Here is a 144,179-nt window from a genome sequence, read left to right as displayed (position 1 = left end):
TTGCTTAACCCAGTTAATTAGGCTTCCAACATGGCTTAGTGGGTAATTAGCCTCCCTGCAATGCAGGAGACACAGAAGACACAGGTCCGATCCCTGGATTTGGAAGATCCCCTGGAGAAAGGCAGGACAACCCACTCTAGTGTTCTTGCCTGGAGAATCCCATGGACAGAGGAGCTTCTCGGGTTTATGGTCCATAGGGTCACAAACAGTCAGACACGACTGAAGTGACTAAGCACAACCCTATTAATTATTTTAGATTGTTTTTGATATATTCTTTGGATCTTCCTTGCTGATATGAATATTTTAAAGAGCCTGAGAACTTCAAAATGAAATGGTCCTCAAAAGTTAGAAATTCATATAAGTGCCCAGAATGGAACTTGAAATATGAGAATATCAAAAAGAAAATAAAGCCTCAGAAAAGACTGCAGAAAACAAACAAGCAAACAAACTGTACTTATTATTCTGCAAAGTAAAGTATATTTCTATGATCTGCGTAAAGTGAGGTCAAATGTTCTCCTTTGGAATAGGCTAGAAATATCCCCAGTGCTCTTTCTTACGACATCTTTGAATTTCATAAATATAATGTGCTTTCTTAAGCCCCTCTGCATCTACCTTTGCCTGGATATTTTTTATTCTCTTAGGGTGTACAGCATAGAATACATTTAACATACTCTGTCAAATTAATTCATCCAGTAGAAATTATAAAGGTGTAGTTAATACATTAAAAACTCTTTTTAATTCTTCAATTCTTTATAATATAGCATAAAAATTTGCATAGTATGTGGATTTCTATTTTACACTGACTACTGCTCACATATTTTTTTAAGATCAAGAAAGATGATTTTACAGGATACTCAGATTGCCAAGCATATAATTCAAACAGTCACCATTATTTCTACTTTGTTGATGACAGCAACTTTCATGGCATACAGTGCTTTTTATTATGTAATAACATTTATGAAGAATTATAGTCATTTTAATTACTAGGGAAAGAAAAATATTTCCCATCTCAAACCTCTGCTTCCAACACACTGTGTGTGACATACATTCCCAATTTCAGAGCAGTCATTCATCAATCAACTCCCAATTTATTCTTCTAAAAGGCTCACATGAAAAATTATGCAATACAAGTTGATAAATCAGATGGATCATCTTTAGGAGGTGTTAGCCTGAAAAGTTGAATTAGCCTTGCTTTCTTGGGGTGCCTTGAAATCTCCTTTCCATAGCCTTGTTATTTCCTTTCCATCCCTCCCTCCTCATCTCAGACATACTTGGCATATGAGAACTTATCCAGAGGAAATTCAATCATTTATCTCTTAGTTCATCACTGACTATAGTAAATATATTATTGATTTATTGCTGGTCAAAGACTGTAGAGAATTTTCCAGAAATTTGAGTTAGTAGATCAGTAAGAAAGATCCATCACCAATGGATATATGTGGAATCTAGAAAAATGGAATAGAAAACGTTATTTGCAAAGTGGAAATAGAGACATGGATTTAGAGGAGAAACATATGGATACCAAGGTGGGGTATAGGCGGTGGAATGAATTGGGAGATTGGGATGGACATATATACACTATTGATTCTATGTATAAAATAGATAGCTAATGAGAACCTACTATATAGCTCAGGGAACTCAGTGCTCTGTAGTGACCTAAATAGAAAGGAAATCCCAAAAAGAGGTGATATATGCATACAGATATCTGATTCACTTTACTGTACGGCATAAACTAACACAACATTGTTAAGCAACTATACTCCAATAAAAACTAAAAAGAAAGATCCATTACCAAACTGATTTGGAATTATTGGTATTCTATTATTGATGTTGAATTATGGCTAAAAAGAAAAAAAAAAGGAGAAAGCAAAACTAAGGAAGAATGCATTCATTACTTTAAAAAAGTTTTATTGAACTGATCACTTGGAATAACATTTAAAGTGTTACATAGGATTATATTCTTGGAGAAAACTCAGTTTTTTTCTTCAGTCCACAGTCACTTGTATATTACATAAATCTTTATACTCAGTAATAGTCAGGAACCTAAGCAATCTATCATATTTGATCAAGCCAAGCATAAATCATTTATTCATGATTTACTATTCCTCACTTGATTCATTGATTCATCTCCAGACAAGACAAGGTCAGTATGAAAAAAAAAAAAAAAAAAGATTGAGTTCCTTGCCCTTAGGAGAGAACAGCTTAACCAACAAATTTATCTTTACATCTGACCTCATGAATCTTGACACTGGGAGTACCGTAAGATTGGGGAAAAAAAAAAAACAAACCCTTATAGATGGCCCTTCAAATGCAAATGTACATGTAAGAGTGAAAATAGTGGAAAGATCAACAACTAAAGTATGATGAGTGTCACAGCTATAACTGGTCCTCACCACAAGACAATCTGGTTCACCTAACATGCACTTACCTAATTTGATTGGTACTTATATTCAATATTTTTCTACTTTAATTCATATTTTCCCAGTTTTACTTCCCAATTCCCTTTCTGTGGCACCCTAATTTTTCACATATACCTTTAGCTCATTCAAGTCACAGTGTTTAGCTATGAATTAGACAAGCTGAGGGATGGAAAATTACAGTACCTTTCAAACCTCTTGATATAATGCTGCAACAACCTATAATCATATAGACTGCAAAAATAGGCTTCTAAACCTAACTTCTAAGTTCAAGGCAGTCTTTGGCTTTCTGAATTCTTCCTCTGGCTTCTACCCCACCCTACCATCTGCACATATTTCCAACACACAGAAATGTAAACAGAGTGGCTTTGTACCTTGTTTTAGCTTGATTTGCCATAACAAGCCATAAACTGGTTGGCTTAAACAATAGATATTCATTTCTCATGGTTCTGGGTAGTCTAAGATCAAAGGGTTAGGCAGGTGTTAGCTCTTTTACTGGCCTAGAGAGCACCACCTTCTTCATGAGTTTGTACCCACTTTGCAGAGAAACAGGAGCTCTGGTCTCTCTTATAAAGCCACTCATCCTATCTTGGGGGCCACAATCTCATCTAAACCCAATTATCTGTCAAAGACCTCACTGCCAAACCCCATCAAATTGATGGTTAGAGTGTTGACGTATCATTTGTCGCGTTCAATTTGTAGCATACACTGAAAGCATACAGTGCGTGCATGCTAAGTCACTCCAGTCGCGTCTGATTTTTGTGACCCTATGGACTGTAGCCCTCTGTCCACAGGATTTTCCAGGCAAAAATACTGGAGTGGGTTGCCATGCCCTCCTTCAGGGGATCTTCCCAACCTGGGGATTGAACTCTTATCTCTTATGTCTCCTGTGTGGGCAAGCAGGTTCTTTACCACTAGCGCCACCATATGGGAAAGCCCCATATGGTACATGTGCTGTATTAAATGTAGAAAGTGTTTTTAAAAATAAAACTGATAATTATTTTTCTGTTAAAAAAGATACCTAGATGGCTGAATTGAATCTTCATAGAAGTTTGGATAATTCCCAGATTTCTTAGAGTAAGAGTATGAGATACTTTTACTACTTGACCCTAATTTTCTTGGTTTCTGCACTCCTCTCCTCCCTGGACTCTACTCTCTAGCCATAATGCATTTCATTAGCTTTCAGTCAAAATGTCTGATTCTTTAAATGGCTTTTCATATACTTGTTCCCTCTGCTTGAGATGCCATGGGTCAACTCTTACTTATCCTTCAAGATTAAGTTTCACTAACATCTTTCATGACGTCTCCTTTTCCCCAAAAAGTTAATGATTCTTTTTTCTACTTCCCTCTCATTTTGTTTGCACTTCTATCACAACATCAAAACTATGAGGTTGTTTAATTGCTGTTTGCATATCTATTTCTCTTATTAGACTGTGACACACTTGGAGATGGGGTAATTTATAACAGATCTTTTAGTTCAGCAAACCCAGATTGGTGCCTGATCCACATTAAGACTCAGTATATGAAGAATGAATGAATGGATCATTAACTTAGGTCACACAGAAAAGTATGAGATCAGTTGTTTCTCAAGTACTCCTTGGACTATAAAAACTTGCCCTTTGTTTCACACAATCACCTCTTTCTAATCTGTTCAGGTTGCCTGTGGTTTTGCTGCTTCTTAGTTATACCCTCCCTTGCTGCCTGCTGCAAGAGATCTGGGTGTTCTAATCCCTACATCACTCAAGCAGTGTTTCCCAAATTTGCTTAACTGTAAAGCTCAGTGAGGATACTTGTTACAAATACAAATTCCTGATTTCAATCTCAGAATATTAAATAGAAGCTGCAGGGTGTTGAGTTTACCAATCTGCATTTTAAAACACATCCCCCAGATGATTCTGAAGAAGACAACCGTGAACAGAGGGTAAGCTCTGTTTTCAAACAACTGTTTCCTCCAGTGGCCACTTGTCTTAGCTTAGGACTTCATTAAACAGTAGTTCAGCTTCCTCAGAACTAGAAAGAAGACTCTCTATTGAATGTCCTTCCTGAAGCTGATTCCTTAGGCTTTCAGGAAAACGGGAAACCCCTTTAATGGACTCCCGAAATCTCCATACTACCTTCTCCATGCAAAATTCACTACAGAAACTTCAGCCTGCTGACTCTATTCTTAGATGCTCACTGAGTTTCACAGGTGTTGCCACAGCTGCTGCTGCTACCCCCTAGAACAGTTTTGTGGATTGCAGTCTGCAAACTGGTTCTGATGAGTTGTGACGGCTCATGCTCTGTGGGTTTACCTTTAATCAAATTAGACCCTGAGGATGTAAGGATTCCCTGTAGAACGTACAGATTGGGTGTCACTGAGGGTTAAAAATGAGAATGAAGACTAAGTACTCACGTAGAGGCTGGCTCAGGGTAAGCACTCTATAAATATTACCACTTCCTAATATTTCTGTTGTCAGATGGACTGCATAAATTCTTTTGATCCTGACCCAAGAAGACCTATACTCTCTTTCTCTCTGTCTATATATATATTTAAATTTAATCACTGGAAATATAAAAGTATATTAATCTGCTAAACTAATTCCACTACTTCAATTATTTTTGATTAATTATAAACTTTCAGAAACATTTTTTCATAGAATGCCAAAACTCAATGTATTTGAGTAATAGAGTCAACGTATTTAATTCACAACATTCAGATTGCAGAGGCCATAAACTTGCTTTGTTGACTCAAAAAGCATAAGAGTATTTTAAAGCCTTCTTGAATACTAAGTATTACTGCTTGTATTAGTTAACTATTACTGGGTAAGAAGTCACTCCAAAACTTAGTGGCTTAAAACAACTACCACTCATTATTTCTCATGAATTTGTGAGCTGGCTAAGTGCTCTGAACTTGCCTGATCTATTCTGGACTCACTTACATATTTGTGGTTAGGTGGAAGGGTGCTGGGGGATAGTCTAGCTGTTCTTTTGTTGCCTCAGATTTGTTCAAATGATTATCACCCCATCCAAGGGAGAAAAGATAGGTGCAAATTCTCTTGACTAAGGTTTGGTTAAGATTAATGACTTAATTAAAATGACTAGTGAGTTGACTAAAATGGCTAATGAATGTTATTTTTGCCACATTTTTATGGATCAGAAAAAACATATAAGTTAATCCTTGATCTAAGGGATGTGAAATAGACTTCATCTTTTGATGGAAGTTGCTGAAAAGTTTTATTTTAAAGCACATAGAGAGACTACTATTGGAATAGTTAATGCAATCAGTCTGCCACATTAATCATGCAGCAAAATATTTCATTTTGAGAGTCTTATTAAATTTCAATTTAAAAAAGGCAGATTCTGAGCTATGGTCAAAATCATGCCCCTGATTCCATTATCACCCAGAAAGCCATAGGAAGTCACAAAACTATCAAAGGATCATTTGCCTGTCTTTAAAATAGTGATAGCATGAACCTCATGTAGTTATCATGACTACATGACCCTTATATAAAATATCATAACAATAAACATCTAGCAGGGTGACTGGAAAAAGGCAAATACAAAGATATTTTGAGTTAAGTTAAAATAATGAATTGTTTTTAATTCGCTTTAATTTATTAACTAGAATCTCAATTTTTTTCTTTGCTTTCCTTCATGTATCATCTTTATATCAGATTTTTATAATATTAACATAAATTTTATAACTTTAACATTATTGCTAAAGAAAGTAGTCTTTAGTAGCTTTAGTTGAACTAAAGTAGCTTTAGTTCAACTCACAGGCTTTTAACCATACCAAAGATCCTCACTGAATACATATTCTTTAATTGAGGTAATAGCAATTTATATTATATGAGTTTCATGTGTACACATCATACCTCTTAATCTGTATACCCTACAGTGTAAATAATTTTTGTCTCCTCTGAGTCTCATGTCAAACTCCCAAGATCCAAAATTCTATGATAGAGCATCTGATGGACTGAGCCTAGGTCACATAGCCCCACCACAAGTATTAGAAAACTAAAAGAGACTCTCTGCCCCATCTGTCTTACACTGTGGAAAGAAGGGCCTTGACATTAAACTTTCTTGAGGTCCAATCAAATAAGAAGGATGTTTGGATGCTAGGAAAACCAAAACAAATGCTCACTGCAATCTACTCCCTTAGTTGTTCAATATCCACAGTTCTCTTTTTCTCATATTGTATTTCAAAAAAGAATTCTGGAGTTTAGTATAGGGCAATTTTGTCTTATGTATACTTACTCTCTTGACAAAGGAGGCACCCAACAGTACAGCTCTGATTAATATCCATTATTCTCTCAATCTTTTGTGATTCTCATCTCAATATTCTGAAACCTGTGGAGGAGAAACAAAATTGTAACCACCAACCTCCCAGGGGTAGGTATTCTGTTGGTTCACACTTGGTGATCAATAATTTGTACACCTATGGCTGATTCATGTTGATGTTTGACAGAAAACAACAAAATTCTGTAAAGCAATTATCCTCCAATTTTAAAAATTAATTATTAAAAAAATTTTCTCAAAAAGATTTAGATATTTCCCATTTCCCAGTATAGTACAGTTCCCTTGTAAATAGTTACTGATCTCTGAGAAAAGATGAGAGAAATATTCACCAAGCATTTATTTGATGTGATTTCAGAATGTTTCCCAATGAGTCTGGCTCCCTCAAAGTGTAGTAGACTCGGGGCTTGACAACACTTTCAGATATGAGAATTGGGATGAATGGCTGCAACAGTGTAACATTATGATTCCATTAGCTTCTCTCATATAGCTTTTCTTAAACAACAACAACAACAACAACAACAACTGCTAGCTGTTTACCAAAATAGGCATCCTTTTCTCCCCTGGACCACAGCAAGTTTATACTTTTGCTCCCTGCAACTGCATGTGACCACATGACAGAATTCTAGTCAACTGAACGTTACTTTAAATGCTGTCTACCAGTTCTAGATCTGGCTCATAAAAACCTCTCGCTCCTTCATATTCTTTTCCCTTCCAGAGTATCCCAGGATCCCCCATGGAAGCTGCATGTTGAGGCTGGCAGAGGCAACATCATCCTGGGTTAGTGAACAGCTCTGTAGTATCTATGTCCTCCTTCCTCATCCTCTATCCATTTATAATTGTTATTTGGGAAAGAAATAAATTTTTTGAGTGTTGAGGATTATATATTTGTGCATATACTTGGTGTGAGTGTGTGTTTGTACTTGGTACAAACACAAGTCTGTCCTACCCTAAGTAAAACAAGCTTTAGTATACTGCACATATATTGTGATTCTATGAAACCCTATAACCAGTTAGCAACTATCAAAAATCTATGAAAATTTTAAATTTCACAAATACTTTTATCATATCATCATAACATGCTCCTTTGCCTCAGATTCCTATCAGGAAGCTCATTTCAACTTTATATTCTCCTATGAATATATTATGTTTACAAAAAAACTAAAGTGAAAAACAGAATGAAAAATGGCTATCAAAGTACTTTTCAAAGCTTTGGCATGCCCCTCATCACCTTTTATGGACTTTCATGGGGTATATAGTAAAAACAAACAAAACAAAAGAGTAGGTCACAAATGATAAATATTCTCTAGCATTTCTAAATATAGAAACTTTGAATTTCATTATAGCAAGAAGAATATCTTAATTCAAGAAAGATATCTTATTTCAACTTCATTTGGTATGTATTTTCATTGAGTTCAGGTTTTGGTCAGCAAGCTATATGATTAAATATTTCCAGCTGTTAGAACTAGCAATAATTATTTCAGAACATTGAATGTCTTATCATGTCTATAAAATAGATAAAAGTTAAAAGTTAAAAAGCTAGAAATAATAAAATGTAAGAGATAAGCAATGAAGATTTTTTTTTTAAGAAATAACTTATTTAGATTAAGGACTTACAGCATCTATAAGCAAGGAAAAAGAGTCACAACCAAGGGAAGAAGGACTCAGATAGCAATGGGGGGGGGGGGTCCCTGTGGGCTTGGGGGTCAGGATGAACAGGGTACTCTGAATCTTTCCTATTTTGGCCCAACACCAGTTCTTAGATTTCTGCTTTACTCTAATCAAAGCTCTAATTTTCCCAAAAGAGATCTGATGATTAACTGAAATCAATGGATGTTACAATTTGGCAAACTATAGATTCAAATTTTGCATTTGATTCTTGGCTCCTGCAGGCCTGCAACTATAGCTGTAATATGATCATAGAAAATATGGGGATTTAGAATATGCATTAAGAATTCAGGATTTTTGAGCTTGCCATTCTCTTTTTTAAGCTGCCCATTGTCCTAAAAAATAGTCAATGGACTCCATCGTTCTTGAATTCTATTTTTGCTGTTCCAAAGCAGAAGCAACTCAGTATTTAACAGCTTTATTTTCAAAGGGCAATTTATTTGGGGAGTATACAGTTAATAATTTAATTAGAAAATCCATCCTTTCAAGTTATAGTCTGCAAGAATTATGTTCCTGAAACCCAGAAGGATTATGTTTATTTTTAGGCCCAAATAGGCAAGATAACTAATTTCAAATTCTTTGAACATTCATTACCTCTCCTGTACTTAATAGTACCATTCAGTGTTTTTGTTTCTAAACAACAGAAACATCTCTGGTTAACCTGCTCAGAGAGTAAATTATTCTAGCGACTATGGGCTGGGAACCCTAACCCTAACCCTAGCCCTAGCCCTAACCCTAACCCCTAACCCTAGCCCTAACCTTAACCCTAACCAGTTTTCAGAATGGGCAGAGAAAATAGGAGAAAAGCACAGCCTAGGTAAACTCTTAGGCCTGTCTTATTAGGCCTGCCGGGCCTGTCTGACCTGTTTTTGGCATCAATACCACTAGACATTGCCTGAGTTCCTAAACTTCTCCATTGAAATCTGCTCAAGAATGATATTGCTGTACCCTGCTCTTCCATGCAGATGCTTTAAGTATTTTGATTACTCCTTGTATGATGTAATACTCCCAGATGATAAGACATTTGGAGGAGGAGAAGTGCTGAATTATAAGTATGCACTACAGTAATTGAGTAATGAAAGAGTAATTAGGCCTTAGAAGTTTTTAATCCTTCTTATATCATTTTGTCTAACTGATACAAAATGCTCCGATCGTAAGTGAAAATTCTGGTCAAATTATTCCAAATGTGATTGTCAGGAACCAAACAAGTTTACAGGAACTCTCACTTGACCTATGCCCTAGTTTTTCCCCCATTGTCAAGTAGTTATTTATTTATTCAATTTTTATTTTATATTGGAGCAGACTTGAGTAACACTGTTGTGTTAGTTTCTGGTATGCGGCAAAGTGATTCAATTATAAATACACATGTATATTTTCTTTTTCATATTCTTTTCCCATTACAGTTATCAAAAAATATGGAACAGAATTCCCTATGCTATACAGCAGGTCACTGTTGGTTATCTATTTTAAATAAAGCAGTGTGTACATGTTAGGTGGCTATTCAAGTCTTGAACCGGACATCAGTCATATTTACTGGAAGCAGGATCACTGTTCATTTAAAGATCAAGGTCATGCCTTCTTCTCCCTGTCTCTTCTCTTCACGGGTTCACAGTTCCTTGTGTATGCTCATCATTGCTTTAGGGTTTAGCTAAAATGATAATAATCTCAAAATCTAATATAAGGATTAAGAGAGAGGCCTCATTTTAGTAAGCCTCCACTACAGCACTCTTGCCTGGAAAATCCCATGGATGAAAGACCCTGATAGGCTACAGTCCATGGGGTCGCAAAAAGTCAGACAAGATTGAGTGACTTGACTTTCTCCTAATCTATATTCTCCTTCCTAAATTTACCTGAGCTCAGGATTGGGAGGTATTAAGCTATTTTGACCCTGGGTAAAATGGTATCTTTGCCCTGTGTTTTCTGCATGTAGGTAATTCCTATGGAAATTCAATGGGGATATGGAGTGATGGTCTAAACAGAATTTGGGAATTCCTTGATCCTCTCACCAAATAATATCATCAAATCATCACTTAACCACTGAAAATTTGCTTTACTAATCAATGGCTTTCATCTGGAATTCTAGCATAATGCAGAGGGAGTCTTACTTTAAGAAACTCATACTTAGACCTCTTGATTCCCTTACAGTTTGTCAGTGGCTGAAAGAACTAACAGTATGGTCTTAAGCAAAATGATATTTTGAGATAGTTATAGACTCACCTGCAATTTTAAGAAATAATACAAAGAATTTCCATGTACCTTTTCCCCAGTTTCCCAAAAATAACATTTTTATTTTTTTATTGAAGGATAATTATTTTACAGAATTTTGTTGTTTTCTGTCAAACCTCAAAGTGAATTAGCCATAGGTATACATATATCCCCTCCCTTTTGAGCCTAAAAATATGGAACACTTCACGAATTTGCATGTCATCCTTGTGCAGGGGCCACGCTAATCTTCTCTGTATCATTCTAATTTTAGTATATGTGCTACCGAAGTGAGCACCAACAATAACATTCTTAAAACTACAGTTTACACTTGAACAACCCAAGAGAACTAGAGCTGCCCACCACCTGCAGAGTCAAAATTCCATGTATGAATTTAGAGTTGGCCCTCCTTATCTGAGGTTCTGTACCCCAGGATTCAACCAACCATGGATATATACTAAATATTTATTGAATAAATCTACATACAAGTGGAACCATGCAGTTCAAATTCATACAGAACAATACCACAATCAAGATACTGACATTGAATTGTCAAGGTACAGAATTTTCCATCATTACAAGGATCTTCCATATTGTCATTTATACTTTCTTCAGGTCTTAAATTTTGTTAACCTGTTAACAAATAATAATAATAACAAATAATAATCTGTTTATTATTTCTACAATTTTAATCATTTTAAAAGCATTATATAAATTGCATCATATCATATATAACCTATATATAGGGACTTCTTTTTTTAACTCAGTGTATTACTCAGTGTGGAGATTTGTACAAGTTGTTATATGTACCAATAGTTCATTGCCTTTTATTGCTGAGCTAGATTATGTGGCTTGAATGTTCTAGAATTTGTTTAACCATTCACCAGTTGAAGCACATCTGTGTTTTACTAATCTTGGCCTTGTATAAATACAGCTGCTGTAAATATTTATGTACAGATTTTGTGTAAACATAAGTTTTCATATCTCTGGAGTAAAGGCACAGAAGTGAAATTGCTGGGTTGGATGGTAGTTGAATGTTTAATTTATTAAGAAACTGCTGAATTGTTTTCCAGAGTGGCTGTAAAATTTTTTACTCCCACCAGAAATGTATGAGTGATCTAGTTTCTCGGTATCCTTGCTTTGGGTTCATTTTGCCTTTCATTTTTAGGTTTTCGAGGAAGGGCTTAATTATCAGTCTGAGACTCTTTGTCCTCTCTAATACATGCATTTAGTGCTATAAATCTCCCTCTCAGCACAGTTTTATCTGTATTATAAACATACTTATATGTTCTATTTTTTAACTGTCTAGTCACTGATTTTTAATTATATTTTAAGTTTCTAAAATTTATATTTGGATTTTCATATCTTCTATTTAATGGTTAAAACTTTCTAGTTCTTTGCTGAGACTTTCTATATTTGCATTTGTTTGTATTCTGTCCATAACTGCTTATAGAAGCATTTTTATGATGGTTGCTTCAAGATCTTTATAATTCTAACATTACTTTTACCATGTTGTTAATGTCCATTGATAATCTGTTTTGATTCAAGTGGAGCCCAAAAAGGGTATAAGTTCAGTTCAATCACTCAGTCATGTCTGACTCTTTGCAACCCCATGGACTGCAGCACACCCGGCCTCCCTGTCCATCACCAACTCTCGAAGCCTACTCAACTCATGTCCATTGAGTTGGTGATGCCATCCAACCACCTTATACTCTGTCATCCCCTTCACCTCCTGCACTCAATCTTTCGCAGCATCAGGGTCTTTTCAAATGAGTCAGCTCTTCGCATCAGGTGACCAAAATATTGAAGATTCAACTTCAGCATCAGTCCTTCCAATGAACACATAGGACTGATCTCCTTTAGGATGGATTGGTTGGATATCCTTGAAGTCCAAGGGACTCTCAAGAGTCTTCTCCAACACCACATTTCAAAAGCAATGATTCTTTAGTGCTCAGCTTTCTTTATAGACCAATTCCTTTCAAGTTATAGTCTGTAAGAATTATATTCCTGAAACCCAGCAGGAATATGTTTATTTTCAGGCCCAAATAGGCAAGATAACTAATTTCAAATTCTTTGAATATTCATTACCTCTCCTGTACTTAATAGTACCATCCAGTGTTCTTGTTTCTAAACAACAGAAACATCTCTGGTTAACCTGCTCAGAGAGTAGATTATTCTAGTGATTATGGGCTGGGAACCTTAACCCTAACCCCTAACCCTAGCCCTAACCCTAACCCCTAACCCTAGTAAACTCTGGGAGTTGGTGATGGACAGGGAGGCCTGGCGTGCTGCAGTCCATGGGGTCACAAAGAGTCGGACATGACTGAGTGACTAAAGTGAACTGAACTGAACTTGTATAACAGAAATAGATTCACAGACATAGAAATCAAAGTTATGTTATCAAAAAAGATAGTGGAGGGATGGGAAGGGAGAAATTAGGAGTTTGGAATTAGCATATACATGTTACTATATATAAAATAGATAAATAAGTACCTACTATATAGCACATGGAACTATATTCATTATCATATAATAAGCTATAACAGAAAACAATCTGGAAAAGAATATACAAGCACACATTTGATTTACTTTGCCATACTCTTAAAATTAACATGGCACTGAAAATTAACTATACTTAAATTTTTAAAATGCTTAAAAAATAGAGGCACAAGTGTAAGTGTGTCTAAACCAAATTTCAATTTTCAAAGAGTGAAAGCTCAATCCTTTTCAAAATTTTATCAAGGTGTTTCTTCACTATTTAGAGTGGGAGCTGAGTTATACAGTAGTGTATGGGTCTTAAAATTTGACAAGTTAATATACAAATCTCTATCCTGTTACTAACATATGTCTGTGCCTTTGCTTTCAATTAGGGATCCTGTATCTGTGTTGTTGGTTGGATAGACATGCAAAGTATGAGGCATATTATAAGATTCAATCAATGATTATTGTATACTGTCAATGAAAAAATACTCCACTGAGTCTATTTTGTGCCACCTCACAGAAAACTGGGTTCCAAAATACAAAAACCCTTATCTTAAAAAAAGTTTCCCATTCAATAAGAAAGTCATAAAGCATATAAAGAACTATTGCACATGATAGCAAACAATAAATACTATAAGAAAACAGAAAAAAAAAAACATGTTTTAAAAGACAAGAGCATGTAAACACTTTCTTGCTGTTAAGTTTAAGGAGACTTCAGGAAAAATACAACATATGAGTTAGATACTTGAAAATGTTTAAAATTTTGAAATACAGTAATGAAGGAAGCTATTTCCGAGAGAGAAAACAGAATGAGAAGTTATGTACACCAATATTTTTAGGAAACAAGGTTGCATTGAATAGATTCGAATACAAGTAACATGAATTGGCATGCTGATCTATAAAGGGAAAATGGGACCAGGTTATTTCACCTTAATTTGGTAGTTAGGAGGAATATTTTGTGCCTTTGAAGCAGGGCAATATCTTGATGATTCATGATACTTCATCTAAATGTGTCTGTACTATATATTAGAATGGTAAGAAAATGGAGACTGGGAGCTAAATTAATACAAAAAAATTCAATACAGAAGCATAGAATGTGGGATAAAAAAGGACTCTGCAAAGGGTTTGGGGTAAAAAGGATCAAAGTTAATTGTAGTATTAGCCCTAATTTATATGTACAAGCAAACCCACCTTCACAGATATATCTCAAGTCTGTATTTTTAGCACTAACATCTTCTGGACTGTTCTTTCTACATTTCCAAATGTTTTTGAAAATTATTACCTAAGAAAGTGTCTTACCTTTGCAAGCTTTGTTTCAGTGTTCTGTACATCAGATTACTTATTAGTCAATCTCTTATTTTATTCAATAAATAACTAATAATTTCCTTTTTCTAGGTATTTTATTTGGTGCGAAGAAGACAAAGATTAATAATACATAGACCTTGCTCTAAATAATAATATAATCTATTATATATATATATATACATATATATATACACACTCCTAGATTATATTATATATTTTATACACAAAGTATAAATTCCAAAACTGTGTAAGGAGGTTAATCAAAATATTAATTATAAAACAGTGTGAGGGTGTTAATGAATTCTTGCAGATTAGTTGATGACTATATACTGCTTCTCTCTCACTGTAACATAACAAGTCCATAAATAATTTATAGCATAATAATTTTATAATTCCTGTTCTCCAATGATTATTTTACAATGAGATCTTTTTTTCATGTTTATATTTCTTACTGGAAAAACAAACTAACCTACTTTTATAACCTAAGTTATAAAAGTAGTTTTAAAGGGTATGACTTTTCTTATTTCAATAGGTAGTTTTTCTTTTATTAAAGATGTACAATTACATTCTCATTTAATGTTAGAATTGGAGAGAGTTTGAAGGAAAACCAAAGCTTAAGTATAAATAAGATATTTTTTTCCTGAATCACAATACAACACTTATTCCTTTTGTTAATACATTAAACACATACTTATCCAGTCCTTACCCACAAAAAAATTAATTTGAATAAGATGCCTGCTGCATGTATGCATGCGAAGTCACCTCAGTAATGTCTGACTCTGTTGAGGATATAATTAATTTTTGTATATCATGCATTTGAAGTTCCTGGGGTAACACAGTTGTATGATGCTCTCCAGTTGTCATGGGGTAGCCAGAATTCTAAGCTAGATTCTGAGATTCCTATCCTCTCACATATATGCCCTTTAAAATCCCAGAAGAATGAATATGATGATATATCATTCCCCTTATTAGGTTACTGATCAGTTATATCTTTAGTTGGCTTAATCCAAACAGGTCAGCCCTCTAAAAGAAGATGAAGTGACAGAGAGACATTCTTCTGTTGGCATCAAAGATGAAGTAAACTTATATGATAAAGAGAAAGAGGCCACAAGGCAAAAGAACTGAAGGTAGGCGTTCAGAGGCTGAGAGCAGGCCCTAGTTTATAGCTAGCAAGAACAAGCAATAACTTCGGTCAGAACAGTAAGAAAATTAATTTTTCCCTCCCTTAATGAGTTTGCAAGAGAATGCTAAGCCTTAGAATAGATTTCAGGTCTGGACTTCCCAGATGGCGCTAGTGGTAAAGAACCTGCCTACCAAAGCAGGAGACATAAGAGACATGAGTTTGATCTCTGGGTGGGAAAGATTCCCTGGAGGAGGGCATGGCAACCCACTCCAGTACTCTTGTCTGGAGAATCTGATGGACAGAGGCACTTGGTGGGATCCAATCCATAGGGTCAAAAAGAGTCAGACACAATTGAAGTGACTTAGTATGCATGCAGGCACCAACACCTTAATTTCAACCTTGTGAGACCGCAGAAGAAGATCCAGTTAACTCTCAGAGGGACTACAGACCCATGAAAGCTCTAAACTCATAATTTTTGATTTATGTACTAAATTTGTAATAACCTGGTATGCAGTAATAGAAAATACACATACTCAACAGTTACATGTGGAAGAAGAGATAAGAAATTTTTGTCTGATTCATGTTTTCCTCTGGTTTGAAGACAAATTAATGACTCAGTAGAGATGAAATTAAAAGAAGGGGATTTATTTTGCAAGAAAAATAGTTAAAAAGAGCTCTTAAAAAGAGTTAAAAAGAATCACAATGAAGGTTGATAATAGGTGTGATAAGTACAAAATCTGAGAGAATTAAAAGAATGGAAAGCCTTGGTTACACAGTAGGCACTGAAATATAAGTGTGCAGTGGTGAAACGGATATAAACGCTACCATTAGGTATAGGAGAAAGGCCTATTAAAAGGCCTGGCAAAAGAATTAAACAATCTTGCTGAGAGGACAGGATTCCAGTATGTGACTCCTGAAGGAATCCAAGAAGGAACAAAAAACGTCTTGAAAGCAGGATGTACACCTGGGGATGGGAAACCATCAACAGACTGTTCCTATCTTTGGCACTTGGGAGGCAAGTAAAGATTAACTGGGTCTTTGCACTTGAGGCAGAAAAACAGGGATACCAAAATGTTAAATGTTAATGACACAGGATTATCATTGAAGGCCACTTGGCCTGCTATGCTCATGTAAACATGTACAAGTAAGTCTCAAAAAGTATAATTAAGTAGACTTGAGATCAGTTTGGGCACCTTCACCTCATGGGGGTGTTGGTGGTAACTTTCTTGAGTGTTTCTCATTCTTTCGCTGTACCACGCTTTTAAGAACCTGTGGTCGAGTTGAACTCAACAATTAGAGGTCGATAATAGAAGTGAACTACTTATGTGAAATATGTAGATTATGGATATGTAGAGATAGAGTCATTATCTACCTGAATCTTGAAGATATTCATGATGATGACAAAAAGGAGCAAAAAATAAATATATGATCCAGGTGCCAACATCTTTAGCAGTTAGCAGGATAGTGAAAGTGAAAGTCTCTCAGTCAGGTTAGCAGAGGTCTATAACTAAAGCAACGTTGTGAGCTGAACTGTATCGCTCCCCAGACCAATTTCTATATTTACGCCCTAACCCCCAGTAACCTTTGGATGTGAATGTATTTGGCAGTAAGGTCTGTAAAGGGGTAATTAGGTTAAAACAAGATCTAAAGGGTGGGTGCTAACCCAACATGACCAGTGTTGTTATAAGAAGAGGTTAGGACAAAAGAAAGACAAAGAGGGAAAACCAAGAAAAGACACAAGGAGAAGACTCATCCATCAACAAACCAAGAAAAGAAACCTCAGAAGAAGCCAACCTGCTGGCATCTCAGTCTCAAACTTCTGATCTTCAGAAACATGAGAATGTAAATTTCCGTGAGTTAAGCCACCAAGTCTGGGTGAGTGAGTGAGTGAAGTCGCTCAGTCGTGTCTGGCTCTTTGCGACCCCATGAACTGCAGCCTACCAGGCTCCTCCATCCATGGGATTCTCCAGGCAAGAATACTGGAGTGGGTTGCCATTTCCTTCTCCACCAAGTCTGGGTACTTATTACAAAAGCCTTGAAAACTGTTAAAATTATTAGATGGAGTAAAATATGCCTATTGATGTGCAAACATATTCTCATACAACCTTCGGCCCTGAGTAGGTTGTGGGTAAATACATCAGTTCTTGTTTTGCCCACACATCCACATAAGCAGAACCGATTGTAGGAATAATCATGAGGTAAAAATAGTGGCTCTCATGGGTCCCAATTCCTTCTGAATATTTTTTGTCCATTGCTAGTAAGATGTTTCTTTATATAGTCCTTCACAGGTCACTCATTTTATGGCATTATTGGACTTAGATTTTTCCCTTCTCCCTAGAAAAATGTACCATGATATCTTAGCAAAATACTTAAGCAGAATTTACATGGGTGGGGATAAAAGAATAATTCTTCCAAAGGTAGATGTTTAAGATGTACAACAGCTATCATTTCAGGTTAGCTCCCTGGGTTGCGAAGATCCACTGGAGAAGGGAACAGCTACTCACTCCACTATTCTGACCTGGAGAATAGTCCATGGACTGCATAGTCCATGGGGTCACACAGAGTCAGACATGACTGAGCGACTTTCATTTTCACTTTCTCCCAAAATCCACTCTTTTATATACTGTTTTCAGGCTGCCTCCTGGACTATAAGGTCTCTCATAACTCTGAAAGGAAAGATTAATTTCCCCCTAAAATCCTCTATTATATTAGTAATTATGATTTGGTCAAAGATGGGGAAATTTTTCCCAACTTATTTATTTATTTATTTTTACTGTGGCTTCAAGCTGAAACAATGGCTCACTGTAGAGGGATAAAGGAGAAATATTTTTGTTAACAGGAAAAATAAAGAGTTGAGAAATAAAAAATCACAATAAGGGCTTAGAAAAATTGTGATAAAAATAAAGTTATAGAGAATTAAAAGATTTTGAGAAACTTTTCGGAGTGTGTATAAATTCATAAATATGTTTATGCATGTATTGGGTCATAATGCTAAGTGTACTTCTTATATGTAACACCATAAGATGTTTAATGTTAAAAGGCTCTTTCATGTTGCAAAGAAAAGCAGATTTCTTCAATTAAAGGGAGCTCATTACCAGGATGTGCAACAGGGCCTTAAATTGGAAAGTTTCAACTAAGGCGTCAATCTATAATAGATGCTTCACTCCAAAAGAGGTACATGTTTTTTCTTTTTTATTCAAAGTTTTAAATTAAATTGCCAGAAACTAGTTATATTACTCTGAACCCTGTTTCTATTAGCAGTAGTAAATAAGGTCCAATACTTTGGCCACCTGAAGCAAAGAACAGACTCATTGGGAAAGACCCTGATGCTGGGGAAGACTGAGGGCAGGAGGAGAAGGGGGTGACAGAGGATGAGATAGTTGGATGGCATCATTGACTCAACGGACATGAGTCTGAGCAAGGGAGTAAGTTGGTGAAGGACAGGAAAGCCCGGCATACTGCAGACCATGGAGTCACAAAGAGTTGGATACAACTGAGTGATTGAACAACAACAAATAAAGGTCAAAAGAGTATAGAGGATTTCTTTGAAAGTAGTCATTGCAGTTTTGGCCTCCTCACCCATATACACACACAGAACATATCTGAAGCCTTTCATCACAGCAGCTTGTAATTGTACTCTGATGACAGATGACTAGACATGAAAACTGTGGCATACATTTCAATCTGAAGTAACCTCAGGGACCCTGGTCAGCTTTTGGCTAGACTCTTGGGAGCAGAGGTGGAGAAAGTAAATGTATGGCCAATTTAAGATGTTCTGTGTACATGAGGGGGCTTCCCTGGTGGCTCGGATGGTTAAGAATCCACCTGCAATGGAAGATACCTGGGTTCGATTCCTGGGTTGGGAAGATACCCTGGAGGAGGGTATGGAAGCACATTCCAATGTTCTTGCCTGGAGAATCCTCATGGACAGAGGAGCCTGGTAGGCTACAGTCTTTGGGGTTCCAAAGAGTCAGGCAAGAATGAGTGACTAAACACAGCATGGTGTACATGAAGAAAGTCAGAATTAGAAAGACTCAGCCAGAAAATCTCCAGCAAATCCACAAAAAATGCCTCCACATGAATCAGCTGTTAATATTTGCCAGGTTCAGAGAAGATAAAATCCCTTAACACTAGAACCTCTGCAGCAGCAATGCAGAGAGAAAAGGCAGGCATTTTCCTGCATAGCAAGGAGGCACCATAATGGGCGGGTAAGGAGAGAAAGAGCCCAGTGCCTGTCCCAGGAAGCTGCTCCAAGGTCTCCAGTTGGCAAGCAAGGGAGGGAAGAGGTGATTTACCTTCAAATCTAGTTGGACTTATGGTCATTATATGTAACTAGGTTTTCTCTTTGTCAGCTATGTCATTGAGACTATGTTTCCTGTTCAAAGTGATTCCAAGACTTTCTCTTCTCTCAAGAGTGATCAGAAAAGTCATAGGACTGCCTGTTTATAATGACTTTCTTCAAATCCTCCTTTAGTTTGCAGATATATAAGAAAATAAGAAAGAGCTGGAGATAGTGTCAGAGCAGTGGCCATACATTCAGACATCCCTGTAGATGGGATTGTCTCAAGGGAACATGGAAGCTCATTTTCAGTCCAGATACTCCATAATGGGGAGGGTATGGCCACTGCTCACTGACCCAGGGATCCTGTCTATTCTGGTGTTGCGTCCGGGTCTGCTTTCCTTCTAGTCTATTTTCTACTCATGCCCTTGATACATTTCTGGTCTATTATTGCCCCCTGTGTGCTAAGTTGCTTCAGTTGTGTCTAACTTTTTTATCATGCTGTAGACTGTCACCAGGCTCCTCTGTCCATGGGATTCTCCAGGCAAGAATGCTGGCATGGGTAGCTGTGCCCTTCTCCAAAGGATCTTCCCAACTCACGGATGAACCTGCATCTCTTAGTCTCCTGCATTGCTAGGCAGGTTCTTTACCACTAGCACTACCTGGGAAGACTTATTGCCTGCCTGCTCCTCATTTATTTCTTCTCTGTGTACACCTCAGTCTTCTGTGTTCTGCAATGTTATGTTAGTTGGCCTCTCTCAAATCCTTCAAACCAGGAACTTCAGGGTAACCAGTCACTGTTCAGTATAAGACCTCCTCATGCCCAGAACTCTTACTCTAAGTTACTTTATGGATAATTGTTTAGTCCAGAGGGTCCCAAAATGTTTTTTCTCAGGAACCTTTATGCTGTTACAAATTATTCAGGATCCCAAAGATGTTTTGTTAATATGGTTTGCATCTATTGGTGGTTATTATATTAGATACGAAAACAGTTTAAATATTTACTTATTTATTTTAAACTAAATAAAACATATTTCATGTTCATATAACTAGTATATTGCTACAAAAACACACTAAACTTTCCAAAATAACATATTTAATAAAGGTAGCGGTTTTATAGCTTTGCAAATCTCTTTGGATTCTCATACCTGCTTCTGAATTCAACCTGTTGGGTATGTTGTTTTTAATTGATGTACATGAAGAAAATCTAACTTTACACAGAGGTGAGGTTGGAAATAGAAAGACCTCATGGAACCTCTGAAACTGTCTTATGTCCTATATACACACATATACACACACACATATATACAGGCACACACATGTATAGCTATATATATGTGTGTGTGTGTGTGTGTGTGTGTGTGTGTAGATAGATTAAAAAAAAAAACCCAAAGTACATTGTATTAAATGTTAGCTATATATGATATATAACCACATATATAGCTTTACATATATAATTATATTACCAATATATACTCATAATACGATATATTAACTATAGGCAACATTTCTCTTTACATATGAGTCTCAAAATGCATAGAGAAACTGTTTTAGAAGGCTGAAGTTGAACATTTGACTACAAGCATGAAAGTGTCTGTGGACACTATCCTTAGGGCAGGAATTTCAGTTGTTTCCTCTCCTGTTATTTCAAGTCTAGTCCTCAATTTTTTCATCTTCTTCCCAAAAAAAGTGATAGGATTGGAGTCTAGAATCCCTCCGGCCCTCATCTGTTCTAACATATAATCATTCTCATAGATCAAGTAAATGAAGCTTGTACCTCCCAGAACTGACAATCTGGTATTAGGTTAATTTAACAGTTCTGTCTCCTTGTTCAGATCCCTATCCTAGTGATAATGCATGATAATGGATTAACTCAAAAGCTCCTTCAATTAAGGTTTACATAAAACATGTAATTGTGGTTAAAATGTAGATATCTCTGGAAAAACTAAAATTGCATTCACGCTTAAAGTATTTTATGACTGTTAAGTCTTCTAAATTTTTTTTCCCTGAGTATTCCTTCAGGCCCCAGTTTCCTTGACTAAGCATAAAATGGCCTTGGTCCATCTGACATGCAGGTAATTCCAGTCTGTGGTTGAAGACAGCTCACCACCCAACTGTGAGACCTGCCTACAGCCATGTGTCTTATTTTCAAGCAGTGATTTCTGGTTCTGCAAAATGCTGTTTTCAGTTGTTTGTACTTGACAGCTTTGCTTCCTTGTGACATGCAACACTTCAAGTACATTTTTTCTTTTTTTTTTTTCTCCTGTCCTTAGCAAGTGACCCAGGCAACAGAGCTGCCATTCCATACTGCAGGTTTGAGGCACTAAAGCCTGATCCTGTCTGGCTTCAGGGATCTTGCAGGTAACTGTGGTATCAAATGCCGCTTCCAATATTTTTTTCAGAAGCTGACAGCCACTAAGGATGTGGTTTACAGGGAAAAGCTGACATTCTGGGGGGAAATCGATTGAAAGAGTAAAAGAAAGAACTTCAAAGTAATTCCCAGGACAACTCACATTGGCAGAATAGAGCCAGATACCAAGAAAGGAGTTTGTGTTTAGTATCTTCCACGTGTTATACAGAACCCTGTACTGAGGGGGGAAAGAAAAAGAAAGAAAGATATTATGTAAGAAAAATGAAAAAAAAAAGGTAAAGTAGTACACGCATGCTCAGTCATGTCCAATTCTTTTGTGATCCCATGCATGTAGCCCACCAGTCTCCTCTGTCCATGGAATTCTCCAGGCAAGAATACTGAAGCGGATTTCCTCCTCCAGGGGATCTTCCCAACCCAGGGATCGAACCCAAGTCACTAGCGTCTCCTGCATCAGCAAGCAGATTCTTTACCACTAGCACAACCTGGGGCGCTTATATGGATAAAAGGTGACATATAAATCAGTGCTTGGCAAATAAAACCAGAACATACCACTGGGTAATATTCTTGGTAAATGTAGAGAGAAAAACAGAGGGACAAATAGCAAACTAACTCTAAATTACTATGCTGATGATGACTTAATTAGGTCAAGGGCATTCTTACTTTTCCCATCTGAAAATTTTTCTTATCTGATTGGACTTCATAAATTATTTTCAGTTTAATGAAATTGCAAAATTATACTTCATACTGCCATTATTATTTTACATTCTTGACACTTGAAAAATTAGAGGTGGTATCATTTAAAATAAAAAAAAAGAAAATATCCATTTACTCCTCTGCTATGCAGATTTCTCTTGTACATTCTGAACCAGTGTTATGTACAAAACTTCTGTTGACATCCTGGAAAGATCCATGCTCGGCATATACAATATAGGTCAGCACGGCTTATAACCCATTCAAGGTGCAGATCAGACAATTGTGCTCCTTGGGAGTACATCTGAAACGAATTTTGAAAATTCTAGAGGTTTTGTTTGGCAAAGAATTGAGCAAGAAGTCTCTTGGGCTTCTTCTCAAGAATTTTCCTGAAGGAAAATTTTTTTGCATGTGTGTTTGTGATATTTAGAAAAGAAAGTCAAACACTAAACCATTGGTCAGGTCTACACTCTTCTCTATCTGGATTAGTTCATATTCAGAACATCTGAAGAACAGTATGAGCATAATGTACAATATATTGTAGAAAAAGATCAATAGCAGGAGGCTAGCTACTTAACACAATAAAAGTATGCTTTCAACAACATGATAGCTAAAGTTCTAATTTATTACTAATACAAATAATAGCTACTATGTATTGAATTTTCACTATGCTCCAGCAGTCCTTTAATTTCTACAACAAAACTTAAACTCCATTTTTACAGCTCTAAGCCTAGGAGACGAGGTAACAACAAAAACAACAGAGTGCCCATCATTTTTCTGTTCAACCATACGAAATTGTTGTTTTTTCTAGGTAAATGTGACCAAGTATCATAATCTCATATAGTTCAATTTAAATTATGTGTAGTTCAACAAATTGTGTTTCCCCTATACCTATATTTTTGCTTGTAGCCTAAATGTATCATTATTTAACTGCAGGCTACTATTCCTATTAAGACCACATATCACAGCAAATTAGTGATTGTAATGATCTTGATAAAGAGAAAGCTGTCCCTGTTTTTCTATATTTCTTCTTTAGTTTAATTCTCTGATTATTTAAATACTACTTATTTATGACAATTACCTTAGGTGAAGATCTTATGATCTAAATAAATTACAATATAGTGAAAAGAACTAAAAATAGAGATGATAAATTTTATTTTTACTAATGAACATTAAGCAGTATATAATTTTTGCTTATTTATATTAGTAGTTGTTAATATACAATTATATTGAAGATTTTCTGCAGTGTAAGTAGAAACATATGTCACACATTTGCATCCAAAAATATCTATACAATGTCCCAAATGCGAAATTCATCACTATGCTTACTTGACTCTCTAACCCACATATAAATCTTTTCATTGACTCAAGAAACATTCATTGAAATTCCAGTCACTATGGTTGGAGAAACAAAGCAAAATAAGACATGCTTCCTTCCCTAAGGGAGCAAAAGAGAAATTTCATAGTACTAATTTACTTTAGTCCATTATCCAATGTCAGAAAGTTTTGAACATTTAAAATTATATGAATGTGGAAATAAATGCCTTTTAGGCAGTGAGCTTTTTGTCACTGAAATTCTTTATTGTTTCATTTTGTTCTTTCGACAGAATTCCAAATGAGTACGTGTAATTTGTTAAAGCACTGTCTTAGCTGACAGTAAAACAAAGAAAAACAGAAATCGAGGTGTGATATTTGCCCAGCTGGTACTCACTTTCCAGGAAAGGCAGCATAATGCTGTGGAAAGAGCATAGATTTTTCAGACAGATTTCAGTTTAAATCCTGGTGGCTCCATATATAATTCATGTATCACGAGATAATTTCTTTCTTGAGCCTTTGTATCTTTTGTAGTATGATGGGAATAATAACACTTTGTAGGGTTAATAGTTTTTAAAGAGTTTGAATGCCTATTTCTAACAATAAAACAAACAGGATTTATATATATATATATAGCTAGAAGCTATTTAGTAAGGAGTCTGCTTACTTGTAACAAAAAATTAACTAAGACTGTGACTACATGTACTTTCTTTTCATCTTTAACTCCTCTCCCTACTATCTTCTTTCTCAAAAACACTAATTTGAATGCATGCAATTTAAAGCATTATTTTAAAATCTTTCCCTTTCATATTTAGACACATCTTTTATACGTTACAGATCAGACAATCCATATTTGATGACATCCTTCTAGTTTATCATATTTTAGTCTATATATAGGTAATATCTATATTTCTTACCCTGACCTTTCCTGGATATAAATTCTTTCTTTGGTGAACTCAATGCAGCAACTGATGTTTCTGAATTATGGATTAAATTTTTATGGAATCTTGAGGTCTTAAGAAAAATGAGAGGTCACTTTCACCATTGTGCCTGTAGCATGTGAATTGCATGTCATTTTTCATGTATCAAATTTGTATTTCTTAAGACAGATGTTTAAAAAGTGAGACAATGAAATAGTATAGGTAAACTACACAGCTATTCAACCAGTGTTTTGCACATGCTATCTTTAAAAACTGTCAATAAATGAAACACTATATTAACTGCTTACCATGTACCAGGTAATATATTTTTGGCTTTATATGCACTATCTTATTAATCAGCTCACATGCATTATATCAATCATTACAACAATTATATGAGGTCTTATTTAAAAACCCATTACATCTGTGCCATTTTTCTAGATTCCACATATATATGTGATAATATAATAAACTCTAAGTTCATCCATACCTCTACAGATGACCTGGCTTCATTTCATTTTATGACTGAGTAATATTTCATTATGGGCTTCCCAGGCAGTGAGAGTGATAAAGAATCTGCCCGCCAGTGCAGAGACATAAGAGACATGGGTTTGATCCTTGGGTTGGGAAGATCTCCTGGAGTAGGAAATAGTGCCCCAATCCAGCATTCTTGACTGGAAAAATTGCGCAGATAGAGGAGCCTAGCAAGCTTGTCACAAAGAGTTGGACAAGACTGAACAACTGAGCACAGAAGCAATATCCCATTATATGTGTTTATCACATTTATGCAGGGCGGGAAGAGAAATGCAGACATAGAAAACGGATGTGTGGACACAGGGGATTAATGGGAGGGTGGAATGAACTGGGAGATTAGGTTTGACACAAATACATTACCACATGTAAAATGGATAGCTAATGGGAACCTGGTGTAGAGCACAGTAAGTTAAACTTGGTGCTCTAGAGGGGTGACCTAGAGGGGTGGGGTGGGTGGGAGGAAGGAGGTCCAAGAGAGAGGGGATATATGTAATATATATATATATATATATATAGCTGATTCACTTCATTAGCAATTATCCTCTAATTTAAAAAAAATTACAGAGATTAGGAAACAAACTAACAAAGATTAAGACAATGGAAGCAGGATGCAGGTTAAATAGGACTAAACAATAAAATGCAGCATCCATCTTAAAAAGTGAGCATATTCTGTTTAGGTCAGCTACTTCTAGGCATTTTGAAAAGCTTCATATTGATCTTTTGGCTTCAATTATTTAAAAAATGACATTCAGTCTTGAAGTCGTAAAGAAATCTGATCTTAATATAAGTACACTGTGTTCAAGAGTGCTCATAAAAGGTTCAAAATGTTTTCACAGCCCCTATACCATCTAAAATTAAGACATTGGGGAACTTATTCATAGACCTAAACCTCACTTATGGGATCTATAGCTTGGTGAAATCATTCTTCCTTCCATATCACCGAAACTTTGTTTCTCTTTACTGTTACCTTGCAAGGTTGTAAAATAGCCTTGTATGCAGCTTTTATGATAAAGCTGTCCAGAAGGCCTCTTAATTTAACCAAAATCTGGGAAAGTTTGTAGTGTGTGAAACTCCATCATAAATTTTCAAAGTGTAAGCTCTACTGGAGAAGGCTTTCCATAAAATAATCAAAACTTTCCCAGCAGGGTAAATAACACATCCATAAAGTAGATATCTTGCTTTCTGGCACTTTTTACAACTTCAAAACTTTTACTTCAAATGAAATCTCACATACAGTAGGATCATTATTAAAATGGATTATGGGAATTATTAATATATCAAGTTACAATCTGAAATCATCATATTTAATGCCTTTCAAATCAAATGTCATATAACAACAGAAATATGTGTGTAGATTTATATACATATATGTATGTACACACACATTTATATGTATATACACACACACATATATATATTTATCTGCCTATCTATCTCTATGATCTATGATCAGGATCAGCAATGGACTAATAGATAACGGAATAATGGAGCTGATTGGGCACACTCTTTCTTCTTCTCCCCCAACAAATTCTGAAGTGCTAAAACTGAGATGGATTATGAATTGGAAAAGCACAGACTCATCTTATACTCAGATCATCAGCACTATAGATATAGGACTTTGCCCTTGGTAACTTAAAATACCAAATAAGAATTTACAGGAAAAATATGCCTAGTGTTTCTATTGTTTCTATTCTCTAGGAATACAAGGAAATTGCACCTGGAATCTGTGATATTGAACAACACAATTAGGTCCACATCGTGTCAACTGCAAGTGTGACGAGACAGCTCTCTGATACCAAATAATTCAGAAAAGCTAAAATTTAAAAGCCAGCTCTTAGAACTGGACCCATGATTCCATACTTTAAAGGATGCTCCATGTTAGAGTACCCACCAATCCTGCTGAGTATTAAGTATTAGATTATAGAAACCTCAATATATCTTGTGTTCTGTGCTCTCAAAAGTCATGTCTGAATGCCTATATACAGCGAAATTTGTGTGTGCCAGTGACAGACTCTTTTTTGAAGTGAGGTAAGGATTTACACTATAAAATCACTTGGGTAACAGAAAAGAATATATATATATATATATATATATATATATATATATATATATATATATATATAATGTCAATTCTAGCTCTCAGGTATCATGAATGTAATAGTTGCTGCTGCTGCTTTTAAGTCGCTTCAGTTGCGTCCGACTCTGTGCGACCCCATAGACAGCAGCCCACCAGGCTCCTCTGTCCCTGGGATTCTCCAGGCAAGAGTACTGGAGTGGGATGCCATTGCCTTCTCCAAATGTAATAGAATCTTACATAATAAAAGCACACTGCCAAGTGCACTTTTTCTTGCTTCTCTTTCTGTTTTAACTTGTGGTTCTAAAGGTATTTAAAATATCTGTGGCTGTGAAATGTTTTCTTATGTTACTCACATATTTGTATATATTTTGGTCTGACTCAAATATTGTAAAGCCAGTATTAATTCTTTATACAGGCAATTTGCTAGACATTGAGTGCCAAAATGTTGAAATTTTGTATTTATAAAAATAATTAACATTGAATCAGTTCAGTTCACTTCAGTTGCTCAATCATGTTTAACTCTTTGCTACCCAATGAATCACAGCACGCCAGGCCTCTCTGTCCATCACCAACTCCCGGAGTTTACCCAAAATCATGACCATCGAGTTGGTGATGCCATCCAGCCATCTCATCCTCTGTCGTCCCCTTCTCCTCCTGCCCCCAATCCCTCTCAGCATCAGACTCTTTTCTAATGAGTCAACTCTTCGCATGAGGTGTGCAGAGTATTGGAGTTTCAGCTTCAGCATCAGTCCTTCCAATGAACACCCAGGACTGATCTCCTTTAGGATGGACTGGTTGGATCTCCTTGCAGTCCAAGGGACTCTCAAGAGTCTTCTCCAACACCACAGTTCAGAAACATCAATTCTTCAGCACTCAGCTTTCTTCACAGTCCAACTCTCACACCCATACATGACCACTGGAAAAACCACAGCCTTGATTAGACAGACCTTTGTTGGCAAAGTAATGTCTCTGTTTTTGAATATGCTATCTAGGTTGGTCATAACTTTCTTTCCAAGGAGTAAGCGTTTTTTAATTTCATGACTGCAATCACCATCTGCAGTGATTTTGGAGCTCAAAAAAATAGATTTCATTAAAAAGTGAATATTTCTGCTATAATTAAATAGTTTGATTTAAAATTTTGATATCTTTTAAAGATATTTGTTTTCTACTTAATTATAAGAAATAATCTTATGTTTTTCATATTGAAAATGACTTTTATGGAAATAAGTAGAAAGGCTGTTATAAAAATAAGTCAGGATCTTGGAAATTACAACTATGATCATCAATATTAAAAAATACTAAGTGGACTCAAAACACCATGGCTCTTCAAAATCTGTTTTCATTGTTTCAATTCCCTAATACCATGTATTCAATGCTTTTTGTAATACATTGATACGCATGACACTGTAATACTCCTACTGTTGTCCAGGAACTGACTTCCAGGGACTCTTCCCAAACTGATTGCTATGTTATGTTTATGATAACCACAAGTGCAAGTCTCAACCAAAGTATACAGGAAAATGATATTTAATATTTTGTCTCATTAGATTTACCATTTGGAATTTTATAGTAAAAACAAAGAACAGCTCATTGTTCAACTGTATCTTCTCAAGACTTCTTGCTTTTCACAAACTGATAACAGCCAAGAGGATAGGTAAGGCCCTGGGGTGAACTGAGGTGAAGGCTTTCATTCACATAGAGTTTCTGTCCCTTACCTGTTAGTTCTTAAGACTTATTTAAGAAAATATGACACAGCCACATCAATTGAAGTCAACAGAAGGTATTAATCAGAAAGCCCCATTGGCACGGCAAGACAATGGTCTTGATAATTTGTGAAAATCATAGGTATAAATACTCTGGGAAAAATACTTTGTATGTGGTATGGAACCTGTGGAAGGTTAGGGGGACCATGCTGAGTGTCACTATTGGAAGTGCACAGGAAAAGGACGTCTGCTACTATCACTGCTATTGTCAATGATGCAGATGAGAGAGAGCACTGAAGTCAATATATGCCCAAGTGGAGGTGACACATGGACCTAGAGATGTGGCTCGTCCCAAAGGTCAGTGAAGGCATGTCGATAGCCCAGCGCCCTAAATTTGTCCTGTGTCCAACCTGAGTGCGTATACTACAAAATCAGGATGTCAATACCATTCAGCTGGTGCAACTTTACACAAAACAGTGGACTGTAAATTAACTACTGTTCTAGCCAGAGAAAGTGATCAGATTACATCTGTATGGAATAGAAGCCCAGATACAGAGTTCAAGGTTAATCCCTACACGAAGTAAAAGTTTTACCATCATCCCAAATGGTAAAAACCAGAACTAGGACCCATGAAGATCCTAGATTAGGTTTGGGGTGCTCTGCCTAGATATCCCTCCCTGTCCTTAATAGCACAAGACAGTTCTAGAAACTGAAGGAATGCTTAGAAAAAATTGTACATGTGGCATGAGGAACCCATATAGGATATCTGTATTCTGGAGAAAACCAGTAATTTTTAAGTAAGTTATACCAGTCTGTAGAACCTCTGAGATGCAGGGCCCAAGGGAAGAGCCCCAGTTGCTTATGTCTAACTATATTGCTTTAAGGAAGGTCTTAAACTTTTTCTGATTACTTATGCAGTTTTTCTTTTAAGACATTTAAAGCTCTGAAATCATAATTTATCATTTTCTTTCTTCAAATTGTCCTAGAGAAACCAATTAAGTCCACTTTCACTACCAATATTTGTATCAGTGAAGGAAGCAGAGCCAGTATATGAAGTGAAGTCGCTCAGTCGTGTCCGACTCTTTGCGACCCCATGGACTGTAGTCTACCAGGCTCCTCAGTCCATGGAATTTTCCAGGCAAGAGTACTGGAGTGGGTTGCCATTTCCTTCTCCAGACGATCTTCCCAACCGAGGGATCGAACCAGGGTCTCCCTGTCTCCAGGCAGACACTTTACCGTCTGAGCCACCAGAGAAGCCTGGGGCCCCAGAGCCAGTATGAATACCATACAAATAAGAGATTATAGAATTAAACTTAGCAGAAGTATGGGAGAAGCTGGGGAAATGGTGGTCTGAAATGGAGTTTAGGCTTGAAGCACTGTATAGTTGAACAAGTAAGAACTTCCAGGGAAAAGCTGATAATCTGAGCACGTTCAGTAATCACAATGGAACCATAAAGGGAGAGCAGTGAAGAGGTCTATGAGAACCTGTTGTCCCTGGGTGGCTACCGCCTCTATGGATTTGAGTCCAAGGATCTGGATTAGGGCTCCTATTAATCATCAGAGCTACAATTCAGGAAGACTACCTGTATACTGAGTGGAGAAGAAGGACAAGCTGGGACTGACTGACCTTTGAGGCTATATAGCCTGGAAAATCTCATGGATGGAGGAGCCTGGTGCGCTGCAGTCCGTGGGGTCGCTAAGAGTTGGACACAACTGAGCGACTTCCCTTTCACTTTTCACTTTCATGTATTGGAGAAGGAAATGGCAACCCACTGCAGTGTTCCTGCCTGGAGAATCCCAGGGACGGGGGAGCCTGGTGGGCTGCATAGTCCAGTCTATGGGGTCGCATAGAGTTGGACACGACTGAAGCAACTTAGCAGCAGCAGCAGCGGCAGCATCATGTTTGATCACAATGAACTTCTGACAGTTGCTGTTTTGTTTATGTCTTCAAAAGGCTGTGAAAGTTCCTTTTTTACCAGCTCTAATCCAGAACCATTAAGGAAGAATATTTTGAGAAATGTGCTTGGCTTATTAAAGTCAACACAGCACAATCCAGCATAATCAGTTCAGGACTAAAGCAATGCTGCTGCTGCTAAAGTGCTTCAGTCATGTCCGACTCTTTGTGGCCCCATGGACTGTAGCTCACCAGGCTTTTCTGTCCATGGAATTCTCCAGGCAAGAATACTGGAATGGGTTGCCATTTCCTCCTCCAGAAATCAATGCATTTATGGTATTTTTTTTTCACTTCCTCTAGGTGTTCTCCTTTGCTGACTTTTTGGAGACCTTGATCAGCTTCAAGCTGGTATCTTACACTTCTATGGGACAAGAGAGTGTTGGTCTCACCTAAAAAATATCCTCAAGAAAATATCACTTCTTATTGTCTCTGATTGGCTTGAAAGTCTATCTTTGAATAAGTCACTCTGTCTAATAAGTTGATAAGTTCTGCTTGGTCTAAGACAATCAGCACCCCACTGCTGGAGTTGGCAATGAAGTAAATCCTGTCCAAACATCTGGATTACCAGAATGTATGTGCAGATAACTCTATATTGTCTGTGTGGAAGGTACCCTGCACAGATTGGCTGAGAGTGTAGGAAAAGTAGTACAATGATTTGAAGAATTTTAGTGCAGATAGAATATATTTCTTCATATTCAAAGGATGAGTTTAGTCACATGCAAAATTGATGCATACAGACAAACCAAGTATATGGCTAAAATAAACTCCCTTAATCTAGCTGTGTTATGCAGTGGTTACCCACTTGCTGGTTAAATAATTATGGTAACTGAGGGGCTATAGAGTGGGTTTGTACACAGAAGATCTCTATAGTTTTCTATTAGTACTTTATTCCTTCTTAATTCATTAGTAATCAGTTAGCATTTTGTTAGATAGTATATGTTCCTTTCAATTTCCTATAGTTGAGTACTGCTAGGATTTAGAGTAGAATTAACTTGAATAGTTTTATTCCAATAAAGGATTGGGCTCTTCCTCCATTTTCTTTTTATTATTATCTAATAAACCAAAGTTTACAAGCAAGTGGAAAAATATAACATGTATTGGGAAATGAGAAATAAAAATACAAAGCCAGGCGTGAAAGCAGTTAAGAGAATGTTACTGAGTCTGTTAAAGAGATGGGCACTTGCAAATTGTAGTTACAGCTCTCTTTATTCTCAGTATTAACATTCAAGATTTGTGAGTCTTAGCAAGTGTGGACTTTACAAGTGTTTTCAGGACTGGGATAGAATAGATATTAGTCACTTCACCCCTTCCTGCTCTCTGTGAACACTTAAACAAGATACTTTCTCGCATCTAAAATGGGCAACACTGACTTGTTTCTGTAATAATAAGTTTTGTATTCTCCATATCCTTTGTCTTCATTAGGTCACAGTAACTTTCAAGTTCTCTCAAATAAGTCCTGTGCCATGATATATTGTTGCTTCAATAAAAGCAGGAAAAGTCTTCTACGTCTAATTTAAGAATTTGTATTTTATGTTTGCAGTTAATGTTCCCTATGGTATATTCAATAAAACTAGCCAAGCGTTCAACTACTTAAAAAGAAAAAAAGAAAAGAAAACACATACAAACAAAAGACCATCCATTTGTATAAATGTCTTCTATAAAAATCTTTCATATGGAGGCAGAAAGAAGAATAACAATTATATAGTTAAAATCTCTGTAAATATTCATAGTTAAATATGTGTCTTGGGGGATAGTATGTAGGTGACATTCTTTCTTCTATTGAAAAATTACTACAGCTTCATCTCTTTTTAATGAAATATTTTTTGAAATGGGGCATTATCCACAGCTGATATACCTCACATTGAGTAAAGCATATGAGAGCATATAAGTGGATTTCTTCAATTCTGTACACAAAAATGTAGGCAGTACCATGGCCCCTATGCTTTGTGCTAAAATTATATTAAAATAAAACTAAGTGCTGGGTCACAGCACAAGTCAGTGCAAAATGGAATTATTTTATTATCTTATTCAGACAAATTACACTACACAAAAATTAACTTAAATAAACAACCTTAGGTTTTACTTTGTATACCAGAAGTATCACCATTTGTGGCATGTTGTATTAAGGAAGTTAGTGAACCACGCAAAATAAAATGTCAGATTTAAAACTGAGGATAGAGGGAAACCAAAGCATACATTTCCCAAAGGGACAGCAAACTCTAGGGGAGTTATAGCAAGATATTTCTATTTATCTCAATACTGCCAAGGAGGTAGCTAATATAATTAATACTCAGACAAGGTAAACAACAACAATGGAAACTTATCCACACAGATTTAGTGTTTCTCTTCTGTTACCCAGTGTGTTGTTGTTCAGTCACTAAGTCGTGTCTGACTCTTTGTGACCCCATGAACCAGGCTTCCTGATCCTCCACTATCTCTTGGAGTTTGCTCAAGTTCATGTCCTTTGAGTCGATGATGCTATCTAACCATCTCATCTTCTGTCACCCTCTTTTCCTTTTGCTTTCAATCCTTCCCAGCATCAGGGTCTTTTCCAAACCAGTCAATCCTAAGTGAGATCAACCTTCAATATTCATTGGAAGGATGGATGCTGAAGCTCCAATACGTTGGTCATCTGATGCAAAGAGCTGACTCACTGGAAAAGACCCTGTTACCTATTACTGTATAACAAATCTATCCAAAACCAATCTTTAAAATAATGATGATTTATTGTTTCTCATAAGCCTTTGGGTTGGATAAGTGCTCAGCTGGGTGGTTCCTCTGATGATTTCTCTTTATGTAGTCCTTCACCTGTAGACATCCAGAGGGCTGGCCAGGGCTGGTGGATTTAAGACATACCCATTCGATATCCAGAACCCTGTTGCTGGCTATTGGTTGACCTCTCTCTTTCTTCATTATTAGATTTAGTCCTCATTATCCAGGAGTCTAGTCAAGGCTTTGCAAAGGAAGCATCCTTACAGTAGGAGGAAGCTGGAGAATCCATTGAGGCCTAGAATGAACATCTCAGACATTATTACCTGCCACACTCTCTTAGTCAAAACAGATTGCAATTTTGGTCCAGCTTCAAGGGGTGGAAAATAGACCCCATCTTTTGATGGAAGGAGCTACAAAATATATGGCAATGTGTTTTAGTTCAACCCATAGCCTGTCCATCTGTCTGTCTCTCTTTTTCAATGTCATTTGCATATTAACAAAATGAAGGATGATTTTAGTCTAATGCAGGAGTTAGCAAATTTTTGTACAAAAGATTAGATATTAAATATATAGATTTTCAGGAGGCTTAAGTTCTTTATCACAATTATTCAACTCTACTAATGCAGCATGAAAACAGTCATAGACAACTATAAAATAATTGGTAGGCTGTGTTACAATACAATTTATTTATAAAAACAGTGGCTGTGTTTGGCCCACGGATAGTTTGCTGAACTCAGATGCTATGGATTGAATTCTAGTCTTTTCCCTATCTCAGAAGAAATCTGAATTCCCCAATGCCTCAGAATGTGACATTTAGAAATAGAGTAATGACCAATATAATAAAGATGAGCTCATACTGAAATAGGGTGGGTTATCTAATTCAACATGATTGGTAGCCTTACAAGGAGATGGCCACGTAAAGATATAGACATAAAAGATCGTTATGTGATGCTGAAGTCATAAATTGGAGTTACACAGCTGCTAGCCAAGGAATGTCGAAGGCTTCTAGCAAACAACCAAAAGCTAGGAAGAGTCAAGGATATCTGAATCCCCTACAGATGTCAGAGGAACCATGGCCTTGCTCACACCCTGGTTCAGACTTGCAGCTAAGAGTATGAGAAACAAGTTTCCATTGTTTTAATCCACCCAGTTTATGACACTGTGTTTTACAGCCCTAGGAAACTAATCTACTAATATGTAAATGTTATATGTGATTTTCCTGCTTCTTTTCTCTTTCTCTATTTTATCTCCTGGCTGTTTATGATTCCTAAGCAAAAGTCACACTCTTGAAAATGGGGTGTGCCGGGAACCAGCATGGGGAATCCCGCCCATGACAAAGGTCATGAGGAAAGGGGCCTGACAAAACACAAAGGCAGGACCAAGCCTCAGGGGTCCCCCTGGATTTTCTTGAGCATCTACCCCCAAAACCAGAGTCTGTCTGCTTTACTGTGTTATGCTTTCCACCTACTCTTCTGACATTAACAGGGGGCTGTCCCCCCACCACCTTTTTCTGGAAAAAGATAATCTAGAGCTTTTAGATAATAAGTCTCCTGGGCATAATAAGAGTGTTTCAATCCAAAAACCCCTGTGATGGCTTTCTAGCCTGCCTGACAGGTTTGTCCAGACTCTTACAGCTGTGCATGTGATTGTTTGCGGCCTCCCGACTGCGAGAGGCACAGGAAGCTTAAAACATCCTAGAAATTTAGGGGCTTCTGAGGAGTCAAAATCATTCGAATAGGACTGATTAAGGGTTTCATTTGTTGAGCCAATACTTGCTGCCAAGTGTTCATATCTTTTATTTGTTGATATAGCTTGTATGTAGAAAAAACAGGTAGTAGCCCTGGTATTAGCAACATTAGATCTTTGAGTTAAGTACTTTCTTTGTTATAACCCACTGCACCTTTGTTCTACAGGAATGTAACTTTATTTAGTACTTTAAGGGTGATGCAGATTAAAGAAAAAACACTTCAAGGGAAAATGAGTTTTCTGGTTGATAGACATTTATCTAGGAAAAGAGCCATAAAAATGTTAACAGGCCCCTTGGCCAGAAGATGATGTAAAACCACCTGAGACCTTTTGTATACGGGAAGGTATGCAAAAGGAAAGCTTGGTCTCAATAAGGGTCAGAACTGCTGCCCCTGCATAATTCTGCATATTCCATTATTTCTTTATGTACAACTTGGGGCATATAAGCTGCTTTTGAAAATAAATTTGTGGGTCTGGCACCAATGCTTGGCTCCCCCATGTCGTTCTTTTCTCCACTTTCAGACTGAATTCCCATCTGGAGCACAGAGGCTCTCCATGTCTACTTATTTGCCCTGGCTTCTAAGACCCACGTGAGAGGGAGCCCAAGACGGGGCATGCTCTGCTATTCAAGCAGGTGCCGGTGACCTACGTAGATGGTGCAAGCCCCTTGTCTCGGAGCTTTATTGGTCTCCTGTGTAAACCAAGTTATTCAGCCTCTTTTCTCCACTAATTTTCCTACTACACTAGTCTTTCCTAATCTCTCTTTATATCTCTAATAAATAAGTCTCTCCTCGCCAACTCTGTCCCCGCTTCGAATTACCCTGGATCTACTGAGGCTGGACCTTGGCAGGGGTGAATGAAAAACTTTGAAACTTTCTTATCCTGAAATAAAAAATGACAGTCTGTGTCAATTCTTTGCTAGTTGATGATATCCAATGTTATCAAATTATTCCTGTTAAGGGGTTCTTAAGTGATATTCAACAGGATATCATATCCTTCCTACCTAACGTTTGCCTTTCAATAGAAATCTTGAGTGTGTTTATTCTAAAATGTATCTCAGGTTATTTAATTTTCAGCTCATTATATATGTTTTTTAAAGCTATAACATAATTTTGTATGGAACCTCAATATACAAAAAATAAGCGAAGCATGTTTAAAACTAGTATGGGAAGTCTGGAGTTTTACTTCTTAATTTTCTCCCTGAAATGTGTTTTTTCATCTCTTGAGGACTCATCAACAAATCCCAGAACCTTATAGAAGAGAGTTAAACATAGTGCTGTAAAAGGAGAATTACTGTGGGTATTATAGGCAATAAGGAGAAGATTTAGGGAGAACAGGTCTGATTGATCAGATTTCATCAGTTTGATGCATGGTTATCAGACTCAAGTGTGAAAGATGAGAAAATTTAACCAAATGTTTTACTGAATATATGAAAGTATATTAAATTAAATCAGAGGAGTGTAAAGAAAAGATTTTTTTTCTCCCTACAATAAACTGGATGTCATTCTTATCTGTCCTTTTATCTTACAAGAGATTCTAATTCAACAGTGACTCTCCACGTGCCAAGAGGCAGAATTGGGAAAGGTTCTCCAGCAGTGGGCATGTTCCTGGCAGCAGCAATGCAGCAATGTGAATGGTTGAAAACCTAATTCATTGTTTCAGCTGCTGGCAATATGCATTCCTTTGGAATGCGCTCAACTGGTAAGCAGTTTTTAAAAATGTAGACATGCTTTTTTTAATCAAGGCCCTAGAGAATACCATACAGAGCCACAAATATGATGCATTTAGAATAAATAAATCTATTCTGCCTAATTATATTAGAACAAATTCAGCCAGATAAGTAAATACTAATGATGTCACACATTTTTATCTACAGATAAAGACATTTTTTTGTATTAGGTATTCATCCATGAAATACATAATTACCTTTTAATTTGCCCTAAGCAAGAAGGGAAGGAATGTAGGTAACTACAAAGCAGCTTAATATTTTTAAAAAAATATATATATATATATATATAGTATGTTTGCTTTAGTCTTTATTAGGTTTTTGATGGAGGGAAAAGACAAGTATTTATATTATCTTCTGTTTAAAACATGAGTTAAGTTTATATATAGCATGGCTGCTTTATAACTGAAGTCATGCCTTATTTCACAGGGATCTATTACTCCCTGACTGTCACTCTGATTCCTTTTTGTCACGCATTTACCTAACTTGTTTCTTTACCACTGTCTTTCTTGCCTTCCTTCTGCTTCTCTAGTGTTTTGTTTTGCACATTTATTTTCTAACTTTTATTGAGCAGGAGCTTAGGAAATCATGGAAAGAACTGCTAATGTGAGAAGAGTTGGACATGGGCATAAGTGCACACATAGAAACATCTGTAAAACATCTTCTAAGGCAGGGATCCCCACCCTCAGGACATGGACCAGTACTGTTCCATGGCCTGTTAGGAACCACTCCGCACAGCAGGAGGTGAGTAGCAGGTGAACAAGTGAAGCTTTATCTGCATTTATGGCCACTTCCTATCACTCTCCCATCACTCTCAGACGGGGCCATCTACTTGCATGAAAACAAGCTCAGGATTCCTACTGATTTACATTATGGTGAGTTGTATAATTATTTCCTTATATATGACAACATAATAATAATAGAAACAAAGTGCACAATAAATATAATACACTTGAACCATCCCTAAACCACCCCACTCCCCTTATCTGTGGAAAAATCGTCTTCCATGAAACTGGTCCCTGATACCAAAAAGTTTGGGAATCACTGTTCTAACACATGCTAACTGAGTGAAATCAATTCTGTTTTAAGCAGGATAACAGGGTAGGAAGGGAAGTAGAAGAAGAGAGCATAGATAAATTCAATTTATATTATAATTAAAAATCAAATATTCTATAAATTAGATTTTATTAAAATAATTCTATGATGCCTACTAAAGTTGCAAAACTACATTTATATTTGTGTAGACTTACTCTTGCCTGCAAAATCCCATGGACGGAGGAGCCTAGTAGGATGAAGTCCATGGGGTCCCTGAGAGTTGGACACAACTGAGTGACTTCACTTTCAATTTTCAGTTTCATGCATTGGAGAAGGAAATAGCAACCCACTCCAGTGTTCTTGCCTGGAGAATCCCAGGGACTGGGGAGCCTGGTGGGTTGCCCTCTATGGGGTCACACAGAGTCAGACACGACTGAAGATACTTAGCACCAGCAGCAGCAGCAGACTTACAAAGGTTCATATAGTCAAGCTATGGCTCTTCCAGTAGTCATTTATGGATATGAAAGTTGGACTATAAAGAAAGCTGAGCACTGATGAATTGATGCTTTTGAAGTGTGGTATTAGAGAAGATTTTTGAGAGTCCCTTGTACTGCAAAGAGACCAAACCAGTCAGTCCTAAAGGAAATCAGTCCTGAATATTCATTGGAAGGACTGATGCTGAAGCTGAAGCTCCAATACTGTGGCCACCTGATGGGAAGAACTGACTCAGTAGAAGACTCTGATGCTGGGAAGATTGAAGGCTGGAGGAAAAGGGGACAACAGAGGATGAGATGGTTGGATGGAATCATTGACTCAATGAACATGAGTTTGAGCAAGCTCTGGAAGTTGGTGATGGACAGGGAAGCCTGGCATGCTACAGTCCATGGGGTCACGGAGAGTCAGACATAACTGAGTAACTGAACTGAACTGAGATTTACAAAAGTCATGCAAATTTCCTTGTTATATTAATAACCGTCTGATTTTTCTATTTCTTATCTGAATTTTCCTTTTTAAATTAATGTAGCAAAATCCCACAAAATCTACTAGCTCCTAAGTTCACTGCCCTTATTGTAGGCATTCCTGGCTTTCCGCATAGTAAACCTACCATGCTCTCAGGAATCATTGTGCCAAACTGAGGTGAGAGGGGCAATTGGGATAATAAGCCACCCATATATTTCATGATTCTTCCAAATTTTGTCCTGTCCATTTCTAAGTGTACCCCTGAGCATCCCTCAAGACAAATATTTATACTGTTCTAGTGTCAAAGACTTTTGAGTGAGAACTGTCTGCTCCAAATCCAGTGGATTTTGGTGCCCAGTGCTAGTTTTGAAGTGGCCTACAGCCCTTGTTTTCCTCTTCCTCTCTGTTTGTTAGCAAAATACCTTGGGAGCCCGCAGAACAAAGAAATCTTTTATTCTCTGACCACCTTAGGAAACATTTTTCATTTTTATAGGGATAAGGTTACTATAACACAGGACTCTGACAGAAATCAAGTTATGCATTTTTGAAATTCAGGACATGGGACACAGAATATAAGTCTTTCCTATACTGATTATCATAAAATGGTACTTTATATATATTCACATGTATTTGCTATTTTTTAGATAATTGAGATTTCTAGAGCCCATATTCAATCATTCTATCTTCTTAAAGCAAACTCAATGTGACTTCTTTCCAACAATATTGTACATGAGACCTCCCCTCCCCTCATTCATCTCCAAATTGAATTCACAGATGATTGTAAGCATTCAATTTTATTTGGGCCTGAATAATGCAACCCCATGTTGTGATAGGTATAATTTGGACTCATTTGTTCCTATATTTTCAGCGCTAATATTTAGGATCAAATTTTATAAAATATTAACAGACAATGTATGCCATTATTGTCATTGCCATTCACGGATGTTATAACACTTTCTATTGTAAAAGGCTAAATAGAATGGAAATATGTTTACAGAGTTAAATCACAGCAAAATATTTGCAAGTAGTCTTAAACCCATTTCACCTGCTTGTCTTCACTCAAAATATAAACATGCTATAAAAGATTTCATTTTTAAATTTAAAACTAACACATCTGGAATATACAAAAAGCAAATTGAGTTGAAATTGACTTTTTATCCTCTCCTAGATATAAGAACAGTAGCAAAGACCATTCTCAAAATTAATTTGCAGTAATGTGGCTCTTTGATGCTATAAATGCATGAAATACATTAAAGAAAGCTAATTGAATTTTTAAAGACCACTTGCTAGGTTCAGATCAGGTATTTTTCATATCAAATAAACAAGGAGCATCTGAAGTAGAAAAGAAATCAGAATGAGACACAGCAATACAAATCTTACAGATTTAAAAGTTTAAAGATTTAAAGATAAAAGATTTCTTTTAAAGAAGAAAGAAAAAGATTTTGAAACATAGTTAATTAGAGTCTATACAAATCCTATCAAAAGGAGAACAATACTAAAATTTTCAAAGTAAAAATATTCACTCCTGGAACTCTAGAAATAGAACATGAAGGAATGAGTATATTCTACAGATCATTGTAATATTATCCTTCACAGTCTGTACTGTAAATTATTCTTTAATCTTCTCAAACTCCTCTTGCTAAGCTAAGTCACTTCAGTCGTGTCTCAAACTCCTCTAAGTGACTTAATTTCTAGAATTAGGGAAAACATGATAACTGACCCATCGAAAATAATCAAGGATGGATTTTTAAAAATAACACAATTTTTTAAAATTAAATCTTTAGAAATGAATCCTCTGGAGCTATAAAGTGAAGAAGATACCCCTTTTTTTCTGTATGTATGGAGTTGGGCCTATGGATCTCTGAAATTTGCTAACCTTGAAAGTCAGTTTTGATGGATAGGCAAGGGTGTTAGGAAGAAGCAAACAAGCCTATGCTCAATACAATGATAAAAACAAATAATCTCCTTCCAAAACTGGAACCTCAAAAAGCTATAATCTCAGTAGAAGACTAAGCTAGAATGAAAACCACTCTGAAGAAGAGGAAAAGCCAGGAAATTGCACAAAGAAGTAAGTTTACTATTTAATTTCCAAGTGAGTGATACAAATAAAACTCCAGTCTAAAGGAAAACAAGTAGGCTTCAGACAAAATGGCAGAGTAGAAAAACATGAACTCACCTCTTCTTATGGAAACAATAAAATCACAACTAACTGCTGAACAACCATTGACCCCCCCCCCCCCAGAAAAAAGAAAACACCCTGAAACCATTGTGGAACCTACCAGAAAAGATACCCTACAAAAACAAAGAAAAAGCCACAGTGAGATGGTAGGAGGGGCATAATCAAAACCCATTCATGCCAAGTATGTAACTCACAAACTAGTGAACAACTACACAACAGAAATTCTCCCACGGAGTGAAAATTGTGGGCCCCACATTAGGCTCCCCAGCTTGGGGGGGGGTGTTCTGGCAATATCAGGAAGAGCCCCCAGAGAATCTGGCTTTGAAGTTCTGTGGAACTTGAAGGAATTCCACAGGACTGGGGGAAACAGAAACTCCACTCTTGGAGGGCACCACAGTCTTGTGATAACCAGGTCCCAGGGAAAAAAGTTGTGACCTTACAAAAAACCTGTGCCAGCATGACCTGCTAGTCCTGGAGGGCCTCTTGTAGAAGTAGAGGGACAGCTATAGCTCACTGCAGGGACAAAGACACTGATGGTAGTAATTCTAGGGAGTACTCATTGGCATGAGCCATCCTATGAGGCCTCCATTTTTCACCAAGACCTGGCCCTACCCAACAGCCTGTAGAGTTCAGTGTTGGGATGCCTCAGACCAAACAACCAACAGGGTGGGAACACAGCCCCACCCATCAGCAGAGAGGATACTTGAAGTCTTACTGAGCAAACAGCAGCCCCCTAAACAAGCCCTTACAAAAACAAATCTAAAACAAGTAACAAAATGATAATAGAAACATACATATCAATAATTACCTTAAATGCAAATGGATTAAATGCTCCAGCCAAAGAACAAGACAGACTTAGGAACATGTACAGATCTAGGAACACATACAGAATGGAAGTGAGAGGATTGGAAAAAAAAAAAAAATATATATATATATATATATATATATATATATATTCCATACAAATGAAAGTCAAAAGAAAGCTGGAGTAGCAATACTCATATCGGACAAAATAGACTTTGAAATATACTGTTACAAGAGACAAAGAAGGATACCATATTATGATCAAGGGATCAATCCAAGAAGAAGATATGATGATTATAAATGTAATATAAACAAAATTGATAAACCTTTAGCCAGACTCATCAAGAAAAAGAGGGAGAGGACTCAAATTAATAAAATTAAAAAGGAGAAGTTGCAATGGACACTGTAGAAATACAAAGGATCATGAGAGACTACTACAAGCAACTCTATGCCAAAAAAATGGACAGCCTAGAAGAAACGGTCAAATTCTTAGAAAGGTACAATCTCCCAAGACTCTACCAGAATAAATAGGAAATATGAACAGATCTATCATAAGTACAGAAATTGAAACTTGGATTTAAAAACTCCCAACAAACAAAAGTCCAGGACCAGATGACTTCACAGGCAAATTCTATCAAACGTTTAGAGAAGAGTGAACACCTATCCTTCTGAAACTCTTCCAGAAAATTGCAGAGGAAGAAACATTCTCAAACTCATGCTATGATGTCACCATCACCCTGATACCAAAACCAGACAAAGATACTGAAAAAAAAAAAAAAAAGTCAATTACAATCAATGTGATATACCACATCAACAAGCTGAAGAGTAAATACCCAAATATAAGATCGGGTACTATAAAACTCTTAGCAAAAAACATAGGCTCAATGTTCTTTGACGGAAATCACAGCAAGATCTTTTCCAACCTGTCTTCTAGAGTAATGGAAATAAAAATAAAACTAAAAAATGGGACCTAATTAAACTAAAAAGATTTTTCACAACAAAGAAAATCATCAACAAAATGAAAAGACAGCCCACAGAGTGGGAGAAAATATTTGCAAATGATGCAACCAACAAGGGATTAATCTCCAAGATTTACAAACAACTCATGCAACTCAACACTAAAAAACAAAACAAAACAAAACAAAAAACACTAACAACCCAATCAAAAAATGGGCAGAAGACCTAAGGTGATATTTCGCCACAAAGATGGCCAAAAAGCATATGAAAAGATGCTCAACATTGCTAATTATTAGATATAAATGCAAATAAAAACTAAAATGAGATATCCTTTCATGCCAGTCAGAGTGGCCATCATCAAAATGTCTGCAAATAATAAATGCTGTAGATGATGTGGTGAAAAGGGAATCTTCCTACACTGTTGGTGGGAATGTAAATTGTTACAGTCACCTTGGAGAATAGTATGAAGTGTCCTTAAAAAACTAAAAACAGAACTATCATATGATCCAGAAGCACCACTCCTGGGTATATACCTAGAAAAGAACATGGTTTGAAAGGACATATGCACCCTAGTGTTCATTGTAGTGCTTTTACAGTAGCAAAGACATGGAAGCCACCTAAACATTCATAGACAAAGGAATGGATAAAGATGTGATACATAGTTCAGTTCAGTCGCTCAGTCATGTCCGACTTTTTGTGACCCCATGAATCGCAGCACGCCAGGCCTCCCTGTCCATCACCAACTCCCAGAGTTCACTCAGACTCACATCCATCGAGTCAGTGATGCCATCCAGCCATCTCATCCTCTGTCGTCCCCTTCTCCTCCTGCCCCCAATCCCTCCCAGCATCAGAGTCTTTTCCAATGAGTCAACTCTTCGCATGAGGTGGCCAAAGTACTAGAGTTTCAGCTTTAGCATCATTCCTTCCAAAGAAATCCCAGGGCTGATCTTCTTCAGAATGGACTGGTTGGATCTCCTTGCAGTCCAATATATAGTACGGAATATTTCTCAACCACTAAAAAGAAATAAATAATATCATCTGCAGCAACATAGAAGGACCTGGAGATTATCATACTAAGTGATGTAAGTCAGACAGAGAAAGACAAAAATGATATACTTTTATGCAGAATCTAAAAAAAAAAATTATATAAATGAACTTATTTACAAAACAGAAAGTCTCACAGACTTTGAAAATGAACTTGTGGTTACCAGTGGGGAAAAGTCGAGGTGAGGAATAGATTGGGAGTTTTCAACTGACATGTACAAATTGCTATATTTAAAATAGATAACCAACAAAAGTCTACTGTAGAGCACAAGGAACTCTGCTCAATGTTCTGTAATAACCCAAATGGGAAAAGAATTTGAAAAAGAATAGATAAATATATATGTATAACTGAATGAATTCCTATACATCTGAAACCAACATAACATTGTCAATCAACAATGTTCCAATATAAAATAAAATTAAAAACATGCAAATAAACTGAAGGAATTCCTAATAAGGGCAATAAAAAACAAATAGGTTTATGAAGAGTCCATTGAGTTAATTTTCAAAGAATCTGTACCTTCAAAATAATGGAAACTATTCATTAAAGGCATAGTCTTCATGAAAGTGGTAAAAACTGAGGAAAGAACAGACAGAAATGAGTTATACTTTATAGCATGTCTTATAAGATGTTGTACTGTAATAGTTGGATGAAGAAAAGTTTTGTAACTTTTTAAATTTTTTGGAGTCTCATTTAGGAAGCAGAAATTTAGCTTCCTTAATAATAATGAACCATTTCATTAGAAAAACTGTTAATTTGTCAAACAGAAGGTAGGATTTACAACTCATTTGCTTTAAGAATCAAGAAATGGATGATTCACTTTGTATCATCTTAAAATTAACTTAATCATGGTAGTGATTATTAGCACTGTGATACTACTTATCATTTTTAGTATCAAATAATTACTTTGAGAATTCTAAAATTACCTGTGTAGAGCATTTTTGATATTAATCATATTTTTGTATTATGGATACAAAAAGGATCTGAGTTTTTCATCAGGGTTGGTTCACACTTTTGTTTAGCATGCAATCTGAGTTAAGAATAATGAGCACAACTGTAAATCAACTGTAATAAATAATTTTTTTTTAAAAAAAGAAGGAAAGCAAGTAGAACAAAACTCACCAAAAAATGCTAAATAAAAAGCCCCAAATTGATGATAGGAATAAAGCATATATACTTAAAATCACAATAAATATAAAGAGATAAAACCTACAAGTAGAGATGAAAATTGTCAAAAAGGATTTAAAATAGTGCTACATCCTGTTTATAAGTGTGATACCTAATTCGCAGGGGTAAAAAAATTATGTAAGAAACTGACATAAGTGGGAAATATGCAAAGTAGAGTTAACCAAATGACAGTTGTCGCCATGTTAATATCAGGCAAAATGAATTTTATGGGTAAAACATTGTATGACATTAAAGGCATAAATATATAATGATAAAAGCTTTGGATCAGAATGATGTATAAGCAGAAATAAACTTTTCGTAGTCTAAGGAAAAATTAACAAGACTGTAAGGAAATAATCAGAAATTTACCATCATATTAACAGATTTAATTTAATGAAAATATGAAAATATAAAAGATATAAATCTATATCTATGTATATATAAACATACACATATATATTATACATGTACATTTATAAATATACATACAATATGTGATATATATGGTGATAAATATATACAATATATATTTGTAAGTATATAGTTATAAAATGTCTCATTAAACTTTAAAAAATTTGTTACATAAAAATTTCATTTGATTAGCATATAATTAGGTTAAAGATGAATAATGAAAAGAAAACAAGAAAAAATCATCCACTTAGGGGAAAAACACTTTTAGATAATTTATGGGTCAAACAAGAAATAATAATCAAGATTAGAAAAATATTTAGAACTGGAGACCATAACAAAATTGCTATACTGAAAAGTATCTGATTTATGCCTTCAGCTATCGTTTTTTCCAGCTTCATTTCACACAGTAGTCAGTTCTTTCAGACTACATTGTTGTCAGAGTATTCCCCTAAACCCCAAATTCCTACATGTACAGTGCTTTGCTTTCTCTACCATTTTATTAAACACTTCAAGTAGCCATGAAAAATGTATATACAAACACACACATACACCAACCCATATAGAGTATCCTCTAGTGGAGAGAGATACCATACTGTACATATATATTATGCTATAGTTGTATTACGTTTGTAGGGCTTCCCAGGTGCCTCTAGTGGTAAAGAATCTGCCTGCAAATGCGGGACATGTAAGAGATGCTGATTCAATCCCTGGGTTAGGAAGATCCCCTGGAAGAGGAAATGGCAACCCACTCCAGTGCTCTTGCCTAGAAAATCCCATGGACAGAGGAGCCTGGTGGGCTACAGTCCACAAGACATCAGACTTGACTGAAGCGATTTAGCACACACACACATATATGTATTATATATTATAGCTTATATATTACCATGTATTATGATCATATATTATTTATTGTATATTATACACAACTATACATTGTATACATGTGTACATGTTCAGTTATATAAGTATGTTACATTTTCTGTATTTTACATCATATACATATATCATGTATCAGATATTTTTCAATTAAACAACATTTCAAATAAACAACATTTTAATAATAAGAACTACTTTGTTTAGTTGTTTAGTCACTAAGTTGTGTCCAGCTGTTTTGCAACCCCATGGACTGCCATGTACCGGGCTTCTCTGTCCATGAGATTTCCCAGGCAAGAATGCTGGAGTGGATTGCTGTTTCCTTCAATGGGGGATCTTCCTGACCCAAGGATTGAACCTGTGTCTCCTGCTTGGCAGATGAATTCTTTATCACTGAGCTACCTGGGAATCCCCGTAAGAACTTTTTTTTATGTGTCATTAATAAGTAAGGTATATTTGTAATTCCTTAGAACTTCTTCTCACCTCAATTACTATAATAGTAATTAAGTTTTCATTGGTGGTCTGCAATCATGGTTATCATCTCTCTTTCACTCCCTGTTTTCTATCTTCCATAAAAGTTATGTCATTATTTATAAAAAATAAGTGTAATAGTAAAGGATAAACTAAATTAAGAAAAAAAGGATCTGAGTAATGGATGGAACATAGATAAGCCATGGGCAAACAATGTGCGAAAATGTTTTCATAATGCTTAACAGTAGAATGCCTGAGTTTGATCACAAATTCCTATCTTTTCTTTGCTTACACATTGCAAAAGCAAACAGAGGAAACCAGTGTTCATAAGATAGAAACAAATTCGTTCAGGGAAAGCACAGGTATCCCCTAATTTTAAGAACAGAAAAAAAAATCTACTAATTCTATTATGATATGCTCAAAATACAATAATTATATTCACAGCTCAGTCTAATGTGACAGCTAATCAACTATGTTTTTGCTTTTATGCAGAGGATAGGCTATAAGAGTGGCTCCCATAAAATCATGGCTATTTCTAAGAGTGATATTCCCGGGTACTTAAGGCTGTGATACAGGAAGAAAGCACAGTCCACCTTCTCCCCAAGTGCTCTGCAGATCACTGGCCCACACAGTGTGATGGATAAAATTCAGGAGGACAATATTATTTATGTAGAAATCTAAAAATTCTAAATTTAGGTAAATGTTAGACTTTGCTAATGTTTAGGATAAGGACTATCAGTGACCCCCTAACACTAATCATATTTTATGTGGATATGCTGCTAAGTCACTTCAGTCGTGTCCGACTCTGTGCGACCCCATAAGACGGCAGCCTACCAGGCTCCCCCGTCCCTGGGATTCCCCAGGCATGAACACTGGAGTGGGTTGCCATTTCCTTCTCCAATGCATGAAAGTGAAAAGTGAAAGTGAAGTCACTGATATATATATATATATACATATATACATATATACATATATACTTATGGACTATAGCCTGCCAGGCTCCTCTGTTTATGGAACTTTCCAGGTAAGAATACTGGAGTTCAGTCCAGTTCAGTCACTCAGTTGTGTCCGACTCTTTGCAAACCCATGAACCGCAGCACACCAGGCATCCCTGTCCATCATCAACTCCTGGAGTCCACCCAAACCCATGTCTATTGAGTTGCTGATGCCATCCAACCATCTCATCCTCTGTCGTCCCCTTCTCCTCTTACCCTTAATCTTTCCCAGCATCAGGGTCTTTTCTAATGAGTCAGTTCTTCACATCAGGTGGCCAAAAGTATTGGAGTTTCAGCTTCAGCATCAGTCCTTCCAATGAACACCCAGGACTGATCTCCTTTAGGATGGACTGGTTGGATCTCCTTGAAGTCCAGGGGACTCTCAAGAGTCTTCTCCAACACCACAGTTCAAAAGCATCTCAATACTGTCAGCTAAAACATAAACTATCTTTCTCAGCTTTGTGATATCTGAAATATCTACTAGCAAGGTTATTATCCAAGTTGGAAATATATATTGATAGGTCAAAACTGAGGACATATTGTATAGTGCACAGTGAAAGTCACTTTCTAGTCAGCCATCTGTCCATTATTTAGCACTACTTGAATGCAGGCATTAGGCAATTACAAATTTACCTAACAACATGCTCATTCTACCACATTTACCCATGTTATTCAGAAGTATGAAAGGAGGTAATCTGGTAATTATGTTTCTAGATGCCACATTCAGAAGCTTAAAGACTAGTTACTGTAATTAAGTAGAAGAGGACAACATGATTATATTGTTGGGAAAATTTAGATAATTAACTTGAAAAACTATTGCAGACAATGGTGTGAAGAGTATCATCTTGTATGAAAAGTTCAGATGAGTAATAATGATATAGTATATAGTGTTAAAGAATTAGCTCTCTTATCCTACCTAAAATCTCTGTAATATAATCTTTTCCTATTTATATCTGCATAGTACCTCATATATTTTATTCAACAAACATTTTGTCTCATATGTTCCTTTTATTCCCAATAAAAGGAACTGTTTTAGGATGACTGACCTGCACACAAAACTATACTTTCTTTACACTTTTAAGAAGATTGGTCAGTAATCTTTTTGACTCTGTCACATTACAAAATTATTTCTCCATTAGAGCACTTGACTGACAGAAGTTATGTGTGTGTTTCATGGCTCTCCAGTTCTCTCCTCTTCCCAATTTTGTATAGTGAAATTGCAGGCTTTCTTAAGCACTCAACCTCATACCCTTTGAGAATCTTATCCTTGGAATCATAGAAATGTTTCTTTTTAAAAATGCCTGTTACTCTAGAGCACATAGATAATATTTTGCAGAGGATCACCAGAAGCAGTGTGCTATAGTTAAATGCAGCAAGTTCACATCATCTTTCTTACATTATCAAGTATCTCTTCTAGGGTAGTTAATTGCATCTTTCAGCCAAGAGACTAGGTTACAAACATGTTAGTCTATGCCAGAGCAGGAGATAGTGGAATCAATTTGCCTGGTTGAACGTTCTGTTTTTAAAGCTGCTATTTCAGACATCCATAAAATTATTGTTTCCCTACTCATTCTCATTTTAGATCTTGATGCTATTTCAACTTCATCAAAGTGAATGCACTTTTTTTTTTTTTTCTGTTTGGGAACGCATGTATACCCGTGGTGGATTCATGTCAATATATGGCAAAACCAATACAGTATTGTAAAGTAAAATAAAGTAAAAATAAAAATTAAAAAAAATAAAATAAAAAAAAGAGTTAAAGAAAGTGCATTGTTCATAAAATCTCTGATGTGCTAGAGAATTTGGTATGTTGTATTGTGGGGAATAGATAAAACTTAAGTAAATGTTCTATGTTTGGCATGCTTTTGGTTTCATTTAAATAAAAGAGAATAAATTCAATAAAGTTATTATCCTCTGCAAATTCAGGATCTCTTAGGAGTGAAGTTTGTTTACACATCACTTTTATTAGGTAGTATGTTTCTTTGTACTATCTGTATATTTAGTACCAGGAAATACCAGGATGCACAATCATTAATTAAAACCATAAAAATAACAGAGAAGTAAGTATCTTAGTTGTAATGATGAAGGAAAAAATGGTAACTAATCTATATTAATGAGATAAATAATAATTCATCTATGGGAAAGAATGAATTTTCATTGCCAGCAAATGAGGATATACCTACTGAGGACACAAACCACAAAAATCAAATATCCAATATTGAATGTGAAGAATATTTGTTTTTATCAGATAATGAACTAGATCTTGGTGATAAGAATAATGATGACTCTATTACTGATGTAAGGAAAACAAAAGTAGAGTTGAAAAATGGGCCCATCAAATGACTTCTCTGTGAAAGGAGGAATCTATAAACTCTCAAGGAGAAAAATAAGAAAATCTAAGGGTAAAGTAAATGAATGGAACCTATAAAAATATCCTGAGAAAAAGATTAATATTTTGAAAAGTATTAGCACTATTATTGGTATCAGATATAGAACTAGTATGATTGAGGAATTTCTTTTCAATTTTATTTCAAATCTGTAATACTAATCTCAAATACACACTATAGTAATAAATCATAAGAGTTTCAAAAAAGCTTATTAAGTGAACCAATTGCTAATATTTTTTCTTCAATGCACCTACTAATTTTCTTGAAAAATTTATTTGCTATATGTCTAATTTACCTAAACTGACTATTCTTAAATCTAAGAAAGTATTCTAAGTTAACACATTTTAAAGTGAACATATGGTATCTAAAAAGAAAATACAAATTCTAAACAAGAATGTATGTATAAATATGAACAAAAACAAATGTCAAGTATGTGCAGATATAGAAAAGACACATCAATTTTCCTTGTCTCCTTGAGAAAAATAGGAGAAATGATCTCTATTCATATGCACTGAAATTATTTTTTTGTTTACCTTTTTGTTTATGAAGAATAGCTACTGAGATTTTATTCATTTTTATGGCTGAGTAGATGGGGAAACAGTAGAAACTGTCAGACTTTATTTTGGGGGGCTCCAAAATCACTGCAGATAGTGATTGCAGCTGTAAAATTAAAAGGCACTTACTCCTTGGAAGAAAAGTTATGACCAACCTAGATAGCATATTCAAAAGCAGAGCCATTACTTTGCTGGTCTAAGGTCTGACTAAGGCTATGGTTTTTCCTGTGGTCATGTATGGATGTGAGAGTTGGACTATGAAGAAGGCTGAGCACTGAAGAATTGATGCTTTTGAACTGTGGTGTTGGAGAAGACTCTTGAGAGTCCCCTGGACTGCAAGGAGATCCAACCAGTCCATTCTGAAGGAGATCAACCCTGGGATTTCTTTGGAAGGCATGATGCTAAAGCTGAAGCTCCAGTACTTTGGCCACCTCATGCGAAGAGCTGACTCATTGGAAAAGACTCTGATGCTGGGAGGGATTGGGGGCAGGAGGAGAAGGGGATGACAGAGAATGAGATGGCTGAATGGCATCACTGACTCGATGGACGTGAGTCTAAGTGAACTCCGGGAGATGGTGATGGACAGGGAGGCTTGGCGTGCTGCGATTCATGGGGTCGTGAAGAGTCGGACACGACTGAGCGACTGAACTGAACTGAGCTGAGTGTTCCATTACAGATATGAGCCATATCTTTTTTATCCATTTGTCCATTGACAGACACTGAAGTTTCTCCATAACTTTAATACTGTAAAAACTGCTGTAATAAACATACAAGTGTATACATATCTTTTCAAATTATTGTTTTTATTTTATTAGAATAAATTCTTAGAAGTAAAATTGCTGGATCATATGATAGTTCTATTATTATATTTGTTAGGAACTTTCTGTAGTGGCTGCACTAATTTACATCCTACCAGCAGTTCATGAGGGTACCTCTTTATCTGCGTTCTTGCGAGCACTTGTTATTTCTTGTCTCTTTTATTAAAATAAAATAGCCATTCTAAATATATGAAGTGATTTCTTATTGTGGTTTAATTTTGAAATCTTGTCATTTTGAGTACATAAATAGACCTTGAGAATATCATGCAAAGAAAAAGACAAATACCACATGATATCACTTATTTGTGGAATCTAAAAACAAAATCAAAATAAACAAGTAAAACAAAATCAAAATAAACAAGTAAAACAAAATAAAATAAACCCAGAGATTAAGAGAACAAATTGATGGTTGCCAGAGAAGAGGGGGGCTGGTGGACGGGCAAAATTGGATGAGGGTGGTCAAAGGGTTCAGACTTCAAGTTATTGAATAAATAAATCAAAAAGAGGTATACCATGGTGAATATAGTCAATAACTTTGTACTGCATACTGGAAAGTTGCTAAAACAGTAAATATTAAAAGTTCTCATCACAAGAAAAAATTTTGTAACTTTATATGGTGACAGATGGTATCTAGACTTATTGTGGTGATCATTTCTCAGTGTATACAAACATGGAATGCCTAAATCTAATATAAATGTCAATTATGCCTCTATAAAAAGAGCTACAGAGAAAATAAACCAAACATTGTCCTAAATTTTAAGAAGGTGGATACTAAAAAAGTTCAGCAAAGAGTTAGGTAATATTTAAAGGGTGATGTCATACTCAGAATATTGAAGAGTATATGAAGATCAAAACTAGTCCTACAGGGCTCAATTTTGATTAGTTCTGGAACAGCTTTCAGTCCCAGTGCAACTATTACCCTATTTTAGAAAAGGCAGAGGAAGCAGAGATCAAATTGCCAACATCCGCTGGATCATGGGAAAAGCAAGAGAGTCCCAGAAAAACATCTATTTCTGCTTTATTGACTATGCCAAAGCCTTTGACTGTGTGGATCACAATAAATTATGGAAAATTCTGAAAGAGATGGGAATCCCAGACCACCTGACCTGCCTCTTGAGAAACCTGTATGCAGGTCAGGAAGCAACAGTTAGAACTGGACATGGAACAACAGACTAGTTCCAAATAGGAAAAGGAGTATGTCAAGGCTGTATATTGTTACCCTGCTTATTTAACTTCTATGCAGAGTACATCATGAGAAATGCTGGGCTGGAAGAAGCACAAGCTGCAATCAAGACTGCTGGGAGAAATATCAATAACCTCAGATAAGCAGATGACACCACCCTTATGGCAGAAAGCAAAGAAGAACTAAAGAGCCTCTTGATGAAAGTGAAAGAGGAGAGTGAAAAAGTTGGCTTAAAGCTCAACATTCAAAAAAATTAAGATCATGACGTCTGGTCCCATCACTTCATGGGAAATAGGTGGGGAAACAATAGAAAAAGTGTCAGACTTTATTTTTTGGGCTCCTAAATGACTGCAAATGGTGATTGCAGCCATGAAATTAAAAGAGGCTTACTCCTTGGAAGGAAAGTTACGACCAACCTAGATAGCATATTAAAAAGCAGAGAGATATTACTTTGCCAACAAAGGTCCATCTAGTCAAGGCTGTGGTTTTTCCAGTGGTCACATATGGATGTGAGAATTGGACTATAAATAAAGCTGAGGGCAGAAAAATTAATGCTTTTAAATATTTAAATTAATGTTGTCAGTAAGGTAATTCTTTTAGAAATTAAAAATATTGATGAATTGAAAAACCAAAAAGAAAGCCCGAAAGATGAAATTGAGACAGTCTCCAGATGACAGATTAAAAAGAAAACAAACTAAAAATATAAGAATTAAAGATTCAGAGGCATAGAGGATGTATTCAGAGGGTATTTAAATTTTATGCAAAGTACATCATGAGAAATGCCAGGCTGGATGAAGCACAAACTGGGATTGAGATTGCTGGGAGAAATATCAATAAGGTCAGATATGCAGATGACACCACCCTTATGGCAAAAAGTGAAGAGGAAATAAAGAGCCTCTTGAGGAAAGTGAAAGAGGAGAGTGAAAGAGTTGGCTTAAAACTCAACATTCAAAAGCCTAAGAACATGGCATCTGGTCTCGTCACTTCATGCAAATAGACAGGGAAACAATGGAAACACTGAGAGACTTTATCTTCTTGGGCTCCAAAATCATTGAAGATGGTGACTGCAGCCATGAATTAAAAGTTGCTTGCACATTTGGAAGAAAAGCTGTGACTAACTTAGATAGCACATTAAAAAACAGAGGCATTACTTTACCAACAAAGGTCTGTCTAGTCAAAGCCACCCAACCCAGGGACTGAGCTAGTGTCTCTTATGTCTCCTGCATCGGAAAGAAGGTTCCTTATCACTAGTGCCACCAAATTCTGGCAAACTTGAGAATGCATGATTGTTGCCTTTGAATCAGGGGAACTTAGAAAGGTGTACATTTCTTTAGTATTTTCTATTTTGCCTTAAAATTTCTTAAACAATGCTTCAACAACAATGTATATTTCTTGTTCCTTTCTGTTTCTCACTTGACTAATGACAAGATTCTTTATTCCTGAAGTTCAGTTTAATTTCATTAAGATACATCTTATATTTGGTTACTATGTGAATCTTTTTGCCCCTCAAATTTAAGTATTTCAGGAAATGTTTCATTTATTCCATTTAAGTATAGATTTTATTGTCATTTAAGTATAGATTTTGTTGTTTAATTTTTCTATTTTCTTTTTCAGGAACATAATTGTGCATGTGTTAGAATCCAGTTGCCTATCTTTCACAGTTATCATTGTCTGCTTTTAAAAAAATCTGTGTCTTTGTCTTTTAATACTTTGATGATTTCCTCAGGCTGATTCTTCATTTCTCTAATATTTGCATTATTTTGTGTAGTTTTGTTGCTTTTATTATTATCATTATATTTTGGGGGGCTGTACCTCTCAGCTTGGAGGATCATAGTTTCCCAAACAGGGATTGAACCTGGGCCTCAGCATTGAATGCTGTCTTAACCACTGGACCTCCAGAGAATTGCCATAGTTATTTTTTCATTCCTTGTTCGAACTACTGAGCCCTACCAGCTTATTTTCCACCTTTTTTATCTTTTATGTCTTATTCAGCTGTTTTTTTTTTCTATTCTTTTAGTTTCTCTGATATTTTGAAGAATTTTTTGTATTTCTTTTCTATTTTTTACCACTGTTGTTCAGTCACTAAGTCATGTCCACTCTTTGTGACCATATGAACTGCAATACGCCAGGCTTCCCTGTCCTTCATCTCCCTGAGTTTGCTCAAACTCATGTCCATTGAGTCAGTGATGTCATCCAACCATCTCATCCTCTGCCATCCCCGTCTCCTCCTGCCTTCGATATTTCCCAGCATCAGGGTCTTTTCCAATGAGTCATGTCTTTGCATAAGGTGGCCAAAGTATCGGAGCTTCAGCTTCAGCATCAGTCCTTTCAATGTATATTCAGGACTGATTTCCTCTAGAATTGAGTGGTCTGATCTCCTTGCTGTCCAAGGGACTCACAAGAGTCTTCTCTAGTACCACAGTTCAAATGAATCAATTATTCAATGCTCAGCCTTCTTTATGCTCCAACTCTAACATCCATACATGACTACTGGAAAAACCAAAGCTTTGAGATGGACCTTTGTCCACAAAGTGATGTCACTGCTTTTTAGTATGCTGTCTAATTTTGTCATAGCTTTTCTTCTAAGGAGTAAGCGTCTTTTAATTTTGTAGCTGCAGTCACTGTCTGCATTGATTTTGGAGCCCAAGTATATGAAATTTGGCACTGTTTCCACTTTTCCCCCATCTATTTGCCATGAAGTGATAGGACTGGATGCCATGACATTCGTTTTTGAATGTTGAGTTTTAAGCCAGTTTTTTATTCTCCTCTTTCACCTTCATCAAGAGGCTCTTTAGTTCCTCTTCACTTTCTGCCATTGAAGTGGTATCATCTGCACATCTGAGGTTGTTGATATTTCTCCTGGCAATCTTGATTCCAGCTTGTGAGTCACTCAGCCTAGCACTTCATGTGATGTACTCTGCATATAAGTTAAAGTTGGGTGACAATATACAGCCTTGACATACTCTTTTCCCAATTTTGAACTAGTCTATTGTTCCATGTCCAGTTCTACCTATTGCTTCTTACCCCATATATACATGTTTCTTAGGAGGCAGATAAGGTGATCTGGTATTCCCATATCTTTAAGAATATTCCACAGTTTGTTGTGATACACAAAGTCAAAGGCAAGAATACGTAATGGGCTGCCTTTCTCTTCTCTAAGAGATCTTCCCAACACAGGGATTGAACCCAATGTCCTGTGTTGCAGGCAGATTCTTTACCATCTAAGCCACCAGGGAAGCCTCTCCTATTTTCTATGGTAGTAAATAATTCACATTTATTGAACTCTCATGATGTTCCAGAAACAGTGACGTTCAAATCACTTCATATTCATTTTGTAGTTAATATTCAGAATACACTTATGAGAGTAGATGCTATTATTAACTATTTTTACAGATAAGTAAACAGAAATAGTTCATAGTTTATAGTTATGAAGGCATTTCTATTGAATGAAGCACTTGCTTAAGGACATTAAGGAAAGAAAAGAATAGAGTTAGCATAGGTCAGAGCTTTGGTTTAGGCACAGTGACGCAAACATTCTTTCATCAACTATCATTTGCCCTGAAGGTATATCTCTCGTTTTCCTTTTTAGTATCTAAAAGTGAACACATAGAGACTCCCAATGTTCCTGCTTGGTGACTGTTCCTTCTTATTTCTTCATCCCAACTTTGTTGTTTTCATACGACAGTATAAAAATAAAAACAAAGTGTCAACTTGGTTCAAAGATACAAAGCAAAATCAGTAAAACTAAAAGACACGAGGGACAAATTTCACATGAAATCAGACTGAAGCTTCTAAAAGTGCTGTCCCAGTGACTCACATGAGACATGCTTAATTCCTCCAGCAATGAACGTAAGAACATGTGTGGACTATTGTTACCAGAGACGCTAATTAAAGACTAATTGCCTAGGGTTTTTATTGGCAATTGGTCACATAAGCACCCTTGGCCTAGCATATACTGAATTTCCAGCTTCCCGGAAGGAAAGCAGGTGGTCAGCATAAACCATATTTTTTACACAAATGGTTTAAGCACAGTGAACTACTATATAGTTCTAGGAATGGTAGGAGCACTCCCAAAATCCATCTTCCCCGATGCCAGCCACACAAGCAGTTTCCTGAAGTCAGCAGTCTCACCTCTACCCTGTTAACTCTTTCCTTCATGGTGAAAAATAGTATGTGTGCGTATTACCTTATTACAATGATCACAATTAATCCAATGATTTGAATTCCATATGTTACCTTCCTTTCTTGAATATAATGTGTTTGAATGCATTGTTGAGTTGTAAACAATTTCTATCATAGTGACATATTTGGTAGAGATCCAATAAGATTTTGTTGAGTAAGTGAATAAATAAATAAGAAAATGAACTGATTAATATTAGTGTTAAGATAGGTTTGCATTTTTGAGTTTTAAAAGGAAGAGTTGTTTTTTTTTTTTTTTTAAGAGACTAGACTTGTTCTGTATGGCTACCCTCAAAACATAAGCTCAATTGAAAGGGTCAAACACTTAATATAAAAGAAGATTTTCTAAAATTTATAGCTGTCTGCAGACAGAAACCTGTTCTTTGGATACTGTGAGTTCAAATACAGTTGATGAGTGATGAAATGGATGTTCTAGTTTATGCATTGGTTAGTTAACTGGTAGGCTGGATTAGTTTGCCCTTTAAGGTTATTCTGATGCTATAAGTCTATGACAACATCTTGAATTCTCTCCAGTTCATCAGCAGTACAGATGTGTTTGAGGCAGGACAAGCAAATGTCCTATTACCTTATGTATATGCAAGCTAAATCTCCTGCTAGAGAGTTTCTTTATACACAGAATGTAGAAAATAATTCTGAAAAAAAATTCTGGACAAGCATTCGGTCAGCTAATTTATTTATCAAAATTCAGAATAAGTAATTAGAGAATGGTAGAAATCAGTGGAAGGAATGCCTTCTTGAAGATGACATTGTTTATTACTACATGAAAAGTTGCCCATGAGTTTAGCAGTTTAAAACAGTTAACATTTATGATCTCATAGTTAATATGGTTAAAAAATGTGTGAGTGGCTTAGTGAACTGGTTCTGAGCTAGAGATCTCTTGCGAAATTGCAGCTAAGATGCCCTTAGGTCACCGTCATCTGTAGGTTTGACTGAGGCTGGATCATCCACTTGTAGAATGGTTCACTCATGTAGCTGTTAGTGAGAAGCTTCATTTCTCTATTGGCTACTGGCAGGAAGCAGCGGTTCTGTACTATGTGGCTCTCTCCATAGGCCTGATTGAGTATCCTTATGACAATGCACGTGGATCCACCCAGAAGTAACAATCTAAGAGAAAGAGCAATGGGGTAGCCACAGTGCTTTTTAGAACTTGGTCTCAGAAATCACATACTGTCAGTTATGATAGATTAAGTTTATTAGAACTGGGGCACAAAATCCAACCCATTCTTGAGGAAAAGAGACTCTTTTTTAATTCTGATAAAAATTACAATAATTCTACTTACAATTCCTGTGAAAACACCCAGATTTAATAGAAGAAATGTAGTTTAAAACCTAATTGTCTACCAGTTTTGAAATAATCTAATTCTTAATTACTTTCAGATTTGAGGAATTTATATCCCTTCAAAGACTTAATAGTATTTATTATTTAAATATTTTCTATATTGAATTCAAATAAAATGTGACAAAATGTACCATTTACCAAGGTAAAATGTATAACAACATTTATTTTTATTTAAAAGGTGCTATTACTCTAAGAAGCCTCTGGAGTGCAAATCTAAAGTGAAATTGATTCAATTTACCTAAATCCAAATTCGTTATTCTTGACTTTCAAAGGTAGGAATTCATTGAAGGTAACTAGCATAGCCTGACCAAGACCCTTAAAAACAATCCCACAAGGAAAGGAGACTGTAAACCAGTGATTAGGCTAATGTATTACCCTAACATTCTGTTGAGAGAGGCTTGCTGCTGCTGCTGCTAAGTCACTTCAGTTGTGTACGACTCTGTGCGACCCCAGAGACGGCAGCCCACCAGGCTTCCCCATTCCTGGGATTCTCCAGGCAAGAACGCTGGAGTGGGTTTGCCATTTCCTTCTCCAATGCATGGAAGTGAAAAGTGAAAGTGAAGTCGCTCAGTCGTGTTCGACTCCTAGCGACCCCATGGACTGCTTAGGTCTTCAGAACTCCACCTACCTCGCACTGTGTCTGTAAATCATAAACTAAGAGAATTGTGAGTGCAATCCCAAATCTGGGGCACTCTTGAGCTTAGGCACTGAAGTCAATCATCAACAGATTATGAAAATGCTCATCACAGATTATGAAAATGCCCGAAGAATGAGGCTGTTCCAAATTAATACCATCTCACTGTGAGATCATGAGAAAAAACATAAGCAGTGAACTTTTGCTGGTTTTTAGAAGCAGGATTCTGCCTTCTTGTTTTTTGTTTAAGCTTCAGATTCTTAAACATTCATGGGAGGGGTGGATAACATCAACAATGGACATTTTTCAAATAATGCCAGTGGGCTCTTTTAAGAATGAAAGAAATGTGAGCATACATATAATCTAAATTTATATAGTAGATAGCTATAAAATTATATTTTAACAGTTTTGTCAGGTAATGTGATGTGTAAAATCTAGGATAAGTACTGTTTTAAAATGTGTGAAAAACATTTTTTCAAGATAGAAATAAAAATTTACAAAAAACGTATGAGAAAAACAGGGCTTTAGGGAGCACAGCTGATTTTATTTTCTCATGTATTGTCCTTATTTGTATTTTAGGTGAGGAAGAGATTTAACATCTGCTTTCTTCTTTATATTTTCTTCAAGGGCAGCATGAGACCTGTCATGAAGAATTTAAGGAAGGTAGTCAGTTATAATTTAAGACTCAAGTATAATGGAAAGTGGAGAAATTACAATTAAGAAAATCACTTCAAGTTCACTATGGAGCCTGCTCCTAATAACTATATAACTAGTGTAACCTCTGGATTCCCTTATTTATTTTTTTCCAGGTTATTGTAGGAGATCTACAACATTAGGAAAACCTGCACCTGAGTGAAACTGCTGAATCAGTTATGCTGTTTTAATAGAACATCTAGTGAACTGAACAACTGCCAAGACACAGTAGTTCCAAACAAAAACCATACATATTTATCTTAGACTGAGTCTTTGCACACAGACTAAATTGGAGGATTTAAGTCATTATCTGGTATTTCAGACCAGAGGCAAATTAATTATAATTTTTCATCTGTGATATCCAGATAGTATAAACCAAAAGATATGTTTTCTCTTGAAATATATTCGTATTTTTTAATAATTTATTTCAAATGCATGTCAGTTCAACAAATCTATCTATTATACAAGGCACTTAACTAGATATTGTTGAGATGTGGAAATAAATCATATTCAGTCATTGCACAGGAAAATATAGGGGCAGAGTTGGAATGGAAATGACTACCATTTCTTGGGTACACACTACACATCTGTTGCTGTATGAGTCATTTTTTAGCCTGTTAACCAATGCCTACTGCTGGCTAAAAGTCCACAAGCATTTATTTTCCTATTGTCAACAGCAGAAATCTGAGAACATGAGAATTTATGTAACTTAACAGGACTGGAAAAGGTCAGTTTTCATTCCAATCCCAAAGAAAGGCAATGCCAAAGAATGTTCAAACTACTGCACAATTGCACTCAGCTCACATGCTAGTAAAGTAATGCTCAAAATTCTCTCCAAGCTAGGCTTCACCAGTATGTGAACTGAGAACTTTCAGATGTTCAGTCTGGATTTAGAAAAGACAGAGGAACCAGAAATCAAATTACCAACACCTGTTGAATCATAGAAAAAGGAGAATAATTCCAGGGAAAAAAATTAATTCTGCTTCATTGACTCCACTAAAGCCTTTGACTCTGTGGATCACAGTGTGGAATATTTGACTGTGTGGAAAATTCTTAAAGAGATGGGAATACCTGCCTCCTGGGAAGTCTCTATGCCGGTCAAGAAGCAACAGTTAGAACCAGATATGGAACAACAGCCTGGTTCCATGTTGGGAAAGGAGAACATCAAGGCTGTATATTGTCATCCTGCTTATTTAACTTATACACAGAGTACATCATGCAAAACGCCAGGCTGGATGAAGCACAAGCTGAAGTCAAGATTGCCAGGAGAAATATCAATAACCTCAGATATGCAGAAGAAACCATCCTGTGATAGAAAGTGAAGAGGAGCTAAGGAGCCTCTTAATGAAAGTGAAAAGAGGAGAGAGAAAAAGTCAGCTTAAAACTCACCATTCAAAACACTAAGGTCATGGAATCCAGTTGCTTCACTTCATAGCAAATAGATAGGGAAACAATGGAAAACAGTGAGAAACTTTATAAGGCTCCAAAATCACTGCAGATGGTGACTGCAGCCATGAAATTAAAACATGCTTGCTCCCTGAAATAAAAGTTATGACAAATCTAGACAGCATGTTAAAAAGCAGTGATATTACTTTGCTGACGAAGTTCTGTCTAGTCAAAGCTATGGTTTTTCCAGTAGTCATGTAGGGATGAGAGAGCTGGACAATAAAGAAAGCTGAGCACTGAAGAATTGATGCTTTTGAACTGTGGTGTTGTAAAAGACACTTGAGAGTCCCTTCTACAGTAAGGAAACCAAACCAGTTAATCCTAAAGGAAATCATTCCTGAATATTCATTGGAAGGACTGTTGCTAAAGCTGAAGCTCCAATACTTTGGCCACCTGAGGCAAAGACCTGACTCATTTGAAAAGACCCTGATGCTGGTAAAGACTGAAGGCAGGAGGAGAAGGGAGCGGCAGAGGATGAGATGGTTGGATGGCATCACTGACTCAATGAACATGAGTTTAAGCAAGCTCCGGTTGTTGATGATGGACAGGGAAGCCTAGTGTGCTGCAGCCCATGGGGGTTGCATAGAGTCGGACACGACTGAACTGAACTTAACTAAGAAACTCACATAACATATAAGTGACTCAGTTTGGATTCAAATTCAAATCACTCAGATTCCAGAATTTTGAACAGTTAATATCCGTAGATGAACAAGTCAGTCAAACGTGAATGCATCTTTAAGAATCAACATTCATTGGACAAATATTTATTTAGAATTCATCATCCCAGATCTAATTTATAAAATCTATGAGCAATGTAGACAATAATCAACCATTTTATGACAGCATTGTTGATACTCTTTATATTTCAAAGATACATCTTCTGTAGAAGTAATGTATAATCCCAGAATTATATAGAATTCCATGATTATGATATGCACTTTGATGTACCCATTTCTCTTGTGTACCGTATGGATATTGAACAATGTAAAAAATAAAATCAGTTATTTTTGATAAGGAAATTTTAGAGAATTTAAAGTAGGGCTTATGGGCCAAATGACAAATTCTGGAGCCTCCTATCTGAGTTATATTTCAAATGTTTGTTCCAGCTGATAAATATATATGAAGGAATGAGTCAAATGGATCTAACTGCATTTTATCTTCTGCCATTGTGTAACTGTATATAACACAACAAGCAACAGTATTTGTGCTGGAAGTTTTAGATCAATTTGTTACAGTTATAGAAGTCAAATGCAAATAATTGTCTAACTTTGAACTTCTTAATTATAATTATATTTTATTGTAAAATCAAGGCATCATATAGAATCACTGTTACAAAATAATAAAGGTATGACTAAAACAGTCTTCTGATTTTGATTCCTGATGGGTCTTAATCCAGGTGTAGACAACCTACCTCACCACGATTACCACTGAACTTTTTCTTGCAACCATCATGAAAGGATTCCCCATCTTGTAGTCTGTAACTCAAAAACTCTGATGTTACTAAAAGTACAAACACTTGAATACCTTTATTATCCACCTCAATTCAAAAGGCTCTGACTATATAATAAGTATATGTTCTTTGTATGTGTGCACCTTTATTAAGATTAAAAAAGCAACCACTTCATGTCTGCCTGCCACATCAACTGACTGGAAGTTATAGAACAGCTTTGGCAAACACAATATTTTTTATTCTCATAAGTTGCAATAGGAAACAAATAGCACCAGTACAACAACTATATGTAAGTAAGAAAATAGTATTAGACAAACACACTGTAAAACATTAGCATTATATATTTATTCAACGTAAAGTAGTGCAAATGATTTTGGCAGTATAAGTCTTCCATCTACATTTTCTGTGTGACCTGGTGGGACCTGCAGGTGTTCACCAAAGTCCAGCTTCCCTGTTACCATAGTGCCCAAACTGTCCCTAGGGCTGCTCGCATAGAATGCACTCTGTAGTCTCATCTGCAGTCAAGTATGACTCTGATTAACTTACCCACAGACTACGAGTGGCTGCGTCATGTGTCCCTTTGGATCTTGGCTTTTAGGTGTAGAATGCTTCTGCCACTTCTCTTTCCTTTTTCCTGTCGGTAGATGTGCCAAGGCAGTGTCTCGGCCTTTGTCATGCACAATATGAAAATACTATAGGAGAGTTGAGAGCAACAAAGAAAAAAAAGTCTGGCTCTCTGACAAGCAGAGCAGAGATTCCCTGATGATCTCGGCCTTTCACATAAGGGCTTCTACAGAAAAGAGAGAAGAAAAAGTGATGTTTTTATAGTTCCTGTATTTTTGAATCTCTATCACAATAGCTTATCTGTCAGCTTAACCAAGGTACATGGGAAAGACCCCTCTTTAAGCTCTGGTTCATCATTGACAAAGTATATGGGACTGAGAGTCTCTAAACTCTTATCCAAATCCAGTATTCTGTGAAATTGACCATTTTATTCTATGACAAGTTCTTGTTAAGAAGTTAGAAAATAAAACCTAGAATACATTCATATTAATGAAGAAATTGCTATACAAATATAATGAAAAGCAATTACAATTTTAAAAATCCAATTTAGATTAAGATTTGTATGGTGTTGACAGACTCCAGTCTATTTACATTTATTTAACTGAACAGAAAAAGAAAAAAAAAAAAAAGAACTCTATAGAGATTCCACAGGGAGACAGGCTTCAAATATGGCTAATCACCACCCTTCTCCCTATTGCTATAGGAAACTGAACATTAAACACGTGGTGCTATATGGAACTGACTGGACAGAAGTACAGAAATAAGAATGAAGAGTTCATGCAATAAGAATGTGAAGCTCTGGGGCTGTGAGGAAGAGAGAAGTGCCTTGTGCTTTTGGGCCAGGCAGCCCCTATCGGCCCACCAAAGTCAATGATGTTAATGACACTTACTGGTTGTTACCTAATCTTGAGAAAGTCACTCCACCCTTCCATTTTTCAGTTCCTTCATTGTAAGATAATGTGAAAATAGGATCTATTTCAGAATATTATATGGATTTTAAAAGACAATGAATGTAAAAGTTCTACAGTTGCAAGGATAAGAATTTAATGAATGCTAGCTATTTTTGTTATGATAATAACTACTGCTTCTGTTATTTGTAGGGTACTATTTTAAATAATCAAGGATGTTGTGTGGCCAAACACTGTATAATGCCAACCAGCTAACAGATGGATTATCTTCGAGGGGGTTGCAATTGCCTTGATGAAACAAGACTCACTAAAATAAATGAATTCATGATTAAGTAACAGATTGTATGCCACCACATAGAAATCCAGCAAGTATTCATCAGAAGGAAAGGGCAGTGTAAAAAAGTGTAGACTTTGGTGAAAAGAACAATGAAAGCCTGTACTAAGGGTAATAAAGGCTTGAAGCTTGCTATGTATAAATGCTTTATGTATTAGCTCATGTAATCCTTACAATAATATTATGAGTATATACTTTGCTCATTTCTGTTTTATAGATAAAAAATTGAAGGATAGAAACTCAAGTAACTTGCTCAAAGTTACAGGTGGTGCACAATGGAAGCTGTATGCAAACTGACAAACTAAAATCAAACCAGGGCCAGAGCAGAAGCATAATGTGATGAAATTCTTAAAAAGATAAACTGATGAATGAAAATGCAATGTCATTTCAAGTAGGGAAGACAATAAAGGCAATCAAGGAGGCAGAGTTTGAATATGACTTATATCTGAATCAGAGAGGAAACAGATTTTAATTAGAGCAGTGGCTAAAATAATTTTAACTATGTGCTTACTGTGCTCAGTTGCTCAGCTGTGTGTGACTCTTTGCAACCCCATGAGATACTGCTCACCAGGCTCCTCTGTCCATGGGATTTTCCAGGCAAGAATACTGGAATAGTTATTTCCTTCTCCAGGGGATATGCTTATTAAATCCTATGAATTTGCATATAGAAATGTTATTTAAATAAGAAGGAATAGGATTTATATAGAAGGCCTGAAATTATATTGCAGTAATTAGCCATTTTTTTTGTTTAGGTAATTACATAAAGTCTAATCTTTGGCAGACCTTATTAGGAGAGGACTAATGTAGTCCTCTCTTAGAGTTCTGAGACTTTCTGAATGTGTAAAGAATCAGGTCAGGAAACTGATAAGCATCTTTCTATACCTTAATAGAAATGACATTAAAATATTTCCCTCTTTCAATGCATTTTAAAAGACATTTTCTACACAGATACCATGACTGAAAAATGTAAGAATTTTACCTGAAGCATTGATAAGTGCAAAAAGTATTACACAAGTTTGATGTGAAGTATCTGCTTGTCTAATGAAATTCTGGCAAAAATATGCCTCACTTTTAACTCAATTTAATTTTATAAATCAAACATACTCACAAGAGAAGGGAAATAGCACTGTGTCATTTTCTGGCAATCGTTTTAAAGCTGAATATTTAAACAGTGAATCTTGGCACCCATAAAAGAGTTTAAACATCAACACTATTCTTAAAAAAGCTGACTAAATGGCAGTTGAGCTGTGGAAATTCTGCTGACTTTTCATGTAAGAAACATCCTGAACAGACAGAGATTTACATCCCTTTATGCCCTTTATATGCTCCATTAATAATTGGAAAGATATATCTTATATAAAAATTTTCTGAAAGACTAAGTCTGCTTAGTGGAAAAATGTAAATTAGTATTTGGTAACCAGATTAAAAGTGCAGTCATTTTGAAAGTACTTCTGTAGTATAGTCTGATGACAGGTAGCCTGATTCCTCTAGCTCTGTTCTTTCTCAAGATTGCTTTGGTTATTCGGGGCACATGGAACAACAGACTGGTTTCAAATAGGAAAAGGGGTACATCAAGGCTGTATATTGTCACCCTGCTTAGCTGGACTGGAAGAAATACAAGCTGGAATCAAGATTGCCGGGAGAAACATCAATAACCTCAAATATGCAGATGACACCACCCTTATATCAGAAAGTGAAGAGGAACTAAAAGCCTCTTGATGAAAGTGAAAAAGGAGAGTGAAAAAGTTGGCTTAAAGCTCAACATTCAGAAAATGAAGATCATGGCATCCAGTCCCATCACTTCATGGCAAATAGATGGGGAAACAGTGGAAATAGTGTCAGACTTTATTTTTTGGGGCTCCAAAATCACTGCAGATGGTGACTGCAGCCATGAAATTAAAAGACGCTTACTCCTTGGAAGAAAAGTTATGACCAACATAGATAGCATATTCAAAAGCAGAGACATTACTTTGCTGACTAAGGTCTGTCTAGTCAAGGCTATGGTTTTTCCAGTGGTCATGTATGGATATGAGAGTTGGACTGTGAAGAAGGCTGAGCACCAAAGAATTGATGCTTTTAAACTGTGGGGTTGGAGAAGACTCTTGAGAGTCCCATGGACTGCAAGGAGATCCAACCAGTCCATTCTGAAGGAGATCAGCCCTTGGATTTCTTTGGAAGGAATGATGCTAAAGCTGAAACTCCAGTACTTTGGCCACCTCATGCGAACAGCTGACTCATTGGAAAAGACTTTGATGCTGGGAGGGATTGGGGGCAGGAGGAGAAGGGGACGACAGAGAATGAGATGGCTGGATGGCATCACTGACTCGATGGACATGAATCTGAGTGAACTCCGGGAGTTGGTGATGGACAGGAAGGCCTGGTGTGCTGCAATTCATGGGGTCGCAAAGAGTTGGACATGATTGAGCGACTGAACTGAACTGAACTGAAAGCTATAGTAATCAAAACAGTTTGGTAATGGCACAAAAATATAAATATAGATCAATGAACCAGGACAGAAAGCCCAGAGATAAATCCATGCAATTATGATCAACTAATCTACGACAAAGGAGGCAAGAACATAAAATGGAGAAAAGACAGTTTTTTCAGTAAATGGTGCTGGGAAAACTGAACAGCTACATGAAAAGAATGAAATTAAAACACTCTTGAACACCATACACACACATAAGAAAAAAAAAAGAAGAAGACATTTTCTGTGGTGACCTAAATGAGAAGGAAATCTGAAAAAGAGTGGATATATATATGTATATAACTGATTCACTTTACTGTACACCTGAAACTAACACATCATATATCAACTATACTCCAATTTATTTTGAAGGCGAAAAAAGTAATTTTGGCTCTGTTGGTATGATAGAAGTCTTTTATTTTATAAACATATAAGAAGTCTACTCAATCATATTTTCAGAGTAGATCTTATTCTATAATAGCAAACTTCTGCTAAACTAAAATAACCACAAAATAGTGAAAGGTTGAAACTAATAATGCTTATTTTCCTGCTGGATTCATTTTCACAAACATTAAACTGAGATATCAACATTCCTCTGTTTTCCAAGTTTAAATGAACATATCTATTTGTTCTTTACTCCTATTATTGCATTTAAATTTAAGTTTTCAAGGGAATATTATTATAATACTACCATTCTGTTATTTAACAAGCAAATCTATATTTTCAATAAAGATGGATTCATCCATTCAGGAATTGGTTGATCTCTAGTCCATAAAGCTGAACAAGACAGCTATGATCCCTTCCCAAATGAAGTTTCCAGTTGACTATGAAGTATTCTTTTAACAAAAATAATTTTAAAAATCAGTAACCTAAAAAGACTGAATGTGTAGCAAATGGTGTATTTTGAAAAGCTTTAATAGTAATTCTTCTAAATCAATTTTATAGTTACACTTTGAAGAGTTTAATAGGAAACTATGGTTGGGACTTATTTCTTCATGTTTATTTATTTATTTTTTTAAGTTTTGGATCAGAATATTAGGGTTTTTAATCTCTTACTCTGATTTCTTTTTATGTAAAGTACCTAAATACAAAGGTGCCTAGAGAGACAGACATGGTGAGGGGGCTTCTATCTGAGTTCAGCACAGAATTCTTTAAACTTACTGAGATTTATGAAATGCACATATAGATGCTGAATTCATAACCAAGCGTAAGAGCTCAAAAAGTGTTTAGCTCTTAGAAAAGATGTCAATCATGTGCTTTGTAACTTATAGACACGTTTCTATACACATTATTCCAAACAATGGAGAAACAGAGACAAACTGAACTTAAGCTGTGAGCAAATTTCAATAATTCTGGGATGTTCTAGTCTAAACTGTATATGCCTTCCTATAAATACCTATTTATTTAATTCAAATTTAATCCAGCTTTTTGGATATATCAAAAATAATGTCTTATTTCTTCTTCCAGATATACTCTTTAAGACGACTAATTTTATTCATGCAAAAAGTTTATTTACTCTCTGCATCAAAGAAAGGATGGCTGATACTTTTCAAGATATAAGAAATTCAAAGGAGGCATCAAGAGTGGGAAGGAAAATATTAGCTATGCACTTTCCCTGATTACTTATGCAGTTATTGGTAAAACCTCCTAACAGAAGACATTCTGCTTTCCTTGTCCCAGGCTTCACATTTTCTTGCGGTGCTGTCTTTCCCTCATTCTATATGTCATCCACATAGCCATCCTAAAATTTAATGACCTTTATCATTCTCCAATTAAGTTATGTGAGATGAGACTCTAGCTCAATTAACATATATCATGTGGAGAACACTTTATATATTTCAAATACTGCTAGCATGCTCCAGTTCCAAGTTGATTCATAGCAGAGAAGTCAGCAAGGCTTAAGGACTATTCTCCTGAGATCTATCTATCTTTTTTCTCTCTTTTTAAAATCAAAGATGCTACAATTTTTTTTTCACTTGCCTACTTAAACTATAAAACTATAGTATATTTACTTTACAAAAACTGCTTCTGTATAAAGAAACAGAGGGGGTTTTTGGTTAGTATCTGGTCTTCCTGATTTGGGGAGAATATATAGATTTTAGAAGAATTTAACAAGCTTTTCTCCTTAACCTGATCATAAAAATCTTAATTATTAGAATGAGGAAATATATTTCATATGTAGGTAAAAATATCGAACTTTAAATATCCTCAAATACAAAATATTAGAACTCAATGGATGAACTAGTGAAAACAAATAGATAAAAATAAAGAGACGAGAATTTAATTCTTATGGCATTGAATTCCTTAGTTGCTAAATGATCATGATGAAAAGTAACTCTTGTTCAGGTTTATCTGCCATAATGTACTTCAGTATTGGCAATAAATGACTTAATAAATCGTAATAACTTCAAGATGTAAAGAGTACTAGAACAATTCTGTTTACAACTTAAAGGCCAAAAAGAAATTTCTGAATTAAATAAAATTAAATATATCACTTTTCAAAGGAATCTTGAAAGTATAAGAAAGCAATTTTTCTAGTTTTAGAATTGTTGTCTTAACTTGTTTTTCTTGGTAAGGATTCTTTTCTATAAACAGATTTGTAATTGTTATGTAACTCCAGGGGTGCCATTTAAGTGCTGTTCATTTAATGTACTATATGAATGGCACCTCATGGCTGAACCTGAACGTAGGCCCTGCTGTCTTCACCTGGATCTCATTTGGTTATTATGAGGTAGGTGGACACAGAACCTGCTGTTTCCCATGAGATGACTTTAGGTGTTATTCAAATAATTACTGAGGCCTGATACATGATTTCTAGTGACCATTGCCAATGTAAATGTTATGCTCATTAAAAAAAAAAGAAAAGAAAAGATAATTTTGCCTTTCTTATATGGTTTCTTTATTTATGTCATATGTTTTCCAATTTTTCTATTTCATATCACCACCATTTCCTCCTGGGAACAGAGAAATCCATAAGTGTAGACTCTTACAGGTGTTCAGGGTGTTGTCCTAAAACTTGTTGAGCCAGACTTCAAGCATTCCTGTCTCTGGGCCCAACCCTGGCCAGGATGTAGTAGAACCATGGATGCTGGGCAGAAACAGGAAGCAGGTGGTCCAAAATTCAAACCAGAAATTCGAAGATTGGTTTGGCTCAAAAGTTTGGCTTTAATGATCCCTGTCCCATTTCTGTATGGTTCTCCTCACTCTGTTCCTCTTCATATCCTTTCATGTCAGTCAGTTACAGTTATTATAGTAACTCCAGGTCTTAAATTTGGTTAAAACAAAATTCAGAAGAACAAAGTTGTCTATGATCCATACACTAGGTAATTCCAGAACAGAAAATTCCCTTTTAGAAGGAAACCTTTTCAGTTGCATTAACCTAAATTGAATCAATGTTCATTTTTTAATCAATTATTGTCTAAAAAGACAAGTGATTTTAAGCCTATTAGAATGATCTTATTTTAGTTCTGATTAGATCTGATGGACAGAGTGACTAAAGAAATATGGACAGAGGTTTGTGACATTGTACAGAGGCAGTGATCAACACCATCCCCAAGAAAAAGAAATGCAAAAAGGCAAAATGGTTGTCTGAGGAGTCCATACAAATAGCTGAGAAAAGAAAAGATGTGAAAGGAAAAGGAGAAAGGAAAGATATACCCATTTAAATGCAGAGTTTCAAAGAATAGCAAGGAGAGATGAGAAAGCCTTTCTCAGTGATCAATGCAAAGAAACAGTGGGACAAAATAGAAAGGGAAAGACTAGAGATGTCTTTGTGAAAATTAGAGATACCAAGAGAACATTTCATGCAAAGTTGGGCACAATAAAGGAATGAAATTGTATGCACCTCGACTTCACTTTCACTTTTCACTTTCATGCATTGGAGAAGGAAATGGCAACCCACTCCAGTATTCTTGCCTGGAGAATCCCAGGGATGGGGGAGCCTGGTGGGCTGCCGTCTATGGGGTTGCAGAGTCAGACATGACTGAAGTGACTTAGCAGCAGCAGCACCAGCAACAAAAGCAGAAGAAATTAAGAAGAGATGGCAAGAATACACAAAAGAATTATATAAAAAAGACCTTCGTGACCCAGATAATCATGATGGTGTGATCATTCACCTAGAGCCAGACATCCTGGAATGCAAAGTCAAGTGGGCCTCAGGAAGCATCACTACAAGCAAATCTAGTGGAGATGATGGAATTCTAGTTGAGCTTTTTCAAATTCTAAAAGATGATTCTGTAAAAGTGCTGCACCCATTATGTCAGGAAATCTGGAAAACTCAGCAGTGGCCACAGGATTGGAAAAGATCAGTTCATTACAATCCTAAAGAAGGGCAATGCCAAAGAATGTTAAAACTACTACACAGCTGTACTCATTTCACATGCTAGGAAGGTAATGCTGAAAATTCTCCAAGTCAGGCTTCAACAGTACATGAACCAAGAACTTCCAGATGTCCAAGCTGGATTTAAAAAAGGCAGAGGAACAAGAGATCAAATTGCCAACATCCACTGGATCATCAAAAAGGCCAGAGAGTTCCAGAAAAATATCTGCTTTATTGGCTATACCAAAGCCTTTGACCATGTGGATCACAACAAACTGTGGAAAATTCTTCAAGCAATGAGAATACCAGACCACCTGCCCTGCCTCCTGAGAAATCTGTATGCAGGTCAAGAAGCAACAGTTAGAACTGCATATGGAACAACAGATTGGTTCCAAATTGGTAAAGGAGTATATCGAGGCTGTATATTGTCACTTTGTTTATTTCACCTATATACAGAGGGCATCATGAGAAATGTTGGGCTGAGTGAAGCACAAGCTGAAATCAAGATTGCTGGGAGAAATATTAATAACCTCAGATATGCAGATGACACCACCCTTATGGCAGAAAGTGAAGAAGAATTAAAAAGCCTCTTGAGGAAAGTGAAAGAGGAGAGTGAAAAAGTTGACTTAAAACTCAACATTCAGAAAATGAAGAACATGGCAACTGGTCCCATCACTTCATGGCAAATAGATGGGGAAACAATGGAAAGAGTGACTGACTTTATTTTGGGGGGCTCCAAAATCACTGCAGATGGTGACTACAGCCATGAAATTAAAAGATGCTTGCCCCTCAGAAGAAAAGTTATGACCAACCTAGATATCATATTAAAATGCAGAGACATTCCTTTGCTAACAAATGTCCACCTAGTCAAAGCTATGGTTTTGCCGGTAGTCATGTATGGATGTGAGAGTTGGACTATAAAGAAATCTGAGTGCAAAGAACTGATGCTTTTGAACTATGGTGTTGGAGAGACTCTTGAGAGTCCCTTGGACTGCAAGGAGATCCAACCAGTCCATCATAAAGAAATCATTCCTGAATATAAATTGGAAGGACTGATGCTGAAGCTGAAACTCCAATACTTTGGCTATGTGATGTGAAGAACTGACTCATTGGTAAAGATGCCAGGAAAGATTGAAGGCCGGAGGAGAAGGGGATGACAGAGGATGAAATGGTTGGATGGCATACCGACTCTATGGACTTGAGTTTGAGTAAGCTCTGGGAGTTGCTGACGGACAGGGAAGTTTGGTGTGTTGTAGCCCACTGGGTCACAAAGATTCGGACATGACTGAGAGACTGAACTGAACTGAAGAATGACCTTTGGAAGTGGGAGTGAGAGCAGTACATGAGCTCTATTGAATATTGTGAATCTTAAAGGAAATCCGGTTTTGTTAAGAAAATTCCTATTATGAAAGTGGAAATGATACAATGTAGAAAGGTCATCTAATAATACTGAACAGATTTTGGGGATAAACAGAGAAGACTCAGTGAAATGAGCTCTGATGACATCCGCAGTGGCAGGTTATGTAGGCACAGCCAGGCCAGACAAGAACAATTTTCATGCAAGACTGGTCTTCCTGACAAGGCTATTAGGGCCTCTTATGATTTTGATTCCTGAAAATATTTTTTGCTACTGCAGGAGAGGCAATATCTTACCCTTAATCTCTTCGAGTGTTTTTTATTTTTTTTTTCTTGATGGAGTCTGAGAATTAAACTGATATAAGCCATCAACAGAAGAAAGGCATACTCATTTATTTAATGTAGGTTTATATGATATGGGATCCTTCACAAGAAATGAACACCCCAAAGAAATGGTGAAACCTGGGTGATTTTATATTAGGTTGAACAGAGGCAATTGTGGAAAAGTAAGTAAACCATGCTTTTTATTGTTCAGTCACAGTCATGTCTGACTTTTTGTGACCCCATGGACTATGTAGCCTGCCAGGCTCCTCTGTCCTTGGGATTTTCCAGTCAAGAATACTGGAGTGGGTTGCCATTTCTTTTTTCAGGGTATCTTCCTAACCCAGGGATTGAATTTGTGTCTCCTGCATTGGACCACTTGGGAAGCCCAAGAAAACTGTATGGGGAGGCTAAAGGAAGATAAGAATGGAATTATTTTAACAAAGTCTGGTCTGTATAAAAGTCTCTTTGTCTCAACTTCTCCTTCTTAATGATAAGAATGTTACTTTTCTAGTATAGGGAGGACATCTTTCACACAGGAATTCCATCTCGTGCTTTTCAAAATAGGAAAAGATGAAAATGGTTTTCTTATATTTGTTTTTTCTCAATTGCCTTTAAATCAAAACAGTCAATCTGCCAGAGCAGCTTATCTTGTGATGTATTCAGAACGCTTTTGCTACATGCCCAGCAAACAAAGGAATCATCCCCAAAGAAACTCTTGAAATGGGCCAAATGTGTGATGTTTTATTACCTTATTTTGCATCTCAAGTTCGTAGTATTTACTGAACACTTAATACATTAAATACATTAAATTAACTAAGGACAAAAGCATTACTAGGGCTAAAAATCATCATTCAGTTCAGTTCAGTTCAGTTCAGTCGCTCAGTCGTGTCCAACTCTTTGTGACCCCATGAATCGCAGCACGCCAGACCTCCCTGTCCATCACCATCTCCCGGAGTTCACTCAGACTCATGTCCATTGAGTCCGTGATGCCATCCAGCCATCTCATCCTGGGTCGTCCCCTTCTCCTCCTGCCCCCAATCCCTCCCAGCATCAGAGTCTTTTCCCATGAGTCAACTCTTCGCATGAGGTGGCCAAAGTACTGGAGTTTCAGCTATAGCATCATTCCTTCCAAAGAAATCCCAGGGCTGATCTCCATTACATTTTGACAAATTCAAGAAAATACAATCATTTCAAACTCAGATGAATCTAATAAATTAGCTAATATATATAAAGAAAATTTGATAAAAGATCACAGAGAAGTTAACATATCTATCATAGTGACAATAAAGCCTCTCAAAATCTATCTATAAATTCAATGTAAATCAAATAAAATTTTCTGAAATATTTTTCTACGCATGACAAAGCAACATGCTAAGAATAGACAAGGTAATCTTGAAAAAGAGCAAGATGAGATTACTGTCCCTACCCAGAGTCCATAACAGCAACATTTACCTTCATCTGAGGAGGAAAATGACAGAAAAAATATCCAACATAATTTATTAGAAGGGCTTTGAGGTGGTACAGTAGTAAAAGTATCCTCCTGCCAATGAAGGAGATGCCAGAGACAGGGTTTGATCTTAAGGTGGGGTAAGTCCCCTGGAGGAGGAAATGGCAACTCACTCCAATACTTTTCCATGCAAAATTCCACGGACAGAGGAGTTTGGTGGGCTACAGTCCATAGGGCCACAAAGAGTCAGACACAGTTGAGTGACTGAACACACACGATTTATTAGAATCTTGAGATTCAAAAAGGATGATTTTAAAAATTCCTGGGGATGGCATAAATCATTTTGTTAAACAATACTGAAATAATTCATATCTACATGGAAAAATAAAATAAAATTAAATGCTCACACATCTACTTCTACTTTATTGACTATGCTAAAACATTTGACTTTGTGGATCACAAAAATTCTTAAAGAGATACCAGACCACCTTACCTGTCTCCTGAGAGCCCTATATGCAGGTCAAGAAGTAACAGTTAGAACCAGACATGGAACAACAGACTGGTTAAAAAGTAGGGAAGGAGTACATCAAGGCTATATATTGTCACACTGCTTATTTAACTTATATGCAGAGTACACCATGAAACATGTCAGGCTGGATGAAACACAAGCTGGAATCAAGATTGCTGGGAGAAATATCAATAACCTCAGATATGCAGATGACACCACCCTTATGGCAGAAAGCAAAGAAGAACTAAAGAGCCTCTTCATGAAGGTGAAAGAGGAGAATGAAAAAGCTGCCTTAAAACCCAGCATTCAAAAAACTAAGATCATGGCATCTGGTCCCATCACTTCATGGCAAATAGATGGGGAAACAGTGGAAACAACAACAGACATCATTTTCTTGAGTTCTAAAATCGCTGCAGATGGTGACTGCAGCCATAATATTAAAAGATATTTGCTCCTTGGAAGAAAAGATATGGCAAACCAAATATTACTTTGCCAGTAAAAGTCCATATAGAAAAAGCTATGGGTTTTCAGTAGTCATACATGGATGTGAGAGTTGGACTATAAAGAAGGCACCAAAGAATTGATGCCTTTGAACTATGGTATTTGAAAAGACTCTGAGAGTCCTTTGGACTGCAAGGAGATCAAACCAGTCCATCCTAAAGGAAATCAATGCTGAATATTCATTGGAAGGACTGATGCTGAAGCTGAAACTCCAATACTTTGGCCACTTGATATGAAGAGCTGACTCATTAGAAAAGACCCTGATGCTGGGAAAGAGTGAAGGCAGGAGGAGAAGGGGAGAGAGAATGAGAAGGGGAGAGAGAACGAGATGGTTGGATGGCATCACCGACTCAATGGACATGAGTTCAAGCAATCTCCAGGAGATTGTGAAGTACAGGGCAGCCTGGTGTGCTACAGTCCATGAGGTTGCAATGAGTCAGACATGACTGAGCAACTGAACAACAACAAATCTGCATATAAAAATCTATTCCAGATGGAATAAGGACATTGAGACAAAACTTTGAAATATTTAAACAAATGAATAAAAGAATATCTTTATAACTTGAATTGGTAAGGATTTCCTTAACAACTTACAAAGAAACCTATCCTAAAAATGTGACCAATTTGTCTACTTAAAAATTAAGAACTTCTGTTTACCAAAAGACTTCTTAAAAAAATTAGAATATATTTTCAAAAAAGAATTGTTACTTAGAAATGAAAAAGGGACTCTCACAAATCAACATTAAGAAGACAATAGGAAAAGAGGGTTAAGACAGAAATACAGTTTTCAAAAACAAAAAAAAATGAGTAATGAGTAAGCATAAAAAGGTTGTCCAACCTTACCCATAATTAAAAACTGAAAACTGAAATTTACTAATATTTTTCAACCTTAGATGAAAGATGTTTACAGCTTGGCATTACCAAAATTTGTAGAGGATGCTGATCAACTATTATGTGCTACTGATTGAAATTAAGTTGTCTTAGCCACAGGTAAAGTATTTTAACATGAAAAAAATATTAGTATTTTATGTTGTATTATAAAACAGAATATTTTGACAATGGTTCCACAAATTTCACAAATAAGGATGTTTATCCTTATTAGAATATAAACTCCATGAGGATCAGGGAACAGTGTTTATGCATGTTTTCTACTGAAAGAGTAGCTAGCAGCTAGTAGGTGTTCAGTAAATATGTACTAAATGAAAGAAGAAAGAATTAGGAAAACCACCAAAATATATTTGCTCAGAAGGCAAGATAAAATATTTCAAAAACAAAATATATTTCAAAGTAAGAAGTAATATACTATAGATAGTATTGTGTTCAAAAAATAATTTGACTGAAAACAGGACTCAAAAATTACATATAGTGTATTAGTTTTCTGGAAGTAAAAGCAAGAAAAATAACTTTTAGGGATATAAGGATCTATTATAAGACTATTTTAAAAACAACAGAAAGATAAACATGGAGGAGTCAAGGCAAAGGGCTAGGGGTGGGGGACACATATGAGAATGAACGAGCATTTGAAATGCTCTAGTTATTGAGTTAGGGGTATTTAAGGAAATTAATAATAATATTATAATTATGTATTTTAAAAATAAATGATATATTTCCTTTGTATGCATTAATTTTATTAGAATAAATAAATACAATTTTAAAAATAAATGAAAATGCTTTAAAATATATAGATAATTCTGCATTTAGAATATTTAGGTAAAAGCTATAAAGAATGTTTGAAATTGTACAGTGAGCCAACTGCAGATTTGGCACAGGGACAAAGTTTCCCATGAGCTAATTTGGTACATTTTGCAAAAGTACATACCTGCTAATTTGTTGGATTAATAATTAGAACCTTGTGAGGTTTTTTTTTTAACAGAATTAAAAATTTTAAGAGTTTAGAGCCCACTAATATGGATTTGGCAATAATTCAGAGTGAATAAGGCTAATGTTTACCTTTGTACTATTTCAAAGAAGTGGTAGTTTAAGTAAATTAACTGTTTAAGATTGAAAGTTTAAAAGAGGATTATCTTTTTAATTGTCCACATTTTTCATGAATATAAAAAATACTGACTGAATTCAACATAATCACTCTTCTAATTCCAAAGGAATGAGGCTTAGCTATTCATTTGAGTAGGATCTGAGAACTTTGTCTTTAAGAGATGATTTTTCTCCAGAAACTTAAATGTATGAAACCCTTCTTGCTAATAAAATAGTCACAAGTTTTATTTTGCAAAAATTCTAGTCCTCTTTCTTCATGGTAGGAAAATGAGTGTTTTTTATGCACAATTCTCCTTTTAAAATATTAGGAATTTATGTATATGTGTATGTGTGTGTGTGTGTGTGTGTGTGTATATATATATATATATATATGTGTGTGTGTGTGTGTGTGTGTGTGTGTGTGTGTGTGTGTGTGTGTGTGTGTGTGTGTGTATTCTTGGCTATTCAGAAGACAAACACAAAACATTGCCTTACCCTAAATTCTACAAGCTGTCCTGACTGGGATTCAATATGCTTTGTGTTGACCTAACCCAAAATTTGCTATAGAAAGGACAATTGGAAATGTTCCAGAAGAATAAGACTGGTAGTAAGAGGGGAGTAATTAGGCTAATATGTTTAATGTTCTGAGAAGAAAACACATGGAGAAGTATCCCTCCTATTCCCAAGACCATGAGAAACCTCAATGTTAAAAAATTATTGAAAGAAATGGTGAATAATCTAACTCAGTGAATAAAATATATCATTTAATGTTTAAGGTACTTAAAGGACAGAGTACTAAATGAAGTGTATTTAGAGTATATTGATTACAGCCATAAATTTATATACCTCTTGTGTAGAGAAATTCATTAACATGATCCATACAGAATTACCATTTTAGATGGTATGGCTCTACATAGAATGCTGGCAAACTCGAGTGAAATTGATTTATTCAAGAGAATTATTCATTTAATTTCTACCAGTTAGTATTTATGTTCCCTTTTCATTCATTTATTCATTTCATCTTTATTCATTTATGCATTTATCAAATATTCATTTAAATGAGTTTCATTCTAACTACAGAAACTGTAAGGATGAGATTTGCGGTAAATTTATTCTTTTAATAGGTTTATTCTTGCAAAATCCTCTGAGCAGATAAAGACTGCTTGACCCATTATGTTCACACCTCTTTAAATTTTTTATGACTTCTCCTTTACCATTTCCTTTCTTAATTTGGATGCTTTCCTTGAATTTCTCTGAATTTCCTGGAATCAACCTCACTAATCTATTTAATATTTGACATACTCAATATTTTTATTCAATGAATGCACTATATATTATGCCGTAGATTTTATATAGTAGTCATTGAAGAAACTTTACTATTCAACAGTCAAACATTTCACACTAGGTAATAAAATTATGCTTTGAGACTAGTTTAAAACTTGTTCAAAACTATTTATACATCACAACATTGTTCATGGACATTTGAGACATTTTTGGCTTCATGATTTTTGTTGTTGTTATTTCACTGAAATTAACTTGCTATTTACAAAGGGCTTCCCCAGTGGCTCACCTGGTAAAGAATCTACTTGCTAAAGCAGGAGATGCAAGAGACATAGGTTTGATCCCGGAGTCAGGAAATCCCCCGGAGAAGGAAATGGCAACCCACTCCAGTATTATTACCTGGAAAATTCCATGGACAGAGGAGCCTGGTGAACTATAGTCCATGGGGTCACAAAGAGTTGGATACAACTGAGCGCACACAAACTAAATTTTACATTGCTAGTAGAACTGGTTTATTTGATGATGATTGTATATCTAGTCCTGCTAGTCCAGTGGAGCCTGAAATCCCATTTTCTCCGAGCTTTGACTAGGTCACATGGTGAAGAGCATCTGCCCACATATACCCAATCTGGAACAGGGACAGAGCCACAGACAGAGATGTACAGAGAATGGAGCAATTTTTCTTAACTTTTCATTTTTGAATTAGATGCTCAGTTTTTTAAAGTTTTTTTACTTGATAGATAACTCTTTTTTTCTTTCTTTATCCCCCAATTTTATCATTGTTGAATTCCCATTCTTCCTATTTATTTGTTCCCAACCACTTTATTTTGGTTTAGTTATTCATTTCTGCTCCCTTCTATGAGTTACTAATTTTGGCTTCTAATCTGGCTTTAGAATTTCATGCTTAGTTTCATTGTCTCTGTAAACTTAAGATCAGAATCCTTCACTCAGACAATTCTAGTCCTAGAGAATAATGAACAGGCGGTCTACTTTCAGCCCAGCCTAATTCCTTTTCCCAACTCCTTTTGTAATAATGTCAGATAATCGTGCAATAGAATATGTTTGAAATTATTATATGGAATTGTTTCCTGATTCAAATTGGTGACAATGGAGAGTGAATGAATGCGCTTCCCTGGTGACTCAGACGGTAAAGAATCTGCTTGCAATGCAGGAGACCTGGGTTTGATCCCTGGGTTGGGAAGATCCCCTGGAGGAGGGCTTGGCAACCCACTCCAGTATTCTTGACTGGAAAATCCCAGGAACAAAGGAGTCTTGTGGGCTACAGTTCATGGGGTCACAGAGTCAGACACAGCTGAGCGACTAAACACACGGAAAGTGAATGAGTTAGCTATCATCCTAGCTAGCCTAGATTTTGAACACCAGAAAGTAGGAGCACCAATATGTACTATTTAATTATTTAAACAATTACCTTCCTTTAAGTTTTTTGTTTGTGTGTTCTATTGGTTGTTTGCTTGGTTGGCTTTTTACGTATTATATTTCTTGATAAAGGGTGGCAGAAAAAAAGGTTACAATTGTCTTTCAGTTTTAATTTGTTAAGTAAGCATGGATATATAGATAAATGCTATAATATTAATAGGAACAAGTAAGAACATCATGGAAAAAAATGAATATCAATACAGTGGTCAGCTGATAAAGAATTGAGCACAAAGTTCCATTTGCCATAAATTGTTCTACAGAAAAGTAGTTTAGAAAAGCATTGCTAAGGGGTACGCAGTTTCAAAACTCATAGAATTTAGAGCAAAAGGTAAAGACAAACTCCACCTTACATGCATTGTTGTGGTTAACCTAAGTCATATTCAAAACTAGAGTGCTTGGGTCAAAGAAGATGCCTTAAAAGTGCATTGCCCATTGTTTGTTTAAATTGCTTCCGCTGGAATTATAACTATGTTCAACCATTTCTCTCTAGGAATATTTTGAGACTTTGATACCTGTTTGTTTGTTTGTTTGTTTGTTTGTTTAATTACAAGTATGGTTTTAGTAACAAGACCTGTTTTTATAAAAATAATAATAATGTGAACTTCCCTGGTGGTGCAGTGGATGATACGTGTGGCCTGCTAATGTAGGGAGCATGGGTTTGATCTCTGGTCTGGAAAGATCCCACACACCACAGGCAACTAAAGCCTGTGCATTATAACTGCTGGAGCCAGTGCACTCTAGTGTCTTCTAGCCACAACTTATGAGCCCCTATGCCGCAACTGCTGTAGCCCAAGTGCTGCCACTACTGAAGCCTGTGTGCCCAGAGCCTGTGCTCCAAGCCAGGAGAAGTTACCACAATGAGAAGCCTGTACACCACAACAAGCGTAGCCCCTACTCAACTGCAACTAGAGAAAACCTGTATGCAGCAATGAAGACCCAGCACAGCCAAAAATAAATATATAAAGTAATTATTTTAAAAATTTCTTAAAAATAATAATTATGTGATATAAGTATTAAACAGTAGCATTACATGAATTCAAATCTCTGTGATGTCAGTATTCACAATATGGATAAAATGTCTCATGAAGGCCATCTACCCTAGGTGCCGTATACTGATGAGAACTCTATTTTTATTTTTTATTTAAAATTAATTTTTATATTACACTGAAGAATAGTTGGGTTTCTCTGGTGGCTCAATGGTAAAGAATCTGCCTGCAATGCAGCAGACATGAGTTCAATCTCTGGGTCAGGAAGATCCCCTGGAGAAGGAAATGGATATCCACTCCAGTATTCTTGCCTGGGAAATGTCATGGACAGAGTCTGGCCAGCTACAGTCCATGGGACTGCAAAAGAGTCGGACACAACTTAGCAACTAAACAACAAGAACAGTAGTTGGTTTATACCATCATGTTAGTTTCAGGTGTACAGCAAAGTGATTCAGTTATACATAAACATATGTCTACTCTTTTTCAGATTCTTTGCCCATATAGGTTATTATAGACTACTGAGTCGAGTTCCTGCGCTATACAGTAGGTCTATGTTGATTATTTATTTTACTTATTGTAGTGTGTTTATGTTAATCCCAAACCCCTAATTCATCCCTCCTCCCACTGTGGTATCCATAAATTTGTTTTCAAAGTATCTGAGTCTATTTTTGATTTGGAAATAAGTTCACCTACCCTAGGTGCTGTGTACTGATGAGAACTTTAATTAGCAACAGAGAGAGCTTAGAGAGATTTGAATTGGCCTCTTGAGAAATTGTGGTTTGCTATTTTTGTTTTATCTACAAGTAATCAAGCATCGCATATAAGCTATCAAGTATGTAAACACACATCCCTTGTGTTTTATTCTTGATTCAGTTAAAGTCTCCTAAGTAAATTCCTGCTACTATCTCTTACCTCCTATGGGCCATCTTTCTAGTGAATCCTTCATTTTAAAAGACTTCATTTTTTGTCAGTTATAAATTCCATGCACAGCCCTGAGTACTGTCCTTCACAAGGGCAAGACCTGTCCCCAGATTTATCAGTGTCCTGAACATATATCCTCTACTTCCGTAACTGAATCTGAACAGATGACATTCTTTTCAATGTCTCTATGCCTTTATACCTGTTGTTCCTTTGCCTAGAAGGCCCCACCGTCCATGTCTGGCAAATTCCTCATTTTCTGGAGTAACTCATGTTACCTCATTCATAAGGCTGTTGTTTATAGAGTTAATTCCTAAAGATAAATACTCCCATATGTTTTTCCAACATGATTTTATTCATATCTTTAATAGTTTTATGTAATATATAGAGAGTACACCATAGTGGTTAAGATCATGCCTTTGACTCAGTAATTCTCAGAGCATGACCTTGGGCAAGTTATGTAAGCTCTTTAATTTCACCACCTATAAAAAGGGGGTGATAATATGAGGTCAAAGGTAGTCCATGCCTTCCTGTTTCAACTTTGACATGTAAAGAGCTGAGTCCACATGCCTGTCCTCACAACTAGAAAAAAGTTAAACAGAGTGAAAAGTGATTACTTTTCTTGTATCCATCATGGATCTAAAGTTGCAGGGCAAACCACTGTACTAAAATTTGGAGAGACAGATTCATCTGGAGAGCCAGAAATCAGAGCTGCTTACCTGGAGCAAAAGTCATTGAGGCAAACAACTGAGAGGAACACTTAAATGATACTGTGGATGAATTAGTGGCTGCGTATGCACTAGTATGAGAACTGAGAAACTCCTAGGATCACCAGTCACAGGAGAAGGCTATACTTTTATAGGTTTTCCTTCCAGGTAAAGTACAGAGGAGTCAACTTAAAGAAGAGCTCCAAATTCCCAGAGCTAGAACAATTTGAGTAACAAAATAAAGTAGGATTAGGTTTTAACATAAAGTATAAAGTAAATATAAAGTTATGGCAAACCTAGACAGTGTATTAAAAAGCAGAGACATCACTTTGCCAACAAAGATCCAGCTAGTCAAAGCTATAGTTTTTCCAGTAGTCATGTACAGATGTGAGAGCTGGACCATAAAGAAGGCTGAGTGCTAAAGAATTGATGCTTTTGAATTATGCTGCTGCTCTTGAGAGTCCTTTGGACAGCAAGGAGATCAAACCAGTCAATTATAAAGGAAATCAACTCTGAATATTCATTGGAAGGATCAATACTGAAACTAAAGTTCCAGTACTTTGGCCACCTGATGTAAAGAGCTGACTCACTGGAAAAGACTCATGCTAGGAAAGACAGGAGAAGTGGGCAACAGAGGATGAGATGTTTGAATGGCATCCCTGACTCAATGGACATGAGTTTGAGCAAAATACAGGAGATGGTAAAGGACAGGGAAGCCTGGCATGCTACAGTCCTTGGGGTTGCAAAGAGTCAAACACAACTTAGTGATGAAACAAGATAAATAATAACATTAGTCCATAAGTGACATAAATAAATGATTGGATTAATAAATGAATGGTGGAGAATAGGCAACTCTTTCATGTAGAAGAATCTCAAATACTTTATGTAACTACTATGACCTGTTGACTTGCAAATTTTCTTCAAAAAGAAACCTGAAAACACTCTATCTCAGCCAGGTGATCAACAGTGGTAAGTCATTTTAATATATTGTACCTTTCATATGATGAATGAATGACACTTTAATTCTGTGATCTTCCTCTCAACAAACCATAATCTCAGTTTAGTAATGAAAAAAGTATGAAAAAAATTCCAAGAGTAGGGTATAAAATAGAACACCTGACCAGTACTCCTCAAAATTGTCAAGTTCATTAAAAATGAGGTAAGTCAGAGATACTGTTGAAGCCGAGGGAAACCTAAGGAGATATAGTAAGTAATGTAATGTGGTATCCTGGATTGGATTTTGGAATTGAAAAAGAACACTAGGTAAAACTAGGAAAATCTGAGTCAAGTATAAACTTTCAGTTATTTCAGTCATTCAGTCATGTCCGACTCTTTGCGACCCCATGGACTGCAGCATGCCAGGCTGCCCTGTCCTTCACCAACCCCTGGAGCTTGCTCAAACTCATGTCCATTGAGTTAGAGATCCATACAACCATCTCATCCTCCATCGTCCCCTTCTCCTCCTGCCTTCAGTATTTCCAGCATCAGGGTCTTTTCCAAAGAGTCCTTCGTGTCAGGCAGCCAAAGTACTGGAGCTTCAGCTTCAGCATCAGTCCTTCCAATTAGTATTCAGGACTGGTTTCCTTTAGGATTGACTTGTTTGATCTCCTTGCAGTCCAGGGGACTCTCAAGAGTCTTCTCCAACATGACAATATTATTAATATATCAGTGTTGGTTCATTGAATGTGAAAAACGTAACATTTATGTGATGTAACTACTATGACCTGCTGACTTACATGTAAAATTTCTGTGATGGTTAATTTTATGTGTCAACTTGACTGGAACACAAGGTGTCTAGAAATTTGGTTAAATGCTATTCTGTGTATGTTGGTGAGGTTGTTTCTGGATGAGATTTACATACAAATCAATAGTGAGTAAAGCAGATGGTCCTTCCCAACACCAGTGGGCCCCATCCAATTCTCAGAGGTCTGAGTAAAATAAAAGGCAGAGTAAGAGAGAATTTGCTCTCTACCCAATTGTTTTTGAAGTAGGATATGGCTCTTTTCCTGCACTTAGATTGGAATTTGCACCAGTAGCTCTTCTGGGTCTCGAGCTTGCAGATGGCAGTTGATGGGACTCCTCCGTCTTCAGAATCACACAAGCCAATTCTTCATAATAGATAAATACATAAACATATAGATACATATATTGCATGTATATATGTACCCTATTGATCTGTTTCCCTGGAGAACCCTGACTAATACACATACTGAAGTAAAATGTTAGTATTAAGACAAATTTGGTGTGAGATATGGGAGAAATCTGTACTCATTTTCTATTTTTCTGTAACTCTAAGACTATTCAAAAATAAAAGTTTATTGAAAAAAAAGTTGAATATTGGTAATTGAACATAGTAATTGATAATTCAACCATAATAATGGTTTTCTTTATTCTTACATGATTGTAACATAGATTTAAAGGGGTTAATCAGTGTAAAATTCTTAGAATAATGCCAGGCACAAAGTAAAGGTCAATAAATGCTAACAATTATTATTAATGCATCATACAGGTTTATTTTATCATGTTTTCATTATTTTTCAATCTTCTCCCTGAGTCTTATTATTATTTATTTAGGTAATCACTGGAGATTGATTTTATCAGTTCTATATATGGAAGCCTTTGGAAATTTAATAAGAATGACTAGTATAATACATTTAATGAAGGTTTATGGAAGCTATCTTTTGCATTTTATACTAGTCTACCTATTATAGAAATAGACAAAGGAGTAGGAAATGATTTTAAGGAAACTACAGCTTATCTGGAATGATTTAATGTTTTATCTTTTTATCATTTATCTTGATATTATCTACATTGAACTATTTTTAACTCAGTCTTTCTCCAAAATGGAGCTAAGGTAATAAATATATGAGTTAACTTAGGAATAAGTAGTGGAGAAAGCAATGGCACCCCATTCCAGTACTCTTGCCTGGAAAATCCCATGGACTGAGGAGCCTGGTGGGCTGTAGTCCATGGGGTCGCTAAGAGTTGGACACGACTGAGAGACTTCACTTTCACTTTTCACTTTGATGCATTGGAGAAGGAAATGGCAACCTACTCCAGTGTTCTTGCCTGGAGAATCCCAGGGACGGGGGAGCCTGATGGGCTGCCGTCTATGGGGTCGCACAGAGTCAGACACAACTGAAGCGACTTAGTAGCAGCAGCAGCAGGAATAAGTAGAAAGATATGGAAGTAATAACATAATATTTAACATGTAAATAACTCCCCCAATTACACACACAAATTCCCTCCAGCCACACATGTTGAAGAACTGAGTGATCCAAAGTCAAACAGACATTAATTTGATTTCAGGCCCTTGCAAACTGCATGCTTTTAGCGTGTCTTAACCTCTTTATTTCAGTCTGTCCTATGAATGTGTGTGTGTGTTCAGTTGCTTAGTTGTGTCTGACTCTTTGAGACTACAGCCCACAAGGCTTCTCTGTCCATGAGATTTCCTAAGCAAGAATAATGGAGTAGGTTGCCATTTCCTTCTCCAGGGATCTTCTGGACCCAAAGATCTAACCAATGTCTCCTACTTTGGCAAGCAGATTCTTTACCACTGAGCTATCAGGGAAGCAAGTAATGTATGCTCAGTAAACAACCACTATAATCCCTGGTGGCTCAGATGGTAGAGAATCTGATTTCAATGTGGGAGACCAGGGTTTGATCCCTGGGCCGGGAAGATCGCTCCCCTGGAGAAGGAACTGGCAACCCACTCCAGTATTTTTGCCTGGAGAATCCCATGGATAGGGGAGCCTGGCAGACCATGGGGTTGCAAAAAGTTGGACATGACTGGGCAACTACATGATGTGATGATGATAATTTATACAGTAATTTCAGCAAGGAAAATGTCTTTTTATTTCTTAATCTTGAAGCTTGCAGAAAAGTGGTGGGCTGCCATCTATGGGGTCGCACAGAGTCGGACACGACTGAAGCAACTTGGCAGCATTACTATATACATATATGCTAGACTTGTTATCTTTCTTTGCCAACTCTTTTTTATTTGCAGACTACATATTACTTTCTTCCACAGGTCTGATGACTTGCTTAAGCACACAAATAATTTTCTGTGTCTCTTGTCCACATTCCTGAAAGCATACAACTTTTGTATTATTGCTGGGCCTCTTGCTCACCATTTTCTTTCTCTCTTATTCCAATACTGATGATAAAACGTCCCCTTACAACCTTAGTTGCCATTGAACTTATACTATCTTTCCTTCTTACCTGATAATTTTTTGGTAAATTATTATAAAAACATTGCAATTTTATTTATAGAAGAGTACTGATATTAAACTGCAAGTACCAACAGCAAGTTACTATGCTCTTAAAGGAACAACTCTATTTTATTGCATGAATCAGTGTCAAGAAATTTTTGGTCTCCAATAAACCCATTCACAAAGAGTCAGAGACAACTTACTGGCTGAACAACAAAAAAACCCATTTCTCACTTTGAAGATGATCACCTATCAGATCCTATACATATATACCCAGTTTCTCTTCATGTGGCTTCAGTTGCCTGCAATCAACTACAGTCTGAAAATATTAAATGGAAAATTCTAGAAATAAACCAATCATAAATGTTAAATTGTGTACACCACCATTCTGAGTAGAGTGATGAAATCTCCCACTGTGTCATTCCATTCTGCCTGGAATCCCCAGCCTTCAACATCCTCTGTTACTGACATCCAACCATCAACATCATCATGCTGGGTGATCCAGAACCACCCCAAGCAGATGATCCCCCTTCAGATGTACGATCAGACGGTCAACAGTAGCCTAACACTGCATCCCAATGCCTATGTCATTCACTTGATTTCATCTCACCATGCAGGCATCTCACAAAAAAAAGAAAAGTGAGTGCAACCCTATAATAATATTTTGAGAGAAAGAAAGGTAACATTCATATCATTCTTACTATAGTTTATTGTTGTAACTGCTCTGTTTTTATCATCAGTTTTGCTGTTAATCTTGGACCGTATTCCCCGTGGAAAAGGGGGAACTACTGCAATAAAGTCTGTGATACCTTTACATTCTTTGGATGGAGTTGAAATGACTTAAAATAATGATTATTTGCCTTGCTGTGGGAATGAAGATTCAAGTGTTAAGACTGTTTCCTCACACACTGTTAACAAGAAGTTGCAGGCAGAGTACTTTACAGGGGATTCTCCAGTAGTTCAGTAACACATGAAAACTCAGCAAACAATAAAAATACCTCCAGTTCACTTCTGAGTGGAAAAGAAAATGGATGCTCTTTTACGGGTTAGAAAGGCACTTATCACGTTGAAAGTACCAATTTAGCACTGAAGATTGCTAATGGGTGCTGTGAGATGAGTCACAGTTTATAAGCATTGTTGGCAGAGGTTGAAGGTTTTATAGTTTAGAGAACTGGGGGCTGCGAGGGTTGTGTCTTAACTTAAGTGGAACTAGCAACGATTTAACATCATTCCACTTTCCTTGTCAAAAGCAAAGTTTTACTTTTTTCCCCATGGAGTGTTGTGTGTGTGTGTCTAGCTCAGTTTGGTGACATCAAAAATTCCAGATGCCTCGCAAATGTCCCTGAGGTGGGTACATGCCCTGAGGGAGCCAACGTTGATCTCGTATGTGTCATGGAGTTGAACCCATCCTGACATGGTGTTGCTGAGGTCCAGTCTGCCGCAGGTCTCATGTGGCTCCTCAAACTCCAGGGAAAAGAAACCTAGTCTTCACTGAAGACATTCTGAGAGGCTTTGGAATTCTAAATTGAGATCTTTTATTCCTCTGTTCTCTTCCTTTTAACTCGGACTTTAAAAGTTTATACAGATTCCTGCCATTACAACATACAATTTAAAAAGCTACTATTGATTGTCTGCTGTGAGTTAGGGACTCTTTCTGATGCTTTACCATCATTGTTCTATTTATTCTAGTAGGGAATGTTGTGTTTATTTTATGGATGGTGTAGGCAAGGCTTTCACAGGTCAACTGTGTAACTGAGAGGACTCATCTAGTAAGCAGCAGAGACTGGGTTTGAATCCATATTCCAATTCAAAAGCTTGCATCCTTAGCCAGGTTTTCAATTTATTACTAAAATACAAATTCAGAATAGTTAGGTCTGCTCAAAATTGTATGGCTCTCTGTTATGCAGAGTAATGTAAGTCAGAAAGAGGAAAATATCATATATTAATTCATATACATGGAATCCAGGAAAATGGTACTCATGAACCTATTTCCATGGAAGGTATGGAGACTTAGATATAGAGAATGGACTTGTGGACACATTGGCAGAAGAAGAGAGTGGGACAAATGGAGAAAGTAGCATTGACATACGTACACTATCATGTGTAAAAGTGATAGCTGGCGAGAAGTTGCTTTTAAACACAGGGAGCCCAGCCTAGTGCTCTGTGATGACCTAAAGGGATAGGGTGAGAAGAGGGGAGGGAGGTTCAAGAGGGAGGTGATATATGTATAATTATGGCTGAGCTGCATTGTTGTATGGCAGAAACCAACACAACATTGTAAAGCAATTTCCCCCCAATCAAAAATAAATTAAAAAAAGATTTTTTAAAAAAGTTCTTATATAAACTATTACATATAGAATGCATAAACAACAAGGTCTTACTATATTGCACTGGGAATATATTCAACATCTTGTGATAAAATATAATAAAAAAGAATTTGAAAAAGAATCTATATATCTATATATATACATAGATATGTACAACTAAATCATTTTGTTATACAGCAAAAATTAACACAGCATTGCGTTACATTGGTGCAAAAGTAATTGTGCTTTTGCATTGTTGAACTTTGCCACTGGATATTGGGATACATTCTTAAATAAATGTGATTATGCTATATATCATTTTATTTTTTTTTATTTTTTTATATATCATTTTAATATGCATTCTCATTTTATGTATTGCTGCTAATGACTATTAGTTGCTTGGATATTTTATATTTACTTTAGACTATGGAAATGATGTTAGACAAAAAGCATATTTATTCGAGTTCAAAACCAGCCGTAAAATAGTGGAGACAACTCGCAACATCAACACATTTGGCTCAGGAACTGCTAAGGAACATAAGGAACTTGGTGGTTCAGGAAGTTTTGCAAAGGAGATGAGAGCCTTGAAGATGAGGAGTGTAGTGACCAGCCATCAGAATTTGACAGTGAAAATTGAGAGCCATCATCAAAACTGATCTTCTTATAGCTACATGAGAAGTTGGCAAAGAGCTCAATGTCAACCATTTGCTTCAAATGTCGGCATTTGAAGCAAATTGGAAAGGTGAAAAAGCTTGATAAATGGGTGCCTCATGGGATGACCAGAAAATAAAAGAAAAATTGGTGTTTTGAAGTATCATCTTTTCTTATTGTATGCGATGACAACAGACCATTTCTCAATCAGATTGTGGTGTGCCATGAAAAGTGAATTTTATATGACAACTGGCGATGACCAGCTCAGTGATTGGAGCAAAAAGAAGCTTCAAGCATTTTCCAAAGCCAAACTTGCACAAAAAAAGATCATGGTCACTGTTTGGTGGTCTGCTGCCAGTCTGATCCACTACAACTCTCTGAATTTCAGTGAAACCATTACACCTGAAATGTATGCTAAGCAAATGGATGAGACGAACCAAAAACTGTGATGCCTGCAGCTGGTATTAACAGAATGGGCCCAATTTTTTTTCCGTGACAACACCCAAATGCCCATCGCATAACTAATGTTTCAAACGTTGAATGAGTGGGCCTATAAACTTTTGCCTCATCTGCTATATCCACCTGGCCTCTTGCCAACTCATTACTACTTCTTCAAGCATCTCAACAACTTTTTGCAGTGAAAATGCTTCCACAACAAGCAGGAGGCAGAAAATGCTTTCCAAGAGTTCATCCACAGATTTTTATGCTACAGGAATAAATACATTTATTTATTGTTGGCAAAATTTTGTTGATTGTGATGGTTCCTGTTTTGCTTAATAAAGATGTGTTTGAGCCTAGTTATAATGATTTAAAATTCATGGCCTGAAACTGCAATTACGTTTGCACCAACCTAATAAATCAATGATACTTCAATAAAATATCTTTTTTAAAAGCCCATGGCTCTTAAACTTTAGCCCCTATAGCATATTTTTTTTTAATTCTCTTTACATGCCAAAATATTCTCCAGTAAGACTTAAATGGGAGAATCATTCTTCTTCCTGATTCTCTTTGCCTTGCAGAAACAGTTGTACAATCTAAGAAATCAACATGGTCACTGCCTCACACACAGTTGTTCAGAAAAAAACTGAGACCATCAGAAATGTATTTCATCACGCCCTTCAGAGCCTGTGACAGAGTCCTATAACATATACAGGTTTGGATTTCTGGCTCTACTGAGCAATACCCCAAGTAGATAAATTCATATTTATTTTTTTCTTGGATTTAATAACATTCTGCATCCACTCTGAAGCACATACTGAAGACGAGTACAAACAGGATGCAGTCATTGTTTTTTTCTTAAAAAAAAAAAATCTGACTTTATCCTTCTCCTGTTTATAATCCACATCTGCTTGAGATACAATGGAACACCTGCAAATTATTACTAAAAACATCTTTTCTCTATCCTGCCCCAGCCTTTGAGTCATGTTTCTCACCCCTACCTGTCTCTGCTGTTTCTTTCTCACTTAAAGGTCATACTTCCCTTCCTTCCTCTTGCTGCCTCCTTGAAGGATCCTAACCTCTGTTAGTGATTCCTGTATTCTCAAGCAGAGACTGAAGATTTTCAACAGCTTTAGAAAGTGATCTGTATAGTTGAAACAAATAGAGACTATTGTAGAGAGAAAACAGGTTCAATGCTGGAACTCACCATCAGCTCATCATCAAGGACAAGAGTGAAGCCTTGTGGATAAACTAAGCAACATGGAGTAGCTCTGAAGGTGGGGAACGTAGAAGGTCCATGTTGAAAGAGTGTGGTAACTTGGTCAGTGAGGGGCTTGTCGTTGCGTCAGGAAGCCTGGGCTTAAAGCCAGCTCTACACTGTCTGATGTGATGTTTTCTTATTTATAAAATGATGATCAAATACCTGCACCCATCAGTTGTTTTGAGCATTGAGTGTATTAATCATCATAAGCAATGAACAGTGTGAAGTGCCTCATAGTCATAGATACATGGAGTTAGTAAAGATCCCTGTGAAAACACATGTTTCGTAATTTACTGATCTGTGTACCTGGCACATAGTTGGAACTCAGGAGATGTTGGCTTAATGATGGTATCATGCATTTAGCAGAATGAAACAAGGAATAGAAATAGGAGATAAGACACAAAAAATCAGCTGGGTGTGAAGAACATGTAAAAAGCAAAATCTAATTCTTTGGTGGTTTTACCTCAGGTGTGAAAATGAGATCACCTCTATCCATTAATTGCTAATTGTAATTTTGTTGCCCCAAACAGCCTGCACATTCTGTGAGATTTTTCTCTGAGCTCCTAGGAATGATTTGGTATCTGAGTGAACTTCATGTTAGGCTCAAGTGATTTCAGTGGGAACAGCCTGGATTTCTCTAATTCATTATACTACTTACGATGTCTACTAAATGACTTTGCCTTACGAAAATGGATATTTTTAACTTTGGTGCACTTTTAAGCTGTCTCATTGGATATTTAAGATACCCCATAGCAGAAAGTATTGATATTTTCAGGGTAGAAGGAACCGGCCAATTTCTACTGTTGGCTCAACTGCTAATATCTGGGAACTAAAATTTTTGTTTTTAAAAATGAGCTCTTACACAGGGTACTTTTCATAGGCAGCGCTGCTTCTGAGGGAAGATAAGTTTTAGGTCTTATCTTGCTCACAACGACAGTGAACGTTGGATTGCATTTCAAGCATTGCATCAATTCAACCAAAAACTCCAGGTAATTTCAGGTATGAATTACTGTTCTCTAATTGCGAGTCTAATTATCTTTTTATATTCTGGGCCAGTTCATTAAAGCTGTGCTACTTAGTGACTACTCTTTCATCCTCTTCGGTACATCCGTTGTCACAATGCTCGTTTTCACTTACTAAATTGAGGTTTGCCTACAGCCAGCACTTGGCTCTTCTATACATTTTGATGTCTCTGTAGCCTAAGTGCATTTGCTGTAGTTTGGGAAATCTTTAAAGTCTTTACGAAAATAATTGGTAAGCTACTACTAGCAATACAAAATTGTATTCTAACACTATCAAAAAATATAAATCTTCATGGACTAAAAGCTTTCCCTTTTTTTACTAAAGAGAAAACTACATGGCTTTGGATATTTATCTATCTTAAAGTAATTTTGAAGGTAAGAAATACTATGAGTAGGTCTGTTTGGTCTTGATATATACACATAAAAGTAGAAACAAGAAAAGAGAAGGTGCAAAGTAATAAAGTGATTTTGAAAAAAGAATGTCTACTTTGATCATTAGTGGTTGGTTTGAATTGTGGTTTTCAAAAGCCACATCCTAGGCTTTTAGGTTAGCTGAAAGCTGTACCCTAACCTGGGCTTCCCAGGTGGTTCAGATGGTAAAGCGTGTGCCTACAATGCAGGAGACCCAAGTTCGATCCCTGGGTCAGGAAGATTCCCCTAGAGGAGGGCCTGGCAACCCACTCCAGTATTCTTGCCTGGAGAATTTCATTGACAGAGGTGCCTGAGGGGTTACAGTCTGTGGACTCGCAAAGAGTCAGACACAACTGAGCGACTAATGACACTTTCACACATGAACGCACATCCTAACGTAGGGCTTAGGTATACATCATAACCCCTAGAACCAGCAAACATGGTCTTATTTGGAATGAAATTCTTACTGGCCATATTCTTCTCTTGAAGGATAACTTCATTTCATATAAGCTCAATTAAAATATGATTTTCAATATTTGAAAGTGAATAGTGTTTGGAAAAGTCTTTAAAGAATGAACTATTAATTTTAGTCTTTTGCATTATGTCATCCACCTCCATGAGACATATTTTTGGTCTAAAGAGAAAACAATGAATAAGCTATTTCAGAAAATTACATTCATAGCTGTTGAAGAATATACCACTATCACTCATTTGTTCAATGTTTTTTATCTTAAAAAGAACATTGTTTTATCTGGAAAGAAAGCTCAGGCATAAATCATTCTATGTTACTGATGTTGAAACTGAGATTTTTCATTTATGCAGTGATTAAATATTTACTGAGTACCTACTGTGTACTATTTTACGTGGTAGAGAGACAATAGGGAATACATAAACAATCCTCATTAATCTTACATTCTATTGCAGGTAAAGGAAGGACTTTCAATAAACATGTAAAATACAATATTTTTTTTGTTAGAACATATATTGTTAGTTTAAGGAGCACAAAGCACTGTGTTAGAAGGGCTGAAAATTAAAATGGAATGGCCATATCTCTGATAAGTTTTTTAGGAAGGTGATGAAAGGAGTCATGAAGATACATGGGAGAAATCCTTTTGAAAAGTAATAAGCAGTTAGTCTTAAGACCTGTGCCTGATACATTCAAGGAACAGCAAGAAGGCTAATGAGATCAAAGAGAGTACAGTAGCTGATGAAGTCAAAGAGATAGTAAGTTGAGAATATATATGGTTTTTATGCCATTTGATGATTTCTGATTTTTTTCTAAATGAAATCTAAAACTATTGAAAGATTTAATTAAAAGTGATACAATCTAACTTATAACTTAAAAAGAAATGATTTCTGTACAGTGTAGAAACAGGTGGTAGGTATGAAAGGCAGGCTCAGGAAAATCAGGAGACTCTTGGCATAATGTAAGTTCTGGTAATTTCCACTAGAATAGTAGGCGGTAAAAAATGGTAAAATCAAACATGATTTGCTGATGAGTAGGAATTGGGGTGCGAGAAAAAGAGAAGATTCAAACATGACTTCAAGTTTTTCGACTTGTCTAACTGGAAATATGAAGCTGATAATAACTGGAATCATAATGGCGTTAGATAAAGTGGGCTTGGAGGAGTAAGATAATGGACATGCTAGATTTCAGATATCTATTTGATATCTAAAATATTAGATAGGCAGTCAGTGATATACTGGACTGAAATTCAAAGGAAAGGTCCTGGCCAGAGATATATCTTTGGGAATTATTAGCATATGGATAATATTTAAGTACATACAGCTGAATGAGAACATCTATAGAGAGATGTAAATATAGAAAAGAAGAGCCTGAAGGATTGAATATAGGGCACCCCAAAGTTTGACTTCAGGAGTAATACTGGATGAAAACCATAATTTCGTAGTTTTAGGAAGCCAGTCCAAAAAAAGAAAAAAGTTCTTAAGGGTGAAGGTAAATTGACTTGATTTCTAACAGGTCAAGTATTACAATAGCTATTAATTGAGTATTGGATTTAGCAATGTAGAGGTTACTGCTGACATGACAAGAAGTTTAATGGAGTGTTAGGTGCAAAATCAATATTGGAGTGGATTCAATGGACAATGGGCAGAGGAAAGGAAAAATATTGACAACACTTTCAAAGGATTTAGCTGTAAAGTGGAGCAGAAAAATAGACGAGTGACTGTGTCAACATGATTTTTTTAAGGCAAATTAGCAAGACAATGTCTTGTAACAAGGATGCAGCGGAGAGAGAAAACGATGATACAGGAATGAAATGGAAAAGCTGTAATGATGCACTAGAGAGGGAAGAAGAAATGAATTTTATACTATGAGAGAAACATTTGGCATTAAATGGGATCATAATCAGTCCAACTTTAGTAACAAAAAAGCAGCCACTGTATGAGACCAGATGATAGCAGGTGCCAAGGTGAAACACTGGGAGTTTCTTTCTGGTTACTTTGTTTTCCTAGTGTGCTAAGTCGCTTCAGTCAAGTCTGACTCTTTGCAGCCCTATGGACTGTCGCCCACCAGGCTCCTCTGTTCAAGGGATTCTCCAGGTAAGAATACTGGAGTGGGTTGCCACGCCCTCCTCTAGGGAATCTTCCCGACCCAAGGATCAAACCTGAGTCACTTACATCTCTTGCACTGGAAGGTGGGTTCTTTACCACTTGAACCAGCTGGGACAAGATGATAAAATGAGAATAAAGAGAAAGAGGAAGTAGAGTAGTTTAGATGAGGAGAGAATAAAGTGAAATGTTCATTGAGGCGGGTGAGAGAGTAAATGAATGAAGGAACATGGTATTCGAAGTACACCAGAGTTTCCCGGTCTTAAATCTTAGAAGGAGGCTTGTCAGAGTACTTCTTCAGTCAGGTTCAGCCCTGTGGGAGCACATACCAAGAATGTGAAGAGGCTCCAATGCAGCATCCCACCTTGCCTTTAGCTGTCATGTCCTGTTAGTCTCCTATGGTCTGCCTCAGTTTGCTTGTTTGTCTTATACACCTTTGATGCTACTGGACATTTATTTTGTACAAGGTCTCTGAATTTGAATCTGTCTGGTGTTTTCTAAGGATTAGATTAAGGTTATGTATTTTTGCCAAAAATACCATATGAATGAAGTTGCACCCTTTTCAGGCCATCATATGAGGGGGTATATGATATCAACATCACTTACTAGTTGTGACACTGACTTTAATTTCTTGTTTTAACTAGTGTCTACCAGATTTCTCCACTATAGAATTGTTATTTCCATCCTTGCAGAAAGAACCATGTGTGGGGATATTTTGAGTCTAAGCATAGATCCCATATCCTATCATAATTTTGCCCACTAACTTTAGCATGATCTTTCAATGATTCTTGCCTCTAATTCTCACATTTATTTAGTCAATTATTTATATCTGAAGGATATAAGTATATAGAATGCACATAATATATAAAATAAATAGCATATAGAATACATTCTATGGAATACAATGATGCTTTTGAACTGTGGTGTTGGAGAAGACTCTTGAGAGTCCCGTGGACTGCAAGGAGATCCAACCAGTCCATCCTAAAGGAGATCATTCCTGGGTGTTCATCGAAAGGACTGATGTTGAAGCTGAAACTCCAATACTTTGGCCACCTGATGCAAAGAGCTGACTTATCTGATGCTGGGAAAGATTGAAGATGGGAAGAGAAGGGGACAACAGAGGATGAGAAGGCTGGATGGCATCACTGACTCAATGGACATGAGTTTGGGTAAACTCCGGGAATTGGTGATGGACAGGAAGGTCTGGCGTGTTACAGTCCATGGGGTCTCAAAGAGTCAGACATGACTGAGCAACTGAACTGAACAGAATACAATGAAATATTATATTAATGAAATAATATATCTACACTGCTGATCAAACTGTTCCATTTTTGGCTATTGGCTCCTTCAGGTTATCCCAACATGCCTCAATCCTTTCTTGAGCACTTACTCACTTTTTGGAATCACAACATATTTCAAACTCATGTATTTTCCCTGCTTCAACTCTGGAATCAGTCATTTTTCCAATGATCCCTTCTTCCTTTTATTAATAAATGATATTTAGAAACCAAAATCTGGTTGTTAGTTGTACACATTACTTGAAGGCCCTGTCAATGGAGAGAGTTAGGAAGCTTATCATTTATTTCTATATCATATGTCTTTATATATGTATACAGCCATGAGTTCATACCGACACCTCTGTTTCTGATTTAATTCTCCAGGTTTTATTTTAGCATTCTCCCTTTCAATATGTGTCACTTATTTCCCCCATAGTGAAAAATTTACCCCTCATTGTTCAAAATGGATTTACTTAATCTTTTTAAGTCATGAAGTAGTTTCAGAATTGCTATTCCACATCCCCTATGGTTGGGGGTTACTAACTAGAGCATATTTTTTTATAGTACCCTTGTATTTAGCTTTACACTGTACGGCTGAAATTCTGTTTTCCAAAGTTAGTTTAATTGTTTTCTTCCCACCTACTTAGTTTTGCTTATGTTACTCATTTATGATACAAATAAACTGACATGCTCTTCTTTGTAGCGCACTTTAGGTTTCTCCCACCTCCTAGTTGACTTAGAATATTTATTATTGTGAAGTGTGAACCATTTCAATGGCTCTAAATGTCAGAGTGATAAACCAGTATAGAAGATCCATTCTCCCTTCATCCCTATTGAAAGATTATCATTTCCTCAATACTTTCTAACCTATACCCACCTACATCTTCAGATAATCAATCTAATTAGTTCTGGCTTATCAGTCTCACATTTCTTTTGCACAGGTAAGTGAATGAATGAATAATTTCTTATATTCCTTTTTTTCTTATATAAAAGGTACTGTACAGTAGATATACTTTAGTATTTTCTTTTCACAATATACAGTTTGCTTTGTTTTCACAATATATGAAGTGATTTCAGATATATCAGTTCATAGATATGCTCCTCATTCTTTCTAAAGCTTCTTGACACTCCTTTATTAGAAGGAATCATAGTTCATCAATCATTGTATGTATGAAAATTTAGAGATGAATTAATTTTTAGTTAGTGTTACAATTTTGCTAGGTAAGATAATTTATGTGGCTCACACTTTTGTGGTTATATATTTGTTCCCCTTCCTAGTAGAAGGATTATATTTCCTTGCCCCTTTGATATAAGGAGAGGTGTTGTGGTACTTTGGTTAACGACATGTATGTAAAGTAAAATGCGTGATTTCTGAGTAGAAGTTTTAGGAGCCAGCTCATGGTCCACCCTTCCTTTTTATTCCTTTGCCACAACATGGGCTTGTTAGGGTTTACTCTGTCAGCCTGGATTCTAGAATAAAGATAGTGTGGAGCAAAGCTGCATCCTAGACATGACAGTTGTGAAAAGTGACAGAAAAATAAACCATTGAGGCTATATCCCACTGAGATTTGAGGACCATACATTACTACAATGTAAACTTGTACATTAAATGTTCACATGAGCATTTTAAATAATGGGAAAAATGAAAACTATGCAAATGTCTATCAATGGTGAATGGAATGGACAAAATATGATGCATCCACACAAGAGAATATAATTCATCAGTAAAACAGAAAGGCTACTGAAACATAATGTAACATGAATGAATTTCAAAATGTTATGCTAAGTGAAAGAAGCCAGACGTAAAGGTAACATATATGGTAACATATATGATATGATTGCATTTATATGAAATGTTCATATAAAAATAGCTGTTTGTCCAGTTCTAAAATAGACGAACAGCTTACACAACTCAATAATAAAAATTAAGCAACCAAATCAAAAATGGACAGAAGACCTAAACAGGTATTTCTCCAAAGAAGACATGCAGATAATCAATAATGCATGAAGAGATAGATACTCAATATCACTAATTAGTAGAGAAATGAAAATCAAAACTCTAGTGAGGTACCACCTCACATCAGTCAGAATGGCTATCATCAAAAAGTCTATAAATAACATATGCTGGAGAGGGTGTGGAGGAAAGGGAACTCTCATACACTGTTGACGGGAATGTACATTGGTGTTGCCACTACAGAAAACAGTATGGCGCTTCCTCAAAAAACTAAAAGAGTTACCATATGATCCCGCAATCCCACCCTTGGACATATATCTAGACAAAACTATGATTCAAAGTTACAAGCACCTCTATGTTCACAGCAGCACTAGTCACAATGGACAAGATGTGGAAACAACCCAAATGTCCACTGACAGATGAGTAGATGAAGTGGTAAATACATAGAGCGGAGCACTACTCACCCGTAAAAAGGAATGAAACAATGCCACTTGCAGCCACATCAATGCGAATAGAGATCATCATGCTAAGTGAAGCAAGTCAGAAAGAGAAAGACAAATACCATACAATTTCACTTATATGTGGAATCTAAAGTATGACACAAATGAACTTGTCTATGAAACCTGAATAGACGTACAGATGTAGAGAACAGACTTGTCGCCAAGGGAGAGGTGAGTAGAATAGGTTGGGAGTATGGTACTAGCAGATACAAACTATTATATATAGAATAAGTAAATAACAAGGTCCTGCTTATAGCATGGGGAACTCTATTCAATATCCTGATATAAACCATAACAGAAAAGAACATGAAAAAGAATATATAATACACATATACAACTGAATCACTTTGCTATACTGCAGAAATTAAAACATTGTAAACTTCATTGTATACTTCAATAAAATAAATTTTAAAAATATATATCTAAATCTATAGTGAAAGAAGTAGATTAGTATTTGATAGTGTTTGGCACTGGAGGCAGGGAAAAAGAATAACTGCAAACTGGCATACAGTTTCTTCTTGGAGTAAAGGAAATGTTCTAATTAAATTGTGATTATTGTTATACAACTCAAATTTACAAAAAATCATGGACTTTCACACTCAAAATGAGTTAATCATATAATATGCAAATCATATTCCATGTGGTAGATAAAATAATGACTCTCATAGATATCCAGATTTTAAGCCCTGGAAACTGTGAATATTATCATGTATGACAAGTGGACTCACATGACAAGTGGAACTTTGCAAAGAAGTTCACTGTCTTGAGATGGGAAGATTCTCCTGAGTTACTCAAGTGGTCTCTAAATGTAAGCACAAGTATCTTAACAAGATAAATATAGAGAAAATTTTGATGACAGAAGCACAGAGAGCAAGGTGACAAAATGCAGAGACTGGAGTACTGCGGCCACAAACCAAGGAATGCTAGTAGCCACCAGAAGTTGAAAGAAGTGAGAGACACACCCTCCCCTGGACCCTCTGGAAGAAGCCAGCCCTGCAGAAGCCTTAACTTTGTGGTATTGGTAGAGAACTAGATATACAGATCAAGAGAACACAGAGTACCCAGAAACAGACCTCCATAAACATTCAAATGGTTTTTACAAAGTTAAAAGCAGTTCAGTGAAGGAAAGATCACTTTTTCAACACAAGATACTGAAGCAGCTGGACATCCATAGGGGAAGAAATATCATTCCCTGAACAAAAAGACCTTGGACTTAAATTTGTAACATAAAACTATAAAACTTTTGGGAAAAAGGAGGAATATCTTTAAAATTTAGGACTAGGCAAAGAGTCCTTGGAATTGGTACCAAAGCATCATTCATATGTAGAAATACTAATAAGCTGCCCCTTGTCAAAACTGTAAAATTTTGCTCTGCAATAGATCCTATTAATAGGATGAGAAAGTAGCTTTAGAATGGGAAAACACATTGTCAAACCACATACCTGATTAGGACCAATATCTCAAATATAAAAATTCTCAAAACTCAAGAGTGAAATATATATATATATATATATATACACATTAAAAATGAGCAAAATATATGAAGAGATATTTTACTAAAGGTATTAATAGCACACAAAGGTTAAATACATTAAAATGTGCTCAAAATTATTAGCCATTAGGGAAATGCAAATTAAAACCATAATTAGATATTATTATATATCTATCAGAAAGACTAGAGAATATTGACCAAATATACAATGTTAGCAAGGATGTAGATAAACTAGATCACTCATGCATTGTTGTAGGAATGCAAAATGTAAAACAATATTTAGCCACACTGGAAAATCATTTAGCAATTTCCTAAAAAATACTAAATGTGAAGCTACACACAATGCAGTAGTTCACCCTGGGTATTTATCTCAGAGAAATGAGTACTTACTATCCCCTCAAACAAACAAAACCTGTAGAGGGGTACAAATACTAGCTTTGTTTTCAATATCTCCAAACAAAACAACCACAGATGTCTTTCAATGGGCAAATGATTTAAAAAACAAAACTGTGGTACAAATATACCATGAAATGCCACTCAGCAATAAAAGTAAGTGAACTATTGGCACTTGAATGACTTCTCTGGTGGCTCAGACGGTAAAGCGTCTGTCTACAATGTGGTTCAATCCCTGGGTCGGGAAGATCCGCTGGAGAAGGAAATGGCAATCCACTCCAGTACTATTGCCTGGAAAATCCCATGGACAGAGGAGCCTGGTAGGCTACAGCCCATGGGGTCACAAAGAATCGGACATGACTGAGCGACTTCACTCACTTTACTCACTTGGCACCTAAATGAATATTCAGAAAAATGTACCATACGAAAAAGGCCAAACTCAAAATATTACATGATGTATGATCCAACTTTCAGAACATTCTTGAAATGACAAAATTATAAAAATGGAGAAAAGATTAGTTGTTGTCCTTAGTTAAAGAGGGGCTAGAGGGAGGGGAAGTGGGTGTGGCTATATAAGGAAAACATGAAAGATCTTTGTGACAATGGAAATGTTCTGTATTTTGATTGTATCTATGCTAATATCCAGATGTGTTATTATTCTATAGTTCTTCAAAGCATTAACCAAAGGGGAAACAGTATGGAGTACACGGCTGCTACTGCTACTAAGTCGCGTCAGTCGTGTCCAACTCTGTGCGACCCCATAGACGGCAACCCATCAGGCTCCCCCGTCCCTGGGATTCTCCAGGCAAGAACACTGGAGCGGGTTGCCATGTCCTTCTCCAATGCATGAAAGTGGAAAGTGAAAGTGAAGCCGCTCAGTCTTGTCCGACTCTTAGCGACCCCATGGACTGCAGCCTTCCAGGCTCCTCCGTCCATGGGATTTTCCAGGCAAGAGTACTGGAGTGGGGTGCCATTGCCTTCTCCTGAGTACATGGGATACTGTATTATTTCTTAGAACTTCATGGGGATATGTACAATTATTTCAAAATAAAAAGCTTGAATTAAAAAGCTATTACAAAGAAGAGAATAAAGAAACTAGTCAGAAAATAAGAGAAGCTACTTGCAGTTTTTGTATCTGATGATGTTTTCTGCCAGGAATAAACAACAAACTCTTACCCATTAGTGAAGAAAGACTGTCAATTAAGTACAAAACTAGGGGACAAACTTAAACACATCCTCCACCATAAGTATATCCACATAGTTAATAAAACTATGAAAAAGTTCTTAACATCATGGATAAGAAGGAAAAAGCAAATGAAGCCCACAGTTTTATACATCTACATACCACTACAATGGCTAATTAAAATTAAGATTGACAATATTGATATTGTCGAGGATAAGGAGCAAGAGGAACGCAAACAGTGCTATGAGAACAAAAATAACTATTTTGTAAAGCTGTTTGAGATAATCAACTATAATTGGACATTTGTCACCTAGAAAGTTCACTTCTAAATATTAATTTAAAAGGATGAATGCACATGAGTACCAAAATACGCATATAAGATTATGTAGAAGATCACTTTTGTAATCATTCTAAGCTGGAGAAAAAACCAAACATCCATCTATGCTAGAAAGGATAATAAACCGGGATATATTCCAACAGCAAAACCCTATATATTTCAACAGTAATAATGAACAAGCTAAAATAGCATAAAACAGCATGGATTAATCTTACTAATATAATAAATATGAGGGAATAATCATTAAGAAAGACATACTGTCTCCTTCTTTTAATATAAAGGTCAAAGTCAGGCAAAACTAAATTATGATATAGAAGCCAGGTTAATAGTTACCTCTGGCATTTAGGGTGGAGATTTGAGGTAGCTCAAAGGGAACCTCTGGATTGTTGCCTTGAGCTGTATTGTTACATATCACCCAGGAGCCCTTCAAGCCTTGTAGTTACCCAGCCTCAAGACAGAAGAAAGAGCCTAGACAATGAGAGAGACATCAATGACTTACTGTAAAGGGGGAATCTTACGCAAAGTGTCCTGGAGCAACACCATACCATGTGGGGCAGACAGTGAGCAAGACACGGCAGCAGTCTTTACTACTGGGCGAGAAAGAAGCTACCATTTACAGGAGGAAGTGATGGTCAGGTTTACTTGTCAGTTTCCAGGGAAATCAGCAGCTGCAGCAGAGGGCAAAGGCCTGTGGGCAGTTACTGATTGAGCCCTATAATCAAGAAGACTGGATAATCAGGTGAGTGAAGCTGGCACTCATCAAGCAGGGGAAGTACAGAGAGCAAGAGAATAGCCATCTGAAATGGCTGACCATTCAGTATTAATAATTTGTGCATTTTCATCTATGTACCTCATATATGTACCTCAATGAAAATTTGACAAAGTAAAATTCAATCATGTATTTGGATTAAAAAATGTATCTTACTAAGCCAAAAAAATTAAAAAGACCATTATATAACTTTTATTTTCTGATGATAGTCAAGTACAATTAAATATAACTTCTGAGCTACTGGAAATGAAGCATTTCATCACATGCAATTTAGATTAAAATAGAAATAAAGATTATAATCCTTTGAAAGAAATGAAAATTGTCATTTATGATACCATAATTGTCGTTCACAGTGAAATTTGTACTCATGGGAAAATGTTAAAAGATTTATTTCACTTATTTTAAAAAAAAAGGAAAGGAAAATATATACACAAAGCTGAAACTAATAAGGTAGGAAAAAATTCATACAAAATTTGGTTAATGTAATGTTTTTTAAAAAGATAAAGAAACAAATAAATCACAAATGATCTCATGATGAAAGGAAGGGGAGAGAAACTATACAGTCATACAAATGAAGATGCACCATAAACTACACTAAGCTTAACTCTCTCAATACAAATTTGAAAGTCCAAAGAAAAGGAGTGGCTTTCTAGGTAAATTTAAATTACTAAAATAAACTCAAGAAGATGTAAAAAATACTCAAAAAGGCCTTAACAAATGAGAAAATGACTAAAGATCAACCTTAAAATAGGCATGGGCACCTGACAGTTTCACAACTGAATCCTATCTCATATTTAATTGATTTGTAGATCTTTAACTACTGTTTAAGCTATATTCAACAGTAGAAAAGATGGAAATCTGATTAATTTCAATTTTATGGGACTAGAAAAGAAATAATATGATCTCACATATGTAAACGTAGATATAGAAATAGCATAGTTTTTAAGTATGATTTTTGCAAACAGGAACCTCCAAACCTTCAGAATAAAAATATAGGAGAACATTATAATATGGATTAATTAATAATTAATATTAAAAAACAGTATATTTGTTTTGTGCTGATAATAAACTCTAGGAACGAAATTTGGAAAAGATGGTATTTTAATCAAAAGGGTAAATAAAAAATAATTAGTAAAACATTAAAGTTGTAAGGTAATCCTGCAAATTAAACACATTATCAACATTTATAATACATCAATCTACAAATATTTGAAAGACATAGGGAAATAAATATTACCAGGCACCCAAAAGGAGTTTTTGAGTTAGATGAACAATACATTCAGTATAGACTATCACAGCAGATGCCATAAAAAAGGGGGTAATATTTTGAGTCAACACATTTCTTGTTTTTAGAGTAAGAAAGAAATGGCATTGAATTTCGGTGGGAACCTACTGAATGAGTCTATGTTGTATAATTATTGAAGAACATTAATATTGTTAGGTAGGTAGAACGGGGAAAAGGAGTCCAAAATGGCGGTGGCTACAAGACAAGTAAGGGAAAAGCCCGCGAAAATGGAATAAAAGAAGGTCCAAGGACCGGAGTGAGGACCTCAGGTAAAACAAACAGCACTCCTGGCTGGCCCAATTTACATAGGACAGGCCTAATGTCTTAAATGTTTAAAACTTAAAACCAATTTTGGTTCTTATATTTATAATGATAGTTATACCAACTTTTAGAAATGGAAATTTTCTATTGATGTGAAAGAAATCTGATTAAATATGAGTCTGTTTGCTTCTTAATGTTGATTCCTAAATTGTTACCTAATCCTGGTTTGTGCTGAGTATTTTTTCTATTCTGAAAAATCTTTAGATTATCTTTAAGGTTCTTTCCTTTTATTCTTGCAATTTTACTTTTAATTATTTGTTAATATTCAATATCATGGTTTACTATCTGAATTCTTAAATTCAGTCACTAAAATATGCACCACTAAATACTTTATTAATATTCAATGTAACTTCAGACCTATTTTGTATTTGACAAAATATACAAAACCTTTCCAAAGTTTGATTTTTTTTAAAAAATTCAGTAACAGACTTAAAACCTGTCTTTTTCCCTGGCAGTTATTGACCTTTCTTGCAAGAGATTATTAGTTAAAGGTCATCACCTTTTTATTTTGTTACCTTAAAGCTAAAGAATTTATTATCTCATCCTTAATACTATGGCAGATCATTTTCTTCATGGGCTGTGTAGTACATAAATAATGCAGGATTTAAAGTCTTAGAATTCCTTTATCAGCAGAAAGCAAAGTACTTTAAAAAATCCTTTTCTGGCTTAAGGTAATGGTCTACTTTTATGCTGAATCCACCTGAGGACTGGTGAACTGCTTATGTGCAAGAGACAAACCATAGATCCTGGACAGGTCTGAGCATCAGTCTACCACAGATTGAATCCACCCTCCTTAAAATCACAAGAAAAATGAATTGATGGAAATGCAATTATCACTTTTTAGAATTATAATTTGGATGAACTAACTTCTTTTATTTCCATTCCTGGTTTTCTGGCATGACTACCAGAACAGGAATAAAAGAAATTTTAAAAATGGAAATGAAACTATTCAGTAAGAATGAAAAAAGTAGCTGCATAACCATGGTAGAAATGTTTTTGTAATTGGAAACAGAATGGCCACATTTATTTTCCTTAGTAGAGTTGAAATAAAATAGAGACAAGAAGGTCCTGACTGACAGAAATGTAACACATTTCTCAAATGCTACAAGTTCTATTACCACCCAGAGGAGGAGATATAAGAGTCAATTTTACACTTTTCCAAAATGCATATACAGAAATACTGCCAAATAATTACATGGCAAATTTTGACCTGCTTCAAGACACTTATCAACAAACAGTTCAAAAGATCAGCAGTTCTGCCTCTAGAAATTCAGAGGCCTAATTAAACTTATTTATAAATTCTAAAAAAGAACCTTTTATTTTTAAAGCACTATTGAAAATTGGTTTATGCATTTAATTCCTAAGCCTCTCTAATTGTGACAGATGTTACTGTAACTCAGAAAAAAAACAAAAGACATAGAAATCTTCAAGTGACTGGATCATTTTCTATGTTAAATGTTTGAATGCCAAAATAATTCCACTAGCTGATATTGAAAAATAATAAGAGGAATAAAATTTTAGTGTAAAATAGTACAAATGAAATTTCCTATGTATATAGTATAATGATTTAGGTGTTCAAATACAAATAAATACTTTTACTATGAAAAATGTTAAGAAACATTTTTCTGGCCTTATCTTTATTTCATGTCTTATTATGGATCCAACTCATAACACAATAAAGAGAACTGCTGATATATTTCAAAAACCTTCAACAGATTTTAAAAAGCAAACAGTAAACCTTTTCAGTGAACTATGATTGAAAGAAAAAAATTCAGCAAGCAAAATACACTGTGTTATGTGGCCCTTTCCTAAAGCTTTATAGAACATATGGAGTCACTAAAATCCCATCTGAAATAAAGAATAATTTACATCTTTTAACCAGTCAAACTAATTTAACATTCTCATTTAAAAATAAAAGAAAGTGAAATCTTCTCTCTCCACATTTATTATTACCTGCAACAACAAAAATCGTAGTTCTACATTTCCTACCACAAAGTGTCAGGTTGGCATTTTGAATAATTTAATACAAGAAAATTAAATTGATATTATGGGGACAATATTTGGTAATTTACTAAAAGCATTTTAATATAACAAAAAGATATAGTAAATAATTATTTATCATTTAGTGTAGGAAGATAGGGCCTGGCAAACAAATAATGCAGATGTTGGATTAAAGAAACAATCCAATGGCGACAGACAAAGAAATATCTATAACATAAATCACAATTAAATATTAGATAAATAAACATAAAAATAACATCCCAAAAGGATTTGTAAGAAAGACAATTTGATGGACACAGGCAGGGGTATATATGAATGCTTAAATGGTTTCATGAATATTGATTAGCTGGATTTTTTTTAGTGTGTGAGTGAAAGAGTAGTATGCTGAGGGACAAAAGTGATGGACCCAAATCTGGGTTTTATGGTTTCTCAGATAAATATGCATTTTTTTGTTTATTTACACAGGGAGATATTGTCCTACTAGTATAATATCTCCACCATGCCCATTAAAACTTACTGTGCTAACCTCTGTTTCACACATTAACGACAAACAGGACATAACTCTTCTGCATGAAAGGAAACACATACTGAGAGTTGTTTGAAAAAAAAAAAAGGAAGAAGGAAAAACCTGATGTTTTATAAATATTCTCTTAAGCATTTTGAAGAAACAGATCATTGACTTGGTGTAAAAGCTTTTCAAGTCTATCATGTAAACACGTATTTAACAATTTTGTCAATTTCATATCAATGGTCCAATAGATTAAAAAGTCTTAGAGCTTTTATAGTGTATCATGTAAATGCATATTTAGGAAACTTAAAAATTATAGATTATTGAATTTTGATGCAAAGTAGCCATTACAGTTTATCAGGTAATTAAATATACTATTATGTGCTTAGTCGCTCAGTTGTGCCCGACTGTTTGCAACCCCATGGATTGCAGCCCATCAGGCTCCTCAATTCATGGGGCCTCTCCAGGCAAGAATACTGGAGTCGGTTGCCATGCCCTTCTCCAGGGAATCTTTCCAACCCAGGTATCAAACCCAGGTCTCCACCATTGCTGGTGGATTCTTTACCAACTGAGCTACCAGGGAAGCCCAAATATCCTATTATAAAAAGCATTAATACATTAATAGGATGTAGTCATAATTTATGACCAGAATTAAATGTAACATTATTTTCAAAACTGATGGGTTAATTTTGGTATTCTTTTCTGGTGCATTTTCTTCTCCTCTTCCCCATTATACATGTTTCTTTATGTGCAGGGAAGGAAATTTTTTTCTCAATCCTTTTGTGCCAAATTAACAGAAGAAAAACATACAAACTTATTTAGCATAAGTTTTACATGACCCAGGAGCCTTCATGAGGAAATGAAACTCTGTATAGAAAGTTAGACCTGTGTATTTTTATGCTGTTTGATGAAGAGTGAAAGTGAAAGTGTTTCTCACTGTCAGGCTCCTCTCCCATGGAATTCTTCAGGCAAGAAGACTGGAGTGGGTAGCCGCTTCCTTCTCCAGGGATTTTCCTGACCCAACAATCAAACTTCAGTCTCCTGTATTGTAGGCAGCTTCTCCGCCATCTGAGCCACCAGGGAAACCCCTGATGAAGAGCTGGCAGTAGTAAATATGGCAGGTTAAGAGGTAAGAAGTAAGTGCAGTAAACTAGGGGAAACTTACAAAGTCCTGTTTGTTAGGATCCTCCTCTCTGTCTGTTTGTCTTCAGAGACAAGGATGCTCCTTTCCTTAGTATAGGGAGGCTTTCTCTCATAGGAGAGTTTTATGACCTGTTTCATTGAAAACGGGTACATGGGGAGGAGGTCAAAACCTGCTTGCTGCTTCTCAAACTCCTTCAACTTTAAATTCAATATGGGAAAGTGCCATATATGGGGGTAACATGCCTTGAGCTCCATCAGATGTATAAATATGTCTGACTCTAATAACTTTGTAGATCTTTGCAAATGTTTGGAAAATTTCCAATAAACTACAAAATTGAATACTGTCAAAATTTTTCATTACATGTGATTTTTTATATATTCCTTTAATATGGAATAGTTTAAAATCTTTCTTCAAAAGACATTCCTATGTTAAAGTGTATTTCCTCTCTATTGGTTAAGATTTTGGTATATTTTTATCTTTATGTCACTGATGACTTTAACTTTTATTTAACTCTAGATGGGCTCATTTTTTCAGCCATAGTTTTGCAATTACTTATGTTAAAACAGATATATTACTTGGACAAAAAAATAGTCATTTAATTAAAAACCACATTATTTACCAGAAAGCCTATACTAGTAAAAGTAAAATCAAGGTATAATGTTCTTCTAAAATATTTTTTAGGATGATACTTGCCCTAGGTGTCAGTTTTCTTTTGTATCCACATTTAGCTTTAAGACAAGAATATACAAGCTCTGAATCAGACCGTGTTTAATAGATTTGTTGTTCAAACAACTACAACAAACAATTTCAGTGACAAATTTGGCTTACATATGATACATAAAAATGTTTCATATTATTTAAATAACTGCACAAAAGGAAAATCTTATCATTTACAAATAGAGAACATTTTAAACATACTTATTAAACAACCTTCTTAAGCTCTACAAGACATACTCAATATTTCCACAAATTCTTCTTAGGTCGATACTTGATAGATAAGTGATCCTCTTATTTTTTTCACACTTGAAGTATAAAATCTTTCTATCAAAATGAGATAACTGAAGTGTTTTGTTGCCTTTTGTTATTTTCTGGAAGAACCTCAAGTCTTAATAGAGGTTGTGGTCATCTGAATTACTTCACACCTAGTTTCCAACTTACCTTTCCTGTCTAATCTCTTTACAGGCTCCATAAAACCTACACAGAACCAGCAGGTCCTTTACTCTCTCTCGGCAACATGTATCTGCCTGGAGCATTCTTTATTCTGTTTTTCAGGAAAAAGCTCTTCTCAGGTGTGCTAGCCACTGATAATGCAAAATGTATGAGAAACAATGTCCCTTCTTAAAGGGCTTCAGTGTTCTTTCAGGGCTCTGTTCACTCATGAAATCGTCCTTCACATCTCAAGATAAAGTTAAGTACAGTTTTTGAATGCTACATCTTCTTCCCCACATCTCCATTGTAAGGTAAACTCTGTTATTCTGTAATGCAACAATCTATTTATATTGTATCTATCCATTCTTTTGTGAGTTCCTTAAAGAAAAGAATTCATTTTTCCTTCTATATCTTATTCTGGCTCATTGTACTTACTTAAGTTTTGACAAATGGCTCATAAATGATAAATTTAAAGCTTAAAAGCTGAAACAAGTTCTAAAATGGAAAATATATAGCAGGTCTGTTTATAAAACATTTTTTCCTGTATTTACTGAGAGATGACTTAAAATTTTTCAATTTGTGTGTTTATCTATTTCCCCTTATGGTTATTTTAATTCTTGCATTATGTATTTTGAGACTATAATAGTAGTAACACATAAATTAAAAATTGTTAAATGTTGTTAGTGGACTGATCATTTTGTTACTAGAAAATGTTCTCTTTGTCTCCAGTAATACTTTCTGCTTGAAAGCTTACCTTACCTGATGGACTTCCCCGGTGAGTCAGACAGTAAAGAATCTGCCTGCAATGCAGGAAACCCCAGTTGGATCCCTGGGTCAGGAATATCACATGGGGAAGGGAATGGCTACCCACTCCAGTATTCTTGCGTAAAGAATTCCACGGACAGGAGCCTGGCGTGCTACAGTCCATGGGGGTCACAGAGAGTTGGGCACAACTGACCAACTGACACTTTTCACTTACTTGATACCACTACAGTGAAACCAGTTATTTTTTGGTTAGTGCTGGCTTACATATATGTCTATTTTCAATTTTCACATTTCCTTAGTGTTTTTTTCTTTTAAAGCAGCAATAGGTTTTTTTTTTTAATTCATCTGTATAATCTTTATCTTTCAGTTGGAATATTTAAAATGTTTAAATTTAGTGTAATTACTGAAATGTTTAACTCTACAGACTTGCTTCTGATTTTTATTTGTCCCAAATATTCAAGATTACTCTTTGATTCCTTTTATTCTTTCTTTTGGGTTAAGTATTATTATAACCTTTTGGATTTTTTGTTTTATTATCTTCTTGGTGAAACATTTTACTTTCATTGTAGGAAAACCAAAGATAATACAAAATGTTATACAGAACTATTAAAGACTTAAAAATTATACTTTTACCATTTCCATGATAACATAAGACTTTTGAATACTTTACTTTCAATAACTACCATCCATCTTTATGCTAATGCAATATATACATATATGTATATATTATTTAAAAACCAAAATTATCATTACTACTATTTTAGACAGTCATTATTTATTTGGTGGTTCAGATGGTAAGGAATCTATCTGCAATGAAGGAGACTGGGTTTGATCCCTGGTTGGGAAGATCCTCTGAAGAAGGGAATGGCTACCCACTCCAGTATGCTTTCCTGAAGAATTCCAAGGACAGAGGAGTCTGGAAGGCTATAGTCCATGTGGTTGTAAAGAGTAGGACATGACTGAGCAACTAATACATATATTTGACCTTTCTTTGTTCTTTTTAAATGATATCTTCTTGCTTTTAATCTATGATGACTTGTCTGTTACTGTATACCCTTCAAATAATATCTGCTGATGACAACTTCTTTCCATTTTTATTTATCTTAATGTCTGTGTGTCTGTGTGTTAGTCACCCAGTTGTGTCTGACTCTTTGCAACCCCACAGACTATAGCCTGCCAGGCTTCACTGTCCTTGGAATTCTCCAGGCAAGAAGACTGGAGTGGATTGTCATTCCCTTCTCCAGAGGTACTTCCAAACCCAGGGATCAAACCCTAGTCTCCTGCATTGTAGGTAAGTTCTTTACCATTTGAGCTACAGGGAAGTCCATGTCTTAATGTCTACATATGATTATTTAACTTTATATAAATATATGTATAAACTGAAACTCCAATACTTTGGCCACCTGATGCAAAGAACTGACTCATTTGAAAAGACCCTGATGCTGGGAAAGATTGAAGGCAGGAGGGGAAGGGGATGACAGAGGATCAGATGGTTAGATGGTATCACTGATGCAAAACTCAATGGACATGAGTTTGCGTGAACTCTGGGAGTTGGTGATGGATAGGGTAGCCTGGCATGCTGCAATTCGTGGGGTTGCAAAAAGTTGAACATGAATGAGCAACTGAATTGAACTGAACTGTATAAAACTATGCACACACACATATGTAACATTCCAAGTGGATTCTTGCCGAGCCAACAGGAAAGCCTCCACATATATAACGGTATATGCTGCCACTGCTGCTAAGTCGCTTCAGTTGTGTCCAACTCTGTGAAACCCCATGTGTGGCAGCCCACCAGTCTCCTCGGTCCCTGGGATTCTCCAGGCAAGGATACTGGAGTGGGTTGCCATTTCCTTCTCCAATAACAGTATATAAATATTAATAACTCTTTTCAATTATAGTTTCTGAGTTGCTTAGTATAGCATTACCACTTCTATAGACAGATTAATGATATATATTAAAACCACAATCCAAAGTACATTTTCACTCCTAATTATTAAGAATAATTTACTTTCCCCAGTATGGACCTGCTTCTTCAACAACCTTGTTTTTTTTGTTTGTTTTTAATGGTAAATAATTTTATCTTGAGTATTGAGAATTTTAACTAAATTTGCAGTATTTTTCACAATATTGTCAGCTCTTATAGTTGAAAAATTAATTTCTAGAAATTTTATTTTGATTCTTTATTACTTGATGGAAAAATATCAAACTCTTCTCAGAATTTATTTGTCTTTTTAAAATATCTGATGACACTTAACAAAAGTAAAAATGATATAATTTGACTTTTTAAAAGTTCTTTCTGATAATGGAACCAAACTGTTTAAAACAATTGCTTCACTTTTCTAGGTTCAAAAGAAAGCTTGGAAGAGAAATTGATTAAATGTATTTCCCAAATCAGAAACCATGGTTTAATGTAAATGACATTTTCCACAGGACTGGAAAAGGTCAGTATTCTTTCCAATCCCAAAGAAAGGCAATGGCAAAGAATATTTAAACTGCTGCACAAATGCACTCATCTCACACGCTAGCAAAGTAATGCTCAAAATTCTCCAAGCCAGGCTTAAATAATACGGGAACCGTGAACTTCCAAATATTCAAGCTGTATTTAGAAAAGGCAGAGGATCAAGAGATCAAGTTGCCAGCATCCATTGGATCATCGAAAAAAGCAAGAGAGTTCCAGAAAAATATCTACTTCTGCTTTATTGACTATACCAAAGCCTTTGACTGTGTAGACTGCAACAAACTGGAAAATTCTTCAAGAGTTGGGCATACCAGACCACCTGATCTGCCTCCTGAGAAACCTGTGTGCAGGCAGGTCAAGGAACAACAGTGAGATCTGGACATGGAACAACAGACTGGCTCCAAACAGGGAAAGGAGTACGTCAAGGTTGTATATTGTCACCCTGCTTATTTAACTTACATGCAGAGTATATCATGCGAAATGCCGGGAAGGATGAAGCACAAGGTGGAAATCAAGATTGCTGGGAGGAACATCAATAACCTCAGATATGCAGATGACATCACCCTTATGGAAAAGAGCAAAGAAAGACTAAAGAGCCTCTTGATGAAAGTGAAAGAAGAGAGTGAAAAAGTTGGCTTAAAACTCAACATTCAGAAAACTAAGATCATGGCATCCAGTTCCATCACTTCATGGCAAATAGACGGGGAAACAGTGGAAACAGTGACAGATTTTATTTTGGGCTGCTCCAAAATCACTGCAGATGGTGACTACAGTCACAAAATTAAAAGGCACTTGCTCCTTGGAAGAAAAGCTATGACCAACCTAGGCAGCTTATTAAAAGCAGAGATAATACTTTGCCAACAAAGGTGCATCTAGTCAAAGCTATTGTTTATCCAGTAGTCATGTATGGATGTGAGAATTAGATTATAAAGAAAGCTGGGCACCAAAGAACTGATGCTTTTGAACTGTGGTGTTGAAGAAGACTCTTGAGAATCCCTTGGACTGCAAGAAAATTAAACCAGTAAATCCTAAAGAAAATCAGTTCTAAATATTCATTGGAAGGAGTGATGCTGAAGCTGAAACTCCAATACTTTGCCCACCTGATGCGAAGAACAGACTCATTGGAAAAGACCCTGATGCTGGGAAAGATTGAAAGCAGGAGGAGAAGGAGATGACAGAGGATGAAACGGTTGGATGGCATCACTGACTCAATAAACATGAGTTTTGGCAAGTTCTGGGAGTTGGTAATGGACAGGGAAGCCTGGCATGCTGCAGTCCATGGAGTCACAAAGAGTCGTACATGTATGAGTGATTGAACTGAATTGAATGTAAATGAAAAATCATGCTTCATAAACAAATATGTAAATACAATTTTTAAAGCTACAGGTATTAAACTGTTATTTCAGTTATCATTTTAATATGTTTTGTATAGAATATAATGATAGTTTTTAACCCAATTTTCTTCTGCTGTTACAGTTTGTATAGAATCACTAATAATATGAAAAGAAACTGAAGGTTTTAGTTGCTTGGTTGTGTCTGACTGTTGACCACCAGGCTCCTCTGTCCATGGAATTCTCCAGGCAAAATAGTAGAGTGAGCAGCCATTCCCTTTTCTAGGAGATCTTGCCAACCTGGGGATCGAAACTGCATCTCCTGAGGCTGCTGCATTGGAGGCAGATTCTTTACTGTCTGAGCTACCAAGGAAGATATAAAATCATCCTGATAAATGTAAAACTCTGACATCTAGTTTTTGTTAAACATTCATCATCAAATTTGCAAAATGAAAACCTGGTACTTTTTTTCAGTGCAACATGTATTTTCATTTTTTTAAAATGAGTTTCTACCAAAAGGGTTTATTGCAATTTAAAAAATGTATTCATAAAAGATGAGGTTTTAAATTACAGTTTACAATATGCACTGTATAATTAATAGCACATCTATTATTAAATAGCATTCTGACTATTCTCCCTAAAGACTAGTTTTTGACCCCTTCTATCTCTCATTTTATGTACATCTATTCACATTTTCCTCTGACTTCATCAGTCAACAGCCTAGCAACTTTGTATCTGGCAATATTTGCCCAGAATTCCAGAATGACTTTTGACCAGTGATTGATTGCTGTTATCTCTCTCATATTCTTTTTCACTTTCAAACCTCCTGATCAACAGAAACCTTACACAATCCTGAATTTTAAAATGATGGATGAAGCTCTGGGGATGGGTGAACATATTCTACATGTGGAAAGAATGAGAATAATTATGCTGGAGTGTGAATTGTGGTAGATTGCAAAAACAATTCTCAATTCTTCCCCTTTCCCTATACCCATGAACTCTGTCATATAACTTTATAGTGATCTTCCATTTGACTTACGGCTTGTGAAGCACTGGCATGTAAAACTCTTTCTCATCTGCCTTCGCCATTCAGCTAGCCTGCCAGAGATAACGGAGAAGAGCATGGAACAGAGTTCTGCTGTTTCTGCCTATAGTCAGATGCCCCGCCTTATAGTCATCTGATTCTCAGACAGGTGAGCAAGCCTAATTGAAACCTGAAACACCTACCTGACATCTCTGAACTTCAGACTCATTATCTTAATAAATCATTGTTGTATGCCACTAAGGTTCTGTGGTTGTTTACCATGTAGTGCAACTATGACAACAGACCACTGATCTTGAAATAAGGAATGCCTCACAGAATTTTTCATATCAAGAAGCATGTACGAGATTTTTCCAATCTGTCTAATGCATAAGAGGCAGGACTGGGAATAAATTAGCATGTTCTTACCCCCAGAATAGTGCTTTCATCATTACTTGTGTAAGCAATCTCTTAAAATCTTTTCTGTATTTCAAATGGTTAATTATTTCTTAGATATTCTAAAGGTAAATTTTCTAGTTCAGTTCAGTTCAGTTCAATAGCTGTCATGTCCGAGTCTTTACGACCCCATGAACTGCAGCACGCCAGGCCTCCCTATCCATCACCAACTCCTGGAGTTCACTCAAACTCACATCCATTGAGTCAGTGATGCCACCCAGCCATCTCATCCTCCATCGTCCCCTTCTCCTCCTGCCCCCAATCCCTCCCAGCATCAGAGTCTTTTCCAATGAGTCAACTCTTCACATGAGGTGGCCAAAGTACTGGAGTTTCAGCTTTAGCATCATTCCTTCCAAAGAACACCCAGGACTGATCTCCTTTAAAATGGACTGGTTGGATCTTCTTGCAGTCCAAGGGACTCTCAAGAGTCTTCTCCAACACCACAGTTCAAAAGCATCAATTCTTCAGTACTCAGCTAGAGGGGATCTCAAATCATAGCTTAATTTTCTTTCTAATGTGAATCCCCTTTAAGTTCATTCAATTTTCACATTATTTCTTACTTTCTTACTTCATCTTCTAGTATCACATAAGGAAGAAGAAAAAGAAGCTTTGGAAAAATTTCTTTAAAATCTTATCTACCCTCCTCTTTAGATATGATGTATATTTATTTTAAGTTTAAAGATTCCAAAAAGAGATATTTGAACTTAATGTAAATTGACTGATGCATTTGATGTCAGAAACAAAGAATGTTTCTTTGACTCCCCAAGGTGCCTATTATTGTACAGAATGTTTGGATTTTCTTGGAAAAAAACCTAAGGGGATGGATGCACATAGGCACTAATGTTAGCAACATGAAAATACTGTGACTAAAGGCTGACCATTTGTTAATATCTCACTGCAGAGGATGTCAATAATCAGATTCAGTAATTAAGGTCATTTATGCCACTCCGGTACTCTTGCCTGGAAAATCCCATGGACGGAGGAGCATGGTGGGCTGCCGTCTATGGGGTCACAGAGTCGGACACGACTGAAGTGATTTGGCAGCAGCAGCAGCAGCAGCAGTATAAGTTAAAATTAGTTGTTACTTTGAATTTGAGTATGTGGCATTTCATACCTGTTACTGTTTTTTTTTTTTTCTCCGCTGTGTCCTAAGCACAAAAAAATAATGTTATCTTGTATATGCCAAGTACTTAATAGTGACTGAGTTTAACAGTATATAGATGATGAAGAATGAATGGATAAATGAAACACATACGCAAGCTATAGCTCTGGCAATTATTCTAGCAAAGGTAGTATCTTGTAAAACATCAACAGAACCATTGTTTTATGAGTTTATAAATCAAGCTTTTTGTGTTCTTCCTTTCATAATTCTCAAATTTTAGTGCATGTAAGAATCATTTGGAGATTTGTTGCTAAAATAATACAGATTGCCAGGCTCCAACCCCAGGGTTTCTGATTCCTTAAGTCAGGGCTGAAGCTAGAGTATTTGCATTTGTAACAAGTTCTCAGAAGACATCAATGCTGCTTCTTCCGGGCAACACTTTAAGAACTGTTGCTCAGACATCTGTGTGTCTGTGAAATCTCTGCGGTTATACAAAGATATTCACGAAGATCTGATATATCCCACCTGCCTGATGTTCTGGTATCACTTGGCTCTCATCATATTGCCAAGAGAGAACTGGAATGCCAGGAAATCCACAATGACACTCTGGCTCTGGCTATGCAGTGACTAGTGCCACCCGTTTTGTCTCTGACCTAGGGCTCTCAAGTCTTCTGCCAGTATTCATTAAATCATGAATTTGTAAGTAAGGCAAAATCTCTGATCAGTCACCATTCCTGACAGGACATATTAAAATATCAAAGCAATTTCAGGACTTTTTTACAGCTTGGTGAACAGCAGTTTTCCCGGCATGTTGTAACACTGACATTGAAAAGATCTATAGCATTTTAAATTAGAAGTCCTGAATAGTTGCTTTTCTTTAGAGATTCTCGGTTCTCCATTTAAGTGGGATTCTTAGTGCTTATAGCTCGTGTAAAAAAAAAAGATAGGAGAAGAAATGGTGAATTTTGTCTCAGGTGAGCCAGAAGGAACTCTGTCTGACTTTCCTAGAGGCTCATTATTCATTCATTTCAGACCTGATTCTACAAACGAATGGCAACAATAAAAATAGATCCAAATGGTTTAAATAATCTCAGCAAGTGGATTGGTATCCCATGAGAGTTTATGGCTGGCCTTTGATGTAAACTCAGCACAGAACATGTGAATTAATATCTAACAAGATTTAGGCAAGACTGGTATAATTCTTTCTCCACATTTTTCCCCTAATTTTATTGAGATATAATTGACATATATCCATTTAAGTTTAACGCATATGACACGAGGTTTATGTAAATATGTAAGGTTTAACTTACATATTTGTGAAATAATCACTTCAATAAGCCCCCCTAATTTTAACTAGACTATTTTAAAGTAGTTTTAGGTTCATACAGTATTAAGAGACTAGTAGAGACATTTCCCATATTCTTCTTGTCCCCACACGTGCCCCCCATTATCAATATCCTCCACTAGAGCAGTACATTTGTTAAAATCCAATCTACATTGACACATCATTATCACCCAACGACCATAGTTTACATTAGGGCTTCCTCCTGGTGTTATACATTCTATGAGTTTTGATAAATTTATAATGACATGTAGCCACCATACATTATCATACAAAGTAGCTTCACTGCCATTAAAAGAAAACTTTGAGCTTCACCTATTTGTCCCTCTTTCTTCCTAACCACTGGTAACCACTTTTTTTAAAAATTGTCTTCCATAGTTTTGTCTTTCCAGAATGTGGTATACTTGGAATGATACACTTTGTGGTCTTTTAAGATTAGCTACTTTGAGCAAAATGTATTTAAGTATCCTGTACACCTTTTAATCGGAGAAAGCAATGGCACCCCTCTGCAGTACTCTTGCCTGGAAAATCCCATGGACAGAGGAGCCTGGTAGGCTGCAGACCATGGTGTTGCTAAGAGTCGGACACGACTGAGCGACTTCACTTTCACTTTTCACTGTCATGCATTGGGGAAGGAAATGGAAACCCACTCCAGTGTTCTTGCCTGGAGAATCCCAGGGATGGTGGAGCCTGGTGGGCTGCCATCTCTGGGGTCGCACAGAGTCGGACACGACTGAAGCGACTTAGTAGCAGCAGCAGCAGCATACCTTTTAATGGACTGACAGCTCATTTCTTTTCGGCACTTAATAATATTCTGTTGTTTCATGTACCTCAGTTTATTGATTCATTCACCTACTAAAATATACCTGATTGACTCCAAGTTTGGGGAATTATAATAAAGTTGTTGAAAATATCCATTTAGTAGGTGTTAGTATGGACATAAACCTTCAACTTCTTTGGGTAAATATTAAGGACAATTACTGAATAGTACGGTAAGAGTATGATTAGTTTTATAAGAAACTGTCAGACTGTTTCAAAGTGTCTGTACCATTTTTCATTTCAACCAGCAATGAAGGAAAGATTCTGTTTCTCTACAAGTCTGCTAAAATTTGATGTTGTCAGTGTTCCGGATTTTGGCCATCCTTAAAGGTATATGGCAAAATCTCATTGTTTTATTTTGCATTTCCTTGATGATATATGTAGTATCTTTTCACAGAAATATTTGAAATCTGTACATCTTCTTTGAATAGGTTTCTGTTCAGATGTTTGGCCCAGTTGTAATCAGGTTGTTTATTTTCCTTTGTTTAGTTTGAGAATTCTTTCCATATGTTGTCTATAAGTCATTTATTAGATAGGTGTTTTACATACATTTTCTTCCAGCCTGTGGCCTGTCATTCTCTTAACAATCTTACACAAAACATAAAATTTCAATAAAGTCCACCTTATCCATTTTTTCTATCATGGATTATGCCTTTGAAATTACATCTAAAACTCATCACCAAACCGAAAGTTATGTAGATTTTCTCCTATGTCATCTTCTAGGAGTTTTATAGTTTTCTGCTTTACATTTACTTCTGTGATCTATTTTGAGTTATTTTTGTTTTTGTTTTCAAGGATGTGAAGTCTGTGATTAGCTTTTCTGTATGTGGGTATACAGTTGTTTCAAGACCATTTGTTTAAAAGACTATATTTGCTCCATTGTATGCCTTTGCTACTTCTTCAATGATCAGCCAATTATAGACCTAGCTTTAGACTCTCTACTATATTCCCTTAATCTGTGTATTTCTCCAATACCACATTCTCTTGATTACTGTAGCTTTATAACATGGTTTGAAGTTGGGTAGTATCAGTCCTCCAACTTTCTTATGCTTCAATATTGTGTTGACTATTCTGGGCATTCTGCCTCTCAAAAGCCTTTATAATCACTATGCCAATATCCACAAAGTAACTTTTTAGGATTTTGCTTGGGATTTCACTGAATCTAGAAATCAAGTGGGAAGAACAGACATCTTTACAATATTGAATCTTTATACCCATAAACTTGGAATCTCTCCCCATTTGTGTAGTTATTCTATTTTGTTCACCATGGTTTTGTAGTTTTCCTCACATAGATCTTGTATTTTCCTAGATTTATGCCTATGCATTTCATTTGGAGGGTACTAATATAAAGTATATTCTTAATTTCACTTGTTTATTTTTGGTATATAGGAGAGCAACTGAATTTTGTATATTAACCATGTAGTCCACTTCGCTATAATAGATTATTAGTTTCAGGAGTTTTTCTGCCATTCTTTCAGATTTTCTACATAAATCACCACCTTATTTCCACAGTTTTATTTTTTTCCCTCAGTTTTTAATCCCTTTGTTTCCTTTTCTTATTTTACTGCATTAGCCAGGATTTGTGATACAATATGGAAAAGAAGTGGTGGGTAGGGATATCTTTACATTGTTTTTAATCTTCATGAAAAAGCTTCACATTTTTAACCAATAATATGTAGTGAGCTGTAGAATTTTATAGGTATTCTCTACAAAGATGTGGAAGTTTCCATATGACTAAATTTTCTCTTTTCTTAGTATATCAATTATACTTTTTCAGTTGTCACTCTAGAGTTTGTAATAAACCCGTACAACTGATCTAGATCAATTTGAAAATAATACTATACCACTTCACAGATAGTGTATTTATGTTAAATTAACAAAATAGTCCTAATTTCTTCCTTCTATCCTTTGTATCATTTTGTATCTATCCTTTGTATCATTATCACTTCACTTATATAAAAGTATACATGAGTGTGTATACTTATATAAACTTAGCTATTGTGTGTATATATACATTGTTGATATTTTTTAACAAACTGTTATTTGTTAAATCAATTAAGATAAAAAAAAAAAAACACTTTTTGTTACCTTCACTTATTACCTCTCCAATGCTCTTCCTTTTTTACGTAGACACGTTTCTCATCTTCATTATTTTCCTTCTCCTTAAAGAAGTTCTTTTAGAATTTCTCAAAAGGCAGGTCTACTGGCAGTAAAATCCCTCAATTTTTGTGTATCTAAAGAAAGTTTTTACTTCTTCTTTACTTTTGAAGGATAGTTTTTCAGGGTACAGAATTCTAGGCTGGTGGGTTTTATTTCTCTCAACATCTTAAACATTTCATTCCACTCTCTTCTTGCTTGTACAGTAGTTTCTGAATTGAAGTTAGTTACAATTCTTATCTTTGTTCTTTTCATCTTATACAATTCTTATTTTTGTTCTTTGCAGGTAAGATGTTTTTCTTCCCACTCTGGCTTCTCTTAGGAACTTTTCTTTTTCTTTTATTTTCTATAGTTTGAAAAGGATATATCAAGTTACAATTTGTTCAACATTTATCCTGCTTGGCATGCTCTGAGTTTCCTGGGTCTGTGGACTGGTGTCATTAATTTGGGAAAATTATGAGTCATTATTATTTTAAATATTTCTCCTGCTTCTTCCTCTCTATCTTCTCCCCTGGTACTTCCAATACATGCATGTTATAACTTTTATATTTATCCCATATTTCCTGGATATTCCAGTATCTTCATTTATTGCTCTGTTTGCTTCTTGATCTTGGAGAATTCTATTGAGATGTTATCAATCTCAATATCAAGATGTTATAGAGTCTTTCCTCAGTTGTTTCAGTTTATTCAGAAGCCATTAAAATCATTGTTCATATCTGTTACACTGTTTTTGATCTATCATATTTATTTCGGTTCTTAAAATTTCCATCTTTTTTTTTCACTTATATTATCCATCTGTTCTTGAATGTTGTTTAATTTATCCATTACTTAGTATATTAATTATTGCTTTTTAAAAAATTTCCTGGTCTGATACATCTAACATCCCTGTAATATCTGAAGCTGGTACTGATCCCTGCTTTGTCTCTTTGGACTGAGTTTCTTTTGCCTTTTAATATGTCTTATGATTTTTTTCTTGATAGGCAGGCATGGCTTACTAGGGAAAAGGAAATGTAAATTGACCTTAGTAATGTGGTGATAATCTGTGGGGAACAGGAAGCATTCATAGTCCTATAATTAGGTCTCAATCTCTTACTGAGCCTCTGTCTTTACACTAAGTATGAACCTCACATTTGCATCTCACATTGTCTCTCCAATCTGCCCAAATAACCTCCTTGCCTACAACCTACTCAAGAGGACAGGAGACAGGGTGGCTTGAGTACACAGGAAGTGGGTATTTCTCTTCTTCTTTGCTACATGGGCCACCCAACATGGATGGGCCATGGTGGAGAGTTCTGACAAAATGCGGTTCACTGGAGAAAGGGATGGCAAACCATTTCATTATTCTTGCTTTGAGAACCCCATGAACAATATGAAAAGACAAAAACACAATACACTGAAAGATGTGTCCTATCCCAGGTCAGCAGGTGCCCAATATGTTACTAGAGATCAGTGCAGAAATAACTCTAGAAAGAATGAAGAGACGGAGCCAAAGCAAAAACAACACCCAGCTGTGGATGTGACTCGTGATAGAAGTAAATTCCAATGCTGTAAAGAGCAATATTGCACAGGAACCTGGAATATTAGGCCCATGAATCAAGGCATATTGGAAGTAGTCAAACAGGAGCTGGCTAGAGTGAACATCGACATTCTAGGAATCAGTGAACTAAAATGGACTAGAATGGGTGAATTTAACTGAGATGACCATTATATCTACTACCGTGGACAAGAATCCCTTACAAGAAATGGAGTAGCCATCATAGTCAACAAAAAAGTCCAAAATGCAGTACTTGGATTAAATCTCAAAAACAACAGAATGATCTCTGTTCATTTCCAAGGCAAACCATTCAATATCACAATAATCCAAGTGCATGCCCCAACCAGCAATGCTGAAGAAGCTGAAGTTGAACGGTGCTATGGAGACCTATAAGATCTTCTAGAACTAACACCCAAAAAAGATGTCCTTTTCATTAGAGGGAACTGGAATGAAAAAGCAAGAAGTCAAGAGATACCTGGAGTAACAGGCAAATTTGCCATTTGAGTACAAAATGAATCAAAGGCTAACAGAGTTTTGCCAAGAGAACACACTGATCATAGCAATCACCCTCTTCCAACAACACAAGAGATGACTCTACACATGGACATCATCAGATGGTCAATATCAAAATCAAATTGATGATTGTATTCTTCACAGCCAAAGATGGAGAAACTCTATACAGTCAGCAAAAACAAGACCAGGAGCTGACTGTGGCTCAGATCATGAACTCTTTATTGCCAAATTGAGACTTAAATTGAAGAAAGTAAGGAAAACCACTAGACCATTGCAGTATGACCTAAATAAAATCCTATATGATTATACAGTGGAAGAGACACATAGATCAAGGGATTAGATCTGATAGACAGAGTGCCTGAAGAACTATGGACAGAGGTTCATGACATTGTACAGGAAGAAGTGATCAAGATCATCTCTAAGAAAAAGAAATGTAAGAAGGCAAAATGGTTGTCTGAGGAGGCATACAAATACCTGAGAAAAGAAGAGAAGCTAAAGGCAAAGAAAAAGAAAAGATATACTCATTTGAATGTAGAGTTCCAAATAATGGTAAGGAGAGATAAGAAAGCCTTCCTCGGCGATCAATGCAAAGAAATAGAGCAAAATAATAGAATGGGAAAGACTAGAGATCTCTTCAAGAAAAATTAGAGATACCAAGAGAATATTTCATGCAATGATGGGCACAATAAAGGACAAAAATGGTATAGCCTTAACAGAAACAGAAGATGTTAAGAAGAGATGGCAAGAATACACTGAAGAACTATATATAAAAGATATTCATGACCCAGATAACCGCAATGGTGTGATCACTCACTTACAGCCAGACATCCTGGAATGTGATGTCTTAGGAAGCCTTAGGAAGCATCACTATGAACAAAGCTAGTGGAGGTGATGGAATTCCAGTTGAGCTATTTCAAATCCTAAAAGATGATGCTGTGCAAGTGCTGCACTCAATATGCCAGCAAAGTTGGAAAACTCAGCAGTGGCCACAGGACTGGAAAAGGTCAGTTTTCATTCCAATCCCAAAGAAAGGCAATGCCAGAGAATGCTCAAACTACCACACATTTACATTCATCTCACACACTAGCAAAACAATGCTCAAAATTCTCCAAGCCAGGCTTAAACAGTAAATTGACTGTGAACTTCCAGATGTTCAAGCTCGATTTTGAAAAGGCAGAGGAACCAGAGATCAAACTGCTAGCATCCACTGGCTTGTCAAAAAAGCAAGCATTTTCCAGAAAAAACAACTTATTCTGCTTTATCGAATGCATCAAAGCCTTTGACTGTGTGGATCACAACAAACTGGAAAATCTTCAAGAGATGGGAATATCAGACCCCCTGACCTGCCTCCTGAGAAATCTGTATGCAGGTCAAGAAGCAAGAGATAGACTTGGACATGGAACAACAGACTGGTTTCAAATTGGGAAAGAAGTATGTCAAGGCTGTATATTGTCACCCTGCTTATTTAACTTATATGCAGAGTACATCATGAGAAATGCTGGGCTGGATGAAGCACAAGCTGTAATCAAGGTTTCTGGGAGAAATATCAGTAACTCAGATATGTGGATAACACCACCCTTTGGGGATAAAGTGAAGAGGAACTAAAAAGCCTCTTGATGAAAGTGAAAGAGGAGAGTGAAAAAGTTGGCTTGAAGCTCAACATTCAGAAAACGAAGATCATGGCATCCAGTTCTATCTTTTCGTGGCTAATAGATGGGGAAACAATGGAAACAGTGACAGACTTCATTTTGGGGCTCCGAAATCACTGCAGATGGTGACTGCAGCCACGAAATTAAAAGACACTTGTTCCTTGGAAGAAAAGTTATGACCAACCTTGACAGCATATTAAAAAGAAGAGACTTTATTTTGCCACAAAGGTACATCTAATCAAAGCCATGGTTTCTCCAATAGTCATGGCTCAGACGGTAAAGCGTCTGTCTATAATGAGGGAGACCTGGGTTTGATCCCTGGGTCGGGAAGATCCCCTGGAGAAGGAAATGGCAATCCACTCCTGTACTATTGCCTGGAAAATCCCATGGACAGAGGAGCCTGGTAGTCTACAGTCCATGAGGTCGCAAAGAGTCGGACAGGACTGAGTGACTTCACTTTCACTTTCACTTTGATGTATGGACGTAGAGTTGGACTATAAAGAAAGCTGAGTGCCGAAGAATTGATGCTTTTGAACTGTGGTGTTGGAGAAGACTCTTGAGAGTCCCTTGGACTGCATAGAGATCCAACCAGTCCATTCTAAAGGAAATGAGTACTGAATATTCACTGGAAGGACTGATGCTGAAACGGAAACTCCAATACTGTGGCCACCTGATATGAAGAACTGATTCATTTGAAAACACCCTCATGCTGGGAAAGATTGAAGGCCGGAGGAGAAGGGTATGACAAAGGATGAGATGGCTGGATGGCATCACCAACTCAATGGATGTGAGTTTGAGTAAGCTCTGGGAGTTGGTGATGGACAAGGAAGTCTGGAGTGCTACAGTCCATGGTGTTGCAAAGACTGGGACAGGACTGAGCGACTGAACTGAATTGAACTTACTATGTGGAGTTGTGTATTTCAATAGCTCCAGGTCAGTGAGGCTCTGATAAAACTACATCAGGTTACCCTCAGGCTAAATCATTTCCCTGAGGTCAGATCTTGTTAAGAAATACAGAATACTCTGCAATATTTCAACATGATTTCAATTTTCTACCTATGGCAAAAGTATGAAGGGATTTTAAATCTGATATTCACTGTGAGAACCTCCTGCTGCTGCTGCTAGGTCGCTTCAGTCGTGTCCGACTCTGTGCGACCCCAGAGATGGCAGCCCACCAGGCTCCACCATCCCTGGGATTCTCCAGGCAAGAACACTGGAGTGGGTTGCCATTTCCTTCTCCAATGCATGAAAGTGAAAAGTGAAAGTGAAGTCACTGAGTCGTGTCCAACTCTCAGCGACCCCATGGACTGCAGCCTACCAGGCTCCTTTGTCCATGGGATTTTCCAGGCAAGAGTACTGGAGTGGGGTGCCATTGCCTTCTCCACTGTGAGAACCTAGTAGGCTCCAAAACTCAAAAGTGGATGGCTTCCCAGTGCCTGGGTGTTGTTAAATATTTTACTGTCAGAGTTTTCCACACTGAGCCTCCAGCAATTCATCAAATACAGTTCAGTTTTCCCCACCCCAGCACTGTCTCCCCAGGAGGTTTTAGTGCATGGCTTTTTTCTTCAGTAGGTTGTGATTCTCTGTTTTTGCCCATCAGTCTGTCTAAATTTGGGGGCAGCTCTTTTACCCTGACCTAACTTTCTTACACCTCTAACATGAATTGATTTTTCAGTTTTTGGTTGTTAAGATAGAATGGTAACTTCCAAGTTTCTAACAAGCCAGAACTTTGTTATTTCTTTTTGAAGTAACAAATTATTTGAAGCTAAAAAGATGTTAAATCTCATTTCTCCTCTATTTTTATATTCCCATGGTACATTCTAATGAAAAGGAGACAAACCTCGTACATTTTTTTTTTCTAGCACTTCTATCTTCATTTTCTTCTCATTAGCTGTCCATAGGAGCTAGCTTGATCAGCAGGAAATGTTGTATGTGACAAATAAAAATGTTTAGACATATTTTCTTCATCATTTCCTTACTGATGCCACCCCCTTTCCTTTTCCTCATGGTGAATGAACACCAGAGAAGCAAGTTGTTCACTCATGTTTAAATATTCTTCTTGTGCTGTCTAGCGGACATTAAGACATTTTGACTTTGCTGATGTTGCCTTTTTCATTTAATCATTACTCCAATATTTTCCATCCAGAAGTATAAACGTTTTAAAAAATTTTTTTTATTTTAGGAGTTTTGAAGAGATCACTCATAGAAAGAGTGCCTTGGCACTTAGATAAAGTGAAAAACTTTGAAACCTGAATGTATAGCATATATTTATTCTCTCTCTCTCTTTTTTTTTTTTATTCTCCTTCAAATTGAAACTTACAGAGGAAAGCCTATTCTCTCACTGAGAGAGCTGTTGATGCTCTCAGAGGCAGTAAAAAATATAAACATATAATCACATTGTATTAAAAAAATAAATGTCTGTGTTATCCTGTCTAACAGAGTCCTCTCTTATTTCAGTTTGATTGATATTTTACAAACGTGGGTTTTAAAAAGTGAAATTGAATTGTACTTCTCCCTGAGGTATTTTTTTTTCCTTTTCATCCAGAAGTTAAAAGGAAATCCAGACTTCCTCTTTCCCTTTAAAATGAATATTCTTTTCCCCTAACAGTAAAGTTGGTGGTGTACTTACTTGACAATGATATAAAATTGTATGCACAATTCTTATTGTTACTTGGTGTTAGGCAGAAAGATAATCAAAATATTCTCAGTGCATATCTTTATTTTCAAGGATAGGACATGAACAGATGTTATGTGGCCAAACACTAACTTGTCTTTCACCTCAATGCCATTTCCTTTCCCTATCAATTCCAGCTTCTCTTTTATATATAACTATATGTACATCTCTCTCTCTCTCTCTCTTTTCTTTTTTTTTTTTTTTTTTCTTAGTAGATTACTTCCAAGACTCCTTATTCAGGATTTTAAATACTTTAATTATCTAGGCTTTTGCCTTATAACCTTTCCCTGAGAATTTTTTTCCCCTACATTTTAAGCAGCAAAACAAAACAGGGGACTGGCAAATAAGCTTCCATCAATAATAAATGTGTTTGGAGAAAATCCTAGATTTTGTTTGTTACCATTAATGCTATGATGCAGACCCTTACAACATGTCTACCAATATGGTCATGTAATTTGCATCTTTAATGATTCTGTTGCTACAGGTTGATGAATATTCCACAGTAAAGTTTGTTTGCTTTATAACAAAATTATAAACAGGCAGGATAAGAGCCTCTAGGGCAATAATTGCTTCACAGTATGAGGCATCTACATCTCAAATTGCTCTGCATCTGGCTTCTAAATCATCTGTACAGAAGATGGTACCGCCAGCCAAGAAAGCAGGAAAAGCAAGGTCTATTTATCAACACACAGAGCACAGTGTATTTGAAGTATCTATAATTTATTCCTATTTTTCAAACAGAAAACCAAGGAAAACTAAGCCAGGCTTGATAGTTTTCAAAATGGAATAAAGTTTAAAAACTGAGGACTATGCTAGAAAAGTCAGCATGCTATTGTTACCGCAAATAAACATTACAGTCTTAAAATTTTTCTAGATCAAGTAGCATCATAACAAAAATGAATAGAAACAAGAGATAACACTCTATCCCACCCCCTATCAAAAAAAGAAGAGATAATTCATATTTTTACTGTCCTATGCTGGGTATTCAGTTATTTGTTTTTGGTCAGATATTACATTTTATTCTGATTCCAAATCTATGACACAGATTGCTCACAGGATTGCTCTAATTTATAGGTGAGGTAACTGAGGCTCCAAGAAGTAAGTACATTTGCTCAAATTCAAAGCTCGCCTCCAGCCACTATAGAAATAAAAAAAAATTTTTTTCTTTCTTTTCTGATACCAAAATCTATTTTCTTAATGACTGGGATATTTACCTTTATTTCTGGGTATTTATTCATATTTATTCCAACATCTGAAATAGTTCTCAGGAATAGTAAGCAAATACGTATAATACAAATTCAGCTCCAATTTGATGTTCTGGAGTTATTTTGCTGCTATTCAAGGATGAGTGACTGTTCCAGAATCAGGGTAAGGTGTGCTACTAGCCAGGATGCTTGTGCATTTGCATGAGCCAAAAGTAAGACAGAACTGGCCAAGTTATCTTCAAGGCATGCAAAAATCTGCCACTTTTCTCCTACATATAACCCCATTTCACTTTCTACATAGCTTTATCACTATGTGAAATTATTGTATGTATTGAATTGAATTTTGCCATCTCTTTGCCTCCCCTTATACTAAGGTAAGTATGAAAAGAGTATGGTCCTGGTAATGTTGTTTTCAGTCAAATACTCAGAGTTTAGAACAGTGATAAAATATATGTGCAGAGTGAATGGATGAAAGAAACATTTTTGGAGGAGTTGTAAAGTAATGTGTATATGGATGTGAAGAGAAGTAAGGAATCATTTCCAAATAGCTCTTGGCTTTATGTAAACTTTTTCCTACTGTCTGAGAAACTCCAATAGAAAGTTTCATAAATGGAAGTTGGACATACTACTTGCTGCTAAGTCACTTCAGTTGTGTCCGACTCTGTGCGACCCCAGAGATGGCAGCCCACCAGGCTCCCCCGTCCCTGGCATTCTCCAGGCAAGAACACTGGAGTGGGTTGCCATTTCCTTCTCCAGTGCGTAAAAGTGACAAGTGAAAGTGAAGTCACTCAGTCATGTCCGACTCTTCGCGACCCCATGGACTGCAGCCTACAGGGCTCCCCCATCCATGGGATTTTCCAGGCAAGAGTACTGGAGTGGGGTGCCACTGCCTTCTCTGAAAGGAGAACATACTACTTGGAGACATACTACTTGGAGAAAAAAAAAAAAAAAAAGCAAGTGACCTGGTTAAACAATCACTTAGGATCAATTTAGTTAGAGAGGATAGAGAAATAATTGTAATAGAAAGTTTTTGATAAAAAAAAGATACCCAACAAGTTGAATAAAATCAAAGTTTCAAAATATTGATAAAGGAGAAAAATCTAACAAATTTCTCTTAATCATTTGAGTTCTATGGCATCCGAAGATGTAGCAAGAGTAAATTCAGCTTTTTCAAATAACATACTCCATATCTGACATAACAATGCAAACATCTGGAAAATTAGCCAAATTCGAACGGTACTTGTAAGAAGACATCAAATATAAAGAAACATGATTTCCCTTTAAAGGGCAATAGAGTTGGGGCTTATCAGTTGTTCAGGTGCTAGGCTCTCATTTTGGAATCTGTGAGTAAGATGTGAGAGAGTTTTCCTCCACAATTAAGAACAAAAAATTTCATTAACCTTTTACCCAGTTGGGCTGACACATATGGGATTAATACTGGAGTTAAAAAATAAGCAAACAACAACAAACCTTGAGTTCATCATTACCACTTTTCAAATATGATGTAAGGAACTGAAGGGCATGGAGTCCAGGTTCATCTTTTTTCCCAACTCGAAGGCCATACCTTTGGAAGAGAAAAGAGATATGAAAAATGAACAGCTGGTTGCATCAGTGGAATCAAAGAACAAGATTTGTTTTTTTGGACCAGGATTATGCTAACAAAACCATTTTCTCCTGCAGTGAAAAGTACATCTTCAAGGTCCATAGAGGGCATATTTTTCAGGACATTCACTGACAAATCAAAAAGATTCTTAAATCTCAAAGGGACAGCAAATGCATGTAGAAAGGTCAATGATAAATAATACGATGCATATAAATTAAAATACAGGGAAGAAAAACAGTGGTGTAGATACTATTCTAAGGAAAATTTAATGTATTTAGAGTGAAACAAAATGTCTTTATACTTTTAAAAAATAATACTGAGATTAAGTGTAATGAGATAAAAAGAAATATTAACATGAAGGTAGATGTAGGGTGAAACACAGATCTAAATTGCTATAATGAAACTTTTAACATGTTTAGGAGGAAAAATCTGAATAAAAATGAGTCAGATTTTATGTCAAGATTATAAATAATTATTTGTAAATTAGCTTGATTAGTGAAGAAAGAGATATCAAAGGCATTTTGTTTTAAAAATATGCTACTTTTGCCTAACCAACCACGATTTCCTATTAAAGGTCACAAAACAAGAAAAGCGGCAAGGGTCTTGGTGATAGAGTTTATCTATGAATTCCATCTGAAGAAAGGCCCATATATTATAAATTCCTGAATTATTTGGTCATGATAGTAAATTTTTCTTTCAAATATTTTGGAAAGAAATAAGATCTTTTCATGTCATATGGAGAAAAAAAGTGGAGAAAGTGATTTGTAAATGATAAATTTAAATTTTTCTTATGCCTTCTAAAAGTCTATAACTGCCCAAGAACAGAATTGGGCTACTCTAAAACTAAGGATTAAGGAGCCTCAAAAATGACTTTAGGGAAAGGAAAAAGATATGATCCTGTGACCCAAACTTCCAGAGCAATTGTTCTTATCCAGGGGCAGTTTTGCCTGCCACCTCCATGATATCTGCCTGTGTCTGAACACATTTTCAATGTCACAACTTTGGGATACTACTAGCATCTAGTGGGTAGAGGCCAAGGATGTTGCTCAGCATCCTACAGCCCCCTGCTCCAACAAATAGCTATCCAGCACAAAGTGGCAATGCAATTAAAGCTGGAAAATTCTGCTCTAGCTACTAATATAGCTTCATGAATACATGAGATTAAGAAAATTATGAATTACTGTAATGAGGAAAAAGAAAACACCAAAGCAAACTACTGTGGCTATACGTGAAACTCCTTGTTGAAGTTGGGAATCAATGGGTATACTTTTAAGAATGCAAGTCTGGAAGATGGTTATTTTGAGGTGTTATCCTGCTATCTTCTCTGTCTGCTGGCTTCCCAGTTAAAGTCTTTTCCTTGCCTCAACACCTCGTCTCTCAGATTCATTGGCCTGTCCTGTGGCAAGTGTAGTGAGCTTGGATTCAGTTATCTAACAGACCCAAAACATGGTGGCTACTCATGGACTCTTCCCATAGTGCTTCTTCATCTCATATGGACTCCTTCAGTGGCAATGAGCATCACAACATCCTTTAAATTTAATCTGGAGATCAAGCCCTGAGCCTTTGGAGTGGGAGCACTGACCCCAAGACTCTAGACTACCAGAGAATAAACCCTAGGGAGTATCAAATAGTGAAATCTCACAGAAAGGAAACCACTTGAATACAAGACCCAGCATTGCCCAACCACCAGTAGCACCCTGTGCATCTAAACAACAAACAAAACAAAAATACAAATCCAATCATCAGCAGACAGGATTACCACCTCACTCAGCATTGCCCATCTGAGGAAAAGCAAACAAACAAAAACTCAGCACAAATCTTACCCTATAGGAAGTTTACACAAACCGCTGGACCAACCTTAGGAGATCAGAAACCAGGACAAAGAAAGAATTCAACATTGAAGCCTGGGGAAAGAAGACCTCAAACACAATAAGTTAAAAAGTAATAATAATGATGAAAAGGCAGAGAAATGCTACACCATTGAAGGAACAAACTAGAAACACAAAAGTCCAAATAAATGAAGAGGAAATAGGCAAACTACCTGAAGAAGAATTCAGAATAATGATAGTAAAGATGATCAAAAACCTTGAAAGAAAAATGGAGAAAATGCAAGAATCAATTAACAAAGTTCTAGAAGAATTAAAGAATAAACATACAGAGACAAACAACACAATTAGTGAAATTAAAATACTCTAGAAGGAATCAATAGCAGAATATCTGAAGCAGAAGAATGAATCAGTGAGTTTTATCTTTAACTGTCAAGATAAAATGGTGGAAATAACTTCTGAAGAGCAGAATAAAGTAAAGAGAGTGAAAAGAACTGAAGATAGTCTCAGAGACCTCTGGAAGAATATCAAATGCACCAACATTCAAATTATAGGGGTCCCAGAAGAAGAAGAGAACAAGAAAGGGTATGTGAAATTTTTTGAAGAGATTATAGTTGAAAATTTCCCCCAAATGGAAAAGGAAATAGTCAATCAAGTCCAAGAGGCAGAAAGAGTCCCATACAGGATAAACACAAGGAGAAACACACCAAGAGACATATTAATCAAACTAACAAAGATTAAACACAAAGAAAGAATATTAAAAGCAGCAAGGGAGAAGCAACACATAACATACAAGGGAAACCCCATATACTTAACTGATTTTCAGCAGAAACTCTGCAGGCTAGAAGGGAATGGCAGGATATACTTAAGGTACTGAAAGGGAAAAATCTACAACCAAAATCACTGTACCCAGCAAGGATCTCATTGAAAATTGATGGAGAGATAAAAAGCTTTTCAGAAAAGCTAAAGTTAAGAGAATTCAGAACCACCAAACCAGCTTTACAACAAATGTTAAAGGGTTTAAATAGTCAAGAAATACAAGAGAAGAAAAAAGGGCTATAAAATCAACCCCAAACAATTAAGCAAATAGCAATATGAACATATATATCAATAATTACTTTAAATGTAAATAGATTAAATGCTCCAACCAAAAGACACAGACTGTCACATCCTCTATCATCCCCATCTCCTCAAGCCCTCAATCTTTCCCAGCATCAGGGTCTTTTCAAATGAGTTAGCTATTCGCATCAAGTGGCCAAAGTATTGGAGTTTCAGCTTCGAATCAGTCCTCCCAGTGAATATACAGGACTGATCTCCCTTAGGATGGACTGGTTGGATCTTGTAGTCCAAGGGACTCTCAAGAGTCTTCTCCAACTCTCACAACCATACATGACTACTGGAAAAACCATAGCCTTGACTAGATGGACCTTTGTGGGCAAAGTAACGTCTCTACTTTTCATATGCTGCCTAGGTTGGTCATAACTTTTCTTCCAAGAAGTTCAGTTCAGTTCAGTTCAGTTGCTCAATTGTGTCCAACTCTTTGCAACCCCATGAACCGCAGCACACCAGGCCTCCCTGTCCATCACCAAATCCTGGAGTTTACCCAAACTCATGTCCATTGAGTTGGTGATACCATCTAACCATCTCGTCCTCTGTTATCCCCTTCTCCTCCTGTCCTCAACCCTTCCCAACATCAGGGTTTTTTCAAATGAGTCAGCTCTTCGCATCAGGAGGCCAAAGTATTGCAGTTTCAGATTCAGCATCACTCTTTCCAGTGAACACTATGATTGATTTCCTTTAAGATGGACTGGTTGGATCTCCTTGCAGTCCAAGGGACTCTCAAGAGTCTTCTTCAACACCGCAGTTCAAAAGCATCAATTCTTTGGCGCTCAGCTTTCTTTATAGTCCAACTCTCACATCCATACATGACTACTGGAAAAACCATGACTAGACGGAACTTTGTTGACCAAGTAATGTCTCTGCTTTTTATTATGCTATCTAGTTTGGTCATAACTTTCCTTCCAAGGAGTAAGTGCCTTTTAATTACATGGCTGCAATTACCATCTGCAGTGATTTTGGAGACCCCCAAAATAAAGTAAGCCACTGTTTCCACTGCTTCCCCATCTTATTGCCATGGAGTGATGGGACCGGATGCCATGATCTTAGTTTTCTAAATGTTGAGCTTTAAGCCAACTTTTTCACTTTCCTCTTTAACTTTTCTCGAGAGGCTCTTTAGTTCCTCTTCACTTTCTGCTATGAGGGTGGTGTCATCTGCATGTCTGAGGTTCTTGATATTTCTCGTAGCAATCATGATTCCAGCTTGTGCTCCATCCAGCCCAGTGTTTATCATGATCTTCTCCTTGTAACTCAGTGAACCTCTCTGAGTGTCCCTCAAGGTGGAGAAACTTTTCATCTTTAACCTAGATGTTTTATCATCGGTGCTGTATAGATGGAGAAGTCTAGAGGCTACTGTGAAAATAAAACTGAAAACCAGAAGCAGGAAGCTTAAACCCAAAGCCTGAAAACATTAGAGAACTCTTGAATTCAGGGAACATTAAGCAATAGGAGCTCATCAAAAGCCTTCATACCTACACTGAAACCAAGCTCCACCCAAGGGCCAACAAGTTCCAAAACAAGACATACCACGCAAATTCTCCAGCAACACAGGAACACTCCCCTGAGCCTCAATATACAGGCAGCTCAAAATTATCCCAATACCTTTGATGTCTCATAACCCATTACGGGTCACTCCACTGCACTCCAGAGAGAAGAAACCCAGCTCCACCCACCAAAACTCCAACACAAGCCTCCCTAACCAGGAAACCTTGACAAGCCACTGATAGAACCCCACCCAAAGTGAGGAAGCTCCATAATAAAGAGAACTCCACAAATTATCAGAATATAAAAAGGCCACCCCAAACGCAGCAATATAACCAAGATGAAGAGACAGAGGAATACTCAGCAGGTAAAGGAACAGGAGAGTTGCCCACCAAATCAAACAAAAGAGGAAGAAGTAGGGAATCTACCGGAGAAGGAATTCGAATATTGATAGTGAAAATGATCCAAAATCTTGAAATCAAAATGGAAACACAGATAAATAGCCTAGAGACAAGGATTGAGAAGATGCAAGAAAGGTTTAACAAGGACCTAGAAGAAATAAAAAAGAGTCAAAATATAATGAATAACACAATAAATGAGATCAGAAACACTCTGGAGGCAACAAATAGCAGAATAACAGAGGCAGAAGATAGGATTAGTGAAATAGAAGATAGAATGGTAGAAATAAATGAATCAGAGAGGAAACAAGAAAAACGAATTAAAAGAAACGAGGACAATCTCAGAGACCTCCAGGACAATATGAAACGCTCCAACATTCGGAATTATAGGAGTCCCAGAAGAAGAAGACAGAAAGAAAGATCATGAGAAAATCCTTGAGGAGATAATAGTTGAAAACTTCCCTAAAATGGGGAAGGAAATAATCACCCAAGTCCAAGAAACACAGAGAGTCCCAAATAGGATAAACCCAAGGCGAAACACCCCAAGACACATATTAATCAAATTAACAAAGATCAAACACAAAGAACAAATATTAAAAGCAGCAAGGGAAAAACAACAAATAACACACAAGGGGATTCCCATAAGGATAACAGCTGATCTGTCAATAGAAACTCTCCAGGCCAGGAGGGAATGGCAAGACATACTTAAAGTGATGAAAGACAATAACCTACAGCCCAGATTACTGTACCCAGCAAGGATCTCATTCAAATACGAAGGAGAAATCAAAAGCTTTACAGACAAGCAAAAGCTGAGAGAATTCAGCACCACCAAACCAGCTCTCCAACAAATTCTAAAGGATATCCTCTAGACAGGAAACACGAAAGGGTGTATAAACCCGAACCCAAAACAATAAAGTAAATGGCAACGGGATCATACTTATCAATAATTACCTTAAACGTAAATGGGTTGAACGCCCCAACCAAAAAGACAAAGACTGGCCGAATGGATACAAAAACAAGACCCCTCTATATGCTGCTTACAAGAGACCCACCTCAAAACAAGGGACACATACAGACTGAAAGTGAAGGGCTGGAAAAAGATATACCACGCGAATAGAGACCAAAAGAAAGCAGGAGTGGCAATACTCATATCCGATAAAATAGACTTTAAAACAAAGGCTGTGAAAAGAGACAAAGAAGGCCACTACATAATGATCAAAGGAACAATCCAAGAAGAAGATATAACAATTATAAATATATATGCACCCAATATAGGAGCACCACAATATGTAAGACAAATGCTAACAAGTATGAAAGGGAAATCAACAATAACACAATAATAGTGGGAGACTTTAATACCCCACTCACACCTATGGACAGATCAACTAAACAGAAAATTAACAAAGAAACGCAAACTTTAAATGATACATTGGATCAGTTAGACCTAATTGATATCTATAGGACATTTCACCCCAAAACAACGAATTTCACCTTTTTTCAAGTGCTCATGGAACCTTCTCCAGGATAGATCACATCCTGGGCCATAAATCTAAACTTGATAAATTCAAAAAATCGAAATCATTCCAAGCATCTTTTCTGACCATAATGCATTAAGATTAGATCTCAATTACAGGAGAAAAACTATTAAAAATTCCAACATATGGAGGTTGAACAACACACTTCTGAATAACCAACAAATCACAGAAGAAATCAAAAAGAAATCAAAATATGCATAGAAACTAATGAAAATGAAAACACAACAACCCAAAACCTGTGGGACACTATAAAAGCAGTGCTAAGAGGAAAGTTCATAGCAATACAGGCATACCTCAAGAAACAAGAAAAAGTCAAATAAATAACCTAACTCTACAACTAAAGCAACTAGAAAAGGAAGAGTTGGAGAACCCCAGAGTGAGTAGAAGGAAAGAAATCTTAAAAATTAGGGCAGAAATAAATGCAAAAGAAACAAAAGAGACCATAGCAAAAATCAACAAAGCCAAAAGCTGGTTCTTTGAAAGGATAAATAAAATTGACAAACCATTAGCCAGACTCATCAAGAAGCAAAGAGAGAAAAATCAAATCAATAAAATTAGAAATGAAAATGGAGAGATCACAACAGACAACACAGAAATACAAAGGATCATAAGAGACTACTATCAGCAGTTGTATGCCAATAAAATGGACAACGTGGAAGAAATGGACAAATTCTTAGAAAAGTACAATTTTCCAAAACTGAACCAGGAAGAAATCGAAAATCTTAACAGACCCATCACAAGCACGGAAATTGATACTGTAATCAGAAATCTTCCAGCAAACAAAAGCCCAGGTCCAGATGGCTTCACAGCTGAATTCTACCAAAAATTTCGAGAAGAGCTAACACCTATCCTACTCAAACTCTTCCAGAAATTGCAGAGGAAGGTAAACTTCCAAACTCATTCTATGAGGCCACCATCACCCTAATACCAAAACCTGACAAAGATGTCACAAAAAAAGAAAACTACAGGCCAATATCTCTGATGAACATAGATGCAAAAATCCTCAACAAAATTCTAGCAATCAGAATCCAACAACACATTAAAAAGATCATACACCATGACCAAGTGGGCTTTATCCCAGGGATGCAAGGATTCTTCAATATCCGCAAATCAATCAATGTAATTCACCACATTAACAAATTGAAAAATAAAAACCATATGATTATCTCAATAGATGCAGAGAAGGCCTTTGACAAAATTCAACATCCATTTATGATAAAAACTCTCCAGAAAGCAGGAATAGAAGGAACATACCTCAACATAATAAAAGCTATCTATGACAAACCCACAGCAAACATTATCCTCAATGGTGAAAAATTGAAAGCATTTCCCCTAAAGTCAGGAACAAGACAAGGGTGTCCACTTTCACCGCTACTATTCAACATAGTTCTGGAAGTTTTGGCCACAGCAATCAGAGCAGAAAAAGAAATAAAAGGAATCCAAATTGGAAAAGAAGAAGTAAAACTCTCACTGTTTGCAGATGACATGATCCTCTACATGGAAAACCCTAAAGACTCCACCAGAAAATTACTAGAGCTCATCAATGAATATAGTAAAGTTGCAGGATATAAAATCAACACACAGAAATCCCTTGCATTCCTATACACGAATAATGAGAAAGTAGAAAAAGAAATTAAGGAAACAATTCCATTCACCATTGCAACGAAAAGAATAAAATACTTAGGAATATATCTACCTAAAGAAACTAAAGACCTATATATAGAAAACTATAAAACACTGATGAAAGAAATCAAAGAGGACACTAATAGATGGAGAAATATACCATGTTCATGGATTGGAAGAATCAATATAGTGAAAATGAGTATACTACCCAAAGCAATTTACAAATTCAATGCAATCCCTATCAAGCTACCAGCCACATTTTTCACAGAACTAGAACAAATAATTTCAAGATTTGTATGGAAATACAAAAACCTCGAATAGCCAAAGCAATCTTGAGAAAGAAGAATGGAACTGGAGGAATCAACTTGCCTGACTTCAGGCTCTACTACAAAGCCACAGTCATCAAGACAGTATGGTACTGGCACAAAGACAGACATATAGATCAATGGAACAAAATAGAAAGCCCAGAGATAAATCCACACACATATGGACACCTTATCTTTGACAAAGGAGGCAAGAATATACAATGGAGTAAAGACAATCTCTTTAACAAGTGGTGCTGGGAAAACTGGTCAACCACTTGTAAAAGAATGAAACTAGATCACTTTCTAACACCGCACACAAAAATAAACTCAAAATGGATTAAAGATCTAAATGTAAGATCAGAAACTATAAAACTCCTAGAGGAGAACATAGGCAAAACACTCTCAGACATAAATCACAGCAGGATCCTCTATGATCCACCTCCCAGAATTCTGGAAATAAAAGCAAAAATAAACAAATGGGATCTAATTAAAATTAAAAGCTTCTGCACAACAAAGGAAAATATAAGCAAGGTGAAAAGACAGCCTTCTGAATGGGAGAAAATAATAGCAAATGAAGCAACTGACAAACAACTAATCTCAAAAATATACAAGCAACTTATGCAGCTCAACTCCAGAAAAATAAACGACCCAATCAAAAAATGGGCCAAAGAACTAAATAGACATTTCTCCAAAGAAGACATACAGATGGCTAACAAACACATGAAAAGATGTTCAACATCACTCATTATTAGAGAAATGCAAATCAAAACCACAATGAGGTACCACTTCACACCAGTCAGAATGGCTGCGATCCAAAAATCTGCAAGCAATAAATGCTGGAGAGGGTGTGGAGAAAGGGAACCCTCCTACACTGTTGGTGGGAATGCAAACTAGTACAGCCACTATGGAGAACAGTGTGGAGATTCCTTAAAAATTGCAAATAGAACTACCTTATGACCCAGCAATCCCACTGCTGGGCATACACACCGAGGAAACCAGAATTGAAAGAGACACATGTACCCCAATGTTCATCGCAGCACTGTTTATAATAGCCAGGACATGGAAACAACCTAGATGTCCATCAGCAGATGAATGGATAAGAAAGCTGTGGTACATATACACAATGGAGTATTACTCAGCCGTTAAAAAGAATTCATTTGAATCAGTTCTGATGAGATGGATGAAACTGGAGCCGATTATACAGAGTGAAGTAAGCCAGAAAGAAAAACACCAATACAGTATACTAACACATATATATGGAATTTAGGAAGATGGCAATGACGACCCTGTATGCAAGACAGGGAAAGAGACACAGATGTGTATAACGGACTTTTGGACTCAGAGGGAGAGGGAGAGGGTGGGATGATTTGGGAGAATGTCATTCTAACATGTATACTATCATGTGAATTGAATCGCCAGTCTATGTCTGACGCAGGATGCAGCATGCTTGGGGCTGGTGCATGGGGATGACCCAGAAAGATGTTATGGGGAGGGAGGTGGGAGGGGGTTCATGTTTGGGAATGCATGTAAGAATTAAAGATTTTAAAATTTAAAAAATAAAAAACTAAAAAAAAAATAAATAAATAAAGAGAGGATGGAAAAAAAAATAAAAAAAAAATAAAACCAGCTTGAACATCAAAAAAAAAAAAAAAAAGAACATGCTAAATCTTTATCAATTATTATGAGTTACTTATTGGCTTTTCTTCTGTACTAGACTGTAAACTCAATGCAATGCTTGGCACAATATCTTACATACAGCTATCAATAAATATGATTTTAATAAAAAAAAAATAAATAAATTAAATAAGCAAGGTGACAATATACAGCCTTGACGTATTCCTTTTCCTATTTGGAACCAGTCTATAAGCATCTTTTCATTTCATCACTGCAGTCACAATCTGCAGTGATTTTGGAGCCCCTAAAAATAAAGTCTGCCACTTTTTCTCCTGTTTCTCCATCTATTTGCCATAAAGGGATGGGACCGGATGCCATGATCTTTGTTTTCTGAATGTTGAGCTTTAGGCCAACTTTTTCACTTTCCTCTGGGGCATATAGCTTGCTTTTTAATTAGTATTTTCTGTGCTCTCATTTTCTTAATCTATAAATTAAGAATACTTGCTAGAATGATCTCCAAGATAAGATTTAAGATCTGAAACTTCCTTTTGGTTGATAGACTGCATGAAAAAAATAAAAAACTATAACTAAAAAAGAAAAATATATATATACAAAAGTGACATATTTAAGCAATCCTATTTAAAATAGTGGCATAACCCTATAGTATCCTAAATTCTAAAATATAGTAAATTTAAAAAATAATACTAAAAAGTACCAGAGAACTTTTACATTCAGTGATAGAATGAACACATTAAAACAGAAACTTGCAAGATAAGGAAGATACAGAAGACCAAGTAGAATTATGCGATTTCCACTTTGATTTAACAACAACAACAACAACAACAACAAAAATCAAACATGATTAGGAAGCTCATTGGGACAAAAACAGAATCAATATTTGATTTGTGGAGCTAAAATCTGATGACCAAAGACATTGTAAACCAACACAGAAGATAAGCTGCTAAGCAAGAACCAGGATCTTTTCAAAAGACTTGTCTCCAGCCCTGCATAGTGAATGACTTCCAAGTTTACTAAGTAGTACTCAGGAAATATTTAGAGTGCAATTTTGAGAAAGCCTAAAGAAAGAAGACATGAAAAATATCATCGTAACATTTCTAAAAGAATAGGTAATTGAGTAGATTCTAGAAAGTTTAAACTACTATTTCCTCACTCTTAGTCCATTCCATAACTCTGTCATGATCATTTCTGCATACCATCAATATTAGGATTTGTTGTTTTTTAATATAACTGTACTTTATTTATTTATGACTGGGCTAGGTCTTTGTTGCTGCACAGGCCTTTCTCTAACTGTGGCACATGGGGGCTACTCCCCAGTTGCAGGGCTGAGGCATCTCACTGTGCGGCTTCTCCTATTGTGGAGCACTGGTTCTAGGGCTCATGGGCTCCAGCAGTTGTGGCTCCCGGGCGGTGGAGCACAGGCTCAGTAGGTGTGGTGCATGGGCCTAGTTACTCTGTAGCATGTGAGATATCTCAGATCAGGGATCGAAATTGTGCCTCCTCCATTGGCAGGCAGATACTTCACTACTGAGCTACCAGGGAGGCCCCAGTAGGATTTGTTTTTAAAAAGAATGTTTTGATTACTTCTATAAATGGAAACCATATATACCCCTTACTACTAACAGAAATGTCATGATGAATATAATGAACTCAAACCCATGTTTTAAAATTCTTTCTAGATGCTCCTGCCTGCCAAAATGCTACATCATGATCCTTTGTGTTTTTTAAGGGAATATTTATGTTACTGAATCACATTAATAAATGCTATTACCAAACTGAGGCATTCTTCTTGATGATTATAAGTTTATAATTGAAAAGGGAATGATTTGACATCATTTAATTAGCATCATATAATTATTCAATTAATAATGATTTAAGTCAGTGTATCACATGAAATGAAGTTCAGCTAAAGTCAACTTGAACAACTGAGTGTTATGTCTTGCTTGAGGTAAGCATGCCGTAGAAACCACCAGAAGCACCTGGGGAGTTTTTATAAATTAACCCATTCTCAGGGTCCCCTAGCAGAGCTGCAGATTCACTTGATCTGGTGGGGCCTGGGTATTGGCATACACCCCAGATTCCCAGGTGATTCTAATGTGCAGCCAAGACTGAGAACACTGCTCCAGAACAACACACGTAATGGAGTAGATTATTTAGCAAATTGTTTGAGGTCTTTTCAAAAATGAACTATTTAATACTAAGGCTGAACTTCATTTCCTTTTCTGATACAATTTGTAAACTAATCATTGATACAAGATCACAGATATGCTAAATACTGATTTCACCAAGGCATTTAACCATGATAATAAAAGTATTAATAGTTTAATTTTGATCTGGTTAAACTACTATCCAAAGTAAATCTAAAGTGTATGTGAAATGTATGTGTGTATATGAGAGTGAGAAAGTGTATCCTATATAAATGCTAATCCTCTAATTTGACAATTGAAAAATCTTTACCAATGATGTGAATAGGACACTGACTTGTAAAAGCTATGATGACATAATATTATGAACAGCATATAATATTCAGCACAACAAAGGTCTTCTTTCAAAACTTATACTGAAATAGTGATGATAATGTTTAAAACATGGAAAAAGGTGACTCCTGGATTCTGAGTTAAAATTTGGCTATGAAAGGACAGGGTAATAGTCTTGCAATTTAGCAATGTATGTATTTAAAGATGTAGGAATTTAGCAACTTGCATGTTCAATATGATACATTGGAGTATTATGGTTATTAAAACAAAACAACCCTCCATAATGTGAGTTTAGCTGCATCAGAAGACATGCTCAGTCTCTCAGTTGTGTCCACTCTGCAACTGTATGAACTGTAGCCCATCAGGCTCCTTTGTTCATGGAATTTCCCAGGCAAGAATACTGGAACAGGTTTCTATTTCCTACTCTGGGTATCTTCCTGACCCAAGGATTAAGCCCAACTCTTGCATCTCCTGGGCTGGCATGTGGATTCATTACCACTAGCACCACCTGGGAAGTCCCAATCAGAAGAGTAGTCACCATATCAGGATATATTTTGCTCTTGCTCTGTTCAAGTCATACAGGATTTGAGATTCTGGACGCTATTTTTTTTTTTTAAGGTTGTGATAAACAAGTCTGTCCAAAAAGAATGAATAAGATAAACAAGGTTTTTAACTTGGAAATTAATTGTGTGTGTTAAACACAAGTAGAAAAAAAAAACATTGTTCCGTCAAGAACTAACCTCAAATCAAACCTCAAACTGTTGCCATGCAATGATGGCTTGTCCTTAAGGTAAGGATATCTCTTGCAACTAAAATTTTCCAACCAAAGAGGATGACTTCA

General features: G+C 36.2%; 1 long non-coding RNA gene and 1 other non-coding gene across 2 annotated transcripts; both read right to left on the bottom strand.

Annotated features, from left to right (window-relative positions):
- Window positions 1-10,753: 10,753 nt before the first annotated feature.
- Window positions 10,754-10,860, bottom strand: LOC114111050 (U6 spliceosomal RNA). Its single transcript, XR_003587179.1, has one exon. It is a non-coding gene; the product is annotated as a U6 spliceosomal RNA (small nuclear RNA).
- Window positions 10,861-58,192: 47,332 nt separating this feature from the next.
- LOC121816917 (uncharacterized) lies at window positions 58,193-103,784 on the bottom strand. Its single transcript, XR_006056632.2, has 5 exons — window positions 103,635-103,784; window positions 65,416-65,554; window positions 63,645-63,888; window positions 63,060-63,123; window positions 58,193-58,640 (listed from the first exon to the last, which is right to left on the bottom strand). It is a non-coding gene; the product is annotated as an uncharacterized LOC121816917 (long non-coding RNA).
- Window positions 103,785-144,179: the final 40,395 nt, after the last annotated feature.

The sequence above is a fragment of the Ovis aries genome, chromosome 1 (assembly GCF_016772045.2).
Source record: "Ovis aries strain OAR_USU_Benz2616 breed Rambouillet chromosome 1, ARS-UI_Ramb_v3.0, whole genome shotgun sequence".
In the NCBI taxonomy this organism is placed as follows: Eukaryota; Metazoa; Chordata; class Mammalia; order Artiodactyla; family Bovidae; genus Ovis; species Ovis aries.
This window is presented reverse-complemented; position numbering and strand designations above follow the sequence as displayed.